The 132,614-nt window shown below is 36.5% G+C and overlaps 3 protein-coding genes across 8 annotated transcripts; all 3 read left to right on the forward strand.

Moving 5' to 3' along the window:
• The first annotated feature begins 19,059 nt into the window (after positions 1–19,059).
• Positions 19,060–26,122, forward strand: LOC127795438 (uncharacterized). Of its 3 annotated transcripts, none has more exons than XM_052327101.1 (21): positions 19,060–19,509; positions 20,339–20,418; positions 20,693–20,779; positions 20,878–20,928; positions 21,030–21,147; positions 21,231–21,287; positions 21,422–21,486; positions 21,616–21,699; positions 21,860–21,910; positions 21,997–22,059; positions 22,176–22,222; positions 22,339–22,408; positions 22,492–22,554; positions 23,228–23,317; positions 23,403–23,441; positions 23,532–23,759; positions 23,849–23,934; positions 24,678–24,726; positions 24,828–24,908; positions 24,987–25,080; positions 25,707–26,122. In XM_052327101.1, the coding sequence occupies exons 1-21, from the start codon at positions 19,392–19,394 to the stop codon at positions 25,889–25,891; spliced, it is 1,806 nt and encodes a 601-aa protein (XP_052183061.1). In that variant the 5' UTR covers positions 19,060–19,391; the 3' UTR covers positions 25,892–26,122. The 3 variants fall into 3 exon arrangements, with proteins under 3 accessions (XP_052183061.1, XP_052183062.1, XP_052183063.1); XM_052327102.1 differs by lacking the exon at positions 19,060–19,509 and adding an exon at positions 19,572–20,105; XM_052327103.1 differs by lacking the exon at positions 19,060–19,509 and adding an exon at positions 19,572–20,045.
• A 4,093-nt stretch (positions 26,123–30,215) lies between these two features.
• Positions 30,216–104,780, forward strand: LOC127795604 (vacuolar protein sorting-associated protein 54, chloroplastic). Of its 4 annotated transcripts, XM_052327385.1 has the most exons (20): positions 30,219–31,327; positions 47,481–47,543; positions 49,060–49,139; positions 50,234–50,351; positions 50,802–50,879; positions 52,706–52,862; positions 53,037–53,122; positions 54,890–55,143; positions 57,808–57,979; positions 58,165–58,248; positions 58,335–58,488; positions 58,591–58,759; positions 59,124–59,277; positions 60,569–60,650; positions 69,029–69,108; positions 75,647–75,808; positions 80,254–80,321; positions 92,652–92,732; positions 92,837–93,128; positions 104,431–104,780. In XM_052327385.1, exons 1-19 carry the CDS (start codon positions 30,563–30,565, stop codon positions 92,973–92,975), a joined length of 2,946 nt encoding a protein of 981 aa, XP_052183345.1. In that variant the 5' UTR covers positions 30,219–30,562; the 3' UTR covers positions 92,976–93,128; positions 104,431–104,780. The 4 variants fall into 4 exon arrangements, with proteins under 4 accessions (XP_052183346.1, XP_052183345.1, XP_052183343.1 ...); XM_052327383.1 differs by having other exon boundaries at positions 30,220–31,327; positions 58,335–58,759; XM_052327384.1 differs by having other exon boundaries at positions 30,220–31,327; positions 50,805–50,879; positions 58,335–58,759.
• Positions 104,781–123,778: 18,998 nt separating this feature from the next.
• LOC127794631 (wall-associated receptor kinase-like 1) lies at positions 123,779–124,800 on the forward strand. The gene is made up of 2 exons (XM_052325881.1): positions 123,779–124,097; positions 124,189–124,800. The coding sequence occupies exons 1-2, from the start codon at positions 123,779–123,781 to the stop codon at positions 124,245–124,247; spliced, it is 378 nt and encodes a 125-aa protein (XP_052181841.1). The 3' UTR covers positions 124,248–124,800.
• Positions 124,801–132,614: the final 7,814 nt, after the last annotated feature.

The following is a 132,614-nucleotide window of genomic DNA, read 5'->3' on the forward strand; positions in this document are numbered from 1 at the left end:
GTTCTACGCTGGACATCGCCTGCCTGTCGAGAGGAATTTGGGGGGAGGGGGGGTTGTCGGCAGGAGGCCGGGGAGGGGCAGGGGCCACGGCGGAGCGACCGTACGCAGGAACGGTCAACCTCCGGGGGCGGTGGTGGGGCCAGAGCTGGAGGAAGGGGAGGAGAAAAGCACGTGTCCCTAACGTGGCAAAACTGCCATAACGGACAATAACTGTGTCCTGGATCGCCACCTCCCCGTGTCTGCCAGACACTGTCTGGAGTCCAACGCAAGGCGACAATTCCGAGGCGGCCCCACACGCCCTTGACGCAGCCGCGATGCCTGGCGCCATTTCACCCGCCACGACAACAAATAACGCCTTCCCCCTTGCCGTGTACCAGATATTGTTGTTTACTAATTATTATTATTATTATTATTATTGTGCAGCTTACTTGCGTTGCTTCGCTTCTCTCTCTCAGGATCTCGGCCTTAGGCCTACCTACTGCCTACTATTACTACTACGTTCAATAAATAAAATACTCTGAATTGTCAAGTCCGCTCATCCGTCTCCATCAACCATGCCAGCACAACATTTACCGAATTGACTTCTTTGACTGACCATTTATTATCGATACCAAGTTGCTGTTTTTTTGTGTTTTTTTCTTTTTGGTCCTCTTTTACTATTTGTTAGACCAAAATAACTCTGAGGGTTATTTTTTATTCCTATACTCTTACATATTTAAGGACATAACAGTTATATTTATTGTAAAAATAACAAGAGTCGATACAATAATCAGATTCAGAGATGCAATACAAATATAAAAGAGGAGAATGCGACCTGAAGAAATAATGTGATTCGAAAAGGCAGGCATGACGCATTTTGGAGGGAGGTAGATGCAAAAATCCTAAAAATACCCTAAAAATAGTCATTAATGAATTCGAATTTTGAAATGTGGAATTGATATATATTTTGTTTAGCTTAGTAACGGTTCAATGTGTGCAAAAATTCAAAACTTATTGGCTTAAATCATAGAATCTGATAAACCCTAAAAACTTATTTGTTTAACAAATTTATTAAAGTATTTGAATAAAAAGTTTATATTATAATGACAATTTACACATTTAATTAAAGTATCTCTTAAATTACCAAAATTAAGATGCAATCTGTCAACTTACAAAATAAGCTATTAGAGAAGAGTGTGATAGTTTGTCAAATAAGCGAAAACAAAATTAGCTAAAGAACATATATTAACTTCATTTAACCAAAGTGTAAATTAAGTCAAACAACATCTAAATATATTATTTGGCAAGTAGCAATACATTCACAAGCATTAAGTGTGAATACGAACATACCTAGCGTGATAGAAAAGCGCGAATGATATGTCGGTGTAGTTTGGTGGATCATAAGTTTGATTCATTGCCTACGCAAGGGATAAAAGCTCAACTTCTAATTTATCTTTCATTACATAATCGAGAATATGAGCACAAATACCTGCATAAAAATAATAATCCCAAAAGTAGATATGAAAATAAAAAAATTTGAGGAAATTCAACGTCTAGCCACGGGTACCCTGGGCCAGGGCTACCAAGGCCACAACCCAGGGCCCACAAGTGAGGGGGGCACAAATTTTTTTTTAAACTTATGTATATATGTGTATAAAAAATTAACAAAAGAAGTTACCACTTATACATTGTCAAAGAAGATTTCATTGTTATTTTTATTTTGTTAGTACATGTGATCATTATTTTTACTTCGATTAATTGTGGAGGATAAAAGTAGGGGTGTCAATGATTCGGATTTGTCCAGTTCTATAAGAATCCAGTAACCGAACTATTACATATATAAAATCAAGTCATGACCAATCCGTCATACTGGACCGGTTTCGGTTCGATTTCGATTCTATCAAATTAACATTTAACTTCTAAACATTTTCGCAAAATATGAAATTACAAACAAATTTGTTAATTAAAATAAACCCATAACTTCATTAATGCTTCAAGTGTTTAAGTAAAAATAGAACAAAATAATTCATAAACTATCTCATCAAATGAGATTACATCGACTATTTAGTATAACAATAGCGCATAAAAGGTTAGAAATAAAATAGTTCATGAATCTCGCTAGTTTTCTAAGAAGTAATACTATTTATGCATATATATATATAATTAAAAAATTATAATATATATAAGTATAATATTGGTTCTGGTTCGGTTCGAACCATGGTTTGAAAAAAAAAATCAGTAACCAAATTAAATACATTGGTTCTGAATTTTTTAAAACCAAAACCTAACCGTTGAACTATAGAATCAATCCAAAAGGCATGGTTCGATCCAGTTAACCGATTTTTGGATATGTTTTGACAACCCTAGATGAAATAAAAATTGATCAAATCAAGAAATGCTTATGGAGATTCGGGAGGAAGTATGTAGACTCAAATATGTTGTTTTCGTTTTTTAATGCAATATTATTTACAATGTAAGGTACTCTTTTTCCTTCATTTGGGGTTTTGTCCCATTGAATTTTTCCCAAATAAGGTTTTAATGAGGCCCCAAATTATTTTTTCTTATCTTTTATAAATTCTTAAAATTTTAATAAAATTAATTAATTAATATTTTTTATTTTTTTTATTTAATTTGTATAAAGGGACACACTTGAAAAAATTTCTCCTAGGTCTTCAAAAACCCAGGACAAACTCTGCGGTATCCCTTTCAAAGAAATAAATACCAAGTAGATTTCAATCCTCCCAGGGGCAGCGTGAATTATAATTTGAAAAAGTTTATGTTTTATTTTTGTTTAATATATTATTTAACCAAATCACAAAATCTTAAATAACCGACCAATGCGCCCAACGTGGGTACGTAATTTGCATTACTTAGAATCCTGCACCGAACGAACAAAACTGCCAAAACGGTGGGTGGGTGCATGAATGGCAACGTGGTGGTGGCAGTGGGGGTGGGTCGGTGGGAATTGTACGGTGCGGGTTGAAGTCTGGGTGCATTCAAGGGGGTCAGATGGCTTTCCACGCCTATCTGACGTGGACCGGGGACCACCTCAACAAGTGAAGTCACACCCCCCGCTTCCCCCCCTACACGAGAAAACTTTGCCCTTTCATGAAGTCAATTCCAACAACAAGAAATCAAATGTAATAATGGCAATGTTTTTTCCAATGCCTTATTTTTCATACAAAATACATTTATTGAACATGATTTGTACTTATACTAAATAATTGATTATAAACATATCATTTAGTTAACCAATAGAATAATTTAGAAGCTACAAATAATATATAATAAATATATATCATTTAAAATAATTATTATTTTATTATTACCTTAAAATGATAATTAATATTATCCTGTCTAAAAAATAAATTTATTAAATATTCATTTACGACTACATTTATGAAAAATGAGTGTTTAAGATATTGGTAAACATAGCTATTTACGAATTTAATTTTAGTTAATCTTGATTCTGAATAATTTATTCAAATAATTAAATAAATTTGAGTTTAATTTTTAAATTCAACTAATAAACGAGCTAAAGTTTAAATTTGCTAGCACTAAGCACTCATTATTCACCAAGAAGCTTATTTATATTTACAATTGTAGGATTATATATCCTTTACTTGTGGTTTGTTTATATGCCTGTGGTAAGAATTTTGCTTGAAAATAAATTATTAATTATGCATACGAATATAAAATTTTATGTGAAAAATTTAAATAAAAAAAATCACCAACAAAAATAATAAAATATTACTATTATTATTAATCTAATTATAATAGTTAAGTAGTAATAATAAATATATGTTGTTTATAAATAATGCACATCTATTATATTTTATTTATATTACTTGATTAAATAGTTTAAAACGTAATATATTTATTATCAATTAATAAAATTGATTGGATGCCAAAAATAAAATATAATAAATATATAATTTATATGAAAATAAAGTATATTTTTGTGGTTAACTATTGTCTTAAAGTAATAGTTACAAGTACTAAATACACTTATTTTCTGACCATTAAATGTATTTATTTTTCCAACAATACAAATTTATAATACTTAGTTTTGAAGTTTAAAAACTTTTGTATTAATGCATGTTAAATGAAATACACATTTTATAAAAATAATCACTTAAAACTAATAATAAAAAATATTTAATATAATGAACCAACCTCCAGCTCGAACTTAATAAAACTCTGAATGAAATGAATTGAGTTGTCAATTTTCAATTTTGATTTGGAGCTCAAACAGTACAAAATTCTTAATAAAAAACCTTAGATGGCGGGCAGTTGGGCTCCTTCCAACGGTGTTAGGAGATGCTTAGGATTAGAGTGCAGATACAAGTGGAATGGACCAACCGTGTTCAGCCACCGCGATCATTGACGTTCCGGCGATTACATCGAGGCGGCGCAACGGCAGGCGCAGATTTAGCCGTCACCGCCATAGCCGATGCGTCTCTCTCTTCTTTGGGAGTCGTGTTCCCTTCCGTGAATCTGTCTCGGGAGCTCAGCCAGAACAGAAAGCAAACCAAACACTGCCTACCCTGCCCTGCCCTGACGTTTAGATCAAACCCCAACCACATATATATATATAGATATATATATATTTGCACAAATTTATTTTAACTCTGATTTGCCTTTTTGCTTAGGAATTTCACTTCAAATGAGTTTCCCTCTCTATGTTTATAAATCAGAGTTTATGTTGGCAAATCATAAAAAATAAATCACTTCGGTAATTTGATGTTTAAAATAAAATAAAATGTAATTTTAATTAATAAGCTTTGATTTTTAACGCAATTCTGTCCTCCTTTTAACTAGTCTAATATATGTTAAAATTTATTAAGACCTTGACTAGATTTAAAAACTGGATGCGACAAACTTTTTGCTTAGTTGTAAAGCTTCCTATCGGTGAAGCATAGGTCCAAAAGGTGATAGCCATGTGCTTGTTTTATTTGAAATTGGCAAGTCAATGAGGAGTCTTTTTTTATTTTATTTTTTTAAGATTTGAGGGGGGAAGATTGAATATTCAAACTTACCAAAAAGTTGAATTGCAAAGGGATAATACGTGGGAATATATTTTGTATATTTTATTCATTAGGTCGACCCCAACATGATTGACAATGAGATGATACTCAAACAGATCGGTCACACATGCATGTGCTGCTCAACTCAAGCGATTCCATGACATCTTATCAATTTTTTTCTAATAATATTATTTATTTATTAATAACAAAAGATCATTCCATAAAAGGTTACGAAAATCAAATCGAGGATCCCCAGGCACCAATACTCACTTGATATATTAATATTAAATGCAACGACCTAGAATTTTATAAATTTTTATTTACAACCAACTAATATGTTAAACGCATGGACTGAAAATTTGCTCCATTATTATATAATAGTAAAAAATCAAATTAAATATAAATATACATTTCATGATTAGGGGCATTTCTTTTTTCAATAAAGCATTAATCAATCAAGTACCACACATACATAATCAAAACCCCTCATCACAACTCACACCTCAAAGATATTTTCGGGTGGGATTGCCCTATACACTTAGAATTCAAAGAAAATAATAACAAGCGCCATAACAATTATCACCGAGCACCATTATTCTCAACCTGAAATGATAGTAAAATAAAGTGAACTACGAGACTCAGTAAGCACAGTAGAAGAAATATGGTACAACTGAAATTAAATCTCTCATATTGAATACCACCTAACAAATGACGTGATAGAAATCAAAATGTCATGTCATGCCATGTATTACAATATATAGCCATCAACATAACTAAATAAACCAATGCACAAAGTGGTAGTCCTTGGGGCCCACATAAGAAATGCATAATCTGGCACCCAAGTCCGCATACAAACATGCCACTATCATGGACTGGCTAGCACAACCACATGGGCTTGAAACCCTAGCATAAATCATATGAGCTTGAGACCCTGGTTAGCAAATATATATGAGCCCGCAGCCCTGGCTAGCAAAGATATATGAGCCCAGGACCCTGGCTATCATAAATATAGTGTCGTAACCATGTAATGCAAAAAGTAATAAATGCAATAACTTCTGCAACATTAACATGATGACAAGACCCCCATAATCCAAGCATCAAGTCATGTTACGCCCACGTAGGAATTCACACAAGCGAATGCTTTAAATGCATATACTCGCCTAACATACACAAGTCAATACTCAGCAGGCCAACTGTGTCATGCTAATGGTCACACCCTAAACACATACAAGCATGATTCCCAATGAATGCAAGTCCAGTCCAATGCACTGCAATGCCATGCAATATGTCACATAATGGCAGGGCCGATCGACAGTGACCAGGCATCAGTTAATTTATCATTTTGTTAATTAGTTACAATTTTATTCACGGCTCGAATTGGATTCGAGAGGCGTGTGCGCCAGCTGACATGGCATGTCACTTGGCATTTTAAAACATTTGAGTGGGTCTCATGTTTAACACATGTGAAAAAAATAAAATGACATGTTAAATATATATAAATATATATATGTTCAATATATGTATGTTATGTATATATACACACAAAGAAAATGTCGGGCAGGCGGCGACAATGGGCTAGAGGCGATAACAGGTTTGGAAGTTGGTACGGTTGTTTCCAAATCACCATTAACCTCGATCCTTCTCCTCTATCAAACCAATGCTAGCCAACAAATAAACATATAGACATTGATATTAATGTAATGTGCATTTATCAATTTATAGTATCGGAAATGAATGATAGCAAAGGACACAATCAAACTAGTTGACGAAAAGGTACACCATTACCGATCAAAACTCATAGTGTACACACACCTAAATTCAATATCCTCAATACACAAATATATATGCATAGACATATATAGATATAGATATAAAATGAAATGAAAATACTTTAAGGATATAGTTGATGGAGTCCTGGTACGCAGTGAGATCAGTCTAGCGGAGGCTATAACAAGAAAGGTAGTCGAGGCAGGCCACGTGGTGGAGCTCTGACTCAACGAGGAAAACGATGATGTTATCATTAGGCGCCAGAGAGTGAAGAACGAAGAGGAAAAGATAGGGATCAGAGCTAGAATCATCGGGACAATGCAAGCCAGTTCCCATAGATAGTTCTCGTACTGAGTCTTCAGTCGTACCATCTTCTAGATCGGCCTCCATCGTCGTCTCCAGCTTAGCGTCGTCACCGTCACCTTGGTCTCTATCACCATCGCCTGCCTACCATTCTGCGTGTGTGTATATATATCATATATATTTAATATATTATTTCTTGAGCCGTGTTACAGTACCCGAAAAGATTGATGCACGGACATACCGAAAAAATCAATTGAAGTCCACTAGAACTGCCGGTCGGGCGGACTTCAAATGTCCACCCAACAGCTGGGCGGACTTCACTTGAAATGAAGTCTACCTAACATTGTGGCGGGCGAACTTCATCCATGATGAAGTTCGCCTGGGCATCATTTGATGCGCCTGCAGTATGTTTGAGGAGAGGTTGCAATTTCAAGGTGAGGATATATTTGTCATTTGATGCTTTTTAGTTATTGCGTGTGTTTACAAATTCAGGCAAAGTAGCAATTTCCTTATTTTTTTCACATGTGTCAATGTGAGGCCCACTCAAATGTTAGTAGTCTGCCATGTTAGTGGGCACACACGCCTCTTGAATTAAATTCGGGTTACGAATAAAATTGCAACCAATTAACCAAATTGGTAGTTAATTGCCAAAATCTAAACGTTTAAATTAGATTGCGAAAATGTGATAAAATTTAATTTTTTGTTCTTATTAGCCCTTTTCTTTTTCATATTCAAATACCATTTATGTTTCTATTTCTATATAAAATTTGAGAAAAATGAAATACGTGTTCATTTATGTTAAATATCAAACTAATTTTAGACTTCAAAAAAATTGATGGAATGTATTTAAAATCATGCAGACGAAAAGACGTAGATATCAACAATAAGAAAAAAGATGAATAGTTATAATAGGATGATAGAAAGAGGAATTGTCGTCGTCACAATGACAGAAGGAGGCACAATGGTGCTAGTTGAGAGACGAGGACAACAAAACAAGAAGATGAGACAATAAAAAACAAGAAGAAGAGAGTATCGAGGAAAAAGGCACCAACGATGCTTGTTGCCAGAATGACAGAGATGAGACCGATAAGAAAAGAGGTTGATTGTACCTCTTATTATTAGAATATAGGATAGGCAACGAGAAAATTGAGAGGGAGATGTGGCGAATGGACAAATGAGTGTTAATGAAACAATCGAAAACATAGAAGCGAAAGACAAAAAAAATTGTTATTGATGGGATTTGAAGTGGAGTTTAAATTAAAAAAAACATGTTTTCTTTATAAAACATCTCTAAGATGTTTTTTAAAGTTTAATTTAAAATAAAAAATATTTTTTAATTATTTATTTAAAAAATAATTTTGAACATAATTTTTAGTCTTCTATATCTATAGAAATATTTTTTAAAAATCTATTCTAATTTTTCATAAGTAAACAATCCTTGAATATCTAAATAGTATTTTTGTTATATATATGGGTAATGTTAATGTGCATTTATTGTATCTGGAAGTAAAGTGAATTTATGAGTGCTTAACCATTGCTCGAGTAAAGGTAGATATGTATATGTTTAAAAAAAGTAATTAAGGTGCAATAAGTGAATTTTTAAATATCTAAAAATACGATGAATTTTTTATTAATTAATAAAATTGTTTTTTATGTAAAGAAGTATTCTTAAAATAATAATAACATTAGTCACATGTATAGGGTTTTTGCACAAGACACTCGTTAAAGTGTGTCCACAATAAATTTTGTTTTAGCATCCAAATATTGTTACTGTTTTTTTTAAATATTTCACATTATAATATCTATTACTAACCAATAAGAGAGTGTTTTGATACTAAAAATAAAATATATTAAATGCACTTTTAACAAATATTTGTTAGTTTATACATTTAGGTAGCGTTTGTTAAAATAAGTGAGATAAGGAAATATCAAGAAAAATTCAGAATGGTTTTCGAACCAAGATATAGAATGATCAAGATAAAGTTGGGAAGTATTCCAAGATTTTTATCAAATTATTTGTTAAATTTTTTAAAATGCATACTCAAATATTATTTTTTTTCTTATCTATAAAGACCAAGATATACTTATCTTGAGGAAGAGAGATAAACATATATTGAAAGATCAAGATAAGAGGTCATTAATAATTTTTTTAAAAATAATTAGATAAACTCAAGAAATATGTTAAAAATGATATAACTCCGGGATATGTTTCATATCTTAACTTTTTTAACTTTTATCTTAATTAACAAATGCCACTTGATATATTTTGTTCTTAGATAAGGTGGTATAGTAACACATCGCTTTAAAAACTTGAACATTTCTATTACGGGACCCACACCATACCCCCTTTGACTGTTAAGAAATTTAAATATTAAATTTAGCAAATTTTTAGTAATATCTATTTTTATTTTTTATTTCAAAATTTGAAGAAATGAATATTTAATATTAAACATTTATTAAAAAAATTAACTGAAAAGCGCGTTGCCAAAATTCCAAAACCGATAAGTTATTTTACACCGTCGCTATATGTGCATGTAAATACAAATTTATTTATTAAGTCTTATTTTTAGTCATTAAATACTACAATTAATGATTAATCAATCCAAGCTCAGAAGAAGATAAGTGGAGATGAATTAAATTAAGGAGATGTGATATTTTTCATAATAATATAAGTGGAGATGAATTAGATTTAACTGGATCGAGCCCACCACCTAATGCCAACACCACAGCATAAAAAAATTAAAACTATAAAGGGAACATACTAAAAAAGAAAAAAAAAAATGGAATGAAAGGGATACAATTATTTTGATTTGAATGGAGGGGAGATATGGGACCTTATAATTCTTACAAAGCGGTGGGGATTACTTTAGATGTTGGGAGCGGAACAAAGGAAGGTATCATGATGAGGGAGGGTTTTGATTGTGGCGTGGCTAGGCTCCTCTCGGTCTGGTCGTTGCCACGCCACACCACACCTTTTCTTCTCTCGCAAGGATACCACCTATTTTCCTTTTTTTTTTTTTTTGGATTTCTTTCTCTGGTTTTCTAAGTGGATGGATTCTCCTCTTTCTCGATTCATTCTCCCCAAAGAAAAAAAAAATAAAAATAAAATATGCTTTTACCATAACTCATTTTTTGCAAATGTTTATGTTCTTTCTGGTCCTAAGGAATGATCAGGCGGGGGCTTTTGACGATAAGAAATAGACTTCGAGGGGTGGCTGACATCTATAAGCACTTTGATGCTCAAATAAATAAGAGTGTAAAATGACAAGGTATCAGTAGACTAGAGAGCTGTCTTGTATAGAATGAGGAGAAATCCTTCTGTATGCATGCATCGTGCGTTTGCAAGATTATAGAATTAAATATTCTGCACCGAGAGAACTCCCTGATGGTAGCATGATATCGATGAGACCCTCATTAATATGGATGAGATCTATTATTAATGAAGATGTGACCTGCCATTAATGAGGATAAAATTTAAAGCGGGCTTAAAAGTACCCAACATGTAATTATGATGATGTTGTTGCAAATTAGGGCAAAACTAGAGTTGAGCTAAAGAATAGATTGGGCCAGAACGGAGCTCGATTGGTTCGTTGGTCAAAATAAGGCTGGATTGGGCCAGAGACTTGATTTGGGCTGATACAGTTCAGTTTGAAACTTAAAATTTAAAATCGCGCAATTATAGTCTTTTTTTTTATTATTTAATAGGTTTGTTGTTGGTAATACAATAAGTCATCCCACCTTGATAAGGGGACAAATATTTGGTTAATTTGAGTCAATTATAGATAGAACGATTGAAATGAATTAACCTGCTGGAATTGTACTAAAAATAAACAAGTACAGGCACGGAGAATGTTTAGTAGGGACTTAGAGACATTTTAGGAAATATATGGAGTGAATTAAAATATATTGAGTCAATTTAATTAAAAGTTGAAACATATAATGTGAAAGAATAGGGGGATTGCATCTGGTTGAGAACTTTTAGGTGGAGACAAGACTTTATCCAATTCCACGGGGGAGGAATATCCTTTCCTTTGTGGCACGAGAGTTCACATTAATGGGGAGAGTTAATTGGAAGACACAACACAAAGAAAATGCTTTTTCATATGCATACACATGCAATCGTGACTTGTTAGTTTTCACGATAAAGGAATAATTTCAAACCCACGAGCCATTCCAATTTCAACCCAACAATTTATAAAACCAACAATATAATAATAATTATTATTATTATTATATGAAGAAGAAGCAGAAAAAAGCATTAATGCCCAGACCTAACCTAATCCAAGTTGAATTTCAAAATCCATTGAGTCAAATCTGAGGTGGCCCACCCCTACCCTTATCCAAGACCGGGTGGTTGGAGCCCCCAAACAAAGCGCCAGCATGAATGCTTAATGCTGTTGCCCTTTCGGACCTTTCTTTTATTATTATTAACTTATATTATCTGTACATCTTTTTGTGACGCGAGACTTCCTCCAGGCCGGACAACGTTGGACTGGACTTCTTGTTGGTCACTATTACTATTATTATTATTATTATTATGCGCGTTTCATTAATTTACATAATCCCCGTTTTGGTTGAAGCTGACGGCAAGTGAAATCACTCATATTATATCGTATTTTTAACCATAAACTCACGTCGACAGAAATCTAATTTAATTGTGTAAATAGGATTTGCCTATAAGAAAAGTGGGCAAAGTTAACTTAACCCATCCTCTGACACGTTTTCTCTAACCTTTTTGGGCGTATTGCCTTTTTGACTTACTTTTGTATTTTTTATTTAAAATAGATTTAACTTTTCAAATAAAATATATATATTAAGAGAACCTTTTTAATCTTTTAAGTGAAAAAGGCAGACCGAAATGCTACAAAAAAGAAAAGAAAAGGTGAAATTCACACTAATCTCCTTTTGGTTTACATCATCATGTATTACCTTTTAGTATTTAGGTAATTAATTGTATATTTTTAAAATTTTAAATCTCTTGACTCGGATATCACTTAAATTTTCACTAATTTTAGAAATTCCAAAAATTGATTGAAGTAACATTAAAATCACCCTTAGCATTCTTTATTTTATTTTTTTTCAAATTTACTAAAAAAATAAAAAAAAAATGTGCATAAAACTAGTCGGCTACCATAAATAAAAAAGTGCGGAATTTACACGAAATAAATTAGATTTCAGTCCGCGGAGGCAAACGGAAGCTGTAGGTAGGTAGGGAGGGGGGGCTACACGGCAGCTGCCGCCTGGCCTGCCGGTTGCTTTCATCATATCTAAAGCATGAAATGTTGGGATACGGTAGGGTTCACTGCTTTAATGGTGGGCCCTCCATGATTCGGTTGGGTGGTTATGGTTAGTTAAACCTCATTAATTACGCCCCCTGCCTTGCGCGGTCCCTCCCTATTCCATACCGTAGGATTACTCCCTTATCTGTAACTTCTGTTAACCTTTTAATACCTTTAATTTTAATTTATTATTATTATTATTATGCTGAGGTGAGATTTAAGATCAAATAAAGTTATAAGTTATTAATAGTCATGATAAGCGCTGGTCTACTACTACTCTACTAACAACTACTTTACTTTATCCACGTTTTGAAGCATTAAAACTTGCTTTTTTCTGACATTAACGTTCAACCTCTTCAAGAATATTTTAAGTCTATTTATTTTAGACCCTAATACTTTTAGGGTACTTTAGTGATACTTTTATGTTATTAATATTTATTTCAAATCCTAACAAAATCGCAATTGAAAGACTCCGTTGAATAAACCCCTTGTTCGCTTATTCTTGATACTGGAGAGAGAGAGAGGGGAGAATGCTAGGGAGACGAGAGCCTACGATGGGGAAACTTGCCTTCCTCGACCGCCTTGGTTAGTCGGGGGCATCGCCAACAGCCACCTCCATGGCGGCCTTGATGGCGGCGGGGCTGCCACCTATTATTTATTTTTTTAAATAATTTTTCTTTAGTATTTAGTGTGGGCTATGGAGAAATGACTAGGAAATAATGAAAAATGGTTGTGAGAAAGGTAATAAAGGATTCTTTATATAGAGTAATGGAGGAATATTAAGTGGGTTCTCAAGAGCAAAAAGGTGGGCTGGGGATAGAATTTCCCTAATTGATAAATCATGCGTCAAAAATGTATTGTAATTCCATAATAAAAATAATTAGGTAATAAGTGTTTTTAAAAATTATTTTAAATTAATATAACTAATTACTCCTATCATGTGCTTGTAGAATACAAGAAATTCTAATTATAAATTATCATAGTATTTAATACATTACAATTTTTGTTTAGTACTGTACTTTCCTAAGGTGGAGATTAGTCCATAATTTAAGTTGTTTGTTAAAAATTACTGATTTTAAAAATTTATGATGATTTAATTGATATTTGTTAAAAGTAATAAAGATTTAGAATTTTCTCATAATATTATTGTTTCAAAAATATAAAATAAATTATAAGATTAGATATCGTAATTAGGGTGTGCAAACGATCAATTTAGTTACTGTCGACGTTCAAATTCAACCGACCGTGATTCGTAGGTCCGCAATAAGAAAATGAGCTGAAATGCAATGAGGAAGAACTAAGTAAAAGTAAAGACAAGGAGAATTTTACATCATTCGGCCAAAACGATGCCTATTTCACGACTGTTCTCTGGGCATTTCATCAGAGTAACAATATAGTATTATCAGTATTCTCTCATTTACAATGGTGTTATTGACCCTTATTTATAGTGAGGGGTGTTTGCAATTGCATAAAATACAAAAGTGTGGAGATGATATCATGGGGGACAAGATGTTTTTATCATCTCCATAAAATCAGGAATAGAATTTCGTATTATCAGGGATTCGGTTTGCATCAGATAAAGTAGGTGGGTCCATGTTTCAGATTATTTAGCAGCAATGTTGTTATGCGAACTGAATAGTTTGATCGACGAGCTGACCGATAAGGCCAACGAGCTTGAAGCATTGTTGGCAGTTCGTTAGGTGTGTCGTTGAGAGTTCGCTGAAAGCCTTACTTGAAGCTCGCTAGAAACTTTGCTGGGAGCTTTATTGGGAGCTGTGATTTGAGCTTGAATTCCAGCGACGTATAAGGTTGCCCTGATGAGCTCGACTGGGTCTATTGGGCTTTTAGGCGATTAGATCGACCTATTAGACTGAGTCTAGCCCATAATGGGTAGTGCAAAAAATATGTATAACAGTTACCAAATCAATTGAAATTCAATAACCAAAAAAATAGAACCACTGAACAAAATCGAATATAATCGACCAAATAAACTGAACAAGCCCAAAAAATAACCAAACAAATCGAACTAATTTTCGGCTTTACTATTGTTACCAACCACCCAGCTGAGCATGATTCCAATAATCAGAATCGATCATCGAATTCCTCCATTCGCGATGGTTCATACATCAAAAAATAAGTTTGATCAAATGGTTGATTTTTTGCATATCTAAATTGTATGTTATTATCAAAACTGGTTTATGGAGCAACGTTGTTGGCCACAGTCTAGGGCGGATCCCAACAATTGGAATTGATTATTAGATTAACCTTGACTTAGCGATCTACATACTTAAAATCGAAATGATCTAACAGTCACATTTTAATAGATTTGGGTTTTAACGTAGAATACTCACCCATAAGAAGATTGTCGGAAACTTGCTAAAGAGGCGGAATCCCATATGTCGTAAATTATTAAAGGAAATAAAGGTGATGTTTAAGGCGATGGTGGCGTCGATAGGTGAGCACAGTGGTGCAAATCGTGCGATGAAGTTAATGGCTTGCAGTGGGAGGAAATAGTTGGAGGAAGGTGATGGTTGATGGGAACAAGGATAGCCACTATCAACTTTAAAGGTAGAGATGAAGGGTTAGATTCGACATTGACGTTGGAGTGAGCGATGGGATTGATTGGAAAAGGTGATGAGAGACGAAAAACAAGAGAAAGACGAAGGGCAAAGGGAAGGCAAAAAAATCGAAGCATTTATTCGGTAATTTCATTCCTTTGTTCTTCTTCTTTTATATTGAGCCAAAATGACATAGTTTTATAACTTCGATCAGTTTGGTTATTTCAATTATTTTTCACCTAAAATTCAAATTGAAATTGAAAAATTAATTTTTTTTTAATAAAAAAACTCAAATCGAATTGAATTTTCACAAAATATCGGAACCGAACCAATAATTTCAATCGGTTCAGTATAGTTATTTCAATTTAAAATAAAACTTTGTACACCCCTAATTTTAATTTAAGAACAAGTAAGATAAAATATAAAAGTATTTTATTTAGTCCATACGAAAAAAAAGGCTAAAATTTGTCAATCGTGTGTTTTTTAACAAAAAAAAATGTTAATTTTTTCAAGTCACTAAAGTCGCAACCAAATACTTTTTGACAAAAAAAAAGGCTACAAGAAACTGCTTGCAAAAAGGCTAAACAACTACTAACTAGCCAATTAGCCATGAGACTAATACGTGAACCCAAACTCTCCTAAAAGTTTCTCATTCAAACATATTTATACTTATGGTTTCTTTTATAATTACATGTATATATTTAGCAAAATTATATGCCTTCGCATTGATAAATCTATAAATTATTATATGATTGAGCCACCACCAAGACACAGAAGGTGGAGCCATGATATTCTCAAAACAATTTAAATCCGGATACATAACACATCTTCACTAGTTAGAGCTAACACCTTTAATTTGTGATTAGATCACAATTATTATTTTCTTAAAATTGGTAAAATCACACTATAGTTAAGAACGTCTTACAAAATTTTCTTAATCTTATCTTCACTTTTATTTTGTTTTATTAAAAACATATATTGGGTTCTATCGACTATTCCCACGATGACACTGAAATATAAATCATTATCCCTTTCACTGAAATATAATAATTTTCAGCAGCTGACGCCGAAGCGCGCGTAGAGTAGAGATAACTAACCGACAAGAAGGAGAGCCAAACGGAAGCTGAATTAGCGATGGGAGTGGCATTTTCTCTAATTAATCTTGGTTCCTTCCTACAAAACTTAATTTCTTCCACGCAGCACGAGCGGCCATTGTTTGTTTGCCAGACTGGACAATGGACGTTGCCTGCGTTACTATCTATTTTAATTAATATGGATAGTCTCGACAAATACAATCAGTTATTTGGCAACATCCCGCCTTTTCAAACTACCTCTCTTTCCCTCGGATTTTCTGCATCCCATGGCCACGTTTCCCTGCCCCGGCGCCCATGGCCATGTTTTTAAGCACAATACGTACGTACGTAATCATGGTTAAATTTTTGTGTATATATACTTGCTAATGAATTTTGTATTTTTACTTAGTTTGTAATCACACTTAATTAGGGTTTCATATTCTTATGTTATTTTAATAGTTTTTATTTATTGATTAATTATATATAACCCATAGATTATAAGTTTTTTTTATTACAGTGATTTTTTTAATTTGAGGATGAATCATCTGCCGGATATAAGAATCCATAAAAATTAATATATGGGCCCAATTTTAATTGTTTAGAGGAGTTGGATAATGGAACACGACTGTGCGTTGATTAGTGTTGAAATTAAGAGAATTTGTGGTTTGAAAATAGAGAAGACATAAGAGGCAGTGACCAAGCAACATCGACGAAGATACGAAATTACGAAATGCGAAGCGCGGGGGCGAGAAAGGTTGAGTTGATACGACCGAAGGAGCTGGGCTTATAAATCTCGATCGTAGTGGGAAGAAGAAAGAAAGGTTTCGTTTTCGTTATCTTAATCTAATCTCTATCATATGTTAATTGAATTATTATTATAATAATAAATTAAAACCAGTCGGGCGATTTGCTTTGCCACCATTCATTGACGTATCAGTTTGATCCTCTTTCATTGTATTAAATAATAACCAACATACACAAGGGTCACCCCGGCCATCTAGATTCTAGAGTCAAACAACAACCCCCCCTGCTCCTCTCTTGCTTTCTCCATTCCTCTACTATGAGGAGGAACTCATCTCTCTACTATGCTAATATTACAACTTATCACCATGATAATATCCATAAAACACATCCTCGTGTAGAGTTTAATAAGTGATTAAATATTTGAATAGAATTTGTTAAAATAAATAAAATAATATTATATTAAAATAAAATTAAAATACTTTTCAGATCAATACATGATATGGTCAAAATAAATTTGAAAAATATTTTAAAATTTTTATCAAACTATTTGATCATTTTTTTAAAATACACTAGAGGATACAAGTGTTATTTTATTTATAAGGATTAAGACATATATTTATCTTGAAAGAAGGAGAGATAAATATATATACAAAAATTCAAATAAAAAGTCATGAAACTTTTTTTTTAAGAGTTGTCAGATAAATTTATTAAATATATTATAAAGAACAAAAGTTTAAAATAACTTTCATATCTTATTTTTTATTTATATTTTGATTAACAAATATTATTTTGAAAAACACACAAGAAAAAGAGAAATAAATCCAAAGTTACCATTTTGCCCTGTGCTGCCAGTTGGTTAAAATACGATTAGTAAACAATATCTACTGGGTGAAACTAGCCTTTAAACACGTTGAGAGATATAATTTGCTAATTTAGAATGATCATACTTTGGCCTCCCAACTTTTTAATAGAGAGATTGAATCGTGGCGTGAAAGACAAAATTGACTTTTGGCGGTATGGTATTTATACAAGGAGGAGGAGGGGGAGCAGTTTGGTACACATCGTTGCAATTGGAATTGGAACAGGAACATGTTGCATTGATGATATTTTCCACGGGATACATGGGTCATCTCATTGCATTGGCCCCCTTCCCTTCTTCACTTTGAATACGACCCCAACATGTTATTTTTAAGTCTGGTTGTGGACCAAATCGCTTGTTAAATAACATGATAGTCATTTTTGGTTTGCTACTAGTATTTTAGTATTTTTCATTTTCAAATAAGTTTGTTAATTGTCAAATTTTTGTAATTTTATTATTAAGATCAATATGCTTTTTAAAAAATAAAAAATAAAAAATTTGACAAAACATAATTAAATAATTTTTACCTAATTATGTGATATTAAGTAAAATTACAACTACTTTTTATCCTTTTTCAAAATATATAATTATTGTGCATTTTCTTTTTATTCCAAAAATGCTATCGAAAACAAGGGTTATGCTACTAAGTACTTTTAGGATATTTTTTAAGATGTATTTAGCGAATTTTATTTTTGTACTTAAATATTTTTATTGGTTATGATAGTTAATAAAAATATATGATGTACAATTATTTTATTTTATTTGAAAATAAAAATATATTAAATGTAACTTAAGGAGAGTCCTAAAATCAGTGACCAAAAAGTAGATAAACAAATACAATTCTCATGGGAGTTAGGGCTGTTGGGTCACTACCCTATTTATCCATTGTTGAGGTGTTCTTAAAAATATATTGTGGGTTTAGTAGTAATTAACAAAGAGTGGGAGTATTTTAAGATCTAAACATAGGATATAATAAATATATAGTTTAAAGCAATGGGAAAAAAAAAGAGAGAGAAATTGGAATGAGTCGAACAGGAAAATTTGGGTATAAAGTAGGAGGATGGGATTGAGTGGTTTGGATTTGGGGATCTTGATTTGGATGCACCCAACTTAAAGCATAAAATTTAATAATAATGATAATAATAATAATACTAAATACAAAGTTAATGTAAAAACTGTTTTTATTTATGATTATATATATACTAATTTTTGGGATTTGAAGAAATAGATATAAGTTGGATCATACTATGATTATTCTTTGGGCTACCCCCTTAGACTATCTACTAAATATAGAATATAGATTGATAAAAATACTTTTTATATCTTATCGTCTTAATTAAGGGATATTTTAATTATATATTTTATTTAATATTTTTATTATTTTTCTTATATTGGATAGCTCAAAAGGTAACCGAAGGGATACCTATAGCATTTTTTATATAAGTTTGTGTTGGTTGGCTCTTGGGGAAATGCATTGGGATCCAGTATATAAAGTCGGGCATTGGTTCCTCTTCGAGACTCACTCACTATACCAATCTCATTCCCCTTTACCCTAATAACAGCCACCACCACCCAGAACCAGAAGTAGTAGCAGCCATTTTTCCTTCTCTCCTACTTGCCTTTCTTTCAACTTGTTTCTCTCTCGTCGTACGCCCTGCTCCTTTCTCTCTATCTCTCGATTGGGAGAGTGGATAGATTCAAGACGCAAATAGAACCAGAATCTTCTTGCTCCCTGACTGGTTCTTGTTGTTCTTCGTGGTCTCCGCTCCGGCAATCGTGAGAGAAGAAGGCGTGAAGGGAAAATGAAGTACGTTCTGGTGACCGGCGGCGTAGTAAGCGGCCTCGGCAAAGGCGTCACTGCCAGTAGCATTGGGGTCATTCTTAAGTCCTGCGGCCTTCGTGTTACTTCCATTAAGATTGGTCTCTCTCTCTCTCTCTCTCTCTCTCTCTCCTTTCTTTATTCCCATTTTCCTTCGTTGGGCTTTTTTGTAAACCCGATTGGTTTTCATTTACCTCTGAAGGAGGACCTCTGGCCCTTTTTGTTTACCCATGATCACCATTTTTTTTTTTTCTTTCTGTGCGGAGAAATTTGTTTTCGGTGAGTTTGCGTTGATTTTGGAATGTGGCTTTTGGGGTGCATGGACAGATAGGCTCTTTTGACGGCCACGTTCCTCTATAAACACAGCTTATCTGGGGAATCCAGATTTTTTGTCAGTCCCTTTCATGGAGCATTTATCTTAAACCATCCTTTGAGCTTTTAGCTAAACATATTTATACCCTCTTCATAAGGAGCTTTATTTTCGTCATTATATTGTTTGTTTTTGTGTGTTTTTGATTTGTCCAAGCTTTTGTAGTTCTATCTATGGTGCTGCAATCCCATCTCTTTTAAATTTTATTATTCTGGACTACCTCTTGAGTATGGAGAACTCCTGAGATAGATATTGGCTGCACTGCTGGTATGGTAACTGGCCTTCAATAATTGATCTATTTCGAGATTGCAAAAGGTTTCAACGCGAGTATGCCTCCTTGGATCATCTGAAAATTCCTTTTGTTTGATCTATGCTTTTTGATTCCTTCTACTCTTAATTGTTGGAATTAAAGTTGTCAACAATCTTACCTAACTGTTCAAAAATCCCCTCTTGCTACTCATGGAGTTTTGTTTTTCTATAATTTCAGAACCCAACTTTAGGAATAAAAAAGTTTTGTATTCATTTTCAATTTTTAACTCCTAGTTTGTTCTTTCCATCAGATCCTTATTTGAACACTGATGCGGGAACAATGTCTCCTTTTGAGCACGGGGAAGTATTTGTACTTGATGATGGCGGTGAGGTAAAAGAAGCTTCCTCTATATCTGTTTCTCATCTGATCTTTCCTTCTCTCTCTCACACACACACGTCCACACACACGCACACACATGTTTCAATATGACTTGTATGATTTCCTTTGAAATGAAATAAACTGGATCAACTGGCCCAAACCGATGCAGATTCATATTCAACTTCATATTAAAATAGGAACTTTCAATAGTTTATGCCTTGTTCTCCCAAAATGGAGTTGGGAGACCGGGTATTCTTCATAATTGATTATGCTATTTTGCTTGAAGGTGGATCTCGACCTTGGAAACTACGAGCGGTTCCTAGACATCGTACTGACCCGAGATAATAATATCACCACTGGAAAAATATATCAGGCAAGTTTGCCAAATTCGGAATCATGAATTATGTTTCAGCTTTGTTGCTAGAGATTATAAAGTTCCCTACTAACTTTACCCTTTTCAATTTGTGATAGTCTGTAATTAATAAGGAGCGAAAGGGGGATTATCTTGGAAGAACTGTGCAGGTGATTCAATGCTGCTGAATCCATATTTTTGCTTGGTGCCACCTTGTAGAGTTGCTTAAGTGTGCAATTTCCCTGTTCTCATATGTATTTTCCTCTGTCAGGTTGTCCCACATATAACAGATGCTATTCAAGAATGGATTGAACGCGTAGCAATGATCCCAGTGGATGGGAAAGAAGGTCCAGCTGACGTCTGTGTCATTGAACTGGGCGGTACCATAGGTAGATTTACTGCAGAGTTGTGATGTGTGGGAAAATGAGTTGATCCACTGCTTTGTTTTCTAAGAAGTACTTGTTTGGTGTAGGGGACATTGAGTCAATGCCATTCATAGAGGCCCTGGGGCAGTTCTCTTACCGAGTAGGTAAGCATACATCTATTCAACGTGTAATACAAAAACAACCCTTTCCTTTCCTGTCAAAGCAATTAAAGAAGTGAGGTTAACTTGCTTTTTTGATTTTTAAAGTGGTTGGTTCTTTCCATAATTGCCCCCCTCAGGTGCTGGCAACTTTTGCTTGATACACGTTAGCCTGGTGCCCGTTTTAAATGTTGTTGGTGAGCAGGTAAGGTGGTTTGATATCTTCATCGGTTCAAATTGCTTTTTATATGGTTGGTTTTGGGGAATTTTATATCCTCTAATAAATAAATCATGTCACCAGTGTGATGACCGGTAATTTGTTTCCTGCGTGTAGAAAACAAAACCAACTCAGCACAGTGTTAGGGGACTAAGAAGCCTCGGATTGATGCCAAATATTTTAGCTTGTCGCAGCACAACGGTCTCTCTCATCTCTGTCCATCATCCTAGCATTACACATACAAGTTTTTGTGGATGCATAATATTCTCTCTTTGTTCTTTTGTTATATATATATATATATATGTATTTAATTTCTTGGCATATTTAAATTTTGACTCGTGATACCTCAATGCATTTTCAGGAACTTGATGAAAATGTTAAGGCGAAAATCTCTCAATTTTGCCATGTTCCGGTAAATTTGGTTTTTTATAATCTCAGTTTTTTCTTTCTAGTTGTTTTAGGTAGTATGTACTTATGCTGAACCCCTATATTTTCCAGGAAGAAAATATCATCTCACTCTATGACGTGTCCAACATTTGGCATGTTCCATTGCTTTTGAAAGTAAGATGTTTGCCGATAGTTTGATGCTACGTTGTCAGCACTGATAAATTTGAAGCTATTCTTCCATTTCTTATGCCAAGTCCTTGTCTATTTTTTTTTTCCCTTCTTTCAATTAGGATCAGATGGCACACAATGCAATCCTGAAAGTGCTGCACCTTCAAGGGTTAGTATAACACACTATAGTCTCTATTTTATCTGTTATGTTGAGAGTGGAGCTTTCAGGGTTTTAATTGTTGGCATTTAGCTGCCACAGTGACGATGTTCCGTTTTTTCATGTAGTGTTGCCCGTGAACCTGTATTGGAGGAATGGACAGCTAGGGCTAAACTCTGTGACATGCTTCATGAACCTGTAGGTTCCCAGCTTGTTGGATACAGATTATTAGTCTACTATTGGCTGCCAAAATATTATGATTTATGTCATTTAATATACAGGTCAGAATTGCCATGGTTGGAAAGTATACAGGCCTTTCAGATTCTTACCTATCTGTCCTAAAGGTGAGTCAATCCATTTGTCCCTTGTCAGCTAGAATTTTTGTGCTTGTTTGAAAGCACTTCTCAGTTGTTTGTGGACTGTATTTTCTGAGAGCGCACACTTGCACAATATTCCTTGTTTAGGCATGAAAGATCTATTGATTGGGCTGGGTGATCTTCAGCTTCCAGGGGGGCACAATTTCCCCGTTGAAGTGTCTTTACCATGACATTACTGCTATAGGAAGGCTTTTCAGGTTGAGGTGGTTTCTTTGTAGGGGCACTATTTGTAATGAGCATTGGTCCTCATGGTGTCATTCAGGTTTTATACAGTTGAACTGTAGGGGTACTGGTGTTATAGTTTGTGGAGAGATGTGGCGGGACAAACTTGGTTTTCATTAAAAATAATTATAGTCTTCACTCTTCAGAAAACAAATTTTTGAGAAGTTATATGTTATCTAAGTGGTTTCTGAAGCATGCCTTAATTATTTGTATTACTTAAATGTGCATTTTGGCCACAGTAAAAAGCAAACTGTATAATAATTTGTAGAGTTTCAATAAAGATTACCTTCTCTCACTCACCATTAAATCTCATGGATGAACGGCTGCATTTTAGTTTAATCATTCACATTGTGTAGCCGGTGAGGTCATGCAAGTTTGATATTTCTACTGATTGATTGACAAGGTATGCCTTTTGTAGGCTCTTCTGCATGCTTGTGTTGCGTGGCGCAGGAAACTTATTGTCGATTGGGTTTTGTCCACTGACCTTGAAGAAGCAACTGCTAAAGAGGTTATATTCAGTTTCTACTTTTTCATATTTCTGTACTATTCTTGTATGTCTCGTCTTTTTTCAATTTTTTTTTATCTGCTTGCAGAATCCCGATGCATATAGTGAAGCTTGGAATTTGTTGAAGGTCAGTATATATAGAGTTTAACTATCATAGGTTAGTGAGTAAAGCTGATCCTGTTGGGATGTAGCTGTTCATACTTTCCTTTGTCTTTAGGGTGCAGATGGTGTGCTTGTTCCTGGAGGGTTTGGTGACAGAGGGGTGCAAGGGAAAATGCTTGCTGCAAAGTATGCCCGGGAAAATGGGATTCCATTTTTTGGAATATGCCTTGGGATGCAAATTGCTGTAATTGAGTTTGCTCAATCTGTCCTTGGTTTGCATGATGCAAACAGTATTGAGTTTGATCCAAACACCCGGAGGCCTTGCGTTATATTTATGCCAGAGGTTTGTATCTTTAAGTACTCAAGAGTTAGGGGAATCCCCCAAATTACTCTTTTTTATTGGTTTGCAATCTGAACATGTAACGTTAACAGGTTTCAAAAACTCATATGGGAGGCACCATGCGGCTTGGATCTAGGAAAACTTATTTTCAGGTTGCGGACTGCATATCTGCAAAACTGTAAGCACTTTGGCTATCAGTATATGCTTGCAGACGTGCATGCATATATGCATTTATTGTGCGTCTGATGGATGTTATTGAGTTTAACTATACCATTAATGTTGATTTAGTTGACCAAATCCTTGACCTTGAAGCCATTTTTTTTTTGAACGAGTACATTGGCCAAGCCTTGTGTTCAATTATTGTCGCAGAGCAGGCTTTGGAAACCTCTGTTATTTATTGATGTCATTATTGATGTCAATCCCACCCAGCTGAAAAATTTGGTATCAATTATTTGGCCATGTTGCTTGCTATGTATTTTGTGTTTCTTGAGTTGAACAGGTTTTATTCAAGTTTCTTGAGGTATTGTGTGCCCTAAGTTGGACTGCAGCTTTCTTCCCATATGGCATTAGAGCTAAAAAATCACGTGAACAGAATGCATGAAATCCAACATAAATCCATGTTATTGAAGTTGAACTTGTTAGCGTTCTTGTGCAATGTAAATTGACCATTTTAGTCTCTCAATTCTTTGAATTTAACACTCTCTTGACAGAAGGTCAAGTATTTGTATAACATTGACTCCCAAATCTTAGTATTTTCAATGCCATCTATGTCTTTTTTGAAAGTTTGTGTACTACCGAAACAATTAGGAAGGATCTGGGCACAAATGAAACAAATTGGCACATAGAAGCATAGTTTATGTACCGTTATGATGAGGTAACATGTCCAGTGTTTATCTAATTGTTATAATCTCGTCCTGCCAGGTATGGTAATAAGGGCTTCATTGAGGAGAGACACCGGCATAGATATGAGGTATTTGGCAGTCGGGAAATACCGCCTTAGAGACCATTATTTGACTTTACTGCAATGCCTCTTCAGTTAGGACTTTGGCCTGAAAACAATTGTCTATGCAGGTGAATCCGGATATTGTACCACAACTTGAAGATGCAGGTCTCTTATTTACTGGCAAAGATGAAAGTGGGCAACGCATGGAGGTTGATATCACAGTAACAGAATTTGAACTTGATATCACAACATTCCTGTTAAGTTCACAATGTTATATGTTCTCGCAGATTGTTGAATTGGCTAATCATCCTTTCTTTGTTGGTGTTCAATTCCACCCCGAGTTCAAATCAAGACCAGGGAAGCCTTCTGCTCTTTTCTTAGGTATTTGTCTACTCAAATTCTTTTGATGAGGAAACTATGTGATTGCGCTGAAATTTCCTTAAAACATAAAATGATCTCCTTGTGCATCATGTGTCTTTTGTCATTATGTAGGTTGCTGGACTTGACGGTCTCTTGTATTCTTTTTCTTGCACTTGTTTATGGCATAAGTGTTTTCTGAATTATATGCTATGGTTTTGAATGCTTAAAGTGATCTTCTTTCACTTTTAGGCCACAGCAGTGGCAAACACAAACCTTCTGTGCAACGTTTGTATGATTATAGTTAAAAGGCTGTGCAAGTTGGCATGACGAGCAAGCCTAACGTTGGCTGGTGATCCCTTTTTGTCTTGCCCTGTATGGAGCAAGCTTTAATTACTTCACAAGACTGAAACTTCAGCTATTTTTGTTAAGTTCAAACTGTGCCATCGTTATTCATAGCTGTTATGTTGCATGATGACTTCTGGAGTATCCGGTCCTGTTGTGCAAATTTAGTATCCGTAAGCTGTTTTCTATAGTTTCACAGCAGTTGAGTAGATTAACTTAGATCTGATCTGGCCTTGATTTGGTACTTAAGCTGGATATACCTAACCTTTTTTTGTTTTTTTTTATATGAAAAATTTAATGAACAGGTCTTATAGCAGCGGCATGTGGGCAGTTGGACGCCTTTTTGAAGAAGCGCGTGATTAAGTCGAACGCGATCAGCAATGGCACAGCAACACTAAAACCTCATCACTATGCAAATGGGGCAGAGAAGACGCCCAACTGGTCGGCACTAGGAGTCGTTTGCAGCAATGGAAATGGCGTGCACTGTTAAAGGAGAGTGCGATTGGTGTTTTGTTTTGGTTTTTAATTTTTTTTTGGGTTGTCTAGGACTGTCTCTCATTTTAACTAAATCTCTCCTCTCCCCGACGAGTCCTACCATTTTTGCTAGGAGCTATCTTCGAGTTGGTCTGTACAGACATACAGTGTGTGGGCAGGTGGTGCTATATAATAGAGTAGAGCTGGATTCCGGTCTTTTTTGAAAACGGAACAACAGCCTGTTGTATTTACAGCATATTGTGATATTGATATGGTGGGGGGGGGCTCTGGACTTTTTGTTGCTCATTATTACTTGTTCCACTGTATTCATCATCGGCTTTGCTTGCTCAAGCATGGCTTCTTTTTTTTTTATCGAAAGATAAATATATAGATAAAAAGATGTATGAGAAATCACTGGGCATATTCGAGAGTAAACATGAAATGATACACGGCTAAGTTTTATTGCTAGAGTCTCGTGAAATAAAATGAGGATACATGGTGAAAATTACTTTGTATATAAAGGTTTTGATGATACACGTCATTTGAGGCCTAAGGCTCTCAAAAATCATACGATTTTTAACAATCCAAATCTAATAAATTATGCTGCCTAGGGCTATCCTTTTCGCCTTGCTTTGCCAGGATGAACCACGAGCCTTTTTCTTTAACCATTTGAGCGTTGTTGCTATAGTGGACATCAATCGGGTGATGCCCAGCCAAGCTTTTACATGGCCCCAAACATACAAGCTAATTGGGCACTGCAAAAACAAGTGTTGCAAGAACTCCTCAGCCACTCTGCATGGCAGGCAGTTCCAATCAGTGTCCAGAAACTAGAGCTTATTCTTAGTGCTAATCCTATCCTTCGCACATTGTCATAAAATAAATGAGTATTTCGGCATCAGACAAGGGTTCCACACGACAGAGGCCCATATCTTCTTACGCCCCTTGGGCCTAAAGAAATCATACTCTGAGGGAGGGGAGATCAATGCAATCACCTTTATCTCGTCGGGACAACATGTTAGCAGTCGCAACACTGGACCTCGCCTCTATGCACAATGCGTCCCCGATGGCTAGTAGCTTCTTGATAAGGAGGGGTCGTCTCTCCTAGCCGCCTACTCCCAAACGGAAGAGGAAACAAGATTCTGGTGATGGTCCAACGGACCCATAGCGAGTCTTTTTTCCTATGAATGTTCCAGAGTACATTCACAAGTAAAGCTGAATTCCAGCTCCTCAAATCTTTAAGCCCGAGCCTTCTTTCACCTTTAGGAAGACAAACCTCATGCCAAGAAACAAAAGGGGATTTGGAATTCCACAGAAAAGATCTGCATATCTTATAAACTCTTTCTATAACAACGGTTGGGATAGGGAGGATGGACAGCCAAAAACATTCCACCCCTTGAAGAATCGCTCTAACAAGCTCGACTCTGCCCGCGTAAGAAGGGGAGGATGTTGTCCACGACATGATGCAATCCGCAATCTTGTCTATTGCCAAAGGAATCCCCAAACAACGAAAAGGCATGACACATTTGAAAAAGTTAGTCAAGGCCATAATATCCTCCAAATCACAACCAACAATCCCGGTAGTGAACATACTGGACTTCAAACCATTCGCACGCAGGCCATATTTGTCTCCAAAGCTCTTGAAGCAGTCCATGAAAATTCTGACCGAAGTAAGATCACCCCTAACAAATAACAGTAAGTCATCTGCAAATGCAAGGTGCGAAATCTTAAGCCCGTCACATTTAGGGTGAAAATTAAATTCCGAGTTCACCATAGTAGCATTGAGGGATCTTGATAGATACTCGATGCACAACACAAACAAGAATGATGAGAGTGGGTCACCTTGCTTGAGCCCCTGCTTGCCTTTGAAGCCACACAAACCGCCATTGATCAAGAGGGAATACGAGGGATAATTGACACCCTCCATAACCCATTTGGAGAACGCAGGGGGAAACCCCAACCCCTTAAGAATCTGCCTCAGAAAACTCCAGCTGATGGAATCATAGGCTTTACGAAGGTCGACTTTGATAAGACAACGCAGAGAAATTCTTTTCCTATTGTACTTCCAAAACAGCTCCTGAGCAAGATGCACATTCTCCACCATACTCCTACCTTTAACAAACATAGACTGAGCACGGTCCACAATAGACCCTAACAGAAGGGCTAATCTAGCTGCCAAAACCTTGGAAATCACTTTATATATAACGTTACAACAAGCAATCGGTCTAAACTCCCCAGTCGAGAACACATGCTTGGACTTTGAAATCAACACAATGCATGTATGGTTGAGCTGCTTAAGAAGCGTACCGGAAGTAAAGAATTCTTGAACAATCTCAATAAACTGGTTGCCCAAAATATGCCAAGACTTCTTGAAGAAACAGAAAGATAAGCCATCAGGCCCCGAAGACTTATCTTCTCCAATGCTAAGAGTGCATATTTAATTTCCTGGCTGGAAGTGCAGAAAGAAAGACTGTCAGCCTGCTCCATTGAAATCCTCGGCCCAACACTTAGCACACTCGATCGGATCAATAGGCTCACATGCCTTGGCAGTGCCTAGCAAACCCTCGAAATACCGAACAAACTCATTAGCAACCTGGCTAGGGGAATTGGTCATGGACCCATCCTCTCTAAGCACCAACGCTATATGATTCTTCTTCGAGTTCCTTCTCACAATTGCATGAAAAAACTTTGAGCATCTGTCACTATACTTGAGATACGATTACTTGGCCTGTTGGAGTAAAAAAAGCCTTTCCGCCTCTTTTAAGAACATGGCATTCTTTATCAACTCGGCAACTCGATTTTGCAGCTCCTTGTCTTGAGGCCGATTCTAGAGGCCAAGCTGGTCCTCTATCAGATCATTGGATGTTCTATCCGCCTTGAAGAAATATGACTAAAGTGCTTAGAATTCAGTTATTTAATAGGCCCCTTTAACTGTTGCAACTTTTTGCAAAGACTGTATTGCTTGGTCCCTTAAACTTGATGCTGCCACACCGAGCTAATGATACTAAGGAAGTCCTCATGCCTAGCCCACATGTTAAAGAATCTAGAAGGCTTGTTCCGATACCTGTTTTGCTGAAAAATGGACACAATACTAGGCGAGAGATCGAATAGACACCTATATGGCAAAAAGTATAGCCTATTTATTTATTGGCAAAACTGTCCGTTGCCTTCCATGGTTGTAACATAAAACACGGATGGTAATGTCTTTGGAAATTTAGTGGTTTATGTAGCCCAATGTTGCATGCATGGGTTGGTGTCTTTAGAACCTCACAACCAGCAATGTCCTAACCATACGGATTTGAGCTATTTGTATTTCACAAAATAGGAACTCACAAAGACGAGCAAAATAGTAACTGTTGTCAAATTCGCGTCAGCTCAAACTCATATGACCCCAAACCCAACATCATCGGCCAAAAAACCCCTTATTTATAGCATTTTCGTTTCGACTTTCCGGCCAATCTGGTTGCTCCTTGCCCTGGGTCTTATCCCTTAGGCCGTGATGGCCCCAACCTCTTCCTAAAATGATGATTTGATGCCGATGGCCGGCGCTCACAGTGCTACCATCGACTTTGTTGAAGTGTTTACACTGCATTTTGCGTTGCAGTCCTTATTTTTTCGTTCTCTAGCACTTTGGCCCTTGCCCTCAAGTTTCTAGAATTTACACACATCTTCATAACTTTGAAAAATTTCATTCTTGCCCCATAATTTTGAAAAATTACCCTTATGCCCGAGCATAAATTTTTTTCCCCAAGTATTATACCCTAGAAGGTGCTGGCGCGCAGGTACGATCATGTGGGCACACGGACGCGATGCAGCACCCCGTGTGACTCTTACTCGGGGGTGTTGGTGGTATTGGCAAGTATGAGCATGGGTGAGTGGGTGCACGCTAAGGCTCGACACCTTGAGTGGCCATCACTCGGGATGCAGTCCTAAGGCAGTGCGAGGGGTGGCCTCTTGCCATGTTGCCACATGGCGCAACCAAACGTGAGGGCCATGTCTTGCCTACGATCGTCGAGTAGTACTAAGGGGTGTGGCCTTTTGCCACCCCAAGTAACCCTTATCCAGGTCACCCATGGTTGCTTTGGCAGCCATGTGACGCTTCTTATTTTGACTATTTATTAATTTATTTTCATGCTATTTTGATATTTTGTTAGACGTAACAAAATTTTATGATGTAATTAATATCATACATCCTCTGCTCTATACTATTGAGTGAGTAATTCAGGCTTAATAAAAATTTAAATGCGAGACATCGTATTCATTAGTGTTATTATTTATTGAACTTTTCATAGGAGCACATCGTCTTGATAATACATCCTGTGTTTACTCAAATGCCGGGGGGTGGGGGGGATATAAAATAGGGTATAGGGTATGAAAGAGAAGGAAAAATTGAAAGATGAGTCAAATTGTGGAAAAGCACTTTGCAAAGCTTCCCCCCCCCGGGCGCGCTGTCTCTGGGCCTCGGAATCATTTCTTGTTCTCCTTGTAGGTCTGCGTCGCCCGCTCGTGCTACCTATGGCAGTGCACGCTCCGATTTCTCTCTCATCGAAACCCAGCAATTTCCGATCTAGGGTTTAACAATTCACGTCCGAATTCGAGCATTCCGTTACCAAAACAAAACAGCCAGTTCTGAATCTATGAGATCAGATCAGGATTGGTCCCAATTCACGGTCTCCACCAGATCGTGAAAATGGATTCGCAGCCTTCCCTATCGGTGAGGTTCTTGGACCGTAGTAGTAACAGTGAAAAAGGCCTTGCCCGCACCAATTCGTCTCCGTCCAAATCGAGCTCTTCAGATCCCATTAGCCAGAGCTTAGCTTCTATCCTCAACAATCCCCACTCCACCGTTTCAGTTACCGCGTCTGAATTCTTGCCTTTGGCCGCGAATAAGGCCGGTTCGGAACTTAGCCGATCTGATTTTGGGCAGTATTTGGCTTCGATCTCGGACCCCTATGGCCGATTCGAGGACATTCGGAACCACAGCAATAGAGAGAGCGTGGAGGATTTGGCTAGCATTGGCGAGGGTGGCGATGCACTGGTGGCCTGTCTCCGCCAAGTGCCGGCGTTGTATTTTAAGGAGGACTTCGCGTTGGAGGACGGTGCCACGTTCCGCGCCGCGTGCCCGTTCGCCACTATGCCGGAGAATTTGGTGCTTCAAGAGAAGCTATCCCAGTACTTGGACGTGGTGGAGTTGCACTTGGTGAAGGAGATTTCACTGAGGTCGAGCTCATTTTTTGAGGCGCAGGCGCAATTGGGAGACTTGAATGTGAAGATTGTGGAGGGGTGTAGCCGGATCCGGGACCTCAAGGAGACCATAAGGCTCTTGGATGCGGATTTGGTGGATTCCGCTAGACAAATTCATGAGCTGAACGCAACAAGAAGTAATTTGTTGGCTCTGCAACAGAAATTGAGGCTTATTTTATACGTCAACCAAGCTGTTTCCACTCTCAAACTGGTATGCTAGTCTTCCTAAGACGTGTGTTACCAGTTATTTTTCTATCTATTTGCTTTTACCTTCCCCCGAAGTTAGAACTCATCCTATATATTAAAGTTCCACAAGAAGGACAAACCACTTACTGGAGTACCTCAAGAGGAAATGCCGTTCATCTAGAAAACTCAAATCATAAATAATCTGCAAAAGAGATGCTGAACATTAAATTTAGTTTGCAAAAGCCAAATATTGAAGTCTCAACATTGCATTTAGTTTATGGGTGGCACCTACATCTCAATCACTTGAAAGGTGGTTATTCCTCTATGGGCAGATGTTTCCAAATATGACAAGGAGAAGCAACCAGCTGAGGGTGCTTTTCGTTGTTTCAAATACAATCCACATGCAAACAATCAAGCTTACCAAATGCCAAGCTTGATGCAGTCATGCAACACAATGCCTTTGGAAGATAATGTATAGCTCTGCCTCAGACTTCTTTTTATATATGAAGAAAAAAAGATCAGGTCAAGTTCTGCAGGAGTCCAGTTTATCCATTCTCTCTTATGTTGCTTTTCTGCAAACTTTGACTGATCAAATGGCCTTCTGTGCCATGACCCAAAGAAAGGATCTTCAACTCCTAATAATGCCAACCATGCATGTATAACAGGAGAAAAACATGGTTTTTGTCTACAACAACATCAAGAGATGCGTCCACTATGCTCATTACTAAACCATAGAAGTAAGACTAAGGCCACTTTTGTGTTTGAGAACTTGCATTTTTAACCCTTTAAAGATGTTTCATTATGTTTTCTCTAAATTAACCACATTAACTCCTTAAGCTAAAACCCACAGCATCTTCAGTTAGTTACCTATTCTGGACTCTTCCAATCTAAAGTGAGACTCATATGCATTCATTGAGAATACATACTCTACTCCAAACAATTAAATGTAGAAGGAATTGATGTTTGATCAACTGCCATATAGTATTCTTTGTTATGCTGTTATTGTATTGAATCAATGTAACTGTTATAGTTTTGTTTCTGTTATAGTTGTTATAAGCAGCGTTAAAGTTGTTAGGCAGTTAGTCGCATTTGTTGTTCAAGGTAGACACTTCATTTGCTTTGTTGATTCATTTTCTGTGCTATAAAGATTTAGCGAGGTTCTTTTTCATCTCTCACGTTTTCCTTCTTTGTTCATCGTGAAGCTCTTGCTTCATGGTATCAGAGCCCTAGACTCGCGTCAATGGCCTCTAATCCTGAATTCAGTTCTTCCTCCATTCTGTCGTTGGCCTCGTTGTCCGACTTCTCAACAGTAGTGAAAGTGTTTAACTTCATACCGATCAAGCTAGATTCTAGCAACTACCTTTTCTGGAAGGCACAGATCTTGGCCACCATTAGGGCTTTTGATCTTCTGCCTTTCAACAACAAGTCTCTGCCACCTTTGAAGTAAGTCTCTGATCCAACCACCTCCAATTTTGAGTCTCAGGTAGTCAATCTCGAGTATCTCAATTGGATCAAGTCAGATCAATTGCTGCTAGGTTAGGTATTTTCTATGATAGGGAGAGAAGTTCTTGCATAGATGATTCATTGTGAATCATCTGCCGAGGTATGGAATGTTCTTGAAAATCTTTATTCTCAGCAAGTTGTTGCTAAGTTATTTCAATTAAAGCAACAATTAAGATCTATAAAGAAGAATAATCTTTCTGTCAATGATTATGTTTTGAAAATTAAGATCGTAGGACATGCCCTAGCGGCTATTGGAGAACCTCTAAACGATAAAGATTTGTTGATGGCTATTCTCAACGAGTTGGACAATGATTATGAAACTGTCATTAGTCTCATTACTTATCAGATGGATGAAATAAACATAGAGAAGGTGCAATATCTTTTATTGATGTTAGAATTGGGAGCATTGGTAGCCTTTAATCCTCTCAAGAAACCGATCACACACTCCTCAAAATCACCAGCAAACACACCACAACACTAACAGTCAATAAAAGAATAGAAATCGAAACATAAACAAAACAAGAAATGAAATATTCAAACCATATGAGGAGACGAAATTTTATCCTGGTTCATGCCATTTGAATGGCACTACATCCAGCCTTGAAACAACCACTGAGCAACCTTTTTTATTGATGGATAATAACATGTCTTTCTTTCTTTCTCTCTCCCACGATACAAGCCTTCCCAAGAATGAACAAGACTATTCTAACTCACAACTTTCTCACTCTCTAGGCTCTCGTGAAAACAGAAAGAGTATATGTGATTTATTCTCCCTCAGCCCCCCTGCTCTATTTATAGAACATAGGGTGAGCTACACATTCTATCGACGCATAAGTTCAAATGAAATAAGGCAAGCATTAAAAAAGATGAAAAATCATAAGGCAGTGGGACCAGATGAGATACCAATAGAAGCATGGAAATGCATGGGAGAAGAGGGCATCTCCTGGCTAACGCAACTATTTAACGCCATCCTTAAATAAAAAAAGATGCCAGATGAGTGGAGGAAGAGTACTTTGGTTCCTATATACAAGAACAAAAGAGATGTTCAAAACTGTAAAAATTATAGAGGAATTAAGTTAATGAGTCATACCATGAAACTCTGTGAGAGAGTAATAGAGCAGAGGCTCAGAAAGAAAACAAAGGTGTCAGAAAATCAGTTTGGTTTCATGCCTGGTAGGTCAACAATGGAAGCTATATATTTACTGAGGCGTCTAATGGAAAGGTATCGAGATTATCAGAAGGACCTACATATGGTGTTTATAGATCTAGAAAAGGCCTATGATAGAGTCCCTAGAGAAGTATTATGGAGGGTTTTAGAGAAGAAATGAGTCAAAATAGCCTATATACAAGCCCTTAAGGACATGTATCATGGTGTAGAGACAAGGGTCAGAACATGCGGAGGGGATACTGAACCATTTACAACTACAATAGGACTGTATCAAAGTTCTGCACTAAGTCCATACTTATTTGCCCTAGTAATGGATGAACTCACTAAAGATATTCAGACAGATGTGCCATGGTGTATGCTATTTGCAGACGACATAGTGTTAGTGGATGAAACAAAAGAAGGAGTGAACACTAAGCTTGAGTTGTGGAGAAACAATTTAGAATTTAAGGGATTTAAATTAAGTAGAAAGAAAACAGAATATATGGAATGCAAATTTAGTAAAAATGCAAGAGTGGATGATGTTATAATAAAATTAGAAGACCAAATCTTACAAAGAAAAGACCATTTTCGATATTTGGGATCAGTGATTCAAAAAGATGGAGAAATCCACGAGGATGTTGCACATAGAATTAAGGCAGGTTGGCTAAAATGGAGAAATGCATCGGGGGAGTTATGTGATGGTAAAATCCCATTAAAATTGAAAGGAAAATTTTATAGGACAGCTATAAGGCCAGTCTTGCTGTATGGCTCAGAATGTTGGGCAGTCAAATACCAGCATGAGCAAAAGACGAGTGTAGTGGAGATGAGGATGTTAAGATGGATGTGTGGATATACAAGAAAGGAAAAAATTAGAAATGAAGTTATTCGTAATAAGGTAGGAGTAGTGCCAATCGAGGAGAAGATGAGAGAGACTAGACTAAGATGGTTTGGTCATGTGAGAAGGAGACTAAGAGACGCTCCTGTGAGGAGAGTTGATGAAATGGAACAATTAGTCACAAAAAGAGGTAGAGGTAGACCCAAGAAGACTTTGGGAGAGACATTAAAATTTGATATGAAATATATGGATCTAAATGAGAATATGACAAAAGACAGAAATACATGGAAGTCTAGAATTCATGTAGCCGACCCCACATAGTGGGATAAAGGCTGGATATGTTGTTGTTGTTGTAGGGTGATATTTCCTAGGGCTGGTTATGATATTTTCAGATTTGCCCTCCACTAATAATTAATATTACAAGAAAGCCACCCGCCTAACCCATAACTACATACAAAACACTGCATATTAACCTATCACTAATTCGAGACAATCTTCAACAATTGATGCATGAACAAAGACTTGCTTCAAAGAATATGTCTAGTTTGTTTGTGCTTAATTTTGATTTTGGTGCATTGCCATCTGTGCATGTTAATGTAGCCTCTTAGTGGTCTAGAAATGGAAATGGTTCTAATAGAGGAGGTTTTGTTTCACGTGGAGGTGGTTATATGCGTAGAGGAGGAAGAGGTCGTGGCAGGTCTACAGGTAGGAGAATCTATTGTCAGTAAGCCTAGTCATTTTGTGGACAAATGTTATCAGAGGTTTGATAGAAATTTCTAACGTACTTCAAATCAAAACTTTGGCAGAGGGGGTAATATGATGTAATTTGATCTATAGGCCTTTATAGCTACTCCCAATGAGTCTAATGAAGCTTTTTTGACCGAAATAGGGTTTGTACCAGGGGCTCACTGTGGCTATTTGCCCCAACCTTCAGAAACATAGTCTCAATCCTCTTTCTTCTCGTCCTATCATAGAGAACCTTCTTGGTTTGGACTTTGTAGATTCAGGAGCCACAAACCACATTACTTCTAGCCTTAACAACCTTTCTCTTTACTCTTCATACAATGGCAGTGACAAAGTTGCCGTGGGTAATGGTAAGAAACTTTATGTCTCTAATGTTGGACTTAGTCATTTTATACCCAAACAACTCCCACTTCCATCATTTCTTTACCTAATGTTCCTAATATGAAGACAAATTTTATTAGTGTTTCTCAGCTTACTAGGGATCATAATGTAGTTGCTGAGTTTCATTTTGAATTTTGTTTGATTAAGTACAAGGATTCAGGGCTGGTGCTACTTCAAGGGATTCTTAAAGATGGGCTCTATTAGCTGGCTCCAGCATTTGCTCATGCTGTATCCAAGGCCGTTTCCTCTGGCAAGCCCAAAACTTTTGCTGCTAATGTCCCTTCCTCTTTGAATAAATGTAAAGGACAAAGCGTGTCCTCTTCTAATATGTCTTCTAGTATAAATGTAGCTCATGTTAACGGTATATGTCAACAATGGCATGCCAGATTGGGGCATCCTTCTTTTCATGTACTTCAGTTTGTTTTGAATAAAATCAAAATTTCTTGTTCCAATTCTGGTCTTTACTTTTGTGATTCTTGCAAGGTAGGAGAATTACATCAGCTTCCCTTTGCTAATTGTAAAATCACAGCAAGAAGCCTTTAGAGTTGGTTTATTTAGGTTCGTGGGGTCCTTCTCCTGTCGTTTCTACTGAGGGGTATCGATATTATATCATTTTTGTTGATGCTTACACTAGGTATACATGGTTATATCCCTTGAAACTAAAATTTGATGCCTTGACCATTTTTAAAACCTTCCACAAATTCGCTGAATTACAGTATCAATCGAAATTTAAAGCTCTATAAACTGATAATGGTGGAGAATGTAATGCCTTTTTGCCTTATCTTCATACTTATGGGATTCAACCTCGGTTTATTTGGGATGACGTCTTTTTGCGGATGCCCTGCCGCGGTGCCCCTTTTCAACCTCGGTTTACTTTCTCTTATACATACCAACAAAATGGTGTAACTGAAAGAAAACATCGACATATAGCTGAGATGAGTCTTACATTATTAGCTCATGCTCATATGGCTTTGAAATTTTGGATAGAAGCTTCAAATTGTTGTCTACACCATAAACCTATTATCAGCCTCACCTTTTAAGTTTCAGTCTCCTTTTGAACTTATTTACCACAAAAACCCAATTATCTGCAACTTTAGCCCTTTGGATGTGCTTGCTTTCCTTATCTTAGATCCTATAACAAGCACAAATTCAATTGTCATTCTACCAAGTGTGTGTTTTTTGGTTATAGCCATGTTCAAGCTGGATATACGTGTTTGCATCCATCAGGAAGAGTCTGTGTGTCTAGACATGTGTAGTTTAATCTAGAGGAGTACCCCTTTCCTCTTTTGTTTCCAACTCCTGCTTCTTCTTGTCACTCCCAGACAACATCTAATAGTCCTTCCACTATGTTTCTTTATTCTCTTCCTTCCTTCTCTTCTGCTTCTTCTTCTCCTACTCAAGTAGCACAACCCTCTATCCCCACCTCATCTCCTTCTATTTTTGCTGATTCTTCTTCTTTTACTTATCCCTTGCCCACTAACTCTGATCAACAACCAATACCACCCAAGTTACCTAAACATAAAGCTGTGCCAGCTCCTTCCATTCATCCTATGGTCACCAGATCCAAATCTAAGCAGCTTGTTGTCACCTCTCCTCATGCCTTAGTGAGTTCCCTAGAACCTAATTTTGTTCATGAAGCTCTCTTAGATTCTAATTGGGTTAGAGCTATGGAAGATGAATTTTTTGCACTGCAACGTAATCATATATGGGAACTTGTTTCCTTTTCTTCATATATGAATATGTTGTTTTAGACTCACTGGTTTTTGCAGATTTAAATGAACAATTCTCTCTCAAATACGTTTCCCACTCTTAGATTAACAAAAATAAATATTAACAATAACATAGAGTAAAGAATTCATAAAACTTAAACAGAGACCAAAAAAACCAAACCACAAGAAGCCGATATTTATCTTGGTTCGGATTGCAAGTATTGCAACCCTACATCCAGCAGTCAAAACACCCCGCGAGTAGTCTTCTTTATTCCAACCAAATGATTTGTACAACATCAAGTTCCCTCCCGTCTATTCCTAAGTACCACAAACCCTCATTCCCTAAGATTACAAAGCTATATTTCTCTAGCTTTTCTCTCAGAATGATCACAACACTCGTTACAATAGAAAATGAGAGCAAAATTGCATTCTAACTGGTTACCCCTCGCCCTCTATTTATAATAGGGGCAAGCATACCAATGAAACTAATCGGAATTTAGATAATTCTGGTTTGACGCCATAAAATACACTAATTACATTTAGGGTATAATTTCTAACTGTCTATCTAAACCAACCTTAGCCGCTTTATGTCACTGCCTTCACTAATCTTCTAGGTTAACTCAAAGGCACACATATCAACGGAATCTAATTGGCTGCAAGTGGGTGTTTAGAGTTAAGTATAATTCTGATGGGTCGATTCTTAAGCATAAAATTCGGTTAGTAGCTAAGGGTTTCATCCAAATTCTTGGGATTGACTATGCAAAAACATTTAGTCTTGTTATCTAGGCTCCTACTATTCGGGTATCGTTTTCCTTGGCTGTTACTTTTGGTTGGGATATTTAACAAGTTGATGTTAACAATGCTTTTCTTAATGGTGATATAAATGAAGAGGTGTTCATGTCATAGCTTGAAGGCTTTGTGAGTTCCCAATTTTCTTCTCATGTTTGTAGATTGATAGTCCCTTTATGGTCTTAAACAAGCTCCTCGAGCTTGGTACACAAAACTAAGGCCTGCCTTGCAAGATTGGGGCTTCATAAGAGCTATGTCTGATGCTTCTATGTTTATTAAAAGAACCTCCAAGTATACGTTGTTTATTTTGGTGTATGTGGATGATATTATTGTTATGGGGTTTGATTTTGTAGCTCTTGAAGCATGTATTCAGGATTTGGATACTCACTTTGCCCTTATGACTCTAGGATCTGTCAATTACTTCCTAAGATTTGAAGCTTATAGAGATTCTGCTGGTATATATCTCACTTAATCCAAATACACTTTGGATTTATTGAAAAAGGCAGTAATGCAAGATTGCAACCCCTATGCTACTCCAATGAATTTGGGCGCTTCATTAACTGATGAGGATGACTTATTTTCTGAGCCATCTCTCTATAGAACCATCATTGGTTCTCTTAAGTATTTGACATATACTCGGCCAAATATAGCATTTGTGATGAATAAGTTGAGTTAGTTTTTGTCCTCTCCAAAATTGCAATATTGGTTAACTTGCAAACAGTTGCTTCGGTATCTTAAGGGGATTTTTGGTCTAGGCTACTTGTTTGCTCCTTCCCCTAGTGATTTGTCTTTAAGGGTGTTTGATAGCATGGAAAATACATGGAAAATGTCATATCTAAGGAATTGAATTCCATCTTTGGTGTTTGACACACTACATTTTCCATGGAATTGAATTCCATGGTACAACCATTAAAGTATATTTTAGCCTCTTTTCTATGGAAAATTCCATTTAGGGGGGAGGTGGTTTTTGTTTTCCATACAAGTTGGAAAATATTTTCTTTTTCAACTAAATGCTATCAAACACACCCTAACTGTTTATACTGATGCTGATCATGTGGACTGTAAGGTCACTAGAAGGTCTACCAGTGGGTTATGTGTCTTTTTTGGCAAGAACTTATTGGTTTGGGGCTCAAGAAAACAATATGTGGTGGCCAAATCTGTTGGCGACGCTGAATATAGGGCTGTAGCATAGGGGGTGACTAAGGTTTTGTGGCTCAAGTCTCTGTTTTTTGAGTTAGGTTATCCATGTGTTCATACTCCAATTCTATGGTGTGATAACCTAGTAGCCAAAAATATAGCTGAGAATCCAATTTTCATTCTCGTACCATGTACATTGAGATTCATGTGCATTTTGTTCGGGAGAAAGTAGAAAATGGTGATATTGAAATTTGAAGAATTAATTGTAAAAGAGAGTGGATTCTCAGCTTCATTGATTGAATTGATTTATACAAGAATGGGAGATAAGAATCCTACCTATTATACAAGTCTAACTTATCTACAAAACATAATTAGTTTAAACTTATAGATAATCTAGAAACTGAAAAACAAAATAAGCTAAAATAAAGGAGAGATATTAGGCCTTATTTCCAGCTTTGAGAAGACTGAAATAATAGGAGCATTATCTTGATTTTTACTTGAGGATAAACCTTCTGGATTTTATCTTAATTATCCACACTCCCCCTCAAGCTTGGGCTGAAAGATGATGTTCAATCCAAGCTTGGAGCTCATTCCATCAAAGATTCTTCTTGGTAAAGCTTTAGTTAGTATATCAGCAACTTGATTTGTAGTGGGAGTATATACCAGCTGAAACATGCCTTCTTCCAACTTTTCTTTAATAAAATGCCGATCTATTTCAACATGTTTTGTTCAATCATGGTGGACTGGGTTCTTTGCAATGCTGATTGCAGATTGATTATCACATAGAACTTGAACAGGTTTAGGGATAGCCACTTGAAGTTCTTGAAATAATCTCCTCAACCGTATTCCTTCACAAAACCCTTGAGCCATAGCTCGAAATTTAGCCTCCTCACTACTTCTTGCGACCACAAACTATTTTTTGCTACGCCAAGTAACTAAATTCTACCAAACAAAAGAACAATAGCCAGATGTTGACCTCCTATCACAAACAGAGCCAGCCCAATCAGCATCACTATACACTTCTCTATTCCTTGATTATTTGTTTTTCGGAACATCAAACCTTTGCCCGGAGTCAATTTTAGAAACTTTAAGATGCGATAGACAGTATTCATATGTACTTCTCTAGGATCATTCATAAATTGGCTAACATAACTTACTGGGAAGCTTATATCAGGCCGTGTGTGGGATAAATATATTAACTTTCCCACCAATCTTTGATACCTTCCTTTGTCAACTGGTGCACTTTCCTTGCCAAGATCTAACTTTGTAGTTGGATCCATAGGTGAATCAGCCGGTTTGCAACCCAACATTCCAGTTTCTTTTAGAAGGTCTAGAGTATACTTTCTTTGGGATACAGAGATACCTTCTTTTGATCTTGCAACCTCCATATCCAAGAAGTACCTTAGATTTTCGAGATCCTTGATTTCAAATTCCTTTGCAAGCATACCTTTGAGGTCGTTTATTTCTAGCTGGTTATTTCCTATAACAATAATATCATCCACATATACTATACGAATGGATAATTTACCTCCCATAGTATGTTTGATAAACAGAGTGTGATCAGCTCTAGGTGATTGTTTGAGTCCGTAGAGAGATCGTTTGAGTTTACATACCTTGTTTCTTGTATGATTGGATTTAAAACCATGAGGAATTTCCATGTAGACTTCTTTTTCTAGAGTTCCATTTAAAAATGCATTTTTCACATCTAGTTGGTGAAGAGGCCAATCTAAATTTGCAGCTAGAGACAATAGGATTCGGATGGTATTTAACTTTGCCACGGGAGCAAACGTCTCTTGGTAATCAATACCATATGATTGAGTGAACCCTTTGCTACAAGTCTAGCTTTGAATCGGTCAATTTGCCCATTTTCCTTATACTTTACTGTAAAAATCCACTTGTAGCCGACATGTTGTTTTCCAGGGGGTAGAGAGGTTATCTCCCATGTTCCATTTTTCTCCAAGGCATTCATTTCATCAAGAACAACCTGTTTCCACTGTGGCTGTTGGAAGGCTTCTGTAATTGTATTTGGCACCTGCACCTTATTCAAATTTGATAAAAACACACAAAACTTTGATGATAGATCCTTATAGGATATATAGTTGTGTATTGGGTGCTGAGTGCAAGATCTTATGCCCTTCCGTAAGGCAATGGGCTAATTAGTCTCATCAGTGGCTGCACTATCCAAACTGTCCCCAAGATTATTTCCACTGTCACTGTCCCTTGGAGAGGAATTGGGCTAGTTTCTTGGTTGGGCCGATTGCAGGATTGGTGCTCTTTCTCCTGTTGGGACTTCCTCCGAGAGTAGACCTGAAAATCTTTGGTGGTAGGAGGCTGAGGACTAAGGGAATTTGCAAGAGGATCTAGATGTATGGGTGCAGCAGATTGCAAAGTTTGCTGCTGCATAGGCTGTTGCTGCATAGGACTAGGAAGCTGCATAGGAAGAGTTTCCCAAAATTGATATTCTTGAGAATTATAGAGATGATTCTCCCCCTGAATATTAGTTTTGGGATAATAAGGTTGATGTTCAAAAAAGGTTACATCCATGGAGTTAAAAATACGTTTATGCTCGGAAGAATAGCACTTGTAACCTTTTTGATGAGGAGAATAGCCAATGAAGATGCATTTAAGAGATTTAGGGTCAAGTTTGCTTCGGAATTGCTGGTGTAAATGCACAAAAACAGTGCATCCAAAGATTTTAAGAGGGATATGAGATAGCAGCCGAGTGTGAGGATAGAATTTGAGAAGAATTTGACTCGGAGTATGATGATTTAAAGTTCGAGAGGGTAATCGGTTAATGAGATAAGTGGCTGTGAGAATGGCTTCACCCCCAAAATGTTTAGGGACATTTGTAGAAAATAGCAAAGAACGAGCCACTTCTAAGATATGTCGGTTTTTCTTTTCGGCTACACCGTTTTGTTGGGGTGTATCCACACAAGAACTTTGATGTATAATGCCATTGTTTGAAAGATAGGAACCAAGGATTGAAGAAAAATATTCCTTGGCATTGTCAGTTCTAAGGATTTGAATTTTGGTATTAAATTGTCTTTCAACCATAGAATGAAACAATTGAAAAATGGAACCAACTTCTGATTTTTCTTTCATAAGAAATACCCATGTAAACCGGGTATGGTCATCAATAAATGAAACAAACCAACGGGAACCAGTTATGTTTTTAACTCTAAAAGGTCCCCATACATCACTATGGATCATAGAAAAAGGATGTGAAGGAGAATAACTTTGACTAGGATAATTATTTCTCACATGCTTAGAGTATTGACAGATTTCACAATGTATTTGTTGTGAATTTTGATTCCTAAACAATGCTGGAAATAATTGCCTAAGGTAAACAAAGTTTGGATGTCCTAATCTATAATGCCATAACATAATTGCATCATTATGATTGGTGGTGGAATTGGAGAAACAAACTGAAGGAATGACCGAATAGGTGTTGTATTGAACTTGGTTATCTTCGGAGTTGATCTTAGTAAGGAAATACAACCCCGATCCTTCTTCAGCACTGCCAATCATCTTCCCCGAAGTCCGCTCTTGAAATTCACCTACATTCTTTGAGAATTTGGCAATACAATCTATATCAGATGTTAATTTACTGATAGATAATAGATTGCAATCTAGATTAGGTACTAAAAGAACCGATTTCAGCACAATATCCTTGGAGATAGTAACAGTTCCAGTTCCCACAACATTTGATAGAGAGCCATCAGCTACCCTAACAGTCCAGTTCTTGTCACATGGCTGGAAATCGGATAACAAACTGATTTGTCCCGTCATGTGATCTGAGGCCCCTGAATCAATCACCCAAACAGTAGATAAATCTCTTTTAGTGACAAACGCATGTAAGAAAGTACCTTTATGGGCTATGGATCCAGATGCTACGGTTGAGGGCCGATTAGGTTGAGTATTCTCAAACATAGACTTCAGCCACTCCATTTGTTCCTTGCTGAATGGTGTTGGTACTGCAACTGTAGTGGTCTCTTCTATGGACACAAGGTTGCCCTTACTTCTTCTTTCATGAGCTAGTTTCCAATCAGCAGGTTTTCCATGTATCTCCCAACAAGTATCCTTGGTGTGTCTTGCTTTATGGCAGTGATCACACCATGGTCGTCCCTTCCTTGGTTTGAAATTCTGTGATGAAGTGCCTCTGGTTACTAAAGCCGAGTGTTCCAGATTTGATGCTATTGGCTTAAGCATGATTTTCAGCCGGCTTTCTTCCCTTCGAACCTTGGAAAAGGCTTCTCGGAGATTAAGGAGTGGTTTTGTACCAAGTATCCTTCCTCTAACACCATCTAGATTCTTATTCAAGCCCATTAAGAACTTATATAGCCTCTTTTGTTCAGCAATCTTCTTGTATTTTGTAGAATCTTCTGTGCACTTCCATTCAATGTTATCAAACTTATCTAGTTGCAGCCAATATTTATTCAAAGAACTGAAATATTGAGTCACATATGATTCACCTTGTTTGAGATCATCAAGTAAGCTTTCAATCTCAAATAGTTCTGAGGTGTTTTCAACATGTGAGTAAGCCTCTCTAGCAGCCTCCCAAATCTCTTGTGCTGTATCATATAACATAAAATTTTCTCCTATATCATTGACCATAGAGTTAATGAGCCAAGACATTACCATGTTATTCTCGGCTTGCCAACTCCGATATGTAGAATCTTCCTCTGCTGGTTTGGTTGTCACCCCAGTCAAGTAATCATCTTTTCCTTTCCCTTGTATAAACATCAAGACGGATTGAGACCATTATAGGTAATTTTGCCCATTCAATTCATGTCCAGTAACAGTGAACATATGATTGTCAATGGGGCCTTGATTGTTGGTGGGTAAAGGGACGATTTCTGATGGTTGAGTACTCTTGCCGGCCATGTTGGTAAGTAGGCGAGAGATGAACTAGAAATCGATGACAAGCTTTTGGAAGAAAGAACGGAAGGAGGATTATCAGGAGATTCTTTGGCCAGAGAATGGCTCTGATACCATGAAGAATTAATTGGAAAAGAGAGAGTGTTCTCAGCTTCATTAATTGAATTGATTTATACAAGAATAGGAGATAGGAATCCTACCTATTATACAAGTCTAACTTATCTACAAAACATAATTAGTTTAAACTTATAGATAATCTAGAAACTGAAAAACAAAATAAGCTAAAATAAAGGAGAGATATTAGGCCTTATTTCCAGCTTTGAGAAGACCGAAATAATAGGAGCATTATCTTGATTTTTACTTGAGGATAAACCTTCTGGATTTTAGCTTAATTATCCACAAAATTAGATATGTTTCTACTCTTCATCAAGTGGCTGACATTTTTACTAAAGGATTGTCAAAGGACAAATTTTTGGCCCTATGTAACAAGCTTGGTTTGGTCATGTGAAAAGGAGACCAAGAGACTCTCCTGTGAGGAGAGTTGATGAAATGGAACAATTAGTCAAAAAAAGAGGTAGAGGCAGACCTAAAAAAACTTTGGGAGTGACATTAAAGTTTGATATGAAGTGTATGGACCTCAATGAAGATATGACAAAAGATAGAAATACATGGAAGTCTAGAATTCATGTAGCCGACCCCATATAGTGGGATAAAGGCTGGATATGTTGTTGTTGTTGTTTATGTAACAAGCTTGGTCTCAAGCTGTCACCTATGTATGGCAACCATGTTGCCACTCCAGACAGGCTAAAGATAAATTCTTTTTCATCTGCCATGGAGCCTGATTTGAGGGGGAATGTAGAAGGAATTGATGTTTGATCAGCTGCCGTACGGTATTCTTTGTTATGCTGTTATTGTATTGAATCAATGTAACTGTTATAGTTGTGTTTCTGTTATAGTTGTTATAAGCAATGTTAAAGTTAGGCGCTCAGTCGCTTTTGTCGTTCAAGGTAGCTAAGTATAAATACTTAGCTACACTTCATTTCCTGTATTGATTCATTTTCTGTGCAGTAAAGATTTATCAACTAAATCTTTTGTCTTTTAAACAAATGTATATATGATTTTATTTAAATCTTTCTAAGATTTGATAATAGCTTTTTTTGGATAAGGATTCCATACAAGCAGCCATAACTAATGCAAAAATTTAAAATAATCTAACCATTCATATTGTTTGTGAAAAAAAAAAGTGCTATTTTTTGTGCTTCAGAGCTCTGGTAAGAGTGTAACTTAAGCGTGTTTAGCTAAAGTCGCTGAGCTTCATAAAAAAAGGCCCTAAGCATGTTGCTTTCACGCTTTGTGCTTAAAGTCGCAGTTTTTTAACACTTAGTCTAATTACTAGATGGATGTCTCTATCATACACGTGATTAGGCCATTAATTTCTGTTTTGGTCCTAGGTCTAGCCTTCATTATCGAGGGTTTCATTTTTCTGATTTTTTTTACCATGCTATCTCATAACATTAAACTAGGATAGCACCAAGCATTAGTTTTTCACAATGTCCTCTTTTCATATACCACATGTCTAGCTTTAATACATCACCATACCATTGGACATGCTTTAAAGATACATGATTTTGTACAACCTTCCAACCCTTACTCATCATTTCCGTAAAACCTTAACAAATCTGTTGGCTATTATTATCAATTGTTCTATGCTACCTCTGACTATTCAATTTCCACGTGCTATTATTATTTTGTCTTGCCAATTTCCTAGTATATTGGGAAAATGTGGTATTACATCATACATCCTTCATTGGAAGTGCCAACACTATGAATGGTAGCTTTTAGATTCCCCAATGAGTAAAATCTCTGATATCCTTTAGGTCCATAAAAGAAGTATTATGTTTTCTTTCAAACTCACTGATTTCATGAAATGAATAAAATGTACCTCCCCCCTGAAGGGTAGAGTCCACCTCAGCAGGGGAATCTAGTTCCCCAACGCCTTGTATAAATTCCCAATTTCCTTCGTGGATTGGGTATCGAGAATATTGAAGAGAATTCTACTCTCTCTCTCATCTCTCTCTCGTTCTCTCCTCCCTCTTTCTCTATTTTCCTCTTCCTCATTATTCATTCTGTTCTCTGGTCTTTGTGGGTGACTTCCTAATTCATACCGGATTAGGAAGAAGAACGCTGTCAGGTTTAGGCTGCAACACAGTTTACCATTTGGATTCAGTACCTTGTTTCCATTCAAAAACCTAAATATTTGTACTACTGCATGCTCAGTAGAAGTGCATTACAACCTTGAGCAATCGTTTTCTATAATGTGGCTCAAAATCTTGTCCATCTTTCACCAAATTGACCTAAACTTAAAATCACCTTGATTCCCTTTGTGGAGGTGCATCATAAGCAGCTGGCCGCTTTACTAGTTTTATTAAGAGCTAGGGTTTTTCCCCGTTGATAAGAAAAGATTACATACAGACAGTACGAAAGGGGAAAAGAAGATTACAGACTAAAACAACTCATAAGGAAATTGAGCAAAAGAAGATGAGGAAAAAGGCACAAAGATTGAGCACCACAAAAAAGTGACAAGCTCTTCTCTCACCACATATCACAAAAAAGAAGTGAACAATTGATGTGTTGAGAATGTTTATTGGTCTGAATTTGTTAGCTCTACATATCTATGTCGAAATTTAGGTAGCTTGCTTCAAGTGAATTCAGCTCAGAAAAACAAAGGGCCCAGATCATAGAAAAGGCAAAAGATCAATACTCAAGTGCAACCAAAGCACTTAGTTCGTCTCATTTGTTCAACCTACTTCATATAAATTATCTTCTTTATATACATTTATAGTTGTATATATGTTTATGAACATGGGGTGCAAAGTTGGGTGATGCTGTTGTTTGGGTTGTTTGCTATTGCATGATACATTCTTGAACTTTACTTATCATGGGAAAAGTACATGCTTTGGAACTTCACTTTGAGGAGTTTATTTAATTTGTCTGGACCATGGTTATTTAAATGTTTAGTTCCTTTATGACCATTTCTTTCACTTGTTATATACAGCTTGTTGCATCCGCAGATTGTGCTGGAGCTTTAGATGTCACCGATGATTTGCAGAATTTGCTGGTATATTTGCAGCTATTGAACAAATTCCTCTATTTACAGACTTTTTTTTCTTAAATAAAGTTACATAGTATTGACTTAATTGTTAATTCTCCTCTAGACTTAATTGTCTAAGATTTATTTTGTAATATAGAAATATACCACTTGTTTATCAATGAAAACTATATGTTCTATAAATAACATACTCCAAGGTACATTGTCTTGAAAAGTGTAGTCCTACTAATAAAAAATTTAGGAAGTTAATGCCAATCCTTGATATAAATATCATCTGGTTTTTTCCCTCAATTTTGTTCCCTTTTAGTTGCATAACGAGAAACATGTCTCTAAATATATATCTCATAGGCACAAAAGTGAGTTGATTTTCCAAAACTGTAGTTGCATGAAATTAATACCTTTAATTTTTTTTTCTGTTGAAAAATTCATCAACTAGACTCCTTTGTTGAAAGAGTTCTAAACTTCAACAGGAATTCTATCTAGTCCGTCTTTACCATTTCTCATTTTTATCTAGCTCCTTTTATCTCGATCGCTTTAATTTTTCCAGAGAAGTTGTAGCTTACATTTCTAATAAAGGTATTAGGTTTTTTTATTTGTTAAACAGCTTTTCGAAATATTCTCCACTTGTTATTTAGTCTCATTTTTGCCCCTTACCACTTTTCATCATCCTCATTGCATTGGACATGGTTTAGGTCTCTAGCTTTTCATTCTCCTTATTTGAGCAAGAATGTATAGTATCTTGACCGAAGGCCATAAGCCTTCTTCTTGGCCTCGATTCTTCTTCTTGCCTTCAAATTTGTTTCAACTTTATCTTCCATAGGAGTGCCGAATCTCTTGTGGTGTACTAGTTGTTTAACATGGTTAGGCTTAAACACAATTGAGAGAAGAAGAAAAAGGATCCTGAATCATATGAGATGCTTAGGCAAATGCTTTGTGGTGTCTCTTCTAGAGTATTAGATGAAGGCATATACTAAGTGCTTTTGTCTAATGCTTTTAGTAGTTTTATGGGTTGCTCAGTACTTGTGAAAATGCATTCCATGGTGGTTAATATTTGCTGGGCCCAATGCAATTTGCAGTGTATTTTTTGTTTCCTTTGATTTTGCTGCTTCCTAAATTGTGTCATCTATGCACGTGTCAAATGTGTTATCCTAACTTGGTTCCTTCAATCCTATGTTACTCTGTTTATCATGTGCTTGTGTCTCAACATTTACACAGCCTGTCCCAAGCCCTACTTATGAGCATGGTCCTGGAAATTTGATATAACTTCTAAAATTGCATTTTACAGGAAATGGTTGCATATTAGATTATGTAGGAAAAATGGTGCATGATTTTTTGCTTGTTCAGAATTTTCAGTATAATTGCTTGCCTGTTCCTTGTTACTCAAAAAATTTGATCTTGAAGGTTCCATTTTTTGTACAAATTTATCTTTGGTAAGTAAAAATGTTGAAATATAATAGAAGAAACAAAAAGAGCGCTGAGTCTTTACAATACTTTTGCTGTCATACTTTCTTTTTATCTTTGACAGGATGCTGATGAGCTGGCAGGGCTACATTGTTTTCGCCACCTTCGAGATCATGTCTCTTCTTCAATTGATACGATAAACAGGTTAGTCTCTCTGTTGATGGTGTGGTTTGGAGATTTGGAACATATTATTGTTGTACTACTGTTGCTTCCGTTATAAAATTTAGGCTGAAACTTTGAAGAACCAATAGGCATCTCAAGAAAATTCCCTTGGCATTGATAAATGGTGGATTGTTCAAATTGACTAAAGCCCTTGGAAAATTGTTTGGTGATGATATGTTCTTGATATAGAAAGATAGGAATCTAGAGATAATAATAATGAATTGGCTTTGAACATAACTTTTTAGTTTTTGTGTTAACTAAAGAAATTATTGACAATATTGTCTCATTGCTTTTTTTTTTTCCTTTTAGTGCTGGTCCTGCTGCTGCTGCTACTACAACTAATATTATGATTGTGCAAGTTATATTATTAAAGTGCTCTTATGAAAAAGAAAAAAAAATAGTAACCATCATCATAATATTGGAGTGAAATATGACTGTATATGGGAAGTTTAATTTTCTAGTTACCATTTATTTGTTGGGGGGTGGGGTGGGGGTGGGGAATGGGTTGGGATAGCTCAGTTTAGGTATTGCTGGAAGCCAGAAGTTGTTCAAGAGTGGGCTGTTCTTAGCAGCCTCTTTTCTATCTGGGATTTACAAAGGAGATCAGAGGAGGGTACTTAATTTGCTTAGGAGGAGGATGTATTAGCTGAACAAACCTTGTGGGAATCCACTATCATCAGTAAAGTGAGGGGCCAAGTGAAAATCACCTAAAGGGCATCCCTAGGCACGAGGCTCCCTGCTTTGTGAGGGTTGTTCTTGTATGTAGCCTTACACTTGCTTTGCAAAGACTTTACACAACGCGAACCCCATGGCTTTCCGGTCAGAAAGACCATAAATAGGTAATCAATTTAAGTTTGTAACCTCTTATGTTTGTTAAAAGAATCCTATGGCAGTTGGATATAAAGCAGTAGAAAGCACCGCAGACCAGATATGCAACGGGACACATCTTTCTGCATTTCCATGTTCACAATTCTTCAAAGCAATTAGTTTAGATCATGTACAGTGACGAATCAACATAATCACATGACCATGATCACCATAATATGCATTGTTATTTATCAAGTTTGTTTTTGTAGCATTCTTTCAGCAGAATTTATGCGGGCATCCATGCATGATGTTGGAAATATGGATGCTATAATATTGTCAAGAGCAAAAGCAAGGGCAAACATACCCACAAATAGAAACGATGACGAAGTAAGTGTGATGTGCTTTTTTCCTTGTTGAACGTATACATGACTTGTTTCCGTATGATATACTCAAGCCTGTTATGCTCCTTTATTCCCTATCACTTGGTTTAGGCTCTTTCATCCCCTAGCACTTGGTATTATATTTTTGCCACCATTATCTACTTCTGCTTGTTTTATCTGTTTTTTTTTTTTTTTATAATTGTTATCTAATGGCTTCATCTTTTCTGGCCTTTGCTTTTTTTTTATATTGCCTGTTGACCGAAGTAATGATGCTGAGGTGTTTAAGCCCGCATTTTATATCCCAAAAGTTTATCCTACTGATCCTAGTGTGATATTTTTGGAGATGTTATTGCTTATTCTGCTGCGTGACTGTTTTTGCTTCAACTAGTGCAAGTTAATATTTGATTTTAAGAGCAGTTCTGAATTGTCAAAATAATGACTCTAGTTGATTATTTAGCAGGTTAAATTGGATGAAGAAGAAACCTCCAACTTTCGTGATCGACTTCTGCCTCTTATTATTGGTTTGCTAAGAACAGTGAGTAAACATGTCCAGACTTCATGGTTGACCTATGTTTTGTTCCTGTAGTTTATATGGATTATATGATGCAGGCGTAGTAGTTTTGATATGTGTCTTAAAATTTATGCTGATAGCAATTTTTGCTTAGTGGCAAGAACATTGCACAAGTTTTTGGGGTTTTGTTTTTAGCGTAAGATCTTTCTATTAGATTCTTTTTTAAATTTTAAGTTTTATTTTCTGTTGCAATAAGAAAACAGAGAATGAGTAAGAAGCGTTTGTCAAAATTTGAAGGATGAGAATTTATTATTTGAGGACAATTTATCATACCCTACAGTAAAAACCTACTGCTGCTCATAGCAGTGCAGGGAATTTCTTCAGTATTTCATAGTTTACTTGATTCAGTAAATTTGACTATCTTTATTTGAATCAAACATAGTCTATAAAGTTTAAGTAATGTTTCTTTGTTAAAATTGTGGCCTTGTCAACTGTGAGCTACCTTGTGATGAAGGACAGCAACAAAAACAAGAGAAAAAGAAGCTGAGAAGAGAAGAAAATCAGGGGAGAAGAAAAGGGGAAGCGAAGGAGGACAATATTCAATATTCCTCATTAGTTTTTTTAATCATCAAAATGCTACATTAGGTTTCTTAATTATTGACTAATGCAAGCCAGCTCAACACTGTTGTTTTACTTTAAAAGCACTATGCAGATAAAAGCAAGACAGTCTCTGGTTTAAGTTTTCAAGTGTTAAGAATTCCTAATGGGGAATTGAAATTTGCAAATCCTTATTTCTGTTTAATTTAGTCTTTAGCCTTCATTTTGTTTCTTTGAACTTGTGTTATGACCCTGGATGCTTCTGAGAAATAGTTGTTTATTCCTTGTGTCCAGAGCATGTCCAGTCATAAAAACTAATAATAGGACACATTTGGATGTGTTAGACATGGACAGAGTACCTAATATATGTTGTGTGCTTTTGAATGATTTATGATTGATTTTTAAGAATAGCTTTTGGGGCTATTCCTTAAATTTTGGATTCAGTATGATGATTAATATGGGTATGGATCTTTGACATTGAGCCACTGTATATCCATGGGTATAAAGGTGAAAGACAGAGGTATGTCCCTTTAATCAGTGGTTCATCAACCTTTCTTTCCCTTCTCCTAGGAAGGTTAATTCTACCTCTTTCTTTTATTTGCACGAAGTGTCTGTCCTTAGGCATGAATCAACATTTTAAGAATTTTATATGTTGTTCTGATGTCTCAATTGATGAATTTCTAATCTAAAGAAGAGAATTTAAATGGAAAGGTCTGAACCATGCTACTCAGAATGCAACTTGTTTTCGTATGTGGATGGGAATGGGAATGTGGTTAGGTACGTGTTCTAAAATGTGTTGTGATAGTGATATGTTTGTATAAATTAATTGTATTTGAATGCATGATACTTGAAATACAATTTCTTGTAGTAGTAATAATAAATATTATTTCTTCAATTTAATCTAGTAGAGACACATTTTCCAGAGCAAGATCACCTTTTCTATAGTATATTTTGCCTGTCAAAGCTCTGCTCTTGATAATCTCACTTTCTCTTCCTTCCTAATGGAAACCTTTAAGAGAATAGATGTGGAATAATTCACCAGTCTTGATGCATATGCAAAAATGAAAAATTTCTAGGATTATTGTTTTTTCTGCTGACATCTGTTTGAGGTTTGATCACAATGACCTTGCTGTCTTACTATTGTCAGGTCTTTCTGACAACCTGCCTTAATGATTGATATGAAGATGTTGTGAACATTTCTGTTGGAAGTGTTCTATCTAGGAAATTTCTTATGGCATACTGGTTATTTTCAGGCTAAACTCCCCTCTGTGTTGAGAATATACCGTGATACGCTCACAGCTGACATGAAAACTGCTATTAAAACTGCTGTTGCGGAGCTCCTTCCTGTTCTTCTGGCCCGACCTTCTGAGTCAGAGTTCGCTCCAGCAGAACGAGTAGTGGATATAGATGGTAGGTTAGACCGTATAATCCAGTTTTCATGCATGTTCATCAATATTTTTCACCATGAATAGTATATGAAATCAAGTACATTTTTTTTTAGTTTGAGACTCTTTTCCATGTTTCCATCGCTACAAATACTTTGCTTTTGTATTACAATTGTTATTATTATTATTTTCTTTTCAGGCGGTTCGTCACTCGCAAGCAAATTAAGAAGCTTGTCTTCTGAAAGTTTCGTTCAACTTTTGGCAGCTATCTTCAGTGTTGTACGGGTAATATTCACGTGGCAGTTTGTTTCCTAACACGTAGATGTATCCAATGATGTCTCTTTGGATTCTAACCAGAATTATCTGTCTTCTACAAGAACTAATATGTTGTATGCTACATACTCAAGAGTGCTTGAATTAGTCTCACAGCCAGCTACTCAGAGTACACAAAATAAAATATTGTAGGCTACATACAATTTCTTTTTTTCCTGTTAGTAATATATCAATTGCTGAGTGTTTGATGTATTGCCTGATTTTCTTTAATCTTCTCCTAAAAACTGTCTTATCAATTGTTAGATTGGGACTATTGGCAAAATATTGTTTTGTGTACTCTGAGGGCCACCTAACTAGGCTATAATGAGGTTTAAATATTTAGACACCATGTGAAGTCCATAATTCGTAACTTGTGCTTTGATTCTTATAAGTTTTTGGTTTTGACTAGGGGGAGCGAGAGAGGAGGGGGGGGGGGGGATTGATTATGCAGGCATAAGTCTAGAATGAACAATTTTGTCAAAAGCACGTGATTTTACCTTGTGTGCTTTTTGACCTAAAAGTCTCACAGCCAGTTTATTGAAGCCAAACGTATTTTTTGCCAAGTGTCTTGTTTTTTTTCAAGAAAAAAGCTGAAGGGCCCACTTTTTTTTTTTTTTCATCTGGTACCACAAGGCCTTATTTGAAATTCCAATATCTGCAATAGAGATGGCCTTACCCAAAGGCCACTCTCACATTATTGGAGCCATCCTAGTGGAGGGAGGGAGCTGAGGATGTTGCTTTATGGCTGTGGTTAACTCCCCCCTTCCCCTCCAACCATTTTCAAGTGATTATTTTCTGAAGTATCTCCTTAAGAAAGTATTCATGAGAGAGAAGATGTCCTACTATACTGCTTTCTTTTCACTTTGGACTGAAGAATGAATATTAATCTGATAGGCAGTGCTCATCCTATCCAATACAGTGGCTTCAACAGGGAAATGAAAGTCTCTCCTCTATATCATTGTTTTATTAATCCCCATTTTGATTTTAAGGTATTTGTTGAAGAAGAATTCTGGTTGAATATTGATAAGAGCAGTTTGGAATATGCCATAAGATGATAAGAAGAGGTCGAAATTAAAAAGCTGAGGAGATAAGGAAAGGATAAGAAGTTACAGTTGTTCCATAAAGATAGGAGAGAACTTCCTTCAAGTTTAAATCCTATCATATCTGTTGTTGTACTGTATTTTTAAATTTGTTTTTGAATTCCTATATTCTAGGAGCAAGCTAAGGTCTGCTCATGTATATATATCTAGTGGGCGATCAAATACAAGTGTGATTGAATTCATTTCTGTTCACCATCGTCTCACTTAGACCCTTTCTACCTAAGTATCTCAATTGTTCAGTATTCTATGTGTTCAAAAAGTTTATTTCTGCTCTAATTATGCTTATCAGAAAGACAATGTGTTTTTGTTCTGTTGTATCACTGGGTCTTTGTAATTGAGCAAGAAAGTTCTTTGTTGTTACATTAAAAGCAATATGTCAAAGTGGAAAGCAGAAGATGTAAATGATTTGGATGTGTTCTCTGCAAGTCCAACTCAACAGACTTTTCTCCCATCTATTTGGTGTTCTTTATATCATTGGCCCTTCCTGCTGTTTCTGGTCCATATTATTGTACCAGTTAGTTGCTGAATTCAGATGCATAATTGTTGTGGTAGTCTGGTGGGAAATATCATTTTATAATTTGTCTAATGTCAATTACAATTTTGGTGCAATGTAATTTGATTACTCTTTTAGTGAATGCAGGCACACTTGGTTCGGGCTGCTGAAGTGAAAAAGGCCATTGAGTGGATTATGTGCAATCTTGATGGTCATTATGCTGCTGAATCAGTTTCTGCTGCAATTGCACTTGGTGCAGTGGTTGCACAAACTGCTCAAGATGCTGATGGTCAAACTGCTTCCTTTCTGTCATATTCTCAGAGGAATAATCCTAAGGTGCCTTTACTGCAAGCAAAGGCAAATGATATGATGACTACATCAAATATTTCAAGAAATTTCAGGTGACCTTTGGTCCTTTCTTGCTGTTGTTAATGCTGTGATCTTCCCATGCTGCATATGAGTCTTAGTTGGATCGTTGGCTACTGTAACTTTGTTACTATTATGTCCTATCCTTTAGTTATTATATATATAGACACTCATTTAATGTGCATTGTAGAGGAATCCATGTTTATATATTTCTTAGCTTATAAATATTCCCTTTTCCCATTTCCGCATTCTACCTTTCTGATTATCCTTACCGAAAGAAGTTATCTCGCATTGGAAAGTGACAGTTTTTCCACTAAGGAATAGAAATATATGAAGAATGAAGTCTTTCCTTACACTATAATAGGACATATGGAATCATTTAACCTTCTAAAAGTACATAGAACTCCACAATTGCTTTTCTCTCATCAGACACAAGCTTTTATGGGAAAAGTAGAGGTTTTAATAGTACATTTGATCACTAGATATGGATCCTCCTGCAATTTTGCAATATAAAAGCTCCCCTACCCTAGGATCAAGGAACATAAAATAAACAAACACATATAAACGGTAATTTACACTAGGCTCTTGGCATAGCTGACAATGGAGGTTCCAATGTGCAGACTTGCACCAAACAGCCATAAATAACAGGATTCTGTTTGTGGAATTTTCTTCCAAAGTGGAGTTTAGGTATTTATGAACTTGGGATCTTATAGCAGGAAGGTGCAGAGTTTAACTCCAGTTGTGTACCAAATTGTAAATTTTACCTGAAAAAAAAGTAGTAGATTCCGATAGTACTGAAAATACAGTTCTTACCGTTTTAGCTATTTGCTTGTACATACAACATCTCTTGATGGAGTGAAACTAATTAACTAAGTATTTCTTTATGGATTCTTCCAATTAAGAGAGAGAGAGAGAGAGAAATCCTAATATCAACCAAATTCTTTAATTGGACTTCTCAAGATAGTAAAAGCACTTGTTTAAAGTATTTTGCAAGTATATGTGGGCCATATATTGCTAATCTTTATGATGAAGAAAATGAGCTTTCTGGAGTGTTTGTTCCTTGATAATCATAAATCTTCATCCAAGATCGACCAAATTTAATGATGTGATTGTGGTAATTTGGAATATGAAAACAATGGTGGTTGTCCCCATGGAGAATTCAATTTGGTCTGTCATCTGATGTTTGTTTGTTCATAAATCATGATGACTACCTAAAGATTAAGAAAGAAGTTTAAAATGTGCAACATAGGTAGTTGATGTTATTGCTATATTTGGATTTTCCAGAATTTCTATTTGAAGTTTTTGTTTAAAATGAGGACAATTTAAAAATCAAACTATCTAGAGATCTCGGATTTCAAATTCATTATTTATTGGGTTTCATGGCTCCAACATCAATAACAAAATACAATTTTGAAATGTGCAAATAAACGATTAAGTCATTGTGGAAGGTTTTGTTTCAACCAATTACACAGTGATGTATTGCAAGGTTGGCAGTCCCTTTTACTCTGTTTCGATGTTTGCAGTGTCAGTGTCTTTCATTTTTTTATTTCTGAAAGGATCTGGGGTCTGTTAAACTTTGGGTTAACAAACTCACAATATTTATTTTAAGGACTCTTAGAGTTGTTGAGCCAATGAATCTGTAATCATCTTGTCACTTACCCAACAAAAGGTATCTGGATATGTGCCTTTTCTGTTGGTTATGAGAAGGCCTTGATCCCTGGGCCTTATTAAAAGCAATACAAAACTCTGTACAAGATATGTATCTTTCACTACTTGTTTAGAGTATTTAATATTTTGTAAAGTAGCTGATAGTTTTTTGTTTGCAGCATCCTTTATAATGTCTCCTCCTTTTCTTTCTCCATCTTCTTTTTCGTCTCCTCTTAATTCTTAAGGAACATGGGGGCTATTTAGAGGTTTGGAAGGAACTGTTTTCTATCTATATATGGACGAGGTAAGTAAAAAAGTTACATAAATGCAGGCATGGAAGGAAGCAAAAAATAAAATTCCAAAGCAGGATGCATTTTTTAACTTGCATCTTGTCAAATAGCTTCTCTAATTACAAGAAAACAATGCTCAAATTAAGGGTGCCTTCATCGTCAAATTTGGAAGCACATTTATGTACAGTTAGGGGAAGAAAAGAAAAGAAAGGAAATGGATATTGAATCGGCCAAAATTTCTAGATTGCTACTTAGTCCCCAAAGGATAAATGGAAAGATACATGAAGACAGCTAAGTGAGGTTCCAGTATTGAGTGGGCAGATCCTTTAAGGGGTCCAAAATTTTCCTATGTGATATGGACTCTCAATCTCAACTTGTATGTAGAATTTATTTGTAGTTTTTGTGAAGGTGGCCCTCCCATATTTTATGCCAAGGAAAAAGTAATGTGATAAGTTTGGAAAAATAAGGCCCAAATGTGATAGTACCCAATTCCCATGTATTTATACATTAACTTTTTGGCTCCCCAAGCAGCAACATGTCACCCTCCACCTTCTAAATGTATTATACACTGAGCTTATGTTGTTGAAGTAAATATGCCTCTTGAAAATTGATGACCTGCTGATGGCCAATAGATAGAGATGATTGACAAGTTAGAATTATCTAGCCGACCTTATCTTGTGGGATTATCAATCATATTGTTTGTGAGATCTTTATTAATTGTTGTCAAATACTTTCAATGTCTTACATTGTGTTCCTTGACAGAACTGATGTATTGAGGGAAAACACAGAAGCTGTCTTTGCGGCCTGTGATTCTGCCCATGGAAGATGGGCAAAGCTCCTTGGGGTTCGTGCTCTTCTTCATCCAAGGTTGAGATTACAAGAGTTCTTAAGTGTATATAATATCACTCAGGAGTTCATAACTACTACTGAGAAGGTACTTTTGTTGTGTTGCTTCTTTACACTGTTATTATCCTTATTATTATTTCTTTTTATCACAGGTACTCTTGTTCTTTTTTTTTTTTTTTTTGTTTAGGTGAATTTTTTTCTCAATTATTTTATTTTCTCCATGACTACTTTCCATCTTTTAATGGTCATAATGCTTTATGCTACTATAAACAGATTGGGGGAAGGTTGGGATATAGTATTCGAGGGACGCTACAATCACAGGCCAAGGCATTTGTTGATTTCCAGCATGAATCTCGAGTTAGTTTTTGTCCCTCTTTATTTAACCTGTTTTTATCAGCCCATATATCTCATTGTTGGACTTAGTGTTCCACTTATCCTTGTAGATGGCAAAAATAAAGGCTGTGCTTGATCAAGAAACTTGGGTTGAAGTAGATGTTCCTGATGAATTTCAAGCCATTATCACTTCTCTGTTCTGCTCTGAGATTTTGACTACTGAGCCCACAGATGATACTAAGAGTAATGTTTCAGCAAGCTATGGTGAGGTGGTCTCAAGTAGTGATGGTTCAATAATGGCACACACTGGACTGCCAAATTCTGAGCAGCATATTGGCCTAATTAATTCTGTTGAAGCATCTGTAGATAATGCTGCACAATTGAAGTCTTTGCTTAATGTGGGGCCAACTGATTATAACCAGTCTGATGCTATAACTACTCCAGCTCAGAGCAACAACACTAACAATAAAGAACGAGGGAAATCTTCATCTCAAACACTTTTAGTCAGAGGTGTTGGTTATCACATGGTAAACTGGTTAGTTTTCCGGTTCTACTATGTCCTTGTTCTCTTGGGCTCCATTCCAATAATTATTTTTCCCATCTATTTCTATCTTGTCATTCCTTTCTCTCCATAAGAAACCTGGATTCTTAATTCCAGTTGGCACTCCCTCTTGCTGAATGATTTTTCTGCACGGTCTTCGTATCAAATCCATTCCATTTTGGAGCTATTTGCTTCTTCTTGTTTGGTTCTTATGATATTATATATTTTTTATCCTTTACCGTCTTCACGATTTTACTCTTTGAAATGTGGTTCTATATTTATCACATGCAACTTTGCTTGAAAATTAGGAAATCAGCTGAAATTGAACTAACTTTGGGGTTATTTTTCTCTTTTTCAGTGGCTTAATTTTGCTGAAGATGTTGTCAGAATATATTGATATGAATAATTATTTGCCCGTTCTGTCTTCTGAAGTTGTTCATCGTGTTGTTGAAATCTTGAAATTTTTTAATACGAGGACTTGCCAGCTTGTTCTTGGTGCTGGTGCCATGCAGGTATTTCTTTTTGGTCTGTAATTGATGGATGCATAATTATTAACTGATGAATTATATAAGTTGATGTCAATCAGTTGTAATATATGCTTGAATAAATATATTGATTGATGTTTATAGCTACTAGGTCAAATCCTAGTCAGGTTCCTGGATGCATGAGGTTTTTCTCAAGGATTGTGCTTAGGTTGGATGCCATGCCAATATTACGTTGTTTATATGAGTCATGTATGTTCGAGAGAATTCTTAATACTACTTTTCTGGTCTTAATTCCTAAGGTGTGGGGTGTTGTTGAATCAAAAGTGTTTTAGACATATTAGTCTTGTGAGGAGCATTTGTGAGATCTTGGCTAATTTTTGTCTATAAAAATAAAAAAGTTATTAGCATAGTTAGTTTGTGCAATCAAACTGCTTTTATGGGGGGTCACCAAATATATGAGATGTTGTCCTGATAGCTAATAAGCGTTTGGACTCTGGTTTCTGATTTTTGCAAAGGGAAATGAACTCACGCACATAAGGGGGTGGGATGCTTAATCTGCAGTCCACTCTCAAAAAATCAGCTTGAAATTATTCCACTATTGTTTCTACTTTCTAGTCCTTCTTGAGTCGGGGTTGCATCAGATGCTTGTATTGTTTATATGACAAGGTATACAAAAGGGAGCTTCTCCTCCTGGTTATGCTGCCAACCTGTGATTTATATGATGGTGGGGCAGCTGCAAGTTTCTATTGTTATTTGTTACTGCAGGAGTGACCTTGCCTGATAATCTGGTTGTCACCTTCATATGTAGTACCAAATGCAGAGGAATGAAATAAGAACCCAAGTTGACAAATCCGATGCTGCATGGAGCTGATTGGATTTTAAAAGTCTAGTTTCAAATTACTTTGGATTCATACATTGGATGTTCTTATGAAGAACCCCACTAATACTTTTATGTCCATTAGGAGACATCCCAGGTTCTTAGGCTGCATTCTCTTAATAAAGTGACTTGATTTGAGTCCTATTAAGTTATTTGGTTGCTATCAAGAAAAAAGAAAAAAAAAGAAAGAAAGAAATCCTTCATCACAATGATCTTTTATCCTGCATTGCAATGATCTTTTCTGACATACTGTAAAAAGAACACAAGTATAAGATTTTATCAAGTACTAAAATATGAGTTCTTATACAATGCTGCTTAACTCTAGATTTACATTCTTCCCTCTGTTCTGTTTTCTCTTTACCTCTGTTTTTTCTCTTGTTCTTAGGCACTGCTTTTGTTAATGACCTTTTATATGTTAGTCATTTGTTTGTGTCATTACAGGTGTCTGGTCTAAAATCTATTACTTCTAAGCACCTTGCTTTGGCAAGTCAGGTCGTCAGTTTTACCTATGCAATTATTCCTGGTAAGTGATGAGGCATGAAAAAAAGCTGCTACTCCCTCAAACTTTTTCTATGGTCTTATACAAGTCAATTTGTGGATGCCTCTTATATCCATTTGTAGTAGTGTTGCCTCCATGTCATTTTTTTTCTCAGGATCCATAATGGTTTTCATCTTTTGAGTGCTTTCATGTACTTGCGTCTGTATGTTTCTTTTTTCTTGTTCCTTTATTTTTTCAAATTTTTGTAGTTGTATTCTCTTTGAAAATGTCAGCGTGATGTTTTGCAACAGCAGAACAGCTCCATGCTGCTACTATTCAAGGCCAATAAAAAATCCTTGCAATTCACACTATGCTAACGATTGTGTGATGTTATGAGTATTAAGTATTACTTTACATTCATATGCTGCTGCCCAGATTTTTCACCTGAGTTGCCTATGGAACTGCCATCAACACCTTGATTGCCCCTTGTAAATTGACCAATATTCTTTCTCTGAATTGCCTCTTGATGGAAACACTTGATCTTCAGAATTATATGAAATTCTGCTTGATTCTGAAATAGACTTGGCTTTCTGTCCTTTCTTTTTTGTGAGAGGAGTTGCTACAGCTTCTTTGGAAATGTTGGGCAACATAGACATCCTTATGTTTGAATAATTATATTGGTGAATATGAAGTCTGTATCTGAAATATGCTATATGGACCTATTTTGTGCCTGCTTGTGATCCTTTACAATTGAACTTACTTTGAGAAAAGAGGAGGCAGTAATAATTGAAGAAAGAAATGATTTGACTGATAGTGTGATGAATATTGTAGTTGGATAAATTACAAACAGGCAGCATGGAGGGAATCAAAATTCTTTTTCTCTCAAAATAAGCGGATATTACAGTAACTGGGCCTACTAAATAGAAAAACTGTGCAGTAGCGATTGTTGGCCAAGTAAAGAGTAAGTAAAAGCTGCCTTCTGCAGCCCGCCCTTACATTTCCTGTGACCAACAATAAACTCTTCCTGGATTTTAGTTAACTATATTTGATTTTTCCAATTCAGCTTTTAAGAGAAGAAATAGGATGACTTTTGGATTGTCCAGATCAGTACATTCACCATTTTAGGGAACTTACATAATTTTCTCAAAACCTATGTGCCAAAATGCAGCATATTAGCGTCTTCTAGCAATTAGAGGCAAAAGAAATACGTGATGTTAACAAATTTCATCAAAACAGGTTATGTTAAAGCTCAATCAGGGTCTATCTTACCCTGTAAAGCCAACTGTTTTGTGATTGATTTGCTTGTTTGAAGTCTGCGTCACAATTAGGGATGTAAATGGGTCCCCAATTACTGCATTTAGAATTAAAACAGGTATGGAAATGGGATATAGGTGTGAAGGATATAAGCTGTTGGTAGCAGGCTGCAATTGTGCTCTTAGTTGCAGCTGATTATATTTGTTATAATTGTTGTAATGATTAGTTAGGCGGTTAGGCAGCTTCATTTAACTTGTTGTATATATAAGGATCAGTCAGTTCTCACAATGATTGGACTGTCATTTTATTCATTCATTTCAATAACATCTCTCGAGGTATTTTTTCATCTCTTGTTCTTTTTCTTTCCGATTTTGAAGCTCCTGCTACATTGTATCTGAGCCAAACGACTAGCGTTAATGGCTTCAAATCATGATTTCAGTCCGTCCTCCTCCTCTCTACCTAACTCCTCTTCTACGTTATCATCGGCGTCTCAGTTTGACTTTACAGCTGTAGAAAAATCCTTTAACTATGTTCCAATCAAACTCGATTCCGGTAATTATTTGTTTTGGAAACCTCAGATATTGGCCACGATCAAAGCATTTGACTTGCTGCCATACATCAACAAGTCTCCAACATTGTTGAAGTACATCAACGATCTAGGAAATTCCGATCACGAGGCTCAGGTTGTAAATCTTGAATATCTAAATTGGATAAGGTCAGATCAATTACTTTTAGGCTTGTTGTTTTCTACTATTGATAAAGAAATTTTTGGCACAAGTTATTTATTGCGAATCGTCTGTTGAAGTTTGGAGTGTTCTCGAAAATCTTGACTCACAACAAATTGTTGCCAAATCTTTTCAATTGAAACAACAACTTAGATCTATAAGAAAGGATGATTTGTTGACAGTGTTCTAAAACGTGCTAGGCGCTAGTTGAGTGCCAGGCTGGGGCCTAGTGCCTAGGCGGTGCATAAGAAAATTATTTAAATAAAATTTATATTATCCCAAATACGCATACATACATATATATATTCATATATATATATAAACAAATTATATATATATAAATCTATCTGTATTTATATATATATATAAAGTTATAAACACATCATATATATATGATATACCTATATATTAATATAATTATTGTATTATATATATAATATTGTGCATATATGAACCAAAGGGGCGAGAGACAGCAACTAGAGAGAGCAAAGGTTGAGACTCAGTGAGAGAGAGCGAGAGAGAGAGAGCAAATCTCTTACAAGCGACGATGGCAACATCGATGGCGGCGGCGAGTTCACTGTCCACAAGAGGCGGTGGTGGCGTGCAACAAGAGAGGCTGAGACAGAAAAAGAAAGTGACAAGAGACAATCGGCGGCGACGACAATAGAGAGAGCAAGCGGTGATGACGAGATGAGAGAGAGAATGGGTAAGGGGAAAAAAACCCTAAATCAACTTAGGCGCCGCAACAGAGAGAGCAAGCGGCCGATGCCGTTCATGGGGCTAGGCAGCCCATGCGGCTAGGCAACCATTGTGGCCGATTAGGTGCTGCTCGACACCGATTAGTCGGGCCGACACCTAAAGGGGCCGATTAGGCTAAAATCGCGGCCTCCTAGCGCCTTAGCAGCGCCTAGGCCAATTTTTAGAACACTGTTTGTTGATAAATGATTACATGCTGAAAATCAAGACCGTAGGACATGCCCTAGCTGCCATTGGAGAACCTTTAAATGACAAAGAGTTACTAATGGCGATATTAAATGGATTGGACAGTGATTATGAAACAATTGTGAGTATTGTTACATATCAAATGGATGAAATCAACTTAGAAAAAGGTTCAATACTTGTTATTGATGCATGAACAAAGGCTTGTTGCCAAGGATATAGCTAACTCATCTATTTTTGGTCCTGAATCTGTAAATGTAAATGTAGCCTCTCAATGGTCTAGAAATGAGAATGGATTGAGTAGAGGAGGTTCAAATAGAGGAGGTTCCTTTAGATGAGGTAATTCTAGAGGAGGACGAGGACGTGGCAGGTTTTCAGGCAGAAGGATATACTGCCAATTGTGTGGGAAGCCTGGTTATTTCGTAGATCGGTGCTATCATAGATTTGATCGGAATTTCCAAAGAAATTTTCCTCCTCAAAATTTTGGTTCACAGTTTGGTAGAGGAGGAGGTGTGCTGCAATTTGGTTCATAGTCATTTATAGCTCATTCCATAGGTTCTAATGAAGCCTACTTGACTGAGTTAGGGTCTGATCTTGGAACTTATAATGGCTGTTTGCCTCAACCCTCAGAAACTTCTCAATTTTCTTCTACCTCATCTTATCACAATGAACCTTCTTGGATTGTGGACTCTAGGGCCACCAATCACATTACTTCTAACCTTAGCTCTCTTTCTGTCCACTCTCCTTACAATGGTAGTGACAAGGTTGCAGTTGGCAACAGTAAGAAACTTTCTATTTCTAACATGGGTCTTAGTCAATTGTATACTCAAAACTACTCCTAAATCTTTCATTTCGTTACCTAATGTTCTTCTTGTTCCTAACATGAAAAAGAACCTTATTAGTGTTTCTGAGCTTACTAAAGATCACAATTTAATTGCTGAGTTTCACTCTGATTCTTGTTTTCTCAAGGACAAGAGATCAGGACTAGTGCTACTTTGAGGGATTCTTAAAGACGGTCTTTATCAGCTCACTCTAGCATTTGATCATGTTGATTCTAGAGCTGTTTTCTCTGTTGTGTCAAGAACACCAGCTGCTAGTACTAGTTCTACAAATGTTGTTTCTTCAAATAAATGTAAAGGACAAGATTTGTCCTATTTGTCTTCCTTTCTTGTTTCTTCAAATATTCATAAAATTAGTTAACAGTGGCATGCTAAGTTGGGGCATCCTTCCTCTCGTGTACTTCAGTTGATATTATATAAAGTTGGTGTTCTTTGTTCAAGTTTGAATCTATCATTTTGTGATTCTTGTAAAATAGGTAAAATGCATCAACTTCCCTTTGCAAAGTGTCAAATTACTGCAAAGGCTCCCTTAGAATTAGTCTATTTAGATTTGTGGGGTCTTGCTCCAGTTCTTTCTACTGAGGGGTATAAGTATTACATAATCTTTGTCGATGCTTGCACTAGATATACATGGTTATATCCATTGAAACAAAAATCTGGTGCCTTATCTGTTTTTAAAACCTTTCATACATTTGCTGAATTACAATACCAATTCAAACTCAAGGCCCTTCAAATTGACAATGGTGGTGAATTTAAGGCGTTTCTACCCTATCTTACCTCTTGTGGGATTCAACCTCGGTTCACTCGCCCTCATACACATCAACAGAATGGTGTAGCAGAACAGAAACACAGACATATAGTTGAAATGGGTCTTACCTTGTTAGCTCATGCTCACATGCTCTTAAAGTTTTGGATAGAAGCATTTAAAACTGCTGTCTACACCATAAATCTCTTACCAGCATCAACTCTAAAGTTTAAGTCTCTATTCGAGATTCTTTTTAACAAACAGCCTAATTACATGTAATTGCAACCCTTTGGATGTGCTTGTTTTTCTTTTCTTCGACCTTATAACAAGCATAAGTTTCAATTTCAATCTACCAAATGTGTGTTTCTTGGTTATAGCCATGTTCAAGCTGGATATTAGTGCTTGCATCCTTCGGGGAGGGTATACGTGTCAAGACATGTTCAGTTTAATGCCGATGAATTTCCCTTTCCTCACTTGTTTTCTGACTCCTCCACTCACCTGCCTCAGTTAAGTTCCATTGGTCAGTCTATTTTTGTTCTTCATTCTATTCAGTCCTTTCCTAGTAGTTCTTTCAACTCTCGAGTAGCACAATCCTCTATCTCAACTCCTAATGATTCTTCACCTATTGGCTCTCCTCTAAATACAAATGCAGATTGTTCATTACCTAACTGCACTAATCAGCTGCCTCCTTTGCCACGATCATCTAGATCAAAAACTGTTCCAGCCCCTTCAGTTCATCTTATGATTACCAGATCTAAGTCTAAACATCTGGTTGTTTCTTCACCTCATGCCTTAGTAAATTCTTTTGAACCCAATTTTGTTCAAGAGGCTTTCTTAGACTCTAAATGGGTTAGTGCTATGAATAATAAGTATTCAGCGCTTCAAAGAAATAAAACATGGGATTTGGTTCCATTTTCATCTGAAATGAATTTGATTGACTGCAAGTGGGTATTTCAAGTCAAATACAATCCTGATGGTTCCATTCTTAAGCATAAGGCTCGGCTAGTAGCTAAGCGTTTTCTTCAAAATCCTGCAATTGATTATGATGAGACATTTAGTCTTGTTATAAGTGCTCCTACCATTAGGGTTTTATTCTCCTTAGCTGTCTCTTTTGGTCGGGACTTTTAACAAGTTGATGTAAATATTGCTTTCTTAAATGGTGATCTAAATGAAGCAATTTTTATGACTCAACTAGATGGATTTGTTAATTTAGAATTTCCATGTATGTATATTGAAAAAGTCTCTTTATGGCCTTAAACAAGCTCCTAGAGCTTGGTACACAAAGTTGAAGTTTGCCTTACAAGATTAGGGTTTCAAGAAGGCAGTTTATGATGCTTCACTTTTCATTAAGAGAACCTCTTAAGTATGTGCTACTATTTGTTTTGGTATATGTGGATGATATTCTTGTAATTGGTTCAGATTCTTTAGCTCTTCAAGGGTGCATACATCATTTGGACACACATTTTGCTCTCAAAACTCTAGGGTCGGTTAATTACTTCCTAGGGTTTGAAGCATATCGAAATTCCACTGGTATATATCTTACATAGTCTAAATGTACACTGGATTTATTGAAAAAGGCATCGATGCAAGATTGTAAACCATGTGGCACACCTATGACTTTGGGCATGTCCTTGACAGATGAGGGTGAGGTATTTTTGGATCCATCTTTCTTCAGAACTATTGTTGGTTCTCTTCAATACCTAACTTACACCCGACCAGATATAACCTTTATAGTCAACAAGTTAAGTCAATTTCTATCTTCTTCTAAGCAACAACTTTGGTTGGTTTGTAAAAGATTGTTTCAGTATCTTAAAGGGACTGTTAATCTTGGTCTAGCATTCACTCCATCACCTAAGAATCTGTCTTTAACCATCTATATCGATGCTGATCATGTAGGGTGTAAGGTGACCAGGAAATCAACTAGTGGGCTGTGTGTATTCTTTGGCTGCAATTTGTTGATTTGGGGGTTTCAGAAAACAATTAGTAGTTGTCAGGTCAGTAGGTGAAGCAGAATATAGGGTAGTTGCCCAAGGTGTGACCAAGATTTTGTGGCTAAAATCACTGTTATCAGAGTTAGGCTATCCTTATACTCAAACTCTAGTTCTTTGGGGTGATAATCTTAACAGCTAAAAGTATGGCTAAGAACCCTATTTTCCATTCTAGAACAAAACACATTGAGATTGATGTGCATTTTGTTCGAGAAAAGGTTGAAAATGGAAATGTTGATATTCAGCATGTGCCTACACTTCATCAAGTGGCTGACAGTTTTACAAAAGGGTTATCCACAGACAAATTTGTGTTTTTATGTATCAAGCTGGGTCTCAAGAGGTCACCTATGTCTAACACTAACACTGATCCTTCTACTGCTATAACATAAAGTCTGCCATCTACAATTATTGCATAATCTATGGAGCTTGATTTGAGAGGGAATGTGAAGGATATAAGCTATCGGTTGCAGGCTGTAATTGCACTCTTAGTTGCAACTGATTATATTTGTTATAATTGTTGTAATGATTATACTTGTTGGTTTCACCATGTCAACTAAGTGATGGAATACAACTATATCAATTATCTTCATTCACCGCCATCTCATAAACTTCTCCATATGAAGATGGTGTTGAAACTTCATTTCATCATTACTCCGTCAGGGGATGTTATCCACTGCCGGTCCCAAGCTCGGATAAAGGATGAGGGTTACGTTAGATAGCCGATAGCCAGCATAAAACCTAGTCGGATCCAAATATGAATTCTAGAAAAATTATTTGTTGGGGCGTAATCCACATAGAAGTCTATAATTCATGTAGCCGACCCCACATAGTGGGATAAAGACTGGATATGTTGTTGTAGTAATGATTAGTTAGGCGGTTTGGCAACTTCATTTAACTTGTTGTATATATAAGGATCAGTTAGTTCTCACAATGATTGGACTGTCATTTTATTCATTCATTTCAATAACATCTCTTGAGGTATTTTTTCATCTCTTGTTCTTCTTCTTTCCGATTGTGAAGCTCTGGCTTCAATAGGCATAAGGCTTGTTTGAAAGTTGTTAAAACAAGTATGTAAATGGGGTTAATTGGGGCCCTATTTACACCCCTGGACTCACAAATAAAAAAATGTTCATTACTGAAGTTAATTTGAAAATGGAACTTCTGACTAAAGCTAGTTTCGTGCAAGTTTTACATTTAGTAACATGTATTTGGAATTTACAGATTCTTATTATCATGGTTATGAATGCAAAAGACTCGGATCGTCTGAAATTAAATGGTGTCAATATCAGCACATGAAGCTGCTTGATTACTGTGTTCATGCAAAACATTCTAGTACCTGTTTTCTAGTTTAAACTAATCTGGTTATGAACTTATGATCCATACTGTTCATTAGGCCCACCAAATTCTTACGGTTTGTGCAGTGAACTGTCCTTTGAACTTATTGAATGATGGAATTTTTTGATAGAAAATTCCTTTTCCTCCTCCATTATTTCAAATAGATTTTCGTTTTTTATCTTGTTGGCTGGTGCGCTTCTGGTGTGGAGTTCTTTTTGTTGTCTTTAAAAAATACTTGGCTTTTTTATTGATTTGAAAACTTCATAGATGTTAAAATAACTGTCTGTTCTGTTAAATTCTCCCAGAGGAAATGAGTTAATATCCTGAAACTTGCTAGTCTGTTGCCAACAAACAGTTTCCCTTTTAGTGAATGGTTGTTCTCCCTTGCTTTCTTTAGTGTGTGTATGGAGGCATGGTATCGTGTATCTTCTATATTATTCCAGTTATACTCTTTCACATGCTTTATGCAGAGTGCAAATTATTAGTTTTACGTGCAGAAGTGTAATGCATATTGAACTGTGTTTTACCTTTATAATCCTATTAATGCAAACTTTTCTGAATAATTTCTTGAAATTGTGATTTTGAATGTGGAACTAAGAGATCAGGAGGATTCTATTCACCAAAGTACCTGAGACACGAAAGGCATTGCTTCTGTTAGAGATTGATCGAGTTGCACAGGTAAAAGGCATTACCTGTATGATCCCATTGATATGATGTCTGTTACTGCTTGAGTTTAATATTTTTCACGTTGCTAGGGCCACACATGAGCCAAACTGTGTTTAACATCTCAGTCTTTGATTACTTATGAGCTTATTCGAGGTTGTTTCCTCTTCAATCATCTTGTGCTTGAGCTTCAATTGCAATCTTGAATTTTCTGTTGGCTGTTTTCAGCTTGGCTCATGAATTTGGTGGCATGTGTGCTGAGGATATCATTGAGGAGGAAGTTTATGAATGCTTAGCCAAAAGTTTAGTTGAGTTAAAATCATTAGCAGTTGATGTTTTTGGTCTTGTCTTGTTTGTTGTTCTTGGGTGCTGTTATAACTGTTGTTTTTGTCATCTTGGAGTATAAGGCTTGGGTGGTAGGAAATTCTTGATGCAACTTTGGTTGATAATGATTGTGTGGACTTGTCTAAAGGAGAACAAACATTGCAGTATTTGTAAATTAGATGTTTGAGAAAGCTTATAATAATGTTTCTTGGGATTTTGTATTTGGTAGTAAGTAGAGATCTTGGATTAAGTATTGCATCTAGCTCCCCCTCCTCCCCCCCCCCCCCAAACAAGGTCTCCTTTTTCTCTTTCTTAGTTAATGGTATTCCTATAAAGTTTTGTTCTACGTTGTACAAGTTGATTTTGCAATATCAACTTTGTGGTGAAACACAACCATATCGATTATCTTCATTCTGAGCCATCTCATGAAACTTGTATGTGTAAAGATGGCGTCTGAACTTTATCTCATTGTTTCTTTGCTAGAGGGGTGCGTTAGGAAGGGAATCCAACATAAAATTTTGCCACATTGTTCTTTTAGAAGTCAGTTGACATTATGAAAGATGTGCCACCAACACTAACTTGGTTTGGATAAGGTCAATTGATGATGACGAATTAATTGTATTCCTGTAGTTTTTTTTTTTGTATAGTTTTAGAGGCCATAAGTACCTATTCTCCCCGGGGGGGTTATTCCCTTTATGTTTATTTTGGTGATTGAAGCAGTTTGTGAGATGCTTTACAAGGATGATAATTTAGATTCAATATGAAACAAAAGTAAAGTCAATTCTAATTAAGTACAACAACAACAACAACAACATATCCAGCCTTTATCCCACTATGTGGGGTCGGCTACATGAATTCTAGATTTTCATGTATTTCTGTCTTTTGTCATATCTTCATTGAGGTCCATACACTTCATATCAAACTTTAATGTCTCTCCTAAGGTCTTCTTAGGTCTGTCTCTACTTCTTTTTTTGACTAATTGTTCCATTTCATCAACTCTCCTCACAGGAGCGTCTCTTGGTTTTTTTTTCACATGACCAAACCATCTTTAGTCTAGTTTCTCTCATCTTCTCCTCTATTGGCACTATTTCTACCTTATTACGAATAACTTCATTTCTAATTTTATCTTTTCTTGTATGGCCGCACATCCATCTTAACATTCTCATCTCCGCTACGCTCGTCTTTTGCTCATGCTGGTATTTGACTGCCCAACATTCTGAGTCGTACAAAAGAACTGGTCTTATAGTTGTCCTATAGAATTTTCCTTTCAATTTTAATGGGATTTTACCATCACATAACACCCCCGATGCATTTTTCCATTTTAGCCAACCTGCCTTAATTCTATGTGTGACATCCTCGTAAATTTCTCCATCTTTTTGAATCACTGATCCCAAATATCGAAAATGATCTTTTCTTTGTAAGATTTGGTCTTCCAATTTTATTATAACATCCTCCACTCACATTCTTGCTAAATTTACATTCCATATATTATGTTTTCTTTCTACTTAATTTAAATATCTTAGATTCTAAATTGTTTCTCCATAACTCAAGCTTAGTGTTCACTCATTCTTTTGTTTCATCCACCAACACTATGTCGTCTGCAAATAGCATACACCATGGCACCTCTGTCTGAATATCTTTAGTGAGTTCATCTATTATTAAAGTAAATAAGTAGGGACTTAGTGCAGAACCTTGATGCAATCCTATTGTAATTTTAAACGGTTCATTATCCCTTCCGCATGTTTTGACCCTTGTCTCTGCACCATGATACATGTCCTTAAGGGCTTGTATATAGGCTATTTGGACTCATTTCTTCTCTAAAACCCTCCATAATACTTCTCTAGGGACTCTATCATAGGCTTTTTCTAGATCTATAAACACCATATGTAGGTCCTTCTGATGCTCCCGATACCTTTCCATTAGGCGTCTCAATAGGTATATGGCTTCCATTATTGACCTACCAGGCATGAAACCAAATTGATTTTCCGAGACCTCTGTTTCTTTTCTGAGTCTCTGCTCTATTACTCTCTCCCAGAGTTTCGTGGTATGACTTATTAACTTAATTCCTTTGTAATTTTCACAGTTTTGAACATCTCCTTTGTTCTTATATATAGGGACCAAAGTACTCTTTCTCCACTCATTTGACATCTTTTTTGATTTAAGAATCGCGTTAAATAATTTCGTTAGCTAGGAGATGCCCTCTTCTCCCATGCATTTCCACGCCCAAACGATTTTTCATAATTTGTCTAGAGTTCATGTTTTGGATCCGACTAAGTTTTACGTTGGCTGTCAGCTACCTAACACAACCCTGTTCCTTTATCCGGGCTTGGGACCAGCAGTGGATAACATCCCCAGGCGAAGTTCAATTCTAATTAAGTGCCAACAAAAAAATGTTTCAAGATGTAAGGGCTTCTCTTGTAAAAATTTAACAGACTTTTGGGTTTTGCCATTATAAATTTTGACATGTTTTGAAGTTTTAACTACTTACACTTTTAATTGGTTGTAAGATTGAGACTCCAATTTCCAAGATTTTGTCTTCCCCTTCCCCAAATAACATGATTAAAAATTGTTTGGGGGATGGGACTAAGATCCGCCACTATATTGGGGTCTCCTTGTAAGGCTAAATCTATATGGGAGGGATGATTCAAACATGTGAATCTAAGCTTGCTTCTTGGACATGTCAATATTTATTTAAGGTATCTTTTTAAAAACTCTATTGTTAACATTCCCGCTCATATCATATTTGTGTTCACTATTCCTGCTTTTGTTGCTATTTACCTAGATTTTCTGGGGTATGATTTGGGTGATGAATTGAAGTATCATCTTGTGAGTTGGGAGAGTGTCTTCCCATGTCAAGTGGGGCTTCGGGTATTAAGAATGAGCTTTTAATAGAGCTATGTTGGGGAAGTGGTTAAGTTTCTGGAAGGCAAGGATGGTGTTTGGAGGAAGGTCATCATTAAAAATTATGGCTTTCAAGAGGATAGTTGGTTGTCAGGCTTTGTGCATACACCTAATAGAATGGAGAGTTGGAAGGGTATTATGAATATATGGGTTTTTTTTCTCTAATTTTATCTGCTTTGGGGTTGTGGTGGTGTTAGGTTTGATTTTGGCTTGTTGGTGCAGTCACAAGTTGCTAGATGTTTCCCTCATTATTTAGTGTGGTGAGGGATAATAACATCTTTGTCAGTATCTGTCTTGTAGGTTTGGTAACTTATTTTGGTCCCTGTTGGGACCTAGGGTTTGAATGGGAAATTGGAAGAATTCGAGAGAGAATTAGGACAAAAATGGAGGGGGAAATAGATAGAAATGGGGAAGGATTCAAAAGAAAGGGGGAGAGTTCAAACGAAATAGAGGGGAGAGAGAATTTGAGAGGGAAATAGAGTCAATTATCATTCATCAATATCTCATTCTCTCCTACTTTAGCCTATTTATAGGTTGTTACGTCCCTTCAGTTAGTAACAAACTGCAAGTACAACACTACAAATGCCTAAGATACAACAAAGAAAAAATATATACAATAGGACAATTACTCTTATGCCCTTGGGGTCGTGATAATTTCCCCCTCTTTGAGAGGTTTCTTGTCCCCAAGAAACTTATTAAAACTAAGCCTTGTTTCTTCATTCAAATTCTTTTTTCATGATCTGGTTTATTCTTTGCATTTTCTTGTTCTTTTTTCTTACTTTCCTTTTCTTTTCTATGATTTGTTGCAACACCAAGTCCAGCCATCCACCCATTCCCTATTGCTATCGAAATTAATTCCAATTGGCGTATCATACCTTCAACCTTGTCAGCTCCAATAGTAGAGAGGAATTCAAACTTCTCAGCAGGCCAAAACTTGATTTGATGTTGCTACTCTCCAACTAGAATATGAACAAGCAAAACAACAAGAGTCTCGTTCCTATCAACAAAGAACTCTTCCACCATCTACCTTTCATCTCGTTTTGCTTTTTCCTTCTGCATCCACCTCTGCTCCAGATCACGAATATACTGTTGGAAGGTTTCAATGTGATCAATTTCTTCCAAACGCGAGCATCCTCCGCCAATCTCTGACCCACCTTGAATTGTATTCCATTGGTCATTCACTTTGATTAAAGCACATATTTCCTAATGATTGCTTGATTTTTTAGTTGGAGTTTTTTGATACCAAATGTCGCGACTTGTTTTTGTTTATGAAATTTGTCAATCGCATCAGTCATTGACTTCTCTCTAGACAGGTCACTTTGATCCTCCAAAAACTTTGTTCAATTAACCTCAGTTTTAGTCAGAATACTGACCCAATACATCCTAGCAAGCCAAATCAGCATTTCGTCCATTCGGTCTAGCTTTTGCTTGAAGTTAGTGTAACTCTTCTCCCACTACTGCACGCTACTTTCCCAAGTTTTCTCAGATCCTTTGGTCGATGCCGTTTCCACAGTTTGTCTACTTAAAATTATCGTTTCCGATCATTGCGAGGGATTGCCTATCAGCAAATGCACTAGTTCTCAAATCTGCCTAAATCTACAGAGACGAAATCTGCCTTAATTCGCTGCTTCCCGTTCAAGTAAACCTAATATGCCAATTGATCAATTCTGGTCTGTCTATAGGTATTGCCTTTGGATCACATTTGAAAGTCGCCTAGTTCTGCTTTGCTTTCACACTTCAAACAAGAATTGCTAGAACTCTTAGTTAAGAGTCGTTGCACTCACTGCCAATCAAGACTGACAACAACTACTGAAGCGAGAGCTTCAAGGTCGCATAGGAAGAAAGCGAGATGAAAAATACCTCTACTCAAAATGTTATTGAAGATTGAATTAATTGTCTTATTTACAACTAAGGACGCGATTGTCCTTATATACAGCTGAACATAAACTACCGCCTACTAACAGAATAACTAACGATCAACAAACTGGTAATTAAAGAATAACAAACAGAACAAACATAAACTACTCTTCCACAGCTACGACCCACGCCCCAATCCAAACTGATCATTGGAACCCTTGCAACTGATCGCTATCTACTCACTATCATTGTGAATTCAAGATTGCCTGGACTCTATTTGCAATCACTGTGATTCAATGATCACCCCCAGACCTACTTCCACTTCATGCCTTTCTTACTCGTTGGAATCGAAGTTGTGATTGTTGTGATTCAACGATCCCCCCCGGCGACGCCTTCTTCTCACCCAATCATCGTCCAATGGCTGGAGGACCATTGGCTCTGATACCAAATGTTAGGACCTAGGGTTTGAATGGGAAATTGGAAGAATCCAAGGGAGAATTAGGACAAAAATGAAGGGAGAAACAGATAAAAATGAGGGAGGATTCAGAAGAAAGGGGGAGAGTTCAGATGAAACAGAGAGAGAGAGAGAGAGAGAGAGAGAGAGAGACAATTTGAAAGGGAAATAGAGTGAATTATCATTCATCAATATCTTATTCTCTCCTACTTTAGCCTATTTATATGCTGTTACATCCCTTCAGTTAGTAACAAATTACAACATTATAGCAATCTAAGGTACAACAAAGAAAAAATACATGCAATAGAACAATTACTTCTATGCCCTTGGGATTGTGACAATCCCATCTTTCAAACACAACCTTTGAGATTGGGAAGTTGATTTCTTAATTTCTTTATTTGACATCTTGCAAAGTTATCAAAGTGAATGCATGGTGTGGATAGATGGATTTGGCATCTGTTGAGTGATGGCGCCTTTTTCACTCATTGTGTGTTGATTTCCCTTAGAAGTCCTTGTGGAGGTCTAAAGCTCCTCCTAAGACTTCCTTTTTCTTGTGGACAATAACTTCCCTTGGTTCTATTCTTACCTTGGATGATCATGAAAAGCATGGTCAGTAGGTGCTTTCTTTTTGTTAAAAGGATGGAGAGTTGGTGGACCACCGTTTACTTTTTTATTTTGTCTGTAATATTGGAGTATCTTATTCTCATCCTGGAAGTTCATTGGATTTATGTCTGTTTCAGTAACTGATTTAATAGGCCAGGTGTTGTAGCATTAAGGGAAACATTCTCGTTTCCCTTTCTTGGTGGCTCAGGGAGAATTCGTGTTAGGTTCTTGAATCTTTGCTTGTTTATAATTTGTTTTAAGCTATTTATCTCTGCTGTTTGCCCCTTCTACGTGGTGCATTCTTAATGCGCTTTGCTTCATCGTCATCAATCATCATGAAAAGCCTTAATCTGCTATCATCTTCACTTCGTGCAAGATTCCTTACAGCTGTTTCTGTTTCTTTTACTCCATTAGGATTATAAAATTCACAGAGATGAGATACATTCAAAACTTGTTCAAATAATGAGAGAGAGGTTATTGGTTCACCTTCGTGGGTTGCCACAACTTGTTGAGAGTTGGAACAGGCCAGAAGATTCTGATTCACAGCCAAGTCAGTTTGCTCGATCCATCACAAAGGTACAGCTTCAAAATTGTCTTTGTTGATACATTATTTTAGCTAGATTTTTGCTGCCCTTTTTTGAGCCACAATATTCAGATTTTCAGTCTTACTACAGGATAACATGAATGCATTCTGCTTGGCATATTTATATGCATTGTATTTTGAGAGGAGAAAAGTATTTTGTATTTTTTATTCACAATGTGGTGTGTATATATATATATACACACACACCAATGTACAAGGTACAACCATGGGACAACATATCTTCCTAATATATGTGTACAACACTATCTAGCATATATATAATATGTGCACAACACTAGTTCTAATACTTCCCCTCAAGCGGGCACATATATATTATATGTGCCTAACTTGGTACAAATGTAGGCAAGCTATGGACCCCGTAATGCCTTGGTAAGAAAATCAGCCAATTAGTTATGAGAGCCAACAAATGAGGTACTAATCTCTCCAAAAATTAATTTCTGTTTCACAAAATGACAGTCTATCTCTGTGTGTTTGGTCTGCTCATGAAAAACTGGATTAGAGGCAATATGAAGAGCTGCCTGATTATGATAAGTAAGTTGCATAGGCCCTGAATGTCCAAATTCAGGGCCTGTAAAAAGTTTGTTAAGCCAAATCAACTCACATGTGGGTAAAGCCATGGCTCAATATTCCACTTCTACACTAGATCTAGCCACAACATTTTGTTTCTTACTTTTTTATGACACCAAATTTTCTCCAACTAGGATACAATAACCCTAGGTAGAGTGCATATCTGTAGGCCGACCAACCCAATTTGCATTAGTATATCCAACAACCTGCTTGTGTTCTTTGTTCTCAAACAAGCCTTTACCAGGAGCACTTTTAATGTATCTCAAGATACGCACTAAAGCGTGCCAGTGACTATCACACGGGGAGTCCAAGAATTGACTTAGCACACTAACAACAAAAGAGATACTTGGCTGTGTAATGATGAGGTAATTAAGCTTCCCAATAAGTCTCCTATATCGCTAAGGATCCTCCAAAGGCTCCCCCCGTCTTAGTACAAGCTTAACATTAGCATCCATATGAGTATCTATAGGCTGGGAATCAAGCTTGCTAGTCTCTTCCAAAATATCTAAGGCATACTTCCTTTGAGAGATGCACATACCATGGGCAGATTGAGCTACCTCAATGCCAAAAAAATATTTCACTTGCCCAAATCCTTGGTCTGAAAATAAGTATGCAAATGAGTCTTCAATTGCCTAATACCGACGTTATCATTTCTTGTAATAACAATGTCATCTACGTACACCACCAATAATATGACTCCACCAAGAGAATGACGATAGAAAACAGAATGATCAGCTTCACTTCTACTCATATCAAAAGATTGGATGACAGAACTGAAGCGACCAAACTAGCATTGGGGAGATTGCTTCTGGCCATATAAGGACTTATTCAGGTGACATACTAGTCGGGACTCCCCCTGAGCAACAAAATTAGGAGGTTGTTCCATATACACTTCTTTTTGAAGGTCGTCATGAAGAAAAACATTTTTAATATCCAGCTGATAAAGAGGCCACTGTTGAATGGTGGCCATAGAAAGAAAAACACGCTCAGATTGTTGAACAGATTCATGTCACACACTTGCACTCAATCCCTCAAGGAAGACACAGAATTGTCATGATAATGACAGAATAAGAATAGAACAGAAACAACACAACACACACACAAGGGAGAACGGATTTATCTTGGTTCGGATCACCTTTGAACTAGTGAATCCTACGTCTAGATTGATCAGAGGGCTTATGGCTTCCACTATCTTGAAAATACAACCGATACACTGCACTGCACCCACAACTCTTTGACCAAGCTATTCTTACCGAGATTACAAAGGATATGTCTAGTCTTTTCTCTCACACAGTACACGATACAAGATATAATGAAAATCCAAGGAAAGAAAGACTCACCTTGGCTTTCTATTTATAGAACATAACATATAGGCGGGAGTTACAAGAAAAAATGCCTAAGTAATTGGTAGTTACCTTAATTGGTAATTATTGTTACAAATGCCTAACTACTTCTAGAAAGAAACCGGTCTTCAAGGGCTTGTTTTCTTTTGTACGTTATATACTTTCGAGCCATAGGACTAATCTTAGGCAAAAACTTAACAAACTCACCACCCTTGGCATATGGCTAAGTCTTCATCAAAATGGATACCTACTACCCTTTTCAAAACCTGTCTTGCTCTTATGTTCAAATGGTCACTGACACCATGCTCACGAAACCACATTTGAACATATGTTGACTAAGACATATAGTTCTTACCATTCAATTTGTTAGTGGTAATGGCTGCAACACCAGATAAAGACGGTACAGGTACAAGAATAGTCACAGGTACAATCATAGTCGACGAGGAACTCACCATTTCAGGATTTGAAGAGGCCATAGAAGAAAACCCAAGCCCAACTAGATAGATAGATCATATGCTACTCCAAACTAGATCTAAAATTGCAAAACCCAGATTTGAAACCAAAGAGTTGATACAAACCAGAGAGATTTGAGACCGGCTGACGGTGGCTAACAGTGATGGCAAATCGGTGACCAATGATGGCTAACAGTGACGACAGATTGGCGAGACGATAGCAATGGAGGCGAGATTTGAGACCTTTCGCGATGGAAGGAGGTGAGATCTGAAACTGCGACGGAAGGAGCAGCGACGACAATGGCAGATTGGCGAAGTAGTAGTGATAGCGACGACGATGGTAGATCGTGAAGTAGCGGTGATGATAGTTGGAAATAGCCACAGGAGATTTGAGAAATTAGTCGCGATGCACGAGATCTGAGAAATGGTTGTGATGCACGAGATTTGAGAAACCGACAACAGACGAAGTGACTGGCATCGATTGGCAACAGTGACAGCGGCGATTGGTGCTGGACCTAGGGTTGGGTTAGGGTTTGTCTTGTGGCTCTGATACTGTTATGATTAGGAGCTCTTTTGACAACTCAAACAATGTTTACAAGTGTCCATTCTCTCAACTCCTCACTCGAAATCAATCCAAAACAACAGAAATAAGAAACTAAAATTGTAAGAACAAAATTAAAAGAATGAAAACAAAAATAAAACATTCAAACCACAAACACAAAACAACATTTTATCCTGGTTCATATTGCTTAAAAGCAAACCTACATCCAGTCTTGAAATCACCCCGAGAGCAGTCTTGATTTAATCAGAAATCAATCGGTACAACAGTCTCTCCTTTTCGAGTACACCTATACGATTCTCTCCCAAGATTACAAAGTGTTATCAATCATTTAGCCTTTCCTTTAACAGAATACATGCACTCGACAGAATTTCATGCTCATAAATGACTCCTTCTGCCTTCTATTTATAACAGAAGGTGGACATCCCAATGAAGACTTTTAGATATTTACAGTTTAACTCTCCAACTATCACTAATTATAGATTTGAGATATAAACTTCTATTTAATTCTTCATTGGCCCTCAAAATGCACTGATTTCATTGATCTTATTATCCTATACTTGAGACAACACTTTAACAGATACCATGTTGTATTTTGACAAGAAAATAGTATTATGTATTTTTATTCACAATGTGGTGTATATATATATATATATATTTTTACCAATGTACAAGGTACAACCATGGAACAACATATCTTCCTAATATATATGTACAACACTATCTAGCATAAATATAATATATGTACAACACTAGTTCTAATAATATGTACTTTCAAATTTAATGACTTGTACCTCTGATATTTGCATTTTATTCTTTTTCTAGTCATAAATAATTTTGCAATTTTTTCAAACATGTTTTAACACTGAATTTGTGTGGGAACCAATTCATAGAAATATCTATTGCAGTGAGAATTCTTTGACTGAAAACTCAGTTAGAACTGTACTTGCTGAAAAATTCTGACCTGTTAGTCAAATGTAAGGTGGATAGAAAAAAAGTAAATTGAAAAAGAGCCATGTTAAAAGTTCAGCTTGTTCACTTTGTTGCACATTGCACCAAGAATTCAGTGATGTATAACAACGAATTTTTGAGGACCAAAAAAAGCAGAAAGCTGGAAATTGTTGCAATTTTGTTCTTGGAAGAACTTTAATTACATGTCAATACCAACAACCAATTCTTGGCAAGTGCAAATTTGTTCTTAAAATATCTTCACTGATCTTCTAACACTATTATGTGCTGAAGTCTGTCCACCAGCTTTGATGAGGAAAAGGAAAATGGAGAAAGAAAAGGATGGAAAATTCCCCATTGTTGTGTGGTGTTTACTGATAGCTACATTTGCATTTGAGTGACAAGGGATTTATTGAAAAATGTTTTGAAGTTTTATCTACAGAGTTCTTAGTTTAATATTATGTTGAGAGGTTAAATTTCTGATGGCAATGCTCTAGCTGAAATGTTGAATTTGCATTGATTAATTGATATGATTTATTGATTTACAGGAAGTTGGCTATCTTCAGCGTGTATTATCCCGAACTCTGCATGAGGTTGACCTTCAAGCAATTTTCAGGTCTGACCTAGAACTGTAATGCTAATACACAATAGAGCAGAATTTATATGACTTGCTTATTTATTTATATATTTGTCCCAGTAAGGAAGACTGTTTCTGTAGTTGTCAGAGATTCTACTAATTGATGAAAACTATTCACAATTTTTGTTGACTTTGAAATGTCTTTAAACATTTAGGCCCCGTTCTCTTTGTTGTTTTTAACCCGTTTTGAGTTTTTAATTTTTCAAAATACTGAAAACACGTTTACTTTGTTTTGGGTGTTTTTAGCCAAAATTAGCGCATAAAACAACCCCCCCACCCCCCCCCCGCCCCAAAAAAAAAAAAAAACACCCAAAACCCAATCTCGCACAAAACCCATAGTCTCTCTCCTCTCTTCCCTTTCTTCTCAAGCTGCCGTCAACCTCGCCCGCCACCGATGACTCCGCTTTTCTCCTTCATCCTCCATCGTCGGCGGCCACATGAAGTTGGTGATGATGGCTTAATGATGCCGATGGCCAAGCAACATCCAAACGATGGCCATGGCGATGCATAAGGCACTCGAGGCCTCTGATCGCCAAAAACCACCAGCCATGGTGGCCGGTGGCGATTGACTGCGTTTTTTTGCGTTTTGACTGAAAATTAAAAATCAAATATATGAAAATCCAGCCGTTAAATCTGGCCTATTTTTGTGTATGTTAAGCCCCTTGGCTTAGCCTTTCTAATGGTAGACTTTGATGGTATGAGTCTTCGGTTGACAGTGGTCGCTGGCGATGGAGAAGTTGCAGGTGTTGGAGAGAATAGAAAAAGAAAAAGAAAAAAAGAAATGAAGAAATGAAGAAAAAAAAAGAAAAATTTATTCTTAAATTTGGAAAATAAAATTATATATTTATTTAAAAAAATCGACTAACCGTTAGGGGTGTTCAAAAAAACTAACTGACTGTGAAAACTGGCTGAACCGCACCGTGCGGTTTTTTCGGATGAACAGTTCGATGCGGTTTAAAAAATTGCAAATTGCGGTTTGCGTTTTGAAAATTTGGCGGTTCGGTTTTAAACCGAACCACTCAAGTAATATTTTAATAATAAAATAAAAAAAATAAATAAAAAATATAAAAGGGAACAACATGTAACCCTAATCACTTCCAATTCCCAACCTTCCCGTCTATTTCTTCTCTCTACCCACTGCCTAGCGCCACATGCCTCTAACCCACCAAGGACTCAAGGGGATCTGCCGATTTGATATGGTTTTGCCAAGGAGAAGCGTACAGAAGCAGCCTGAAACTAAAGTCTTCTTTCACTACTCGAAAATCGATCGGCGGGAAGGCGCTGAGGACATAGCTGGCAACAAAGGCAGCGAGGAAGTCGACACCTAAAACAAGAGGGGTGAAGAAGCTGCACAGGTTCTAGCTGGGGACGGTGGCTCTGAGGGAGATCCGGAAGGACTAGAAGAGTACGAAGTTGCCGTTCTAGAGGCTTGTGAGGGAGATCGCGTAGGACTTCAAGACGGACCTTAGGTTTAAGAGCAGCACTGTGGCGGCCCTCCAGGAGGATCCAAGGCGAGAGAGCTTGATTCAGGCTCGTTTCAATTATTCGATGATTTTATTGTTCCAATCTTCGCTTTGATTGGAAAAAAAAAAAAAAAAACCTTAGAATTTCTTGTAGTAAATTCTAGATTTGTTTCTCCGTTTTCTTGGAATTTCTAGTTGAAAGATTAATGCAAGATCAGTATAGTGTGTTTGTTAAGCAAGTATGTTTTTATTACGGATTTCTTTATTTCGCTCTTTCTGTTCTTTTGCTCAATTATTTTTTTGTTTTATTGTCTGCAAATCATGAGAGGTGTGGATTTGGAATTGATGTTTCAGGTTATTTGCTTTGTTTGTGACGTAGAGCAGTCGGTATGTCTTGGTTTTAGATATGTGCTTGTTGCTCTGCCAATATTGCACAGCTCAAATTGCGGTGCGGTTTTTGCGGATCAAACCAAACCGTGCGATTTGGTTTAATGCCAAACCGCACATGCGGTTTGGCGTGTTGAAAATAGCCTAAAACGCCCAAACTGTACCGTGAACACCCCTACCTCTTTTTTTGACTACTTGGTTCCATTTCATCAACTCTCCTCATAGGAGCGTCTTTTGGTCTTCTTCTCACATGACCAAACCATCTTAGTCTAGTCTCTCTCATCTTCTCCTCGATCGATGCTACTTCTACCTTATTACGAATAACCTCATTTCTAATTTTGTCTTTTTTTATATGGCCACACATCCATCTTAGCATCCTCATCTCCACTACGCTCGTCTTTTGCTCATGTTGGTATTTGACTGCCCAATATTCTGAGTCATACAACAAAACTGATCTTATAGCTTTTCTATAGAATTTTCTTTTCAGTTTTAATGGGATTTTACCATCACATAACACCCCCGATGCATTTCTCCTTAATTCTATGCGTGACATCTTCGTGAATTTCTCCATCTTTTTGAATCATTGATCCCAAATATCGAAAATGGTCTTTTCGTTGTATGATTTGATCTTCCAATTTTATTATAACATCATCCACTTTTGCTTTCTTATTAAATTTACATTCTATATATTATGTTTTCCTTCTACTTAATTTAAATCCCTTAGATTCTAAATTGTTTATCCACAACTCAAGCTTAGTATTCACTCCCTCTTTTGTTTCATCCACCAACACTATGTCATCTGCAAATAGCATACACCATGGCATCTCTCTCTGAATGTGTTTAGTGAGTTCATCTATTACTAAAGCAAATAAGTATGGACTTAGTGCATAGCGTTGATGCAATCTCATTCTAATTTTAAATGGTTCAGTATGCCCTCCACATGTTCTGACCCTTGTTTTTGTACCGTGATACATGTCCTTAAGGGCTTGTATATAGGCTATTCAGACTCATTTCTTCTCTAAAATCTTCCATAATACTTCTCTAGGGATCCTATCATGGGCCTTTTCTAGATTTATAAACACCATATGCAGGTCCTTCTGATGATCTTGATACCTTTCCATTAGGCGTCTCAATAAGTATATATCTTCCATTATTGACCTACCAGGCATGAAACCAAACTAATTTTTCGAGACGTTTGTTTCTTTTTTGAGCCTCTGCTCTATTACTCTCTCCCAGAGTTTCACGGTATGGCTCATTAACTTAATTTTGACAGTTTTGAACATCTCCTTTGTTTTTGTATACAGGAACTAAAGTACTCTTCCTCTACTCATCTGGCATCTTTTTTGATTTAAGGATCGTGTTAAATAATTTCGTTAGTCAGGTGATGCCTTCTTCTTCCATGCATTTCCATGCTTCTATTGATATATTATCCGGTCTCACAGTCTTATGATTTTTCATCTTTTTTAATGCTTGCCTTATTTCTTTTGAACTTATGCGTCGATAAAATGTATAGTTCACGTTCCCTTCGGAGTTACTAAGATGTCCCAACCTAACTCTTGTGTCCCCACCATCATTGAATAATTTTGCGAAATACTCATTTCATCTCTCTTTAATCACTCTCTCATTCACTAATACATTTTGGTTTTCATCTTTTATGCATTTCACTTGGTTTAGATCCCTTGTTTTTCTTTTCCATGCTTTAACTAATTTATATATATCCCTTTTTTCATCTTTTGTATCAAATCGTTTATATAGATTCTCATATGCTTTTGGCCTTGCTTCACTAACAACTCTTTTTGTTGCCTTTTTCGCTTCTTTATAATTTTTTAGGTTTTTTTCATTGTTGCACTAATATACAACATTATGGTAAGTTTTCTTATTTCTAATTTTCAATTGTACCTCTTCATTCCATCACCAAGACTCCTTAAGATTTGGGGTTCTACCATTTGTCTCTCCAAGGAGTACCTTTACCGTACTTCTCAGGGCAATAGCCATTTCCCTCCACATTTGGTTTGCTTGTCCTTCCCCATTCTATTCCCTTCTACCTCTTAATTTTTCTTTGAAGCTTAATTGTTTCTCCCCTTTTAAATCGCACTTCCTAATTCTTGGATTTTGTTTTATGTGTTTTTTCCTCTTCCAATTTCTTATTTGGACGTCAAGTACCAAAAGTCTATGTTGAGTAGTCAAACACTGTCTCGGTATCACCTTACAATCCGTACAACATAACCGATCATCTTGTCTCATGAGGAAGTAATCTATTTGGGTGTTTAATGTAACATTTTTATATATAATTAAGTGTTCGTCCCGTTTTTTGAACCTAGTGTTGGTTATGATGAGCCCATATGCCATGGAAAAATCTAAATAGACGTACCCTCGTTATTAATTTCCCCGAATCCATACTTTCCATGTATCGCTCTATAGCCGTTTCCATCTCTACCCACGTGTCCATTTAAGTCACCTATTATAATCATTTTTTCTCCTCTTGGTATCATTTGTATGAGTCTTTTTAGGTCCTCCCAGAATTTTTCTTTTATCTCCTCACCTAATCTCGCTTGTAGTGCATATGTACTAAAGATATTCATAGTCATTCTTCCTAGACCAATCTTCACCATAATAATTTTTCCCATATTCTCTTTATATCCACTACCTCATCTACTAAACTTTTATCGATAATAATTCCCTCTCCATATTTCGCTCAATCATTTCCTATGTACCATATTTTATATTCAGTTTCTGATAAAGTTTTTGCTTTTTTCCCTACCCATCTTGTCTCTTGAAAGCACATAATATTAACCTTTCTCTTAATCATCACATCCACCACTTCCATAGTTTTGCCTGTTAATGTTCTTATGTTCCATAACCCAATCCTTAATCTATGATTTTGATTTTGGCTTGGACTTTGAATTTGATTTTGTTTTTGATTTTAGACTAGCTTCTTTACTCGCATTCGTCCAAGCAAATGTGAGGACCCTTGCTCATTTGTCACTACATCTAGGTGTCGATGCAGTGACCCTAGCTCATTTGACACTACATGCGGGCAATGTAGCTCGTCGCTATGATGGATTGCGCCCCAACGATTTTTCATAGTTTGTCTAGAGTTCATATTTTGGATCTGACTAGATTTTACGTTGGCTGTCGGCTACCTAACACAACTCTCCTGCTTTATTCGGGCTTGGGACCGACAATGGATAATATCCCTAGGCGGAGTTATGTAGTATATATATATTATAATTAAAAATATAGGATAACATATAGTATATTATTAAGTGTATTACACATATTATGTATAATAATATTTAATTTAAAATGTTATATTAAAAAGAGTTAACTTTATTATTTAATAATCAAATTTATTGAATAAAATATCATAAAATATGTTTTTTTTAAAATTTCAAAGCAAATTCGTTTTCTAGTTTTCTATTTTAAGAAACAATTTTTCAGAATGACAAAAAGAACGCGTTTTTAAAAATCTCAAAACAGACACTTAAAACACAAAAATAAAAATGAATTCAAAACTCAAAATTAAATACTGAAACACAAAAGAGAACACCACCTTAGTACTCAGGATCCTGAAATCCAAAACCATCTGGAACTCTGTTGCATTCATGCTGTGGATCCTTTTACTATTTTCTTCCCCCAAGGATTTGTGGCAGCATAGCTTATACTACCCTTTGTCAGGGCCTATGTAAAACATGTGTAGGGTCCTTTTGTGCTTCTAGTCTTGATATTTTTGAATATTATCTTTTGCTTTAACTATGGATGAATTGACTATGCATTGAGAATCACATATATGGTTATACGATGCAGATGCAACAGCAATATGACATTTTGCAAGAATATTAGGACTTTATGACAAGAACATGCTTTCAAATAAACATTAAATTTATATAAAACTAAAATTAATTATTCATATTTGCCTATAAATACATCTACATTTACCAAAATAGAAAAAAAAAATTATTTTCACATTCTTCATGTCCATGACTTATCATATAAGTGCTTGCATCCAAAACCTATTCAAAATGAATGCTCTGAAACTTTCATCCATTTTAGGTAGAAATCAATCTGGGAACAAAAAAGTAGCTAGTGCAAAGGGCAATAAAATACCAAAAAGAGCAACTTTGCTCCCTTCACTTGATCATACATAAGGATAAAAGAGATATGCATCCATGCTACTTATAGAATTGAGGAGGATGAACGAGAAGGAAGTGTTTCGTTAGTGTTACATGATTAATCCATATCTGTGAGATTGGAAGTAAAATTTTTATGGAAGATTATATAGCTACCGTGCTTTATGGTATGAACTATTGGAAATTAAGCAATAGCATTAGCAAATTGAGTGTATATGGTTCTTATTTATTGCTTCTCCTAATGTGGGTGTGTCTTGAAAAGCTACAGAGAGATTTTATTTATTTATTTATTTTTTTGGGGAGAGAAGGGGGTTGGGGTTGGTTGTGGGCAATGGGAGGTTGAAATACCATAGGGAAACAGGTCTGCTTCATTTTAAGACTGTCTGAGGATTTAACACCTTTGAAGAGTTTAGTTAGCTCTTGTGGTTAAGTGGTCATGGTAATTTACTTGGAACATGATACATGTTGTTGGGTGGTGGTGGAACATATGACATTGGGTGGGGAATCAAACTTCTGTGATTCTCATGTCTCACTAGGTACAACTTTGGAAAGGTAATTGTTGGATATGGTTTAAGTTTTCAAATTGTCATTGTTTTGTCATTGGGAATGATAAGAGGTCTCAGTGTTGTGCCATTTATGGTATCTGAGCTTTATGAGATGTCTTTGCTTAACTTGGCTTGGATTGGATTGATGAAGATGCCTCAGTAAGTACTAAAAGAAAGGAAGGCATACTGTTACTCAGGTTTTGGAGTTTTGAGGGACTTGAATGTTTTGGAGGTCAGAGGTGCTCCCTTGTCTTTTCGGTGTTCTCTGCCAGCCACTTCCTTCTCTGGTGAGGGCTTTTTTGTGTTGGTCCAAGGGGTACTGAGTTGGTTTAAAGTCAAATCCTTTTGCAATGCTTTAGTGTAACATCAGGATTGTTCTTTTCCATGGAAATGGATATGCGTGCCAGTGGATCTTTCAAAAGTTGTTTTCTTTATTAGACTAGAGTCTCTGGTGTCTTTTGGACCTTTGATTGTGGGAAATTATGGTAGAATTTTCTGTTTTCTCTTCATTGAATCAATAGGAATATATACACAAGAGATGCTTATATATGTATGGAAATAAATCTCCTAATCTCCTAATTGGGGTAATCATCTATTTACAGTAATATAGACATAATCATAGCCTAATTACAGCCCCTACAAAATTTTGACTTATTACATCCTATTTCTTGCCTTGATTCTCGAAACTCCCTCTCAAGTTGGTGAATAGACATTGTCACTCAGTACATAAAGGGTGTAAATAAGGCCATTATCCAGCTTCTTCTTAATAAAATGTCGATCAATCTCAATATGTTTTGTTTGGTCATGTTGCAGAGGATTGTGTGCAATGCTGATTGTAGACCTATTGTCACAATACAACTTCATAGGACCATCCCATTGAGTATTTTGTTCTATCTTTCTCTATGAAGGTCTTCAAGGTTGCTGCATCATCACTCTTTTTCATCTCTATAAGCCTGTAATGATCATCTCTTGCCACAATCCTTTCAGGAGATTGACATATTCTGTAACTTCTTGTTTCTTTATCTAGTTGAAGTGATTTTGATCTTCAACCCATAGATTTGTTCAGCATCTTTGACCTTCGAGTAGGTTTGTTGGATAGATTCCCATACCTCTTTTGCTGTTGGCAGGAACATGCAGGTGTCACTGATTTCAGGTGCCATTGAATTCCAGACCCATGCCATTATCATGGAGTCTTCCTCGTCCCATGTTGCTTAGGTTGGATCCCCTTCTTTTTGTCCGGTCTCCAAAATATGGCTGATCTTTCCTTTTCCCTTAAAATAGTCATGACTAAGTGGGACCATTTCAAGTAATTCTTTCTGGTCAAATGGTAGGCGGCATTGATTTGCTGTAGCTCTCTCAATTGCAGAACCCCTGAGACTGTCGGTGCTTCCTCTATGTTGCTGGAATTGACTTTGTTGGAAGTGGTAGACATTTCGGATTAACAGGAACTGGCATGCGGCAACAAGGCTTGCTGTCGGCAGCAGAAAAGGTCTCTTGTCGCAGGCTTCCGATGATGGGAGGACTGTCGGCAGCAATAGTAGGGGCTGTCGTTAGTACTTGGCTGTCGGCGATGAATACCTGAACAAAATCCTAGACTTCTAATCTAGGGATGGAGGCAGGACTACAGAACTGCGATGAAGGCAGGACTGCAGTTGTGTGATGGTGGCGATGAAGGCTGGAAGAAGAAAAATAACCTAGAAACATGGAGAATTAGGGTAAGAACTTCTGTATGTATTTCATTGAATAGAATGGAGATATATATACAGTAGAGAATTTATGGATATGGAAACAGGAGCAGATTTTCCTAATCACCTAATTAAGGTAAGATTCTATATACAGGAGGCTAATTACATCCTTAATTCTAGCCTTAAATCTCCATACTTAATTCCAGAATTCCCAGCCTTGATTCTTGGCAATAACAACCTTGATTCTTGACACAAAGAAGGGAACATAATCTTAAGAGGTGAAAAAGGTGTCCTAGCCTGTAATGGTGCAGCCAAACTGTCTTTATTGGGTAGATGCTGTTCAAAAAGATGGGTTAAAGGGCTGGGTCCACTTGCCAACTGTTGGTTTCTCAGCTTTCTCAAGATGGTATAAACCTTCCCGTTCCTTAGCACAACCAATCATCATTCCCGAATTCTGGTCCTGAAACAAACAGCAAGATGGCAGAAAATTCACTTTTGCAATTCACATCATAGGATAGTTTGGATACTATAAAAGGTTGGCGGATAGTTTAGGCACACGAAGGACATTCTTTATAATAAGTTCAGGACTGATTTTTATCCATCCTACTTAGGTACTATGATCAAGGAACCATCAGCAGTGATAATTTTTCTATTGCTAGAACAGGGTGACTATGAGTCGAAAAATCGAGAGGAATGAGTCATATGGTTAGTGGTTCCAGAATCAATAATCTATGAGTCCCGATGCATTTAAAGCTTGAGAGATTGGAAGTTTACCTAAGTGCATCAGTGAGCAGTTACCTAAAGATGACGGTTTTTCAAGAGTACGTACATGTTGTCTCAATCTCTTCCTTGTTGAACTCCTTTGGTTCTTGGGTCAATTTTTCCACTTGCAGTGCTGCCATATTGGCTTGCCCCTAGCTCCGTTGTTGTTGTCCGCCTCTATTTCCCCAATCCTTGCTTGGTGGTTTACCATTTAGCTTCCAGCACATCTCCTGAGTATGTCTCAGTTTCGTGCAGGCTTGATATTGCTTATAGCGTCAATGTGGTGAGTCAATTCAGGCATGCCCCTACTAAGAGGCATTTTGAAGCAATGAGTTAGATTCTTCGCTACCTAAAGGGTACTTTAGGAAAGGGTTTACTATTTAGGAAAAATGACCAATGAGGTGTTAAGCGCTACGTAGATGCAGACTAGTAGGTTCAGTTGAAGACATAAAGTCCACTAGTGGGTATTGCACAAGAGTATGGGGAAATGTGGTAACTTCGAGAAGCAAGAAGCAAATGGTAGTTGCAAGAAGTGGTGCCGAAGTTGAATATAGGGCTATTTCTCAAGGGGTGTGTGAACTAATTTGGATTAGTAGATTGCTACAAGATCTCTCTATTCCAATGGAAGAGCCTATGAAACTATACAGTGACAGTAAATTTGCCATCAGCGTAGTCCATAATCCTATTCAACATGATAGGATGAAACATGTGAGGATCGATAGGAACTTTATCAAATTAGAAATTGACAGTGGGACATTCACCTTGCCTTAGTTCCAACAAAGCAGTAGGAAGCTGATATTCTTACAAAATCCCTATCAAGGCCGAACTTTGAAGCAAATGTTAAGTCGGGAATGATAAACATCTACTCACCAGCTTGAGGGGGAGTATTGGAAGATCGGTAGTATAAGCTCAAATCGGAGGAGATTTCCAAATATTCTTTCATACTGTTTCCTTTCATAGTTGATTCTACTTTCAAATTGTTTCCTAGATTAGAGATTTGGTAACTTTCTTAATCTTGTTTTTCCCTTGGCCTATATATTATTCTCTTTTCCATGGGTTGTAAGTGCCAAATGCTAGGTTTCTGCACAGTGTATTCTTTGTACCATTCTAGATTACCACCAGGGATGTGGGACACTAGGCTTATGCAAATTGTGCCAATAGCATGTAATTCAGTTAAATCATTTTCACCCATTAAATTCTGAAACAAGGAATTCGGTTATTTCTCCAACTCAATTTTTACAATCTTCCTTTGTTTGCATATGCTGTATGCATCATGCTTGAGTTATTATCTGCAGTCTTTTGGCTACTTTATAAAACGATAAAGAGATAAATCAAATAAACCTGTCAATTAAAAAAAGAAAGAAAGAAAGAAAGAAGGGGATTCATCAAAGCAATTAAGAGGAAAAGAAGAAATCTTGCTGAAACTGTGTAAACTTAATTGGAATTTTTACAAATTGATTTTAGAGTTGCTAGAAAATAAACTAAAATAGTAAATAAGTATACCATCACACTTCATGCTGTACATAGGGCTAGTCGGTTTAATGTAGAAAAAATAGAAAATGGCTTTCAAGGAGATTCTGTGTCACATACTTCAATTAGAAGCCATTTTAAATATACCCGAAATGAATCTTGTGAACTGGGTCAGTTTGGAGCATATTGTATTTGAGATGGAGACATGGTTGGAGGTGTGTTTTGATATAAGTACCATATTCTTAAAAGACAAAAAAATTGGAGAAATACTTTAGAGGACAATAAAGGGATACATTAAAAACATTAATGCTATGTTTGGAAAAGAGCTGGTGTAGAGAACAGCATAGTACATAATGGAACGTAAGGTAAGGTAAAGAAAGTAATGTAACGTTTGTTACCCTTTCATTGTTTCGGAAGAATGAAATGTAAATGAACCTATTGAGCCTTTATTTTGTTTGGATAGAGAATGGAATTAGACAGATCAATTAAAAACAGAACATAAAGTTACAATCATACCCTTTCACTTTTAAAATAAATTAACAAGTACAAAAATAACATGGGTAATATAGTGAAAGTAATAGCCATATTTTTAAATCTATTTCCTTCTCCCTCCTTACACCTCAAATCAGGGAGTAAGCAAAATAAGGGTATGGAAGGGGATGGGAGACTATCACCATTATGAAACCTCCATCCAAACAAGGGAAAGGGTCTCCCTTCCCCTCCTGTCCCCTCCCCCTCGTTACCACATCGAAACATAGGCTAAGGGAAGATAACAAGAAATCTTGCTGAAACTAGTGGAAAACTGATTGCAATCTTATTTGATTCATTATAGTGATTCTGACAAATATGAAACTTTGGAAAATAATTTTAAAATGTACTAGGAAACCATTTTTGGATATTTTTTTAAGAAACACAAAATATTTGGAAGTTATTTGGCAACCCTTCCAGGAAATATATTTGTCCAAGTAGAACTAAATCAACTAATTAGTACAGTTCAGATTATCTTGTTAGTAACCACATTAGCACTGAAAATACTAACTTAACCACCAGTGGCTACAGCAATTTGGTTAAAAACTTAAATGTGTAAGCTGAGTTTACTTCTTGTGCTTGGTATTTCATGATACAATCATTTTCTATTTAATTCAACTTGTATATTCAAAATTATTTTAATTGAATATTTATGAAACTCAATATAATGCGTTTGTGGTTTTGAACCTTTAATTGTGAAAGTTCTCTAATTCAATTTTTCCCTATAAAACTAATAATTTCTTGGACTTAACCTATTTGCTTTGCATGATAAGCTGAATATCAACACAACAAAAGCACCACCAAGCTTTCATCCCACTAGGTGGAGTTGGCTATATCAATTTTAGCTGCATCAATCATCTCAATCCAAGAACTATCTGCCATTGTCCTTTGTTCCTTATAGTTATTACGGAATCCATCAAAATATGCATATGGGCGTTTGTATGGGGTTTTCCATTCAGTTATTGATTGTTGGTTTCTCTAATTTATGTGTGGATTTCCCCTTCCATTTCCTTCAATTGATTTCCTGCTTAATCTTCCTATGCTGGTAAATTTTCTTTGTATTATTGGACTTACCACTTTACCTATTTCCTACCTCATCTCCCCACCCCGCCAATGTTTGATTCCTTCTTAGTTCTACCACATTGTTTTTCTGCTTTGATAAGGTTTTTCTCTTGTAGTGCTGTCCCACAACTTTGAGGGTTTTAAGTTTAACTTTCACATTTAGAACTTCAGATCACATGTAGTAGTCTGTTATTTTTTTTAACAATGTGAAAGATATAGCTTGATTTATATTCCCATTTGCCTCTACATATTTATTGACATGCTGTGATACTTACAGGCAAGTTGTTATAATCTTCCACTCACAAATTTCAGAAGCATTTTCCCACTTAGATATTAGTACTTCTCAAGCCAAAAACAGGTACCACCTAATAATTTAATGTATTATTTTGGAAATCCTGTTGTTTTTTTGTGGATTTATTTTTTTGGTATTTACAATGGCTTCTCTTCTAATTTATGTTTCAGGCTCCGTCGAGATGTTCAGCACATTCTTGGGTGCATCCGATCACTGCCTACTGGTGATATAAGTAACTCTGGTACCTCAAATTGGGGACAACTTGATGAATTCTTGGTTCAAAGATTTGGTCACGAAGCTGGTCAGTAAGCATTAGTCAAAAGTAGAAAATTGGTTATATCTTTGATGACAGCTACCCAGATCTGATTGAGACATCATGGGGATGTGATAAGCAATGTTCAACATGTGCTATCTACATTATATAACAGAATGGCGGCAACAAGATTGAGACAGTTATTCAAGGTACCTATGCTGTTACCTGTGTTTTTTTCATTTTTCAATTGCATGAACTATTAAATATCAAACAGGAAGGGAAAAAAAAAAAAACGTTGGTGGAAACAGAAGAAAAGAAAGGAAATTAGCAACTTTAATTGATAATTTGTTAACTGTTTTATCTGTTTGTACACAAGCAACTATGATTTTCTATTGAATTGAGGACCATTCTATCATTTTGCATGCAGCTAGATCTTTTAGGATGCTATTTGTATTTAGAGAATTGCCCCAGCATAATTAGGAATTTGAGATAATTTACAGCCCATATATTTTGTTTATATGTAATTGACTGCTTGATTTCTTTTGTTGATATTGGGTTTAATAGTTAATGGCAACAAAAATTACTAACTGACTGCATCTGTCTTCTGTTCCCTTTAATAGCGCTGAGTCCCATCCTTGAGAACCTCAAGCCCAACATGAGGTGTCAAATAGATATCCTCCATTTTGAAATCAAGAGCATGTAATGAGTTTGAAATGAATTGGTTAGATATGTAGTTGTTGCAACAGTTTATAAATGAATTCAACGGATCCATTGTAGCAATTAGACACTTCTTGTAGTTGCCAACTTTGCTCAGTTCTAAACCTCATGATTGTGGCTACAGAATTGGTTTCCCATTATTTGAACTCATCTCAGATCTAACACCCATGGCTGATTTCAGAGTCTTGATGCCATCTGGTCAAACCTTTATAGTTGTGGCTGAAAGAATAATGTAGGGGAATTTCAGTCTTTCACCCTTGAAAATTCTATTAGCTTGGGATAGATATACATACAAAACATTTCTTAAAAATCTCCTACTTTAGAGCAATAGATAAACTTTTCTAGTTTACAACTCTATATCAACATAATCTTGGATTTCCTTAGTTTATTCTGAGAATATCTCGGGCTTCTTTCTTTTCCATCTAGAAGTCTACCTTGCTGATTATCCTTACACATACACAGCTTCTTCTTTATTTTCCAACACTCCCCCTCAAGCTAGTAAATAGATGTCTATCATTCTCAACTTGCCTCTTATCACTTCATGACCTTGTTTTTTCATTGCCTTGGTCAAGATATCTGCTTCTTAATCTTTAGTAGTAACATAAGTTAAACTTATGTCTCTTGTTTCTATTTCTTCTTTGACAAAGTGCCTATCAATTCGAACATGTTTCATCCGGCCATGCTGAACCAGATTATTCACTATACTTATAGCTAATTTGCTATCACTATAAAGTATTTTAGGTGATGCTACCGGCATAGCCAAATCCTTCATTAATTTTTCTAACCAAATTACCTCACAAATGCACTATGCAATGGCTCAATACTCAGCCTCGGCACTGCTATGTGAGAAAACCTGTTGTTTCTTGCTTCTCCATGTGACTAGATTTCCCCATAGCTTTGTGCAATACCTTGATGTGGATTTGATGTCCTCAATGGATCCAACCCAATCTGCATCTGTATAACTCTTTATTCCTCTTTCATTGCTCTTCTTGAATAATAATCCTTTCCTAGGTGTGCCTTTAAGATACCTTAGGATATGATAGGCAGCTTCAAGGTGTCTTTTAGTAGGGGAGTGCATGAATTGACTGATTATACGTACTGCATAAGCAATATCTGGCCTTGTATATGATAGGTAGATTAGTTTTCCCACTAAGCGTTGGAATCTTCCCCTATCTACTTGATGCTCATCACTGCCTTTCTCTTTGTTCTTCCAATTAGGCTCTAAAGAAGTGCTGGCAGCCTTGCAACTGAGTTTGCCTATTTCTTTTAATAAATCTAGAGTGTATTTTCTTTGTGAAATGAAAATACCCTCACTGCTCCTCGCAACTTCCAAGCCCCAAAAATATCTCCAATCTCCCAAATCCTTGACTTCAAATGCTTCCCTCAGCTGATGCTTTAATTTTCCAATCTCTTGAGTGTTATCTCCAATGATAATTATGTTATCTACATAGACTATAAGAATAGTTTTCTTTCCATCAAAATCTGTCTTGGTAAAGAGGGTGTGATTAGCTTGCCCTTGCTTATATCCAAGCTAGTGTAGTGTATCACTAAACCTCTTAAACCATGCCGCAGGGGATTGCTTAAGGCCATATAATGATTTTTTCAGCCTACAAACTTTCCCTCTTGTGTCTTCTCTTTCAAAACTAGGGGGTATCCTCATGTAAATTTCTTTTTCTAACTCACCATTTAAGAAAGCATTCTTTATGTCTAATTGATGAAGTTTCCAATCCAAATTGACTGCTAATGACAATATCACCCGAATAGAGTTAAGTTTAACCAGTAGTGCCAATGTTTCCTCATAGTCAAGGCCTGGAGTTTGAGTAAAACGTTGAGCTACAAGTCTTGCCTTGTATCTATTAATCTTCCCATCTGATTTATACTTAACTGTGAACATCCACTTGCTGCCAGCTATGTTCTTTCCATTGGGTAGCCTCACTATCTCCCATGTGTCATTTTTTTCCAGGGCTTGCATCTCCTCCATGATGGCTATTCTCCATTTCCCCTCCTGTAATGCATGATAGATATTCTTAGGAATAATCACATTATCAATACTGACTGTGAAGGCTCTGAACTGAGGGGACAGTTTGGAGTATCCCAGAAAATTGGAAATAGGGTGTTCAATGCAAGATCTGACCCCTTTTCTTAGAGCAATAGGAATATCCAGATCATACTTTTGCTTCCTCCCTCTTCTCATCTTCCCTGTTAACATCCTCAGCATCTTTTCCAGTAGTTCTTTTTGGACTTATCCTTGGTTCAGATAGAATGGATGGCTGAGGGTAATGGGTTCTTCTTGAGTAAACCATCAATGGTGGTTTGCTTTGAATCTGATTATCCTCCTGATTTTGGTGTTCCTTATTCTCTCCCCCTTGATGGGTTTGAGCTAGAGAAATAAGAGCTTGACAAGGTTCAAATATAGGTTGGGATGGCTCACTATCAAGAATAGGTATAGGTAAGGAAGTATAGCAGTCTGGAATAGGCATCCATGGATTCCAATGGGTTGTTGTTTCAGTGAGGTTTTCTTGCTGAGAATGGTCATGAAAAAATGGTTGATTCTCAATGAATGAGACATCGTGGGAAACAATAAACTTTTAGGTACTAGGATTGTAACATTTATACCCTCGTTGGTTACTGAGAATGGTCATGAAAAAATGGTTGATTCTCAATGAATGAGACATCATAGGAAACAATAAACTTTCGGGTACTAGAATTGTAACATTTATACCCTTGTTGGTTAGGAGAGTACCCCACGAATATGTATTTGAGAGATTTGGGATCTAGCTTGGACAGTGTTGGTTGAATATTACGAACAAAAACAATGCATCCAAACACTTGAGGAGCAAGAGAGTTTAGGACTCGAGTATAATGAGGGAGGTCTTCAAGAAGAACATCTAGAGTCGTCCTAAACTTTAGGATTTTTTAGGGAAGCCTGTTAATGAGATATGCAACTGTCAAAACATCTTCTCCCCAATAAGAATTTGGAATTGAATAAGTGAACATTAGGGCTCTTTTTGTCTCAAGAAGGTGGTGATTCTTTCTTTTAGCTATCCCATTTTGTTGTGGTCTATAAGGACATGAGCTTTGGTGAATGATTCCATGCTCAGTTAGGTATTTGTTGAATTCATTAGAGAAGTATTCTCAACTATTATCGGTTCTCAATACATGAATTGAGGTTTGGAAGACATTTTTAACCATTTGATGAAACTTTTTGAATACAAAGCAAGTTTCAGATTTGTCTTTCATTAGGAATACCCAGCATATCCTTGTATGATTTGTCGGAATAATCACACAGCTCCCTCTATCTCGATGACACTTTCACTCACAACAAATCTCTCTCAGAATCACTTATCTCTTTGCCACAAACAAGAATTAATGAAAACACAGAAAAATAAGATCATAACATGAACACAAGAATACGAACACATTTATCCTGGTTCGGTCTTTTAACAAGACCTACATCTAGACTGCCTGAGGCACTTATCTTCACTATCTTGAATGAAACCCAAGGATTACATGCACTTTAACTCTCCTCAGCCTTATACCCAGGATTGTTGAGAGCACACCTACTCAAGAATACAAAGATATACCCTCTTAGATCTCAAGTAAAACCCTGCGCATACTCCTCTCACCTTCTCATCCCAAGACAGTACAATGCTCTAATGAAAGCCTCACACCCGACCTCTATTTATACAACATAGAGGTGGTAAAAACAGAAAGCTAACTAAACCAGTAGTTACAACCAACTAATACAACATAGAGGTGGTAAAAACAGAAAGCTAACTAAACCGGTAGTTACAACCAACTAACTGGACTTAAAACTGCTAACTAACCCTTCTAGAAACAATCCTTCTAGAATAACACAAGTGATATACAAATGCTAATAGCATAAGAAACCCTCCCGAGATAACCAAGGCTAATCTAATACAAGTGATTACAACAGATCATCGATAAAAGTGATAAACCATCGGGTGTTAGTGAGGTTTGGGGTTCTAGATGGCCCCCAAATATCACTATGAACTAGATGGAAAGGTTTTGAGGGAGTATAGACATGGTTAGGATGAGGGCTCTTGGTCTGTTTTGCAAGAATGCAATGCTCACAAATAAAATCTCGAATTTTATTACTAGAAAAAGAAGGATACAAAAGTCTAAGAGAATCAAAACTTTGATGTCCTAAGCGTTGATGCCATAACAATAAATCTGAATCTTAAACAGTAGATGAGGAAGATTGAATAAGTGACCTAAAAGTAGAAGAATAATCATGTCTTGGTGTCTGATAGAGTCCCCCTTTCATCTCAGCACTGCCAATCTTCTTCCCTGAGGATAGGTCTTGAAAAACACAATAAGATTGGAAAAATGTCACCATGCAGTCTTTGTCATTAGTTAGCTTACTAACTAAAAGCAAATTGCATTTTAAATCTGGTACATAAAGGTCAAATTTAAGAGATAAACCCTCAACACTTGCTGGTCCTTTTCCTTTTGCTAAGGATATGGTTCCATCAGCCATAACAACATTAATATTCTGATCACAAGGTTCATAATCAGATAACATGTTTAGAGAACCTGTCATATGATTTGAGGCCCCCGTATCTATGATTCAGCAACTTGTAGGAAACTTTTGAGAGATTTGAGAGTATGTATCATTACCTGTCCTTGCCACGGACACTATTGGATTAGGGTTTTCTGAATTTTCAGATTTAGTCACCTTTGTTTGACTTAACAAGTGCTCTAAGGCCTCCAGCTGATTTGTTGTTAAACTGAAATTTGTGGAACCCCCTTTTTCTGCTTCAATCATGTAAGTTGATTGTCCTCCCCTCCTTTGATTCCTTGGTTTCCAATTGGCTAGCCTTCCATGAATTTTCCAGCATGTTTCTCTAGTATGATAAGGCTGATTGCAGTGGTCACACACTGTTTTTCTTTTGGAGTCTCTCCTTTAGCTAAAATAGATGGTTTTCCTTGGAAGCTATTGAGGGCTGAGGCTGGGGAATATGCCTCATTGCTGGAGTGCCTTGAACCTGAGAACATCACTTTCTTCCGACTTTCTTCTCGCTTGACTTCTGCAAACACCTCTCTTATGAATGGAAAGGGTTTTGTCCCTAACAACCTGCCTTTTACCTCATCTAGGTCTAAGTTTAGGCCATGTAGGAAGTCAAAAACTCTCTTCTTTTCCACCATCTTATTATATTTTCTACCATCACCAGAACACTCCCATGTGATCTCATAAAATAAGTCCATCTCTTGTCACAATTCAGTTAAGGTATTAAAGTATTCAATAACTAAATTTGTATCTTGTCTAGTGGTTCGAATAAGAGATCTAATCTGAAAACATTGAGCCATATTTTCTAGATCAAAATAAATTTCTTGGACTGCCTTCCAAATCTCACAAGTTGTCTTGTAGAAGAGTTGGGTTCTTCCAATCTTTGGCTCCATTGAATTCACCAACCAAGCCATAACAATGGCATTCTCAACCTCCCATATGCCATAACTTGTTGACTCTGCAATTGGCTTAGAAACGGTATTGATTAAGTAGCCTTCCTTCCCTTTCCCTCTAACAACTAACAAGACTGATTGGAACCATTCTCTGAAATTGGTACCATTCAACTTGTGTTATGTAATCTAGAGGGAATGGTTATCCATGGCTGTTGGAACATTGGAATCCTTCATGGCTGGAGAATTCGCAGTAGAAGTCTCATTGGTTGAGACTTTTTCTGCCATTCCTTCAACTCAAGACTCCTTTAGGTAGTCGGAGATTAAAAAATCGGTGCCACAGGAACATGGCTCTGATATCATAAAAGAATAATGTTGGGGAATTTCAGTCTTTCACCCTTGAAAATTCTATTAGCTCAAGATAGATATATATTATAATATAGGTTATATTAAGTACCTGAGCAACAATCGACAGTCTCGTGTCTCCACGTTGGCAATCGACACCTCATAATGGGCCAGACGACCTCCACCTCGTACAGACACTACAAGCGATCGATAGCTAGGGTGAGGCAGTCTACTCTTCCTTCAACTGGCGACTTAGACAACATACATGAAAGACCCACAACATAGACAAAATGCCACAAATATTTGCGTGAACCAAACCCTATTTAGGTTTTTGAACAAGATTTAACATAATTTTAAAGGAAGCATATCGAACTATGAGGAACAAGTTTTCTGAATGAAGTAAATGAGAGAATAGAACTTGCCTTAGCTAGAGCTCCTGAAGCTACTTTAAAGACCAGATGGAGGAGACACCAAGCCCTCGGGTTGCTACCTCCTCCTTCTCTTCTTTCTTTTCTTCTTCCCAAACCTTCTGGAAGCTCCAGCGACTTCCCTTTTTACCACCACCAGCACACGCCACATCTCCCCGCCCCAAATCAGCCGATATATATATATATATATATATATATGGGGGAAAAAAAAAAAAGAGAAGTTGAAGAGAATTTGAGAATGTTTTTATTTTAATTATTAAGTCATGACCTCTGAAAATTTGGGGCATGACATATATACAAAACATTCCTAAAAAATCTCCTACTTTACGACAATGGATAAACTTATCTAGTTTATAGTTCTATATCAACATAATCTTGGATTTCCTTAGTTTTATCTGAGAAAATCTCGAGCTTCTTCCTTTTCCATCTAGAAGTCTACCTCGTTGATTATCCTTACACGTACACAACTTCTTTTTTATCTTCCAACTTTTGACCTCCAGATGGTCTTTATGGATTCTTATATTATGCTTTCTTCTTGAAAGATCCATTTGCTAGCACTTTCTACTGTGACAAGCAATACATTTTGCTGTTGTGAATAGTAATACAGATAATTTGGAAACCTAAAAGCTTCCCACATTTTAAACTTTGTAATGAGTTGACCAGCACTGCAAAAATCATAGAATTAATGCTTACCTGCATGGTCCAGTCGGGTTTCTCATTCTTGATAAACATATGATGAATAGTTTTTTTTTTTAATTTTTATTAGCTGTATATGTTCATCTATACCACTAACTTCATTTGCTGTCAAGTGTTAACAAAAGTTACAAATTTGGATTTAGCTTGTGTTAGCTTTGCTGTTTATGAGAATGCATCCAACAAAAAATAAATATTTTGAGCATAACCTAGTTCTTCATTTGTCAGCGTAAGTTTTTTTGTAAGTAGTTATTGTTAGAATTGTGACTCGGAATTCAAATTTGACTGAAATTCGAAATCCTAATTTGACCGTGATCAGTGTTATTAAAGGCGCTCCTAGGCGCAAGGCGCACCCTGGGCGCCTAAAAGCCTTCTAGGTAGGCGCAAACCAAAAGTCGCTCCTCAAGCGTGCCTCAACCCAAGGCACCTTAGGCAAAGGCATGCGCCTTGAGCTTTTTAGCTGTTTTCCAAGCTTTTTATTTCACTGTTTGTTACTTTATTTAATTTTTTACTGTTTGGGGTTTAAATTTATTGCTTCAACTATAAATTTGACAATAAGTAAAAAAAGCTACTACTTCAAATGCTCCAACTGAATTTGAACTAGATGAAGATGGATAGGGAGAATTGAACAAATTCAAGGCATGCACTAACAGAATGCAACATTAAGTCATCAAAACAAGTTCAAGTCTAGTATATTACTTACCAAAAAAATGTATGAAACTATCGTCACACTTCTAAACCATAGAAATCATCCAACAAGAGGAGTAGATAATGTGGAAGAAGATATTAGAGATGATGCTTCTAATGATGAAAATATAGAAATGTTTGGTTTTTAGAGTGATTTTTTTTACAACATGCTTGTTAAAATATTATTAGAAGTTAGGACCTATTTTATACCTTGTTCTTCAACTATATTTTTATTTTATTTTTTTTTATTAACTTGCGCCTAGTTCCACTAGGCTCGCGTCTCGCCTTGTGCCTTGCGCCTCAGGCTCCAAGACCCTTGTGCACCTTAGTGTGTCTTGCGCCTTTAAAAACACTGACCGTGATTATGATTTCGAATTTGATTATAATTAGAATATTGTTAAATTCGATTTTTAGTGAGATTTATGTCATCTGGAGGAATATCTTCATAAATCTTCTAATTAGGATATGGTTTCCTGTGTATATTTATAGATGATTTTAGGTTTATAAATAGGTGTCCAATACTCTGGAATTAGTTGCAGTTATATCACTTTTGTTGCAGTAATATTTGCTTGGTGATATTTTGGGTGTAGCAATATCACTTTTGTATCAACAATTATTTGTTTGGTGATATTTTGTTCTTTCTGCCCATAGTCCATAGTTAATCTCCTAATAGATACCAATCAAAACTGCACTACGGGAAATACCACCCAAATCCACAATTTTTTATAGTAGATATATTCAGCCGCACTTATAGCATAACTAATGAGATCGGCCTCTAACATATTTTTATTGATCTTAATAACCCCACATTTACCAATGCAAATCCCCTTTCATAACTCCACATTCAGAATGTAAATCTGCCTCAATAACTCCATCTTCATTTAAATCCATCTATGTCAAAATTGTACGCATTTTAACATGCCATAGTGATAATCAAATATACCAATCCAATAATGGAATATCATACTTCAAGGTAGTCAATATGAAGATCAAATAATCTCAAATAATGTCAAACGATCGATAATTAAAATCCCAATTGAAACGGACCAAAATACCTGGATTTGGGCCAAATCTGGACCAAAAAAAAAAAAAAAACAAATTTGAATCTATTAATCTAGCTGACCGGATCTGAAGCGAGTTGGATCTTGGCGGGTTGGGTCATCCCAGATCTGGGTGTGCTTAGAACCTTGAAGTTTTCTACAATGGGGGAAACCTAATTAGCGATGGCAGCTGTATTGATGGACGATAAACAATAAGGAAGGCCGATGGCCGACGAGAGTAGAGCAAGACGACGAAGGCTGGCCGATGATCGACGAGGAGAACAGCGCCAACAAAGAAGCTGAAACGTCGTGGATGGTTGTCGCGTTGCAGGAGGGAGGCGACTGAAGCAAGTCGACTGCAAGGTGATGAGAGTCGTCTGGTGTTGTCGGATTTAACAAAGAAAGCAATTGCAAGTCCGAGTTCGGCGTCGATCGGTGGCTTCGAAAACGATTAAACAAAAGGGAAAACAAAAGTAGTCGTTGATGGTCCTTCACAACCTCCAAAGGCTGTGATTGGAGACGATTGAGGAGTCGAACGACTACAACAATGGTCAAACTATGGTGGCGACAGCAACTGGGTAACTTATGTTCTGACTGAAAGATGACGAAGATGTGCAGATTAAACAACTGAAATTTGCTAAACGTTGACGGTTTGATCCAACGGCTCTGATACCACTTTGTTACGAAATTGGATCAACAACAAACTACAATCAAACCAATTGATCACACAAGAACACTAAATTTTATGTGAAAAACCCAAATCGAGAGAAAGAACAAAATATCATTAAGTAAGTATTGTTGGTACAAAAGTGATATTGTCACACCCAAAATATCACTAAACAAATATTGCTACAACAAAAGTGATATAGTTGTAACTAATTCCAAAGTATTAGACACCTATTTATAGACTTAAAATCATCTATAAATGTACATTGTACACAAGAAATCATATCTTGATCAAAAGATGATTCATGAGAATATTTTTCAGATGAGATAAATCCCATTTAAAATCGAATTTAACAACATTCTAATCACAGTCAAATTTGAAGTCATAATTACGGTCAAATTAGGAGTATCAATTTCAATCAAATTTAAATTTCGGATCACAATTGTAACCGCTATCTTATTTACTAATTTCTAACAATATCAATGAATCAAATAGGAAGTGAGTATAATAGTTCAATCCTGTTGATGAACCCCAGTAGCAACTAATCACTAAAGCATTTTTGTGATTCATGGAAGCCACTGACTTGTATTTGTGAGGGAGAATCTTATTTCTTAGTTTTTTGGAATCAGTAACAGTCTTGACAGTAGTTACCACTGAACAGAATCGGGTCCTATGGAATGAAACCTGAAACTAACAACTGAGTTTGTGGAAATCAAACTCCTTACTTGAATTTCCGAGAAAGGAATAGTATATACAGCATTCCTATACTATCTCCTCCTAAGTTCTAGCTGATAATGTTATCTCTTCCTAACATCTAGCAGATAGAATATACAATTATTTGAAGTTATTTGCAAGATTATGTACAAAATCCTATTTCTACAATTTCTCCTGATTTTTAGGAAGTTTATCCCTTCAGTTCTTCTTCTCTATCTTGATGCAGCAGCCCATAACCGAGGCCCATATCTTCATTAGTCTCCTCTTTTGTTTCATATTCTTTCTCTCGGAAAGACTCCTTAGAATCCTAGGACTCTCGAACAACCACATTTCTCCACAATTGAGTTTATTGATCAGATTATAAGTTGGGAGGTCTGATGCCTTCTAAAACTGATTTCAAGTATGAATTTTAATATTCCTTATGAATATATCTTTGTTTGCACTGGATAATGCAGATGGGGGGAAAACTTGTAGTACTGCATAATGCATCCTTGGGCTCACGCTCACTAGAAGTTCTGGGGCCACATCCGTCAGCATGTTAGTTGAATGTTTTACTCCCAATATGATTACCCTAATTTGATTGGTTTAGTGGGCTTTGTGCTAATGTGCTGCTGCCTTATTTTAGTTTCAAGGATATACTTTGGGTGCTTTTTTTTTGTTCTTTTTGGCTTGATTGGTTATACTTCGGGTATTAATCACACAAATTTCTTTTTCTTTTAGTTAGTGGTGCATATAACATTGAACCCCCTCCTCGCATTTGGTTTTGACGGAAGCCTATAATTTTTATGACCTTATCCAGGTGTTTGCTTTGCTCGTGGGTTAATGATACGGCTATGTAACATTGAAATTTTGTGGCAAGAAGAGTCCTTACCCACAATTTTGTAGCGGTCATAATGAATACATGTAACGAATAGGGCCTTTGACGGTTTGGTACTGTGGTTGTAAAGTTTGGCTTTAGTTATAACCCTTCCTTGTTTTTATCTTTGAATCCTAGGCAAAGTGAATAGTGTCATTGTTTTATGTTTACCTTTTGTACATTTTCTGGAAAGACTGAAACCGGTTTGATTGATAGATGAATTAGTGTTTCCTGGATTACATTCCCATTTCCAATCATGAATAAATTCTCTTCCCCCTGCTCTTGCTGTTTCATTGGCATTGCCAATCCTTTTCATGTAATGATATGGTTTTGATTGCCACTTATAGGTAACGTTTGGAGGGTTGCAATTATTGATTGCAGTTATGCTGCTATATATGAAACCTTTCTGTCGTTGAATGTTTATGGAAGTACAAATTTGAATTTCCAGACGTGCCATTTATTCTCAATGAACTAATTCTTGTTTCGTTTTAGAAATCCCATTAAAATTTTTTAAGCTTTTGAATCATGAAAGGTTGTGCATTTTGAATCATGAAAGGACTCTCTGATGTTTTTAGAGGGCTTATCAAAAAAGTATTCAACCTTCAGTGTGTTTTTAAATTTAGACTTAAATTTTATTTTTATTTTTTTTAAATGAAGACATTTAGGGCGTGTTCAGTTATAAAAAAATATTTTTAAATTTTTTAATTGCAATTTTTTATTAAAATGACTGAATCTTTAATTAAAAAGCCAAGAACTCATATTATGAATTGAAAAATATAAAAAAGAAAACGATGTTTCTTAAATTTTTAAAAATAAATACTATAATTTTTTAAATTAGTAAAATGGTAGGAGTATGTCTAATCATAAAATTTGAGTTGAAAATTTCAATCCGTTAAGATTATTATAACCTAAGCTCACAAGAGTAGAGGGGAGAGAACTGGGCAGTCGTTGCAGCCATCGTTGCTATCAATGAGGGAGTAGAAGGCCCAACAACCAGGAGAGGGAGGCTGTGGCTGCAGAGACGACGCAAGGAAGTGGGGTCAGAGCTCACCAACTCATTTTATGGTAATTAGATAATTTTTAATATTCTGTCTGAATTTATATGGGATTAAAATATTTGAACAATCCCGAAAAATTTAAAATCTTGAATTGAGAGTTCTTAGATTTCAACCAAAGTAACGACTCCATTTAAGCCTCATCACAGCATCTTCTTTTTCTTGTTAATAAGGGAAAAAAATTCCCCCCCCCCCCCCCAAATATGATCTCAATAATTGATCATTTAATATATTTTTTAAAAATATATTTATTTTTATAATTCATTTCATTTTTTAATTTATATAACTCAAATTTAAGATTTCAAATGTCAATACAAGAGATAACTCATACGAGGTGGTGATATTATAAAATATTCACAATAATAGACATGAAAATGCTTTAACTTTTATTTTTAAACTTATTATAAAATGATGATAGCCACATAAGCCACTCCATTGGTGTATTTGGAAGAGAGTGGAAAGTAATGAAATTGAATAGAATGGTAAAGAATGAAAACTGTTTGAGAGGACTTATAGCAATGGAATAAAAAGAGATTTAATCTTCTCAAATTGGAGGAAATTAGATAAAAATGAGAGTAAAAGTGCTTATCCTATCCAATTCCAATTCTACTTCTGTTGCTTCTCATCACATTTTCTTACAATTTATTTTATTTTCATTTCACTCATTTACTAATCATTCAATTCCATATCATTACCAATTCTCTCTCAAACACAAACATAAACAAGAAAACTTTGATTTTCTTGCTCTCAAGCATAGTTTCGCTGGTAAAGGAAGAACTTCCTGGATGGATGCTCTTTGGGAGTCCCAAGTTTAATATTTGAGCCCTGCCAAGGAAGGAAACTCAGCAATCAAGACATTTTTGAAAGTTAAAAATCACTTGTCACTCTCATATTTGCGGCGAGATTAGAGATTGAACTGGTTGCTGAATCATCTGATTTATATCTCCTGCTAATATTATGGGATCAAACAATGGGAACGCTCGTGATGGTACGTTAACAAAAAAAAAAAAATCTTTAATTTTTCTGTCCCCAAAAAAAAAAATCATCATTAGTCTAGCTAACCATACTAGTTGCTATTTGGTCTTAAATATTTTGCAATTTAGTTCTCGCCGCCTTTGCCTGATAACAACAGCCTCCAATCTAGGGATTCTGAATCTACTTTTCAAGTAATTTAATTTAATTTAATCTAATTTCTCAACTAATGTCTCTGAATTTTTTGACTCTCAATGTGTAAAAATTTCTTCCTCTGGTTGAGTGTTCAGTCTTTCTACTCTTCTATTTTAACAGTTTGTGGTTGAGTGTTCATTGTCAAAGCTTACCTTGCACAAAAACGAACATTTTTTATAGGAAATGGAAACGTGAAAACAGATACTTTTTAAAAAAAATATGCATAAATAGAGTTTGAAACAGAAATAGAAAACATTTCGAAAATAAAAAAACGACTCCTATGAGGTGTTTTCGTGTAACATAAGTCAAGACAATAATCAATGAGGAGGCTTAGAAATTAGCCAAAACAAACAAATAAACTAACCAAAAACAAAAACAAACTAACAAAATGGACACAATCGACACAAAAACAAAAAACAAACAAACGAATAGACAAATAGACACAAAAATTAAAAATATTTTTTAATTTTCAAACCGGGCAAGTGATTCCAAAAATATCAGACACAAAGATGTTTATACAAATTAAAAATGTTTTTTAATTTAGGATTGTTCTCTTCGTATTTCAATTTTAATTTTGAATTTTGAATTCATTTTCAGTTGTATGTTTTAAGTGTCTGTTTTAAAATTACTGAAAACACGTTCTTTTTGTTAATAGTATTTTTCGTGTTATGAAAATTTTAAGCGTGTTTGTGATAAAATAACTAAATTAAATTTTTGTTATTTTGAATTTTTTTATAATTATTTTTATTATTTTCAAAAATATATTTTTTTAAAATATAAAAATAAATACGTTTAAATTATTTTTAAAAACTATAAAGTGAAAACAAGCTAAAACAATAAAGATAACATAATCTTAAAATCTTGAATTTACAAGTTCTTAAATTTCAACCCAAAGTAAGCCAAAGTAATGACTCACACTTAAGCCTCGACACAACATTTTCTTTTTCTTGTTAATAAGGCAAAAAAACATCCCCCCCCCCCAAAAAAAATATATATATATATATAAATATATATATATAATGAGACTTAATAATTGATCATTTCATATATTTTAAAAAAAATATTTATAATTAAGATTTCATCTTTTAATTTATATAACTCAAATTTAAGATCTTAATTATAAATATAAGAGATAACTCATACCAGGCGATGATATCGTAAAATATTCACAACAATAGACGTGGAAATGTTCTAAATTTTATTTTTAAACTTGTTATAAAATGATGATGGCCACCTATGTTGCACGGAAACGAAAACGTGGAAATTGACGTTTTTTAAAAAAAATAGGCATAAATAGGGTTCGAAACGGGAATAAAAAACATTTTCGAAATGTTTCGAAAACGAGAAAACGACACCTATGAGTTGTTTCCATGCAACATAGATAGCCACATAAGCCACTCTTTTGGTGTATTTGGAAGAGAGTGGAAAGTAATGAACAAACGAACCAAAAACAAAAACAAACTAATAAAATGGACACAATAGACACAAAAACAAAAACAAACGAACAAACAAACAGATACAAAAATTAAAAATGTTTTTTTTTTCAAGAAAGGGATTAAAAACTAATTTTCTATTTAAATTGTAATTAATTTTACAATTTTCATTAGAAAAAAAATTATTATTATGTATTGCAGTTTCTTACGAACGCAATTGGGGTAGAAAAGTTCGAGTCTTTGTAGAACTCCGACCTAATCCATTCCAAAATTCAATGCAAAAATTGTTCGCAAAATGTCAAACAGTGGCAGTGTGGTGGGCCAGGGGATATTTGTCCTGCATGAAAGTATTTCTGGATTCGGAAATAGAAATCCTTACTCAAACCGACCAAGTGGTTCCAAAAATATCAGACGCAAGGAGGCTTATACAAATGGCAGCTTCTGTGAAAGATCTCAGCGGATTTAATTCATTGAATCTCCATCCTCCATAAGAGGAGAGAGAGAGAGAGAGAGAGAGAATGTTGAACATCGTCATCTTATTGTTGTGGGTAACCAGAGGAGAAGCATCTTTAGCAAAGCCAGATTGTCCAGGCATATGTGGGAGCATTTCCATCCCATACCCCTTTGGAATTGGAGCCAATTGCTCACTTGATCGGAGTTTTTCAGTAGTCTGCAATGATTCTCACAGACCACTAAAATTGTTCCTTGAAAGCTTCAACCTGGAGGTGCTGCAGATTTCACTAGAAGGTGTTGGATGTGTGTGGTTTTATTTTTAATTTTATTTTTCTTTCTTACTTGGTCCCCAAGATGTTCTAGAACAACTTGGCCCCCAAGTTCTTCTAGAAATAGTTGGTCTCCAAGCACTTCTTGATTGGCTTGGTCTCCAAGTTTAGTGGGTGCCTATATATATTGGTGTGAAGTTTTTCATTCTTCATAAGCTCTCACAAGCTCTCACATTGTTATCTCTTCTCAAGTTTTATCTCTCATATCGAGTTCTTTTCTTTGAGCTTTAGAAGAGTTTGGTATTTTCAAGTTTTTCATCATTGAGAGTGAGCCCGTCTTGAGTTTTGCTAGCTCCGGTTGTTCGTGGCTGCCGTTCACCGGAGAGGTCGTTTCATCCTGCTGAGACAGTCGCCGTAGTCTGCTTGCCGCCGATGCATGGCGCTAACTGTCTTTAGGACAGCGCAAAGCGCGACTCGACCTACTTCTGTTCCTGCCTCTTCCACGACCCAGAAGTTTGTTCTGATTCATTGTCGTTCCAGCTGGGAGCGATGTTGTTCAACCATCTTCTCTGATTTGCTGTTTTAGTCTGGTAACCTCTGTTGTTGTTCATTTAATTATAAGCTCTTGTTACCGTGAATATCAGCTGTTAGTATATGTTTCTTGTACCGTAGCCGGTTAGAACTGTTTTTTTGTATCAAGCAAGTTATTTCTATATACCGTACGTATCTATACTCTCTGTATCCCTAACAATCTGAAGACAGTTAGTAAGAGAGTCTAGAAAAGATGGATGTCTCTATTCCTGCTGATGGTTCCGATGTCGCTGCTACCGGTGTTGCCTCGGGTTCAAACCCGCCCCATGTTGCTGTCTCGGGTCTTCGCCCACCAACTGCCGCTGTTTCTACAATAGCTACTATGCAAGGGCTCGGTTCAGCCGTGGCCAAGCCAACCCCACATGTGGAGAAGCCACCACCATTTAATGGTGAAGATTTTAAAAGGTAGCAACAGAAGATGTTATTCTATCTGACCACGCTGAATCTAGCCCACATCCTCAAAGAGGATTGCCCTATTGTCTCGGAGGAGAATATGACCACAGAAACTGTGGCTATGAGGGAGGCGTGGATGCACTCAGATTTTCTCTGTAAAAATTATATTCTGAGTGGCTTGGCCGACCCGCTGTATAATGTGTACTACACCGCATATGCTACTTCCAAGCAATTGTGGGAGACCTTGGAGAAGAAATATGAGCTTGAGGATGCTGGCACCAAGAAATTTCTAGTGGGCAAGTTCTTGGATTACAAGATGGTTGATACCAAATTGGTAGTCAACTAGATGGAGGAACTGCAAATCATCATTAGTGATTTGCATAGTGAAGGATTAGTCATCAATGAGCCATTCTAAGTTGCCGCTGTGATTGAGAAGTTACCGCCTTCATGGAAGGATTTCAAAAACTATCTCAAGCACAAGCGCAAGGAGCTGTCTATGGAAGATCTAGCTCTTCGTCTTCGAATTGAAGAAGACAACCGCAAAGGAGATAAAATCTCAGATAGATATGAAGCTAAGGCCCACTTAGCTGAGGCTCTCAAATCTCAGCCTAAGAAGTAGTAAGACAAGAGAGTAAGCGGGTCGTTGGGACCGAAGAAGACCGCTGCCAACAAACGCATTCAAGGCACCTGCTGGGTATGCGGTAAGATAGGCCATAGGGCTGTGGATTGCAGACATAAGAAGGGTCAGAGCTCTGGTAGCAACCAGCGCAAGCTTAAGCCTTCTTATGCCAATATGGTGGAAGATGATGAGCTCGTTGCAGTCATCACTGAAGTTTGCATGGTTGATAACGCCAAAGGCTGGTGGATCGATACAGGTGCTTCAAGGCACATTTGCAAGGATAGATCCTTGTTCTCAACTTATAAGAAGATGGATGGCACCGAAAATGTGTACATGGGAAATGCCGCAGCCTCGACTGTGGAAGGCAAGGGCAAGGTACTGCTAAAGTGGACATCTGGGAAGATCCTGACCCTCACAGATGTATGGCATGTGCCTGAGATTCGCAAGAATCTGGTGTCTGGAACCCTGCTGAACAAAAATGGGTTTAAACTCGTTTTTGAATCTGATAAATTTACTCTTACTAAGGGAGGAATGTATGTGGGTCGAGGATATCTAGATGATGGCATGTTCAAGTTGAATGTACAAGCCCAAGTGCCTAAGAAGATTAATAAGAATGACTCTTCTACTTATATTGTTGAGTCGTGTGATGTTTGGCATTCAAGATTAGGACATGTCAATTATCGTTCCCTCCAAAGAATGGTTAATCTAGGGTTATTACCTAGTTTTAACATTGATAAGGGACATAAATGTGAAGTTTGTGTTGAATCAAAGTTTACAAGAAAGCCGTTTCCATTTGTGGAAAGGAATAGTGAATTACTCGACCTAATTCACAGTGATGTTTGTGACATGAAAAGTACTCCCACTAGAGGTGGAAAGAATTATTTTATCACATTTATTGACGACTGCAGTAAATATTGCTATGTATATTTACTACGCAGTAAAGATGAGACCTTTGATGTTTTTAAAACATTTAAGGCAGAAGTTGAAAATCAACTGGGAAAGAAAATTAAGGTGTTCAGATCAGATAGGGGTGGTGAGTATGAATCATCGGCTCTATCTGAGTTTTGTGAATCTCATGGTATAATCCATCAGACGACAGCACCTTATACACCACAACAAAATGGTGTAGCTGAAAGGAAGAACCGAACTTTGAAGGACATGATAAATTGCATGTTAAATAGTTCGGGTTTACCCCATAATTTGTGGGGGGAAGCGTTGCTTACTGCAAACTTTATATTAAATAGAATTCCATATAAGAAGTCTAGCAAGTCACCTTATGAAGTGTGGAATAGTAGACAACCCTCCTACAAAATCCTAAAAGTGTGGGAGTGTTTGGCCAAGGTGTAGGTTCATTTACCTAAGAGAACTAAACTTGGTCCAAAAACTATTGATTGTGTCTTTATAGGCTATGCCTCGCATAGTGCTGCCTATAGGTTCCTGGTAACTAAGTCAGAAATTCCTAACATTAATACTGTTCTGGAATCTATAGAAGTGGAGTTCTTTGAGAACATCTTCCCTTTTAAGGGAGATAAACCCTGTGCAAGTGGTTCCAAGAGAACTCATGAAGCAAGTTCTTCAAAAGGCCAAGATGGGCAGGAAATTGACATCGAGCCTCGAAGAAGCAAAAGGGCAAGGAAGGCCTCTTCCTTTGGCCCAGATTTCCTAACCTTTGTGTTAGAAGATGAGCCGCAAACCTATGGTGATGCAATGTCATCTCCTGATGCTCCTTATTGGAAAGAGGCTATTAATAGTGAAATGGATTCTATCTTGCAAAACAATACTTGGGTATTGGTCAATTTGCCACCTGGGTGTAGACCAATTGGGTGCAGATGGATTTTCAGGAAGAAATTAAAGGCCGATGGTACTATTGATAAGTACAAAGCTCGGTTGGTAGTTAAAGGCTATCGTCAAAAAGAAGGACAAGATTTCTTTGACACGTATTCTCCAGTGACAAGAATCACGTCTATCAGGATGCTGATTGCTATTACAGAATTTCATAACTTGGAGATACATCAAATGGATGTAAAAACAGCATTCCTGAATGGAGATTTAGAAGAAGAAGTCTACATGGAACAACCTGAAGGGTTTGTTGTAAAGGGACATGAAATGAAAGTTTGTAAACTAGTAAAGTCTCTTTATGGGTTGAAACAGGTGCCTAAACAATGGCATGAGAAGTTTGATCACACAATGTTGTCAAATGGATTTAAGATAAATGAGTGTGATAAATGTGTTTATGTGAAAATCATAAACCAAGAATGTGTCATTGTGTGCCTGTATGTGGATGACATGTTGATAATGGGCACAAATCGAAGTGTCATACAGTTCACAAAACAAATGTTGAACTCGCACTTTGACATGAAAGATTTTGGTCTTGCGGATGTCATTCTTGGAATTCGAATAATAAGAAATTCCGAAGGGTATGCTCTTTCTCAGTCGTATTACATAGAGAAAGTGTTGAGAAGATTTGGTCACTTCGAGAGTAAGCCAGCAATTACTCCGTTTGATCCAAATTCAAAGTTGAAGAAAAATCATGATGAAGGTGTATCTTCTCTGGAATATGCCAGAATTATTGGGACTCTGATGTAAATCATGAATTGTACTAGACCTGACATCGCCTACTCCGTAGGCAAGCTAGCGAGATACACGAGCAATCCTGGGCATGACCATTGGGGTGCATTGGTCAGGGTACTTAGGTACTTGAAGTACACCCTGGACTATGGATTGCAATATACAAAATATCCACATGTACTGGAAGGATTTAGTGATGCTAATTGGATCTCCGATAGCTTAGAGACTAAATCAACCAGTGGGTATGTGTTCACCCTAGGTGGTGCTGCTGTGTCGTGGAAGTCTTCAAAGCAAACGTGTATAGCACGGTCAACCATGGAGTCAGAGTTTATAGCTCTGGACAAAGCAGACGAAGAAGCTGAGTGGCTTCGCCATTTCCTCGAAGACGTTCCATTATGGCCAAAGCCTGTTAACGCCATTTGCATATATTGTGACAACTTAGCTGCCTCAATGAGGGCTAAGAACAGTGTCTACAATGGAAAGTCAAGACACATTAGGCGCAGGCATAACACTGTCAGAGAGTTACTCATAAATGGAATAATTTCCATTGATTATGTAAAATCAAAAGAAAATCTAGCTGATCCTTTGACGAAAGGAGTGACTCGTGAGCAAGTCAAATTTACATCGAAGGGAATGGGGTTAAAGCCTTTTAAAATGACTTTTTCGGTGGTAACCAAACCTAGTTGATTGGAGATCCCAAGATCTAGGTTAAATTGGCCAACTGGCTGGAATAAGTCATAGTTGACACACTATGAAACTTTTAGTTTCTCCCCATGTCTCAGAAATTGAAGAGTGTGTCCTGTCGATGTTAAAGGGAAGGTTGATATCTTGATATAAGAAGAGTAGTGACAGGGTACTCTTAGTCAATGCTTCCCTATATGAGAGTAGAAGTGGGGTCGCTTCTATGAGAACTGTTCAATGGCTTGGGTTCTCTAGAGCTCTCATGAAATCCAGGATGCTGTCCAGGACCAAAATGGACACAATCGTATAGAACTCAATGGGTTAAGACATGTTGTGTGTGATGTCTATTGTCTCGATTTACCTTCAAAAGGATAGTTCAAGAACTAGTCTCACTATTTCTTCGGTAAATTCGATAGACATTCACTAAGGAAGGTTCAAGTCCAAAAGACACCTTATTGATGCATAACTTGTCTATTTGCTCTTAGTGAATCCATGTCATTTTGTATGATTTTAGTGCACACACACTCATGTGGGGGATTGTTGGATGTGTGTGTGTGTGGTTTTATTTTTAATTTTATTTTTCTTTCTTGCTTGGTCCCCAAGATGTTCTAGAACAACTTGGCCCCCAAGTTCTTCTAGAAATACTTGGTCTCCAAGCACTTCTTGATTGGCTTGGTCTCCAAGTTTGGTGGGTGCCTATATATATTGGTGTGAAGTTTTTCATTCTTCATAAGCTCTCACAAGCTCTCACATTGTTATCTCTTCTCAAGTTTTATCTCTCATATCGAGTTCTTTTCTTTGAGCTTTAGAAGAGTTTGGTATTCTCAAGTTTTTCATCATTGAGAGTGAGCCCGTCTTGAGTTCTGCTAGCTCCGGTTGTTCGTGGCTGCCGTTCACCGGAGAGGTCATTTCATCCTGCTGAGACAGTCGCCGTAGTCTGCTTGCCGCCGATGCATGGCGCTAACTGTCTTTAGGACAGCGCAAAGCGCGACTCGACCTACTTCTGTTCCTGCCTCTTCCACGACCCAGAAGTTTGTTCTGATTCCTTGTCGTTCCAGCTGGGAGCGATGCTGTTCAACCATCTTCTCTGATTTGCTGTTTTAGTCTGGTAACCTCTGTTGTTGTTCATTTAATTATAAGCTCTTGTACCGTAGTCGGTTAGAACTGTTTTTTTGTATCAAGCAAGTTATTTTTATATACCGTACGTATCTATACTCTCTGTATCCCTAACAGAAGGGGGCACTGTCCATGTCACCCATCCAATCATCACTTCCAATTGTCCTGGCAGGGCCACAACTATGCATGTTAACTTGAGTGGAAGCCCATTTACATTCTCACACACCTACAATAGATTCACAGCCATGGGCTGCGGCAATCTTGCCTTGCTGCGCAGGGAAGCAACCATTATTAGTGGCTGCTTGTCAATGTGCAATAGTTCTTCTTACAACGAAATTGGCTGCAATGGCATCAACTGCTGCCAAACAAGCATCCCTCACTCCCTCAAATTCCTCAATGCATCTCTAATAAACCTCAGTCCACATGGCGATCAAATCGGCTGCAAGTATGCTTTCTTGGTTAACCAAACATGGTTTACAGAGGAACTAAAAGACAAAAGCTCTATTGCAAGTATGGAATATGTCCCTGCAGTTCTGGATTGGAGGATTGGGGGGGAATGCTATGGTAATGAAAAGTAAAAGTAATAGCAACACCACAGGTTCCCGTTGCACTAACACTTACTGCCGAGCAAATCAAACAACTGCACTTCAGTGCTTTTTGTGAAAGCGGCTATTATGGGAACCCTTATCTTCCTAGTGGATGTCAAGGTAAGAGTTGTAACCTTGTTCCCAGAATCAACTATGGCAATCATACTCATACATTATTTTCCTTGCTCTTTGGATGAATGCCAGATATTGATGAGTGCGCCGACTATAGCCTGAATAGATGTGACCAACTGTGTAAAAATACCTTGGGGAGTTTTCAATGCCTATGCCGCCCTGGATACGTCCTTTTGGGCAATTACTCTTGCTTTAAACTGTATAGCAGCTCTCGGAAGAAATTGATTGTTATAGGTAAGCTCTCTTTTTTTTGGCTAAATACACTAACACAAGAATTCCATTAATATTCTTGAATTGGTTCTATGATATTTGTAACCTCCCCTATTTTGTAAATCCCAGAATTTAAAATTTTCTTGTGAATTTATGGGTTATTAATAATTGGTGGAGTTGAGAAACAATTAATTTTGAGATATAGGTAATTTATTGGGTATTTGAGAAATTTAAGGAATATTAAGTTTATTGTGATTTATGAGAAAAAGGAATTGGAGAAGCTTTTGAAAAATTTTGAGGCATAAGTGAAATAATGGAAATTGGAGCAAAAATCACCTTAAATATAAAATACGTACAAGAGCAAGCGGTTGAGTGTGCGCGCGTGCTGGGTGAGGTCTCGAGTTCAAGTGAGGGAGCTAGCGTGCGGGAGAAAAGTTGGATTATTTTTCTAGCAGGCCAGGCGCCAAACGACGCCGTTTTGAGGCGCGCACAACCCTCTTGGCAACGCCATGTGGCAGCCGCTGGGCTGCCCCCTACCCTTGTCCGCCAGCAACCTCTTTCTCAACTTTTGATGAAAATACCCTTGAAAATTGAAGGAATAAGAATGATAATATAGCCTTGAGTGGGTTATCAAATGATGGCTATGAAATAAATAAATTATGTGATGGCTCTTGAAAATCTAGTATAAATAAGAAGTATGAGTGTGAAATTGAAGGCACAAGAAATGGCCGTGAGCTTGAGAAGAAGGATTTAACAGTAAGGTAAGGATATTTAGGAGCTTTAATTTATGTAGCTTAATTAAGTTAAAATTTATTTTAATTAGTTAATTTAATGAGTTAGTTAGTTAGCTAAATTAATTATTAAGTTAGTTAATTTAAGGGATGATGTCTAAATTAGTTAATTTAGGAAATCAGTCAATTAATAACTTAGTGGACTCGGTAACCAAATAAATTTAATTATGAGTTACTAAATTAGTTATTGATCTTGCTTTGTAAATATTTTATTAAGAGATTTTGGGTACGTCAACGGTATAAATTATCAGGCGGTACATATCTCGAGGTAAAGATTTAATATACTCTGTGTGTAAATTATTTTTCCCATAACTTGCATAAGATGTTGGGGGAGTGCCTAGGCACGAGGCAGTGAATTTCTGACCGTGGGAATCTCAAGATAGGGTCTTGAAGGAAACCATTGGGGGCCACCTAGAGCCTAAGATAGGTGTGGTAGACGAATTTGCATGCATGTTGCATTTCATATTTATCTATGATGCCATACTTAATAATTTACTGCATTGCATATTACTTTTACTAAGTCTCAGGACTCACCCCTTGTAACGCCCCGTCTTCCCAAAATGTACATTACCTCGAGATTACGGGAATATTTTTTTTTTTTTTCAACATCATACACACAACATAAGTTCCTTGATATACATACCCTCATCATAATCGTTTCTCGACAATCTTGATTATACCTTCTCAGCATATCAAAATTTAAAAATTAACAGACTAAGACATGTATTAACAATCACATTAGCGGAAGTAAGATCGGAACCTCAATGATATATAGCCGACAAATTCCTTTTACAGTTAAATAACCAAATCGATGTTTCACATGAGAATATCAGAATATTACATAACCTCTTAACATCATAATTATAGACAAAAACCTACGAAAACTAAACATAGCAGCTACATCTCGACAACATCTTTTCCCTTGGCGCCACTGCTTTCACCTGGAACGTTTGAATATTTCAGGGACAAAATCCAAATTAGATACTGAATCATTTAAGTGAGAGGTCAAAAATATTTTCATGAAGATATGCAAAATCATATATAAAACCGACAAATTCTGACATGCCCCAGCCTAAGAGAATCCCACATAACACTTAGCCATAACCGGGGAAAATGCAATCTCTCTAAAGGCAACACGACCACATCAACCCATTGGCAAACACAATCTTACTTAAGAGGGACAACCTCGACATATGAACCTGGGAATCACCCCATTGTCATTGTTAAGCATTACGCTCCTACTCAAAAGCATTTCACAACCCAACGCAACCCTAACCCTAAGAGTATCACATCAGCACTATCCCCAAAATCAACGACACCTCGGTATTAATGCTATTGCTGAAAGGAACCTGGGGTGGTGTCCACTCTCAGCCCCGCCACTTGAACCAACAACTGGGGTGGTGTCCACTCTCAACCTTACCACTGGAGTACCGTAGGGTGAAGTTCGTCTTAGCCCCGTCCCAAGTGGGTCACATAACATTAATTCTCAGCCCACATCCCGAGTACTGACACTCAAGGGCTACGCCATATGTTAACAACCAACGTCCCACATGGGCAACACATAACAGGCTAATGCCGAAAATCATAATATGCATAACATAAAATCTGTAATACCCTAAGTAATTATGAATAAAAATTAATACTATACTTAGTTATATTTTATATTAGCTTGGTATGATGTATAATTAAAGTGTGCTTACTATGTGTAAGTATGTCAATATGTAAAATATAAATAAATATATAAATATGTAAATGAAATAATATGAGTTATGACAAAATGACAAAAACTATATATGCAAAAATAAGTATATGCATATCGTAGGTATATATATAGTATATATATAATAAGTATATGCATGTGTGTATGTATGTCATAGTATATATATATATATATATAAAATCAAATCAAATCCGAATTTTGCAGAAACAGCGCGCGACCAGTGCATGGCCGCGCCTGCAAATTGATTTTTCAGGGCAAGGGAGGGGTTTTTAATGGCGAAATGACCAAGGTATGGCCTCTGGGACGCGTGGCCGACGGTGGGGAAGCAAGGTACGTCGAAATCGGGCTATAAATAGCCAAGTCGCGCAAGCCCCATGCATCCGAAAATTTTAATCCATAGATCAGCCGATTGGGAGAGAGTTTGAGAGATTTGAGAGCGGGGTTTTGATCTTCAAGTTGTGGGCATCATTTCTGGAAAATTTGGAGGCCAATGAAGCAGCGAAGAGGGAGATCCAAGCGTCGTTGGAAAATCGCACAAGTCGTCAGAGCCGAGACTTCATCGTGCAAATCAAGGTATTTCGTGCCATTTTTTCTTGATTTTGATGCTGTATTTGGGTTCGGAAGGTCGAAAATAGGGGGGGAGAGCTTCGTTTCGAAGCTCGGAAGCCCGGAGGAGTTGCCGGCGGCGAATTGGCCGCCGGAGAAGACGGCTGCATCGGGCGCGTGGCTGCACGAGCCCACGAGTGGGAAAAAGGCGCATGCAGCCCACGCGCCCGTCAGAAAAATAGAAAAAGAAAAGAAAAAAAAAGAAATAAAGAAAAATAGAAAAGGAAGAAAGAAAAATTTGTAAAAAAATTTATTAAATCAGAAATTTTATTTATGACATATTTTGTGAAAACTATTTCTGGAAATGCTAAATTTATTAATTATTAAGTGGATTTTTCTATTATGGAAATAGAAAAAAATAAGATTTTTAATTCCAAAAATTCCAAGAAAATTTCAGGATATTAGAAGTATTATTTAAGAAATATTAGTAAAGATAAATTGATTAAATGAAAGATTAGGTAATTATTATGTAATAATTACATATTTAACTATTATGAAATAAGGAAAAAATAGGAATTTAAGTTGGAAAATTCCATGAAAATTTCAGAATACTAGAAATATTACTTAAGGAATGTTAGATAATTATTATGTAGTTTCGAAAAGATAAAGCTTAGAAACAAAAGAAAAATGGAAGAAATTATGAAAAATATAGTAAATGGTGTTCTAAAAATAAATATATATTGTAGGAGTCCTTGTGAGCAAGGAGATTAAGGAATAGCTACTCGGCACACTTTTCCAGGTAAATTAGCTGTAAGTGTGCTGTTCCAAACTTAAATATTTGAAAATGCTTACGTCATATTGACATACTATGAAATGTAACCATCACGTAGATTGCATCCGTGACATGACTATGAAATGCATAAATACACATTGATATTATTAAACACACACATATGAGGCTGTAGGGAGTACAAACTGGCACCGCTGCCTTACTAAGGGTGCACCCATATACCCCGGCTTCGAAAAAGGTGGCCGCTAAAATGGTAGGTAGCATGAGGGTGTAGTTGACACCTACGAGGTAAGACATTGCATACACACATGACATAGCATTATGTACCCTTACTTAGATGGTTTATCATCTAACTTGGGTTCACCCCTGGAACATTCAACGTTCCAGTCGGGACTGGCAGTGATGACACCGAGGCTGGAGGTATGTAGTGACGCGAGAGGTCAGGAAACGAGGAAATGTGTTATGTTATGTTCAAGAATCATGTACATTTATTTTATTTCAAAAGCGTATGTAATAACTTTATATTAAACACTATGTCCAGATATTCGTGAATGTATGAGCAGGTTCGATTCAGCTTCCGCTTGTATTTAATTTCTAGTGTAAACATCTCGTCAAGCACTAGATAAGGCCTTAGGGAATTTCGGGAATAATGTAACTAAAAAAAAAAAAAATAGACCAAATTTCCTAAGATATAACACGTCCGAGAAGGCGGGCTATTACAAAATCAACATTTCAATGTATGCAATTTACCATACGAAGTTCAATGCAAGTGTAAATAATCGTTTGGACGAACCATCACATGATACCAACCGCTCACGATGAATCAAAAGTGATCAAAAATAATAAGAATATGCACAGGAATTGGATTGAACAACTCACAGAAAACCATACATATGCCACAAACAAGCTTTTCTGGTAGAACCACTCACAATAAACCAAGCTATAGGGATAAACACTCACCTTTAGACGCAACTCAAATTTTCTAGAAAGCGTGATACGCCTCGATTTGCGTGCCCACCTCGAACTTTGCACGAGTTACTTCACCTTAAGTCACAAGGCACCCTATTTATCATATTTATCCAAATATAAGTTTCTTCTTAATTTTCCTCATATTTTCCTATTTTTCTCCCATTTTTTTATCACTAATAATCCAAAATAATTATCTACGCAACTATTTTCTCAAATATTTTTACATAATAATACATAAAATAATTTTCTAAAAATAATAAAAAAATTCCAAAATAAATGGACCTGGCACGCGCCTCCACGCGCAAGTGCGTGGTCTGGAGGATTTGGCTGGCGCGTGAAAGTCACGCGTCGGTCGCCGGCGATGCTCCAAAGCCCGATTTCTTTACACCGATCGAAAGCCCTCTTCCAGTTGATCAAGATGGTACCAACTTTCGACTGAAAGGACACCGGAAAAGTCCTCGATCGGGCAGTTGCAGATGTGGCACGGCGGACCGCCTCGCCTTTCCAACCACCCTCAAAACACCCTCGATCCACCTCGAAAACCAACGAAAATCTCCAGAAATGCTTCTCTTGCCTCAAGGATCAAAAGCCCCTTATTGGTTTCCCTCGATTCGCCCTCAAACTCGAGAAATTTGATGCTTAAAAATTGGCAAAACCCATTATTATTTATAGGCCAAAACCGACCCCCACGTGGCCAATCTTCGGCCATAGCTTCTCCCACACGCCTCCTGGACCATCCTTGGCCATGCCCTGACGAATCTTGGTTGCCAAATCTCTGGATTTTCTGGCCAAAATCGCGGCCAGATCTGCCATGCTTGAGCAGATTTTCGAAAATTATATTTTGGCCCCCTTGAAAATTTCTTTTGCATTTTGGCCCTTATTCTAAAGCCCCTGATCTTCCCAACACCATCAATAAGACCCACAATATTAGTACTTCTCATTTCACCCTTGAAACTTTCAAAAAATTACTGTTTTGACCTCTCTTGGGCAAATTTAAAAAATTGCACTTAGGCCCAACTGATTGTTTTGACCCTAAATCCACTCGATTCAACCCAAAATCACTTAAGGGTTGTTCTATACATAAAATATTAGTCCTTGACACGCTTTGTTGACTTTTCAGACGTCTTTTATGTCGATTCGATTTTCTTAGCCCGATCGACGGCTGTACCGAAAACTGTTCCCGATCCAATTTCTTTCATCACCAAAAATCATAACTTATATTACTTGATGATACTATACCATTTTTCTTGATCATTTAGAGTCTGAGGTACTCCTTTCGGTCGATTCGACGATTTATTTTTACCATCAAGTCATTTTTGGTATTTTAAACTTATCTAAATTACATGACAATTTCATGAAGATTTTGGGTATTACACCCTTTCATTCTTACTAACCACACAGATAGCTCAGGGTCTGGTAAGGGAAATGCGGTGTATGTCAATGACTAATTGGATAGTGAGAGTGGCAATCCATGATTGATATGCGAGTCTAGTAACTTGTAATTATTTTGTGTTGATCATTGTCTGTATTTGTCAGTTGGACTTGTTTCTTTTAATGAGCATTTTGTGTGAGTAAGTTATGATATACCCTATAGTTTATTAATCTACTTATGAGGCATATGTCAAATTCGAGACTCGAGTGTCCTTCTGCTGCCTGTGAGTCTTAGATCTTGAGTTCTCGATGGTTAGAGGCAGTGAAGCCCGAATCTCACCCAGGACGCCAACCTTATTTTTATTCCCCTGTTGTTAGGGCATAGCTGACCTCCGGAGTGGGACCTCTTGACTTAACCTTGGGTTACGGTGACACCCAAGGGTTGGTCCGTTTTCTAAGGCCCAGGGCAAATTTTCTCTCAAGTGTGCCCCTTTATACAAATTAAATAAAAAAATAAAATTATCAAGTAATTAATTTTATTAAAATTATAAGAATTTACAAAAGATAAAGAAGAATATTTTGGGATTTTATTAAAACTTCTTTTCAAATATGTAATTTGTTTGTTCTAAAATAATAGAGTAAAATATAGTATCAAATGAAGATTGATCAAATAATTTAATTTATTAAGTTACAAAAATTTAATATCACTAATAGAGAACATGTATTATAAATATATTATTATTTAATTTTATAATTTAAATATTTAATTAATTTAATGTGTTTAATTAATAAGATAAAGAGATGAGAGTTAATTAGGTTTGTTTAATTAATGAAAATTAATTAGATGTGTTTAATTAATGAGATAGATAAGGGGTGTTCCTGAGAGAAAGAAAAGGGGAGGGAAAAAATAGGTAAGAGGAAGAGAGAGTAATGTAAGAGAGAGAGATAGAGGTGGAGAGAAGGAGAGGGGACAATGGGAGAGGGGGGGTCTCGTGAGAGAGAGAGAGAGTGTGTGTGGGGGGGGGGGGGAAAGAGAAATATTAAAAAATTAGAAGATAGCCCAAGAAAAAGTCTGTGACAGAGAGTGAGTGGAGGAAGGGGAAATATTAAAAAATTAGAAGGTAGGAAATGTAGCACTACTTTAAAAAAAAACATTTGTGCCCCCCTCAGCTGTGGGTCCCGAGCTGTAGCTCTGGGCCAAAGTTGGCTCTGATGACACCCAATAGTGGGGACGAGGCGTCACAATATCTTACTAAACCACTTTGATATTTTGCTTATATTCATTTACTTGGATGGGAGCTGGTTGAAGGGGAACCGATAACGGCTTGTAAAATTCTAGAATCAGGTTGTCCACGACTTGCCATTTAGTTGGATAGAATAAGGAAATAGGAACTCAAGGAAAAAGATGTGTCAACTTTGTTCTTAAATTAAAAAAAAAAGGAAGAAGGAAAGAAATTCTAGAATGAGGGCATTTGGGTCACCGTACATATGAGAACAGATGGGTATTGAACTGCATATGCATAAGTATTTATTAAACCTTAAAATCTTTATTGATTAAGACCTCAATGTTTAGGTTTATGAAATTCGCCTCTATTTTGTTCAAATTTGGCAGGAACCTGCACGGGTCTTGGAGTATTAATCTTACTCCTTGGTGTCTGGTGGTTTTGGAATGCAGTAAAGAGAAGAAAGGAAACTAAGCTCAAGGAGAGGTTCTTCAAACGAAATGGTGGCTAGTTGTTGCAGCAGCAGGTATTATCAGATAAAGGTAATGTTGAGGCAACCAAGTTATTCACATCAAAGGAGTTGGAGTAGGCAACTGACAACTACAATATGAACCGGATCCTCGGCCAGGGAGGCCAAGGAACCGTTTACAAAGGAATGTTAACAGATGGAAAAATTGTTGCAATCAAGAAGTCCAAAAAGGTGGATGAAAGCCAACTCGAACAGTTCATCAACGAGGTTGTCATTTTATCACAAATAAACCACAGGAATGTAGTTAAGTTACTTGGATGTTGTTTGGAGACAGAAGTTCCAATGTTGGTGTACGAGTTCATCCCTAATGGAACTCTCTTCCATTACATCCATGACCAAAATGAAGAGTTCCCGCTTACCTGGGAGTTACGCTTGCGGATTGCTGCAGAAGTTGCAGGTGCTCTATCCTATCTACACTCGGCTGCATCCATACCCATCTATCATCGTGATATCAAGACTACTAACATACTTTTGGATGATAAGTACAGGGCAAAAGTCGCTGATTTTGGCACTTCGAGATCAGTTTCGGTTGATCAAACTCACTTAACCACATTAGTGCATGGGACCTTTGGTTACTTGGACCCTGAATACTTCCGGTCAAGTCAATTCACAGAAAAGAGTGATGTCTATAGTTTTGGGGTAGTAATCGTCGAGTTATTAACTGGGCAAAAGCCAATTTTGTCTGCTAAATCAACTGAAGAAGGGAAAAGTCTAGCTGCATACTTCATATTGGCAATGAAGGAGAACCGCTTGAATGACATTCTGGATGCTCGAGTGGTGAAAGAGGGTGGGAAAGAAGAGATTCTGGTTGTTGCTAGGATTGCAAAGAGATGCTTGAACATGAATGGAAGGAAAAGACCTACAATGAGGGAGGTTATGATGGAGTTGGAAGGTATGAAAATGTCGAATGGAGGATCAAGTCCTGTAATGTAGACTCATTTTGAAGAGGATGACTACGCCGTGGATGAAATTACTGAACCCTGGGATCCTCCTGCTTCTTCTTCGACGGGATCATTTTTCAGTGGAAGCACAATCCAAGTATCAGATGTCAAACCGCTATTGTTTGACAAGTCGGTTTGACAAGTGATTGTAGTGACAAAATGTAGAAAATACAATGTTTGGTAGATAGTGAAGGCATTATATATGTGAGAGGTAGATAAGACGGCAATGAAATATAAATAAGGTGGGAAATAATAGGAATTGCAGACAAATTTGTTTCGATGACAGTGTAATCTGATCTATGATATGTAATCTGATCTATGATATGGCGGCGTTGATTCAAAACGCCGCCAAATGTTGTTTGCTTTGGTAATAGTTTTTTTTTTTTTTTTTATATTAGTGCTGTCCCAGATTGCGAGGGTTTTCTCTTTGAACTAAATGAATTCTTTTAGTAGGAAACTGGTCAGTAAATGTTATTTTTATCTATAATTATAATTGACTTTGAGAGTTTATTTTTGTCATATATCAATTTAGATTACATTGCATTATCAAATAACATTCCCATTGTATATATCATGTCATATATAAGGAAAATAAAGCTTCTTACGCTATCTCATCTATACAAAAAATAAAGACTGGCATGGCACAATGATAAAGTACAAGAAAAATAATAAAAGCATCAGATGTTTAAATTCTTATGGCATCTTAAAAAATAAAATTATTTCTAGAATACAATATTAGCTAGAAAATAGTAGTAAAGCTCAAAGACAACTTGCGGAGGTAAGGTCGTGGTGCACCCTGTCACCCTTTCGAAAGCCCTATCGTATGACGTAAAGATGGGATCCACAAGAAGGATAGTCGTTTCCTGAAAATTCATTCTAAGTGTATAACTTGTGAACGCATTCGAATTTAGCTAAAAAGTAAAATAGGTGGGATGACCGCTCTCTCCAAAATTATTCAAGTGAAAGTTAGACACTTAGGTCATAAAAAATAATAATAATCTTTATATATGCAAAAGTATGATAGTTTGAAAAAAAAAAATTCCCTTAAAACTTGCATTAATAATTTTTATTTAATACTTATTGTATTAATAATTTAAAATTTTCAATTACTTTGAAATAATAAGTACTAATTACTATAAAATTAATAATGGATTTTAAATACATTCAATGTTAATCATGAGTTTTCCAATACATTATTATGTGAATATTAAATATTTAATTAATTTGTTAATCAATCAAAAATAAATACTATTTATGAGAAATATGAATAAACACTTAAAGTATTAATTAAGTTACATAAAATTATCTATTAAATAAAATCTTATCTTTATATAATATAATATTATATAATATATTATATTAAAGTATAATAGTTTACAAATTATTTTTCTCTCCAAAAATCTGCCAAACTGTTTTTGCCTCTAAAATTTATATTAAATTTGCATGGGTTTTCTAAGAAATATTAATAAACAACTTGAACTATTAATTAAGTCATAGAAAATTGTCTATTTATTTAAAATCTTATCTTTATATCTTTATTCTATATATATATAGTATTAAAATAGGATAGTTAGACCAATTATTTTGCCAAGTGTCAATCAATGGTGAATTTTTTCTCTAAAAAATTTGCTTTAAATCAAATATAGTGATTAATTAATTATTAATTTTACTTTAATAATTATATTATAGTCTTGAAAATATATCTTAACAAATCCATAAAAAAATATTTAAGCTTGTCAAATGTTTGGGTTTTTCAATACTAATTAATATTTAAGGTATTACATTTTTAAAATTATGGAAGAAATCAAAATTCATATTTTCAAAATTTTGTTATTATTGAAAAACTTATTCTAATTCACATTTAAGAATTTTAATTAATATTTATAATATAATAAATAAAAAATAAGGAAAGTGGATATATTATAAATTTTATAATATTTATTTATAAATATAATATAATATAATAAAAAAATTTATAAGTATTCTTTAGCATAATTAAACTCGTTACGTTAATTATTCTTTAACATATTGAATGAGAGTATATTGAATTAAGAGTATTCTTCATTATTATATTAAATAATAAATAATTAATTAAATTTAAATATTAATAAAAGACTGAGTATTAAAAAAAATTATAATTATCAATTCTGTTAGAATTATTTAAAATAAGGAGTTTAATATTTTATTTTTAAATTAAACTCTCCCTGTATCGCTACCACTACTAATAATAAAATAAAGCTATATAATAGGGCTTGATTGGATTCCGTCTAAAGTAAACCCTATTACTGTTGCTCTTTTCATATATTTGTGAGTTCAACACTCTCCTTGTGTGGTAAATGAATTCGAACAATCGTAGTCCTTGCCTGACGAAGAGGGAGGGCGCTGCTACAGTGTCAGTAATGGAGGCTCTGTGCATTACGAATGATCTTCCCAGGTAATTTAATTTGCACACTACTGTACTGTATGAATTTTCTTAGTCTCAATGCGTAAATTTCCTCTCATTTAAGTTTTAGCAGCTTCCGGCTGCGTGAATGTTATGTCAATACCCACCCAGAAACTGAAAAAATAACTTCCTTTTTTTGTGTGTGTGTGTATATATTGGCGTGGAAAAGTTTGATCTGCATTCCAGAATCCGGGTCAACTACGCCAACCTAATTGACGGGAAATTCAATGTAGAAACTGATAGTGAAGTGCCAATTGCTAGTAGGCAACAGATTTTTTTTATTTTTTTTAAACATTATTATTAGATTGCTCTGTACTTGCCAAAAATTTCAGACTCGGGAAGATTTAAATAGACGTCTCTGATTGCTTTGATTTGAATCGGATGCACAACCAACATATATAGTTCAAGCTATTATTCTTTTAAAGAATTTTTATAGAAAAATTATTTTGTTGAACTTTTCTAAAATTCTTATTTACTTTTTGTCTGAGATGGATGGAGAATACAGGGTATTGCATCAACCAAGTGGGGTCCTGCAAATGGCCACTTCTGCGAAATATCTGAGGGCATTTTCTTCATCGAGTCTTCATCCTCTATGTGGAAAGAGCTGTTCCACAGAGAGAGAGAGAGAGAGACAGACAGTGAGATCTGGAACTTCATAATGTTGACCATCATCTTACTGTTGTGGTTAAACGGAGCTCTATCAGAAGAAGCATCTCTAGCGAAGCCTCATTGCCCAATAAGATGTGGGAGCATTTCAATCCCATACCCCTTTGGAATTGGAGCCAATTGCTCACTTGATCGGAGTTTTTCAGTAGTCTGCAATGATTCTCACAGCCCACCAAAACTGTTCTTTGAAAGCCTCGACCTGGAGGTGCTGCAGATTTCACTAGAAGGGGGCACTGTCCATGTCAACCATCCAATCATCACTTCCAATTGTCCTGGCAGGGTATTGCGTCAACCAAGTGGGGTCCTACAAATGGCAACTTCTGCGAAATATCTGAGGGCATTTTCTTCCTGGAGTCTTCATCCTCTTTGTGGAAAAGGCTGTTCATTTGCCCCAGGGCATGAACTAGTAAAGGAAGAATACGATAGAGTGCTATGTTTTGGGCTTCAAATTTCATGATTCAGTAAGTAAGAAGTGATGTTAAAAAGTAAAAAATATTTTTCATCCTCACGTTTGTGCTTGTATTAGGAGTCAAAATTTATCTGCTGAATTCTCTTATTTACCTCTCATGTTGAAATCATGAAATCGAGAATATTTTTGATAATGCGTTAATAAAAAAAAAAAATACATTGTTCCACATAGACAAACAGAGAATAGACAGACAATGAAATCTGAAACTTCATAATGTTGACCATCGTCTTACTTGTTAATAATGATGCCGTTTTGGAGACTTAGTGGATGGAGGTCCAAATGACAATTCTTTTTCTGTTAATAAGGGAAAAAAAAATATCCTCCCCCCTTCCAAAAAATATATATATATATATAATGAGACTGATAATTGAACATTTAATTTATAGTTATGATTTCATAATTCATTTCATCTTTTAATTTATATAACTCAAATTTAAGATCTTAATTATTAATATAAGAGATAACTCATATAAGATGGTGACGCTGTAAAATATTCACGACAAAAGAGATGAAAATGTTTTAACTTTTATTTTTAAACCACTCTTTTGGTGTATTTGAATGAGAGTGGAAAGTAATGAAATTGAATGGAATGGTAAAGAATGAAAACTGTTTGAGAGGACTTATAGCAATGGAATAAAAAGAGATTTAATCTTCTCATATTGGAGCAAATTAGATAAAAATGAGAGTAAGAGTGCTTATCCTATCTAATTCCACTTCTAATTCTTTTGCTTCTTTATCACATTTTCGTTAGGTTTCTTTTATTTTCATTCCATTCATTTACTAATCATTCAATTCCATATCATTACCAATTCTCTCTCGAACACGAACACGAACCCAAACACAAACACAGACATTACAAGAAAACTTCTATTTTTCTACCCAAAATAAAATTAAAAAAAAAAAATCATCATAGGTCTAACTAACCATACCAATTGCTATTTGGTCTTAAATCTTTTGTAATTTTAGCTCTCGATAATAGCAGCCTCCGATTGAGGGATTCTGAATCTACTTTTCAAATAATTTAATTTAATTTCCAAACTAGTGTCTCTGAATTTTCTGATTCTCAATGTGTACATTTCTTTCTCGTTTCCTCCGGTTGAATGTTCAGTCCGTCTACTCTTCTATTTTAGCAGTTTGTGGTTAGGTCACTGTTAAGACAATGGTCAACGACGGGGTTTAGAAATTAACCAAAACAAACAAACAAACTAATAAAAAACTAACAAAATGAACACGAAAACAAACAAACAAACAGACACAAAAATTAAAAATGTTTTTTTTTTTTTTTTCAAGAAAGGGATTAAAAACGAATTTTCTATTTAAATTGTAATTAATTTTTACAATTTCCACTAGGAAATTAAAAAAATTATTATTATGCATCGCAGTTTCTTAGGAACGCAATTGGTGTAGAAAAGTAGTTCAAGTCTTTGCAGAACTCCGACCTAATCCATTCCAAAATTCAATACAATAATTGTTTGCAAAATATCAAACATTGGCAGTGTGGTGGGCCGGCCAGGGGATATTTTTCCTGCATGAAAGGTCTATTTCTGGATGGATTCGGAAATAGAAATCCCTACTTTTCAAACCGGCCAAGTGGTTCCAAAAATATCAGACGCAAAGGAGGTTTAAACGAATTTCTCTCGTCTTGATTTTTGAATATAGAGGATGCTCAACCTACATACATAGTTACTGAATGGCTGTCGGTTTCTATGGTTATGAATTATTCTGTTGAACTTTTATTGTTTTATGAAAGGTATATTACTGCTATACATTATGTGTATGGGGAATACTTTGTGGTGGTGGAGGAAACGTGAGATGCATGGAAAATGCAGGGTGCTACGTCAAATCGAGTGCGATTTTGTGCACCTACATTTAATGTAGGTGCATATTACCTTCGTCAATTTGAAGGGTGATTTTGTTAAATTGGCTTGACTCTTCGTTAAAACTTCTCTCAATTTTCAAACAAAAGAAACTGATATTTCGTGTGGTCAATGAAAATTGCCTTCCCACCCACTTCTTCTTCATTCACTCTCCTTCGCTCTCTTTCCCACTCACTATTGTCTCCCCCCCCCCCTTTCTCTCTCACACGACCGTCACCGACCTTCTCCCCTCGTCATTGTGGCCTCGCCTTAACCTTCTCTCAATTTTTTACTCTCTTCCACCTTCAAGATATTTTGATGAAACCTCTCTCCATTTTTAACAAAATGCAGCAAAGAAATGGAGGTGATGCGAGAGGGTCGATAACAGTCGTGAGAGAGAGGGAGATAGAACGACCTAAAGGGGCACTGCGTCTCTGAAGGTGGAGGTGTAAGGAAAATCAGGCTATTTTTTTTCAATAAAAAAACTACTGAATATTACAACAAATAAAACACCAGAATATAACGAGATTCAGTCAATTTAGCATGTGTTCTCGAACACCACCAAAAATACTTCACTAATATCCAAAAAGAGATAAAGAAGAATACAATTTTGGAATGAGTTTTCAAAGAAGGTGGAGGGCCCATTTTATACTAAATTTGCACCCTCCCAACCCACTCAATCAATGATGTAAGATTGGGAGAGCTGCCACCAAGACAATAAATCCCCACCTTGGCGAATCTCCCAAATTCCTCAAAATTCTCTCTAAAGAAGCTATCATCAATAATGTCTTCAAATGCGTTTTGTAGCGCCAACTTCAAATACAAAGGATATTAATTAAGTCCAAATAATGTTTGAACTTGACTGCTGTCATTACCTTAGTCATCATATCAATAGCATTTTTAGTGGTTCGGATCTTCTGAATCTACATCTCTCATTCTTTTAGAATTTTTTGTACAAAGTGATATCTTACGTTGATATGCTTTGTCCTTGCATGATAAACTTAGTTCTTTACTAAGTGAATAGCATTCTGACTGATGGAGAGACAGATGAACGAAATGTTCAAGGAAGTTTGAGTGACCTAGAAGGATATTAGGAACAGAACGCAGAGCCTGAGTGGGTTAGAAGCATTAGTTCTAAAGGGCATCGAATCATGACCAAAGCTCAGGCTAAAAGGGACAGGAAAAAGATGAGTAAGCATGGTGAGCAGAGGCAGGAGTCCATGAGCTCGGACTCGACTCCCCAAGAGTGTCATTGATGTAGATTGTTCCATGGAATATCAAGGGTTTGAATCAAGCCCCTAAGCAATGGGAGGTGCGGTCTTTTATTTCTCATTAGAGGTTGTCGCTTGTCGCTCTTTTTGAGACTAGGGTTCAAGAAAGGCATGATGTGGACGTCTCTCACAACATTATGCCTTTTTGGAATTGGGATTTCAATTATGATAAGTGTGACGAGGGTCGTATCTGGATAGGTTATGATCTGAACGCTCTTAGTGTGCGGATTTTATTCAAGCCTGACTAGGTCATCCATGTCAAATTGGCGGGATCAAAGATCCCACACCCATTCATCCTATCATGCATTTATGCCAGGAATGAGGAGGTGGGCCAAGCCAAATTATGGGATTCCCTTAAAAGTCTTGGGGTGTCAGCCGCTTCTGACCCTTGGCTCCTCATTGGGAATTTTAATGTGTGACACAATTGGTCTGAGATGAGGGGTGGCAACACCTCTTTTTCTCTAGGCATGCACAAGTTTAATGATTTTCTTTCTGTAGCCTTGCTCCAAGATCTAGCGTATAGTGGCCCCAAATTAACATGGCACAATAAGAGGTTTGGTGATAATTGCATTTTTTGAAAAACTGGATAGAGCCCTGGTCAATGATGGCTGGCTTCCCCATTATTCGGAAAGCAAGGCTTCTTTCAACCTAGGGACTCTGATCATAGCCCTGTTGCGGTGTCTTTGTTTGCTAAGTGTCAACATAACAAGAGCCCGTTTAGATTCCTTAACCATCTTGTTGATCATCCCCTATTCATGGTCAAGGTGGAAGCTAGTTGGAATAGGTGGATCCCCGATGTCCCCATATTTTAGGTTGTCCAAAAGCTTAGAGCAGTCAAGGATGCTATGAAAACCCTTAACAGGTCTAGGGGTCATGTTTTTAACCTGGTCTTGTCCCTCAGAAATAAATTACTTAGTGTTTAACAAATGATGCGAGACAACCCCCATAACATTGTCTTTCACCAACAAAAGCTTGAGCTAAATAGGGACTATTTTGTGGCTCTTGCACAAGAGTCAAACCACTTTCCCTTTGTGCTCGGATTAGGTAGTCGGTTGAGGGAGATCGGTGTTCCCAACTCTTCTTCCAATCTATGCTTGCAAGGCGTAATAAACTCCGTATTATGAACCTCATGAGTATGGCATTTTTATCGAGTCAAAAGATGAGGTAGAGAACATACTAGTCGATTACTTCCAACATCTTTTTGGGCAAAGTGTTCATTCTGCTTATAATACCCGAGAATTTGCAAAGGGCTCAAGATTAATTTATCT

This window comes from Diospyros lotus, chromosome 2 (genome assembly GCF_014633365.1).
Source record: "Diospyros lotus cultivar Yz01 chromosome 2, ASM1463336v1, whole genome shotgun sequence".
In the NCBI taxonomy this organism is placed as follows: domain Eukaryota; kingdom Viridiplantae; phylum Streptophyta; class Magnoliopsida; order Ericales; family Ebenaceae; genus Diospyros; species Diospyros lotus.

What these genes read in the sequence shown, in the direction of transcription:
- LOC127795438 (XM_052327101.1), top strand. Translation starts at nt 19,392, where the DNA reads ATGAAGTACGTTCTGGTGACCGGCGGCGTAGTAAGCGGCCTCGGCAAA. An exon ending in TAGCTTGTCGCAGCACAACG is followed by an intron (nt 21,700 to 21,859) that starts GTCTCTCTCATC and finishes ATGCATTTTCAG; the next exon opens with GAACTTGATGAAAATGTTAA. An exon ending in AAAGTGCTGCACCTTCAAGG is followed by an intron (nt 22,223 to 22,338) that starts GTTAGTATAACA and finishes TTTTTCATGTAG; the next exon opens with TGTTGCCCGTGAACCTGTAT.
- LOC127795604 (XM_052327383.1), top strand. Translation starts at nt 30,563, where the DNA reads ATGGATTCGCAGCCTTCCCTATCGGTGAGGTTCTTGGACCGTAGTAGT. An exon ending in CAAATAGAAACGATGACGAA is followed by an intron (nt 50,352 to 50,801) that starts GTAAGTGTGATG and finishes TTGATTATTTAG; the next exon opens with CAGGTTAAATTGGATGAAGA. An exon ending in ATTTCCAGCATGAATCTCGA is followed by an intron (nt 58,249 to 58,334) that starts GTTAGTTTTTGT and finishes TTATCCTTGTAG; the next exon opens with ATGGCAAAAATAAAGGCTGT.
- LOC127794631 (XM_052325881.1), top strand. Translation starts at nt 123,779, where the DNA reads ATGAACCGGATCCTCGGCCAGGGAGGCCAAGGAACCGTTTACAAAGGA. An exon ending in GATTGCTGCAGAAGTTGCAG is followed by an intron (nt 124,098 to 124,188) that starts GTGCTCTATCCT and finishes TGATAAGTACAG; the next exon opens with GGCAAAAGTCGCTGATTTTG.